At 41.3% G+C, this 144,179-nt stretch overlaps 2 protein-coding genes and 1 long non-coding RNA gene across 3 annotated transcripts; 2 read left to right on the top strand and 1 right to left on the bottom strand.

Moving 5' to 3' along the window:
* Positions 1–48,431: 48,431 nt before the first annotated feature.
* On the top strand, positions 48,432–50,394 carry LOC311591114 (zinc finger and SCAN domain containing protein 4C-like; the record flags this gene model as incomplete). The annotated part of the gene is made up of 3 exons (XM_084770482.1): positions 48,432–48,827; positions 49,181–49,340; positions 49,424–50,394. The coding sequence occupies 3 exons, from the start codon at positions 48,432–48,434 to the stop codon at positions 50,392–50,394; spliced, it is 1,527 nt and encodes a 508-aa protein (XP_084626608.1).
* A 28,728-nt stretch (positions 50,395–79,122) lies between these two features.
* On the top strand, positions 79,123–119,895 carry LOC311590725. The gene is made up of 3 exons (XR_014776973.1): positions 79,123–79,225; positions 119,359–119,410; positions 119,802–119,895. It is a non-coding gene; the product is annotated as an uncharacterized lncRNA (long non-coding RNA).
* A 6,434-nt stretch (positions 119,896–126,329) lies between these two features.
* Positions 126,330–131,250, bottom strand: LOC311591113 (zinc finger and SCAN domain containing protein 4C-like; the record flags this gene model as incomplete). Its single annotated transcript, XM_084770481.1, has 4 exons — positions 126,330–126,550; positions 126,701–127,300; positions 127,384–127,540; positions 130,855–131,250. The coding sequence occupies 4 exons, from the start codon at positions 131,248–131,250 to the stop codon at positions 126,330–126,332; spliced, it is 1,374 nt and encodes a 457-aa protein (XP_084626607.1).
* Positions 131,251–144,179: the final 12,929 nt, after the last annotated feature.

Below are 144,179 nucleotides of genomic sequence, written 5' to 3'. Positions count from 1 at the left end.
TAGGGTCTAGACGCTCCATGTAGAAATAGCATGATACTGGTGGTATCATTGCTGAAGAGCAGTTGCCAGAATTATCTAAGGCTGAGGAGGCAAATCCCCATCAAGAAGTGAGGAACTACATTAGTGTTGTGGAATATCCTTTATCCCAGTCTAAAGGAGGCAGAAGCAGGTGGATCTTTGTGAGGTGATGGCCAGACTGCTCTAGGTAGGGAGACTCTGTCTCAGTTTTATAAAAAGAGAAAAAAGGAGGAGTATCAGCCATGTCAATATAGAGCAGTAAAGGTTGGCAGTGTGCTGCATGAAGGCTCATTTCTTGAGGTGGTCACCAAAAAGTGGAGTCCAAATGTCTTCTGAGTTGAACCCTTTTTGTTTTTTTGTTTTTTTTTTTTTTTGAGACAGAGTTTCTCTGTGTATTCTTAGCTGTCCTGGACTCACTTTGTAGACCAGGCTGGCCTCGAACTCACAGCGATCCGCCTGCCTCTGCCTCCCGAGTGCTGGGATTAAAGGCGTGCGCCACCATGCCCAGCCTGAGTTGAACCCTTAAGAGTACAGGAGAACCAAGAGAGTTGGGCCAAGAAATAGTTAATTTTTGTGGTCCCAAGCAAACCAGCCAGGCCTATAAGGTGGGGCTGCACACTGAGGCAGGCCTCAGGGTGGGGTGTCAGATGGGCAAGAGGGGATTAAGGGTGTGTTGGTGGGAGGGTCCTGGATGAAGAACCTATTTAAGGCCTCATTCCTGGAGTAGAGCTTCGAGCGTTGAGCTTCAGGAGGGATCTGGGAAGATGGCAGAGCCTACAGAAATCCAGGGTGAGTTTTCTGTGTAGATGAGAATGTGACTGCCTGGAGGCTGTACTCTTTTCAACTTCTAGCTGCAATGAATAGGAGTCTCTCTTTTTCCACAGGGTCTTCATCACATGATTTTTTCAAAACTATGTTGACCTTCCTGATTATATAAAATAATATTTTAAAATGTTAGTTTGTATCCATGTGATGGCTACCTATATTTAATATTTGTATGTTTGTTTGTTTCCTTTGTACTAATCCAGGAACTCTATATATTCCAGACTGTCTTTGATCTCTGTGGAATCCATAGTTGGAAGGACCTCACAGATATCCTACTACCTCATGCTTCTAAGTGTGGTATTAAATGCCTGAAAGCAGCAGTGAAGTGGTGTTAAAAGCACTTGCTTAATATTTATCATCTTGCCCACCACCACTGCTAGCAGCAGCTGCAGCAGCAGTGTGGGTTCCCTGAGAAGACCTGGATATTCTGAAACTTTCTCTGTAGACCCATCTGGCCTCAAATTCAGATATGCACATTCCTCTGCCTCTTTAGTGGTGGATGAAAGTTGTAATTCACCATGTCCTCTGGCAACTGCTTGTTCTGAAATTCAATGTTAATATTTAAGTATGTTGAAAATACTAATCATCTATCTGATTTTGTTGTTTGAGAAAACATTTCTTTGAATATGACACACAAATGTCTAAGCTCTACAAACATGGAACCAATTTCAGAACAAAGTAGAGATACCACCAAAGTACAATGTAAAAAACCATAATTTTGTACATGTTACTTATATGTTGAAAAACACTGGGTTGGCCTGGCATGGTGGTGCACGTCTTTAATCCCAGAACTCGGGAGGCAGAGGAAGGCAGATTGCTGCAAGTTCGAGGCCAGCCTGGTCTACAAAGTGAGTTTAGGACAGCCGAGGATACACAGAGAAACCCTGTCTTGAAGAAAACTCACTGTGTATAAGAAGGATAATTTAATTTAGACACAATGATCATGTGAGGAATAGTTGCGTTTCATTACCCCCCCTCTCTCTCCCTTGCTATTGTACTTACTAATTTGCTATTTTTTTTTATAAAAATGAAGGGAGTAGATATTCACAAGCTAAAAATTGAAAGATTTGGAGTGGGGAAGAATGTTTGGTGTGTTTGAGGAAAAGTCTTTCTGTGTTATCCAGCTGTACTGGAAAGTGACAGCCTGGAACTCTCAGTGGTCATCCTGTTTTAGCAACTTGTCTCCTAGGATTGAAGGAAGGCTCTATGCCATGTGATTAAAATATTTTGTACAACATTCTTTTAATAATGGTTCAACTCCCATTGTGGTGTGACTTACATATGTTGTTTTATTATTCTCCATTAAAAATGACTATCTTCCCAACATTACATCATATAAGGGACAATATAAATGTATATATAACACAATCAATATATAAATATTAACATACATGGCATGCTTAATATCTTGTTTCATTCCTATAGAGTATACTGTGTTCATAGACGCATATTGTGGTTTGAATTGTTACTTTTAAGGATTTATTTACTTACTATGTTTAAAATGTTCTGCCTGCATGTGTTCTATCCTAGCAGAAGAGGGCACCAGATCTCATTATAGATGGTTGTGATCCACCATATGTTTGTTGTGAATTGAATTCAGGACCTGTGGAAAAGCACTCAGTGCTCTTAAACTCTTAGCATTCTCTCCAGCCCTGGTTGTAATCATTAACTGTAATGAATTTTTTCTTTGGTGAGCTTCATATGTATTTGATTTTTACATTTTTCTTATTTAATCAATTTACAGCCTGATCACAGCCCCTTCCATTTTTACTTCTCAGCCCAGTTCTCATGATCCCTCCCCTCATTCTCCTATCCCCATCTCCATAGAGAAGTAGAGTCCCCTGTGGTTATCAACACAGGTGGGCATATCAAATTACAGAAGGACTGAGGGCATCTTCTGCCAATGGGCCCAGACCAGGCAGTCCAGCTATGGGAAAGGGACCTAAAGGCAAGCAACAGAGTAAGAGACAATCTTTACTACACTTGATAGTGGACACACATATAGAACAAGCAGCAGATCTGCCTCAAATCGGAAGTAAGCAGGCTTAGTAGAGCCCATTTGTTCTTTGTAGTTGGTGTTGTGGTCAATGTGAGCCACCATGGACCCAGTTAATTTGCTACTGTAGGTGTTCTTCTAGTGCCCTGACTTTTCTGTCTGCCTCAATCCTTTCTCTTCCTCTTCACACGACTCCCAGAGCCCCACTTGGTTTTAGGCTGTGGGTCTCTGAATCTGTTTCCCTCATCTGATAGAGGAAGCCTTTCATAAGATAGTCATGCTAGGCTCCTCTCTGTAAGTTTAGCAGAGTATTATTAGAAGTTTTAGAGGTAGGCTGTCTGTGGTGGGGTGGATCTCCAATTGGGCCAGTCCTTGTTTTTCAGTCCCACAATCTCTGTTCGATCTTGATCCTACAATTCTTTAGGTTGAAGCCATTGTGGGTTGAAGGATTGAGAGAATTATTCTGAAAATGATAGAAGCTTATGTGGGGTGGCTCTAGAGATTAGGAAGAGCTCTTGATGGAGAAATAATGAGGTTAAATACATCCTCACATTAATAACTGACGGGTTTTATTTTGAGGAAGGTTTTTCTCTAATTTTCAGCTGTATTGCAAAGTCTTATGTAGGACAGCATATCCTGTAACTCAGAGAGGTCCTCCTGCTTTTGCAAGGTGACTCCGAGGATTATATGTCATCCATATATCATGTAATTAAAATAATTTCACAAACAGTTTTTCCAAAAAAACAGTAATTGTGTTTTTGGGGACCAAAGTTGACTCACCCGATAAAGGCACTCGAAGAGAAGAGATTTGAAATATGTCCACTGTCATAAACATGTGGCTTCTCAACCCCAATATGATATAAAAGCGAAGCTACAACATTGAAAGACATCTCCATGTACCTTCAGTGTAATTAAGGCTTAAGTTTCTGGTATGGAAATAAGGATGAGGCCTGAATGTTTCTCTTCAAAGTAGACATTGGCTCTGTCTTTCTTCTAGCCATGCCTTCCTCACGAAACTCAATCATTTTCTAATTTCTCCTTGTTTATTCAATCACCAACACTAGTGAGAGAAATAGATCTTAAGCATAGTAAAAATGGAAAGAGATGTCTTAATAATATGAATTTATAGTCTCCATCCTTGGATTTTTTTCAAAGAAAAGCTCTTGTCTCAGTCCTGGGTGTACTTGATGTCACTCTGTAGTCTAGGCTTATCTCAAGCTGAGAATTCTCCTCCTGCATTTATGAAGGAGTTGGGATTACAGGCTGTTATTCCTCTTCTGACCCTTATGTAGTTTTGATAACACTAAGAGCCTATGATTGTTTTTCTCATGTGAAAACCTAGAGAGTCACATAGAGAATTTATCTGTTGTTTGAATATTTTATCTGTAGAGCTGATGTGATGATTTTCTCTCCTCACAGGTTCCCCAGTTCAAGAATGTATTCCAGTAGGACCACATTGTAGTAGGCTTCCATATCCACCAGTATCTCGAGTTCTGCCGTTTAATTCATCCTACCAGAGAATCTTAGGACCCAAAACGCTCCAAGGCTTTCATCCGAATTTCCAATTGTCTTCAAATGCACTCATGGACACAGGTTTTCAACTGCCACAAGAGTATGCAAGGAATGTATGTCTCCAAAGGACTCAATATCCTCTAGTGCCCACAGGATTTCCTACACAATCAAGCCTCCAAAGACATCCAGATTTGACAAGCAACTTAGAGCACCAAATGTCTCAAAGTTTTCTACTTCTTGGAGGATCCCGGAATCAGACACATCTCGAAAGGCATCTAGGATTTCAAGGCAATCAAAATCTCTACATGTCCCAAAGGGCCCTAGAGGCTCAAGCATCCACCGAACCATCATGTCTCCAATGGGAATCAGAATATCAAAGATACCAAGTTCCCCAGGTATCCTTTGGATCTTCAAGTAAACCATGTATCCGTATGGACCCAGATCTTGGAGGGAGCTCAAGTCTGCCAATATCAGGAACTAACCCAGTTCACTCAATACCCCAGATGCCCTCATCTTCCTCAGAAAGGTCTGAGAATTACAGTATTCCAAAGCAGAAAAAGAGGCGTCGCATTAAGTACTCGGAAGAACAAAATCGCCGGCTTCAAGAATATTTTGATGAGTGCATGCACCCAAGGAAAAAGCAACGTGAGGAGCTGGCCGAAAATCTTGGAGTGACAGAGTACCAGATCCAGGTATGACTTTTTCTTGACTCTCTCCCCCTGCCACCAATACATTTCTCCAGTCAGCACCTTCACTGTTTTGGAAATCCCTGTCAGTTTGTGCTTGTCCAATCCTGGGAGATCATGCCATAGATGTTGACTGTAGATGTTTGTTCATCCAGGGCTGGACTTGGCATGCAGCTTGTGCATGGGTAGTGCCCTGGAGACACATTATTACTGTGTAGAGTCTCAGGACCTAGACACTTATGTTTCTAGTAAAGGCATAGAAAATCTAGGTGGTTACCCTAGTTTTTGAGTGTTATGTGGTATCTATCGTGACACCGTACCTCTTTTTAGGCATCTGCTGCAACTTCCTATTCTGAGCCAGGATGACACACGCAGGTCTTCCTATAAATTCTCTTTTTGTGTTTCCAGATCTGGTTCAAGAACCGCCGAGCTAAGTACAAACAAAAAAATCTCCAAAATGTTTCAGAACAACCAGAGAATATAGAAAGTCCTAAGGATGTTGATAGATCAACCAGTTCTTATGGTTGCTCATCAGTTCTTGACTCTGCTACTCAAGAGTCCACGTCTTCAGGGACATCATGTGTGGGCTCCATTCTCCAACTTTACCCCAGTCTGGAAGAATCTCACACTGCTACTGAAGAGTCCTTGTCTTCGGCGACATCTTGTGTGGACTCCATTCCCCAACTTTACCCCAGTCTGGAAGAATCTCTCCACAATGAAGAAGCCTCAGGAGCTGCCAGGTGTGGACGCCAGGAAGACCATTGTGATGGCCAAGCTCCTGCTGCTGCTGCAGGCTCTGATCATTTCCTAGTAACCACAGCTCAGAATGACCCAGCAGTAGCTGAGTATGCCTCAGCTGAAGCTCCACTTCCTATTGAAGCTGCATTCTATGAAGACGATTATGCTGAAGCCTCAAATCCAGTTAGCAAGGAGCTCTGGGAACAAATCCTTAAGGATCTTGGTGTATCAGAGGACTCGCTGGATTTTGATACATCAGTCCTCTAAGGAACACTTTGACTCTGGAGTGGTTGAGGCCCAGAAATCTGTCCTACAAAGAAGAGGTGTGGTAGTGAAAGCCGCCAGTCTCAAGACTGAGGGGACAACTGTCAGCTCTACTAGTTTCATTCCTGTGCTATCCACAGAGTGATAGTGTTTCAAAGGCTACCTAGAGTATTCATCTCTTATTGTTGGATTTTACATTAAATAAAAGTAGAAAACATCTTTTTATGATCTGTTTTTTCCAGAATGTGTGTGTGTGTATGTTTGCCAGTGTGTGTGTGTGTGCATGTGTGTGTGTGTGTTGTGTGATGTGTGCCTGTATCCTTAGAAACTTAGACCTGGTGTCTGGGAGGTCAGAAAATGTTTTTGGAGCATCTGGGATTATAACTACTGACAGTTGTGAGGCAAAATACGTGTGCTTGTAACTTAACTCAAGTCCTGTGCAGTAAGAACTGAGCTTATTGTTTCTAAAGATTAGTAATGGCTTTGCCTTTTCAGTAAGAATGCCTAACAATGGCCATGGTGTTCTTACTCCTTTGTAAAAAGTGTTACCATTTTAAAATTTGTCTTTCATGTGCCAGTAGGTAACAGCAATAAAATGGCTCTCTATCAGCTTCAATTCTAGTTATAGTGGCTACTACATTCTATTCATGCCATTGGGGACAGGGTGTACACATGCTATACTTATATGAACATAGGATGCTCATGTACATAAAATAAAAGTAATATGTGTACTAACTAAATTCTCTGAAGTAGACCATTTAAAAACTACAACAGATTATTTTGTGAAAGTTTAGTGTGTCCCTGAGAGCTCCTAGCTCACATGTGTGTAGATGTCATAGTTCAACATGCAGGAATTGTTTTTCTTTTTATACCCTGTGAGTCCTAGGCATAAAACACAAGGCTTGGTCATAAACTCCATTATGAAAAGACTCACCTCTAGGCCCTCTACCCTTGTAATTATTTATTTTGGCTCATGGTCTCATTAATCTGCCCAATCTGCCCTGCTTTGCATCCTGGCTTCTTCAAATTTGAGTGACTGGTATTCCAGACCTGTATCCAAGCCTTTTATTTCTTTGTCAGCTTTTGAGGATTATACATACTGTTTCTATAGTACCTGATATAGGTTTACAGCACACCATCAATAAGTAAGTGTTTGTCTTTGCCCACATGAACAATAAACAAGTCCTTCACTTGCTTGGTTAGAGTTCCTCCTAGATATTTTATATTGCTTGTGGTAGTCGGGAAGGGTGTTGTTTTCCTAATATCTTGCTCTGCATGATTGTCATTTGTATATCGGATGGCTACTAACTTTTTTTTTGAGTTAATTTTGTATCTGCCCAATTTGCTGAAGGTGTTTCTCAGTTGTAGGAGTTCTCTAGTGGAATTTTGGGGGTCACTTATACACACTATCATATCATCGGCAAATAGGGATAATTTGACCTCCTCCCTTCCCATTTGGATTCCATTGATCTCCTTTTGTTGTCTTATTTCTCTGGCTAGAACTTCAAGAACTAGATTGAAGAGATATGGAGAAAGTGGGCAGCCTTCCTCGGTCCCCGATTTTAGACGAATTTCCTTGAGTATCTCTCCATTTAATTTGATGTTGGCTATTGGCTTGCTGTATATAGCCTTTATTATGTTTAGATATATGCCTTGACTCCCTGATCTCTCCAAAACTTTAAACATGAATGGGTGTTGGATTTAGTCAAGTGATATTTCTGCATCTAAGTAGATGATCATGTAGCTTTTCCTTATAGTTTGTTTACATGATGGATTACATTGATAGCTTTCCATATATTAAACCATCCCTGCCTGCCTGGAATGACGCCTACGTGGTCAAGGCGAATGATAACTTTGATGTATTCTTACTTTCATTTTGCTAGTATTTTATTCAGTATTTTTGCATCAATGTTCATAAGATGGTTTATGGATATTTTCAGTATCTCTGTGAGGCAGGACTTTGGGGAAACCATCAGTTATCTTTTCAACAGCCCAGTGACTGCCTGGACCAAGCACTGTGACCGTGGTAGAGCAAAATATGAGCACGTAAGACCTCGTGGCTCTCAGTCTTCCTTACCACAGCCTTGTGGTACAGCAGGATTCCCAGCACAAAGGGTTAAGGTCTAAGTCTTCCTATGTCTGCATTGTGTGTTAGACTTGTACTGCAGGGAGATCAAGTGGGATTTTGTTTTGGCGGGTGAATAATATCCAACATTCAGTGTGACTATAATCCAGTGTAATTTCTCCAGTGCATGTGTAACTCAGCTGATTGGTCCACAAGGGAGGGAGGGACCATGTCTAACATGTCAAGGAGTCCTTATCCAAACAGCTGCTTCTGCCTGAGGACACAGACAGCCCAGAGCCTGGCACTGTCTGAGGTCTTTTCTCCTCTCCCATATGATCTGCACATATAAATAAGGATCTTAGCAAGAAATGTGCAGTCGGCAACAGTTCTCGAGCAAAGGCCTTAAGGGTGAAGTTTAAGGCCACCAAAGCCAAGAACCATGTTGGTTAAAGATGGGAGATCTGACAACAATGGAAGTAAATGTGAGAGGTGGAGGCCTCATTTCAGAGGAGGGCCTGTTCATTCACTCTCCAGGACACTATTGATGGTGAAGATCATCACTGCTTTTGGGATTTCCGTTGGCATCTGAGTTAGGGCTAATGTGGAGAAGATGGATCTGACGAGGGTGAGAAATGGAAACTGTGCTCAGAACCCTGGCTGTGACAGGAGGCAGAGCTGGAAGAACTGGTGTAGGCAATTACACCTCCTGCATTCCGTCCATGGTGCTTGGTGGGGTGCTGACTAAGGTGAGGTGTCAGGATGCTTTAGAAACCAGCTTCTCCCTTTAAACCTGAGACACCATCATGGGGAACAGGTGGTGCTCATGCCTAGCACAAAGAGACAGAAGGAACTGTGCAGGTGACAATGTACATCCCAACCAGCATTAGGTCCCCAAACAGAAAGGCTGTGAAGGAAAAACTGCCCATTCCATGTGGAGAAAGGTGCAGGGTGAAAATAGCCACAACAAATATAAAAAACCAGGTACCCATACAACTCATTTATAGTACAAGGTTTTCTTCCTGTGTTTTTAAAGTTGCTATCATCAACTGTTTAGGATAAGCAAATAAAGCAAGTTAATATTAGTTGATCAGCTCATGGTTAAATTTCTAGTCTAACTTCTCACAGGAATATATGTCCTAGGAGTAACAGAGATAGATAGATAATGTAAAAATTGATAAATTGGTGATCTTCAAAACCCTATACACCTACAGAAAATGGCTATGATATAGACACATTTGTGATAATGGGGATGACCATGGTAAAAGCTTTTCTAAGTATTTTTCCTTATGGAGTCTGACTGAGGGAGAGAGTCTGTGATGACCTACAAACACATCCATAGCTTTGGAAAAAGAGCTGAAAATTCAAAGGTGTTATTTTTCCATGAGAGAGATTTCTAGAATGCTCCCCTACCTCCTTTCTCCATGCTGAGTTCCCAAAGTGCCGGCCTCTATGAAACTAAGCCTTGTCCAGTTAAATGCTTTCTTTGGTCCGAATTACATTGATCATGGTGTCTCTTTACAGCAATAGAGACTCACCAAGACATTTGCCTTTGGGATGGAGAGATGTCTGAGAGTTTGAACACTGAGGCTGCTCTTCAAGAGGTCCTGAGTTCAATTCCCAGCAACCACATGGTGGCTCCCAGCCATCTATAATGAGACCTGGTGCCTCTTCTGGAGTACAGGCCTACATGCAGGCAGCACCCTGTTTGTAAATTGCCTTCTATTAATTTCTCCTCTCCTGAGGCTAAAGTGTAGAGTCTGCAGCATACTAGGCTGAGTATACTATTATGGAGATATAACCCCAGCCCCTCACAGGTCCTCTATCACTGAGCCACAAGCCCACCTCCTCACTGGGGATTCTAGGTAGGGGCTCCCTCACTGAGCCATGTCTCTTTCCCCTCACTGGGAGAGTCTAGGGAGGTGCTCTACCACTGAGCCATGGCCCCTGGCTATCAGTGTGAGATCTAGGAAAGTCTTCTGCACCTGAGCCATGATCCCAATACCCAGCTGATATTCCTGCAAGGAGTTGGTTTTTGAGTGTCTTCTCATTGACAGCTGCTAGCAGAGGTGTCACACACTAAACATCCCAGTTCAAAAAGAAGAAATAGGTCCATATGAGTCTCCATAGAGCATGCAAGAAGAGATGTCTATATGAATAAACAGGCAGGAGCAGCTGGTGCTGAGAAGTGGCTAATACCCGTAGATTTCTGTTTTCCTCAGGAGGGATGGCGTTACTCTTTCGTTTGAGCATGGCGGTTGTGTTTCTAACTCCCCTGCATCAGGGAGTTATCTGGACAGGAAATGCAGTTCTGAAAGCCAGGTACTGGGAAGTCTTTCCAGGTAATGACTGCTCTGGATGGAAACAGGTTAAATCAACCCACGCAAACGCATGAAAATACTGATGGAACGAAAACAAGATGAGCAGGAAGCTCTGCAGAAAACCTGACATCATCTCTTAGGACACAGGTCAGAGAGAAAGTGTGCAGAAAAATATTGCTACTTAGTTGAAGAACACCTGTATAAAATGCGGGGGATTCATTACCTAGGCTGTCCTACTATAGTACCAAAGGCACACAGAGTGACTGAGACATCTCACTGTCAGCTTTCCTGCTGTCTAGTTCCAGCCCTCCAAAGGACACCTGCAAATCTCCAGTCATTGTCCCAAGCCTGAAATCATTTGACTTTGAGGAACAGCAGAGCCTTGAAGGCTGATCCTGAACTAGTGTAGCACTAAAGCAAGAAAGGCCATCTCCTGAGAAATGGCTTTTCTCCTCAAGGAAATACACCTTGTTACATAGATGACATATACACACACTTGTGTACAAACACACACACACACAAATACATACATCTATAATAGGGTCTTATGACCTCTTCAGGTATGCAGATATCCATGCAATTACAGCATTCATAAACATAAAAGAAATATATAAACATTCTTTTGTAAAGAGTTCGGGGGAACAGAACATTTCTGGGAGGCCCAGCACAGCATACTAGGCTCTGCTACTGTTCTAGACACTAAATAGAGGTGAGGCATGTTGGAATTTAATATAGACACATTGGGCAGGCTGAGCCCAAGGATGGAAACCCATCCTCTGGGTATCAACATCCTAGTTTTAAATTTTCCGTGTGTGTATGTGTGTGTGTGTGTGTGTGTGTGTGTGTGTGTGTGTGTGTGTGTACACTTAAGTGTTTATATCATTCATCAATTTAGCAAGGTGTATTGGCTTCAGGGGAAAAGAAGTTTTTCAGGTGATAGCCTCTTTTAGTTCTGCGCTTGTTTGAGATCTGTTTTCAAAGCTTTGCTGTTCCTCACAGTCACAGTGACTTCAGTCTCAGGCCAATGAATGGCAATTTGCAGTTGCCATTTGAAGGGCTGTGTAGTGAGACCCTGTTTCAGAAAGCCTAATGTTTGTCAGGTGATGGTGGTGGAAACCTTTAATCCCAGCACTCAGGAGGAAAAGTCAGAGAGATCTCTGTGAGTTTGAGGCGAGCCTGATCTACAGAGCTAATTCTAGGACATCCAGAATTATACAGAGAGATCCTCTGCTTTAAAAATAAAAAAGCCCAAACAAACAAACAAAAATTTTGTTTTGGGTGACACGTCCAGAGCCTACGTCTCTGTACGAAGACCCTGATTTGGATCCCAGCATCCACATGGTGGCTCACAGTTGCTTGTAACTTAGATCCCAGGAGATCCTATGACCTCTTTGTGCACCAGAACACAGGACACACACAGAGACTCAGATACACATAGAAAATAGCAGCTGGTGTAACTATCAGAGACTGAGGTGAATCATCACGGGCTTCAGTTTTCCCAAGTAAAAGATCTCTTGGGGCCCCTGTGGCTGTGCCTCCAAACCTTAGTAACAGCTGCCCTGTGTCCACAGGCTGTGGGGGAAGCATTCTGAATTCCACCATTATTACTGTCTTTGGGATATTAGTTGCCATTGCCATAATCTGTGCCAAAGGGTCCTCACATGGCTGTGTTCAAGGGGGCAGAGACAGTCCCCTGCATTTTCCTGCTGCCTGTGGCTGAGTTCCTAGGAGACAGGACTGAGGGAAACCAGACTTCAGATTCTAGAAACATATATTATCTGGGCACCTGTCCATCTACTTGATATGAGGAGAAATATTTATGTGTCTGTCTGAGTGTGTGTACAGATGTTTGTATGTATGTATGTATGTATGTATGTATGTATGTATGTATGCTTGTCATTTTTTAAAAAATACAGTCTCGTCTCATGTACGGCTGTCTGTCCTGGCACTCTGAATGTAGACCAATTCTGCTTGGAATACACAGAGATTCCTTAGCATCTGCCTCTCAAGTGCTGGGAATAGAAGTGAGTTCGAGGCCAGCCTGGTCTACAAAGTGAATCCAGGACAGCTGGGACTACACAGAGAATCCCTGTTTCAAAAAACAAACAAACAAACAAACAAACAAACCAAGAAGCGAGCCCTGCATTGCCTGGCTGTCAGGGTTACTTTAGAAACAGGGTAGCATGTAGCAGGCTGGCTTCACACTTTCAGTGTTGATGAAGCTGGCCTCAAACTAGTTCATCTACCTCCACCTGCAGGATATTGGGATTACAGGCTGACACCACTATGCCTCGTTTTGTAACTTAGTTTTAACTCTTCCTCGGGCTCAGGTGAGTTGTATTTTAGTGGCTCCCACTTTCACTGTATGAAGTAACACCTGGAGTCCTAGGTATTGACTTCACATTGAAAAACAGATTTTTTTGCTAAGAGTGGGTTTTTTGGGTTCACCAAGTCATGAGCCATATAAATTTATTTTTCCTTTTTTTTCTTCTTTTTCCCCCCTGACGCATGGTCTCTGTGTGTAGCTGTGGCTGTCCTGGACTTCCTTTGTAGACACTTTCTCTTTACTATGTTTTAACTGATAAATAAAATCTGCAACAGTGTGTGTGTGTCTGTGTGTGTGTGTGTGTGTGTGTGTGTGTGTGTGTGTGTGTGTGTTGAGCTGTGAATGTCAGTGCTGCTGTGTACATCAGGATAGCTAGCCTGAGAGTTGCCAGTTCTTCGCCCTCCACCTCTGATGTCCAGAAGTGCTTGGGTCACACATGGATCCACACACTGTATCCATGTGTATATTGGTTCTGAGGACCCCCCCCCCCACATTGTGACTTTTCCCAGTTCCCTCTTACTGTTTTACTTTAAAACTTAATTGTATTTGGACAATTTAATGTGTGTGTGCAGGTAGTTTGATTTCAAGTGTTCCTGGATATCAGAAGAGCATAAGGGGTCCCTGAGTCAGAAGTCTTAGGTGTTGAGAACCACACGAGATTCATTTCCAAGAGCAAAATACGATCAATACTGGGGCCATTGGAGCTAAACATTGTGAACAGGTTCATATGTGAGCTGGGGACAGAACTGAGGTCCTCTGTAAGAGCAGCCGTGGCTCTTAGTCGCAGAGCCATCTCTACAGTCCCATGAAATATTTAATGTACCCTTAAAATAGATTTAGCCAGGTGGCATTGGCACAAGCCTTTAATCCCAGCACTTGGGAGGCATAAGCAGGCAAACCTCTGAGGTTGAGGCCAGATTGGTCTACAAAGTGAGTCCAGGACACAGAGAAACACTGTCTCAAACAACAACAACAACAACAACAACAACAACAACAACAACAACAACAACAAAAAAGACATGTGTCACCACTTGTTTTCTCTTTCTCTCTCTCTCTCTCTCTCTCTCTCTCTCTCTCTCTCTCTCTCTCTCTCTCCCTCTCTCTCTCACATTCTCCCTGGCACTCTTCTTTCTTTTTTTTTGTTCTTTTTCTTTTTTGATGTGGGTGAGACAGAGTCTCTCTCTCTCTCTCTCTCTCTCTCTCTCTCTCTCTCTCTCTCTCTCTTTCTCCTTTTTTTTCCGAGACAGGGTTTCTCTGTGTATTCTGTCCTGAACTCGGTTTGTAGACCAGGCTGGTTTTGAACTCCCATAAATCCACCTGCCTCTGCTGGGATTAAAGATATGCACCACCACATGCACCCACCTGGGGCCTGGGTGGGAAACAAGCTCTAAAGCAGTGAGCTCTACTTCCAGAATTACTGAATTTTAGATAAAACTCCAATTCAGCCTAGAATTAGAACTGGCTGCCTTTTATCCCAGCCCTAGGGAGGTAGAGGCAGATGGATCACTGTGAGTTCAAGGCCAGCAAGGTCTGCAAAGTGACTTCAAGAACAGCCAAGATACAGAAGAGCCTTGCTGGAAAAAATGTAAAAACAAGCTCTGTGAGTTTGAAACCAGCCTCCTCTACCAAGCAAGTCCAGAACAGCGGAGGCTACACAAAGAAACCCTGTCTTGACAAAACAAAACAAAACAAAACAAAACAAACCAACAATAACAAAACAAACAAAAACCAATTGCAAAAAACCCATCAAGCCAAACCTGGTTCTGTAGAGTTTGCAATGGAATAGATTTATCCTCCTGGATTAGGGAGGGTTTGGGGAGTGGCCTGTTGATGGAGAAGATAAATTGCCAAGTCCTGGAAGGAGGAGCTCACAGTCTCTGAGGATCCAGAGCGCACATCCCAGCCAGGAACAAACCACAGGGAGACAGGATGCTCCGTGAGTAAAGGGCAGGAGCCAGAATTGGGGTGCAGATGGCTGTGGCAGTGACAAAGACGTGAGGTGTTCTCCTTCTCCTGGGGTTCCAAGCTAGGTCTAATGGGGGCCACACATTTCTTTTTCCCTAACCTTGTTGACTTCTGGTAGTGTGTTGTAATTTTCTGTTTCTTTTTCCTACTGAGTCTAGAGCCCATGGCTTCACCTGTGTAAGGAGGATTCCACGGCTGAGCCATGCTCCAGCTCTCTGCTCAATATTTTAACTAATACCAGTATGTGTCTGTGAGTGTGGGATTTTGAGTGTTCCCGGAGACCTGAAGAGGGTGAGGGGTTCCTGAGGTCCTCTGTAAGAGCAGCCAGGGCTCTTAGGCACAGAGTCATCTCTACAGTCCCATGAAATATTTAATGTACCCTTAAACATATATTTAGCCAGGTGGTAGTGGCACATGCCTTTAATCTAAGCACTTGAGAGGCAGAAGCAGGCAAATCTCTTGAGTTTGATGCCAGATTGGTCTACAAAGTGAAACCAGGACACAGAGAAATGGTGTTTCCGAACAACAAAAAGCAAAAAAACAAACAAACAAAACAAAATCATGTGTCACCATCACTTATTTCCTCTTTCAATCTTTCACATTCTCCCTCCCTCCCTCTCTTTTTTCTTTCTTTCTTTTTTTTGGTGTGGGTGAGACAGAATCTCTCTCTCTCTCTCTCTCTCTCTCTCTCTCTCTCTCTCTCTCTCTCTCTCTCTCTCTTGTTTTTTTGAGATAGCATTTCTCTTTGTAATCTATCCTGGACTTGCTTTGTAGACCAGGCAGAGTTTGAATTGAAATAAATCCACCTGCCTCTGCCTCCAAGTGCTGGGATTAAAGGCGTGCACCACCACACCTGGCTCGGGACACAGTCTCTATGTAGCCCTGAGTACCCTAGGACATCATTTGTAGGCCAGTCTGGCCTCAACATCTGAGAGATTCACCTGCTTCTGCTTCCTGAGTGCTGGCATTAACCATGGGTGTCACAATGCCCTGCCAATTTACTAGAGGACTGTGTGAAAGCAGATTTCAGATTCTGGAAACATATATTATCTGGGCACCTGTCCATCTACTTGATATGTGGATAAATACATATGTATCTGCTTGTGTGTACATATGTATGTAAGTATGTATGCTTGTGTGTGTGCATTTTAAACTAGAGTCTCGTGTAGCCCTGTCTGTCCTGGAACTCTGTATGTATACCAATCCTGCTTGGAATACACAGAGATTCCTCTGCATCTGCCTCTCAAGTGCTGGCATTAGAAGCGAGCCCTACAGTGCCTTGCTGTCATGGTTAATTTAGAAACAGTGTAGCATGTAGCAAGGTGGCTTCAAACATTCAGTGTTAGTGAAGCTGGCCTCAAACTATTGGGATTCCAGGCTGACACCACCGAGCTTTTTTATGTAACTTTGTTTTAACTCTTGTTGGGGCTCAGGTGAGCTGTATTTTAGTGGCTCCTGATTTTGCTGTATGAAGTAACACCTGGAGTCCTAGGTATTGACTTCACCTTGAAAAATAGATTTTTTTGGCCTAAGAGTGTTTTTCTGGGTTAAGTATGTCATGAACTTCTTAAATTCATTTTTTACTTTCTTTCCTTTTTTTTCTTTCTTTTTCCCCTGAGGCATGGTCTGTGTTTGTAGCCTTGGCTGTCCTGGAACTCAATTTGCTGAGATTAAAGTAGTGCGCTATCATAAAACTCAGCATTTTTGTTTTTTAATTTTATTTAAAAAATTTTAAATGTTCACAACTTTAAAAAAAAACAAGATTTTCTTTATTAAGTATACAGGCCTCTGCCTGCAAATACACATGATGGGCAGAAGAGGGCACCAGATAACTTTATTGATGATTGTGAGCCATCCTGTAGTTGCTGAGAATTGAACTCAGGACCTATGGAAGAGCAGCCAGTGATCTTAACGTCTGAGCCATCTACCCATCATTTTCTTAAAATTTTTTTAATAATTCAACCCAACAAAAAGAAACTCATGTTTTTGGGAAATAGCATTTAAGGATAGAATGCTGCCTACTGTATTGTTTATAAATAAACACCCTTTGTACAGATGAAAACCAAAACCAAAACCAAAAACGAATGAAAATATTCTTTTCTCCTCTGTGAACAGGAAAGCCAGTGCAAGATGAAGGATTCTGGACCATAATCAGTTTTGAGCAACACTTGGCACTGCAAGATGTCTTCTATGGAAACATGTTCCCAAACCTACAGGAAACCCAGCAACTGGCCTCAAGACTCCAGCTAAAGGACATGATGGTGGAGGTTGGTGCCTGGGTGTGTCTCAGGGTAGTCAGCTAACCCAGGGCCTCCTGTGGGCTTTCCTTTCTTCTAGTCATTTAAAGGTGTAAATGTATCTGGGCATGATGGGACATGCTTTTAATCCCAGCACTCAGAAGTCAGAGGCAGGTGGATATCTGTGAGTTCGAGGCCAGCCAGGTCTACCGACTCCAGGACAGCCAAGGCTAACACAGAGAGACCCTGTCTCAAAAAACCAAAGAAAAAATGTTGTAAAATTTTCATGTGTACTTTTGCATGATTTCTCTATATGTGCACCATGTGCATGCCTGATTCCCAGAAGGCTAGAAGAGGTTGTCCTATCCCATGGAGGACGAGCTACAGATGGTGGATGCTGGGAATGGAACACAAGTATTCTGCCTCACAACTGTCAGTAGTTATAATCCCAGAAGGTCCTAAAACATTGTCTGACCTCCCAGGCACCAGATGTAAGTTTCTATGGATATAGGCACACAAGACACAACACACACAGGCACACACACAGGCACACACACACACACACACACACACACACACATGGAAAGGCAACTCTAACAGAATCTGGAAAGAACAGACCATAAAAAGCCGTTTAGTACTTTTATTTAATGTATAGTCCAACAATAAGTGATGAATACTCTAAGTAGCCTTGGAAACCCTATCATTCTGTTGATAACAGTGTCACAAAACTAATACAGATGATATTGCATCTCTATACAACCAAAAGAAGACTAATGGCTTTCACTACCACCCCTCTTCTTTGTTTTACAGATTTCTGGTCCTCAACCAGTCCAGGGTCAATGTGTTCATTCAGAGTGTGATGTAATAAAATCCATCACATCCTCTGTTATACCATGATCTTTAAGGATGTCTTTCCAGAGTTCCTGAATATCTGCAATTGAGTCTTCAGTACCATCTTTTTGCTGGAATGAAGCTTCCATAGTAAGTTTAGCATCAGAGGAGGCACACTCAGCTACTGCCTGGTCATTCTGGGTCGCTCTTCCTAGAAAATTCCCAGAGCCTGCAGCAGCAGCAGCAGGAGCTTGGCCATCACAATGGTCTTCTGGGAGACAACACCTGACACCCACTGATCCTTGTTCAATGTGGAGAGTCTCTTCCAGGTGGGGAACGGAGTCCACACAAGATGTCCCTGAAGACATGGACTCTCCAGTGGCAGAGTCAAGAACAGATGAGCAACCATGGGAACTGATTGATCCATCAACATCCTTAGGGTTTTCCATATTCTCTGGTGGTTCTGAAACATTCTGGAGATTTTTCTGTTTGTACTTAGCTCGACGGTTCTTGAACCACATCTGGAAACACAAAAAGAGGAGTTATAGGAAGGCCTGTGTGTGTCAGACTAGCTCAGAATAGCAAGTTGCAGGAGATGCCTTAAAAAAGGTATGTATAGCTTCCTCTCTCTGAATCTGGTCTCTACAAAGCTCTCCTAGTTAATCTGCCTGTGAATTCCACAAGCTGAACTGCCAGGAAGTGAACTACCGTTCACTGCCTCTCACCTAGCTGAATCACCTGAACTGACTGAAAAGAACTAACTAGAATTCAGACCTCCATGATTTCCTGAGATCTTGGTTAACGGCATTTGTCACCACACCCTGGACATGAGATTACTTTATCTAAAACTTGCTTTATTCTGGGCTGGCTTTTAATGGGAGATCTATTTGTTTGTCTCTTGGGATTCAAGTTATTTCTGCATTCCAACTGGATTAAGAAGAGCTAGAAGATTTTTGAATGTGATGTCTTGCTGATGCAGCCCTGTTGTGAATTGAATTTTCTCTGTACAGATGGGGTCAATATCAGAGTGTATAGTGGGCTCTGTTTTCAGTACTAAATCTACTGTGCATTGGGACAATCTTATTATTCCCTAATGAAAACAGATCTGTGTCATCATAAGCTACACAGAGACTTAGAGTCCAGATTAGCTCTGTCCCTGAGCCTCACCAAGACATTTTTTATAAAATTTGTACTAATTTGATAATGTAGTTAACTTTAATCCTCTTCTAGGTATCAAGAAATCTTCACATGACTTAATAAAGTAAGGTTAGTCTTCCATGACTCAGGTTTCCTGAACAAGTAAAAAGATAGTGGAAGCTTCCATATTCACCCAGGATGAAAGTAATCAAACTTCAAGGAAACACACTTCAGGTAGGCTGGGTTGGAGTAAAAGCAGTGCATCCTCTCAAAAAAAAATAGAACAGCAGCTCTCTGTGTCGGTCTAAAGGAGGCAGAAGCAGGTGGATCTCTGTGAGGTGATGACCAGACTGCTCTAGGTAGTGAGACTCTGTCTCAATTTCATAAAGAGCTAAAAAAGGAGTATCAGCCATGTCAATATAGAGCAGTGAATCTGGACAGTGTGCTGCATGAAGGCTCATTTCTTGAGGTGGTCATCAACCAGTGGAGTCCACATTTCTTCTGAGTTGACTCTTAAGTGTGCAGGAGAATGAAGAGATTTTGGCCAAGAAAGAGTTAAGTTTTGTGGTCCCAAGCAAACCAGGCAGCCCTATAAGTTGGGGCTGCAGATAGAGTGAGACCTCAGGGTGGGGTTATAGATGGGCAAGAGGAAATTAAGCTTGTGTTTATGGGAGGGTCCTGGATGAAGAACCTATTTAAGGCCTCATTCCTGGAGTAGAGCTTCGAGCTTCGAGCTTCAGGAGGGATCTGGGAAGATGGCAGAGCCTACAGAAATCCAGGGTGAGTTTTCTGTGTAGATGAGAATGTGAGTGCCTGGAGGCTGTACTCTTTTCAACTTCTCGCTGCAATGAATAGGAGTCTCTCTTTCTCCACAGGGTCTTCATCACATGATTTTTTGAAAAAAAATTATCTTGACCTTCCTGTTTATATAAAATAATATTTTAAAATGTTAGTTTCTATCCATGTGATGGCTACCTATGTTTAATATTTGTTTGTTTGTTTCCTTTGTACTAATTTGAGAAGGATATATATTCCAGACTGTCTTTGATCTCTGTGGAATCCATAGTTGGAAGGACCTCACAGATATCCTATTACCTCATGCTTCAAAGTGTCTTATTAAATGACTGAAAGCAGCAGTGAAGGGGTGTTAAAAGCATGTGTTTAATATTTATAATCTTCCCCACCACCACTGCTAGCAGCAGCAGCAGCAGCAGCAGCAGCAGCAACAGCAGCAGTGTGGGTTCCCTGAGAAGACCTGGATATTCTGAAACTTTCTATGTAGATCCATCTGGCCTCAAATTCAGATATCCACAACACTGCCTCTTTAGTGGTGGATGACAGTTGTAATTCACCATGTCCTCTGGCAACTGCTTGTTCTTGAAATTCAATGTTAAAATTTTAGTATGTTGAAAATACTAATCATCTATCTGATTTTGTTGTTTGAGAAAACATTTCTTTGAAGATGACACACAGATGTCTAAGCTCTACAAACATGGAACCAATTTCAGAACAACGTAGAGATACCACCAAACTACAATGTAAAAAACCATAATTTTGGACATGTTACTTATATGTTGAAAAACACTGGGCTAGCCTGGCATGCTGGTGCACGTCTTTAATCTCAGCACTTGGGAGGCAGAGGCAGGCAGATTGCTGCAAGTTCGAGGCCAGCCTGGTCTACAAAGTGAGTTGGAGACAGCCGAGGATACACAGATAAACCCAGTCTTGAAAAAAAAAGTCTCACTGTGTAGAAGAAGGATACTTTAATTTAGGCACAATGATCATGTGAGGAATAGTTGGGTTTCATTCTCTCTCTCTCTCTCTCTCTCTCTCTCTCTCTCTCTCTCTCTCTCGCTCTCTTGCTCTCTTTCTCTGTCTATTGTACTTACTAATTTGCTATTTTTTTAAAAGAAGGGAGTAGATATTCACAGGCTACAAATTAAGGAAGAATTTGGAGTGGGGAAGAATGTTTGGTGTGTTTGAAGAAAAGTCTTTCTGTGTTATCCAGCTGTACTGGAAAGTGACAGCCTGGACCTCTCAGTGGTCATCATGTTTTTGCAACTTGTCCTCCTAGGATTAAAGCAAGGCTCTATGCAATGTTATTAAAATATTTTGTACAACATTCTTTTAATAATGGGTCAACTCTCATTGTGCTGTGACTTACATATGTTGTTTTATTATTGTCCATTAAAAATGACTATTTTCCCATCATTACATCATATGAGGGACAAAATAAATTTATATATAACACAATCAATATATAAATATTAACATACATGGCATGCTTAATATTTTGTTTCATTCGTATAGAGTATACTGTATGAATTCATATACGCATATTGTGGTTAGAATTGTTACTTTTAAAGATTTATTTACTTAATATGTTTAAAATGTTCTGCCTGCATGTGTGCTATCCTAGCAGAAGAGGGCACCAGATCTCATTATAGATGGTTGTGATCCAACATATGTTTGCTGTGAATTGAATTCAGGACATGTGGAAAAGCACCCAATGCTCTTAAACTTTTAGCATTCTCTCCAGCCCTGATTGTAATCATTAACTGTAATGAATTTTTTCTTTGGTGTGCTTCATATGTATTTGATTTTTACATTTTTCTTTTTTAATCCATTTATAGCCTTATCACAGCCCCTTCCATTTTTACTTTGTAGCCCAGTTCTCATGAGCCCTCCCCTCATTGTCCTATCCTTATCTCCTTAGAGAAGTAGAGTCCCGTGTGGTTACCAACACAGGTGGGCATATCAAATTGCAGAAGGACTGAGGGCATCTTCTGCCAATGGGCTCAGAACAGCCAGTCCGGCTATGGGTAAGGGATCTAAAGGCAAGCAACAGAGTAAGAGACAATCTTTACTCCACTTGATAGTGGACACACATATAGAACAAGCAGCATATCTGCCTCAAATGGGAAGTAAGCAGCCTTAGAAGAGCCCATTTGTTCTTTGTAGTTGGTGTTGTGGTCCATGTGAGCCACCATGGACCCAGTTAATTTGCTACTGTAGGTGTTCTTCTAGTGCCCTGACTTTTCTGTCTGCCTCAATCCTTTCTCCTCCTCTTCACAGGACTCCCAGAGCCCCACTTGTTTTCAGCTATGGGTCTCTGAATCTGTTTCCCTCATCGGATGGAGGAAGCCTTTCATAAGACAGTCATGCTAGGCTCCTCTCTGTAAGTTTAGCAGAGTATTATTAGAAGTGTTAGAGGTAGGCTGTATGTCATGGGGTGGAACTCCAGTTGGGCCAGTCCTTGTTTTTCAGTCCCACAATCTCTGTTCCATCTTGATCCTACAATTCTTTAGGTTGAAGCCATTGTGGGTTGAAGGATTGTGGGAATTTTTCTGAAAATGATGGAAGCCTATGTGGGGTGGCTGTAGAGATTAGGAAGAGCTGGGGATGGAGAAAAATGAGGTTATATATATATATTCACATTAATAACTGACTGATTTTATTTTGAGAAAGGGTTTTCTCTTATTTCCAGCTGTATTGCAAAGTCTTATGTAGAACAGCATATCCTGTAACTCAGAGAGGTCCTTCTGCCTTTGCAAGGTGACTCCTAGGATTATATGTCGTCCATATATCATGCGATTAAAATAATTTCACAAACAGTTTTTCCAAAAAAGACAGTAATTGTTTTTCTGGGTTCCAAAGTTAGCACTTGAGGAGAAGAGATTTGAAATATGTCCACTGTCATAAACATGTGGCTTCTGAACCCCAATATGGTATAAAAGGGAGATTAAAACTTTTAAAGACATCTCCATGAACCTTCTGGTAACTAATGCATAAGGTGCTGGTATGGAAACAAGGATGAGGCCTGATTGTCCTTTTCCAAAAATTAGACATTGGCTCTGACTTGTTCTAGCCATGCCTTCCTCACAAAACTCAATCATTTTCTGATTTCTCCTTTTTTATTCAATTCCCAACACTAGTGAGAGAAATAGATCTTATTCATAGTAAAAATGGAAAAAGATGTCTTAATAATATGATTTTATAGTCTCTACCTTCTGGTTTTTGTTTTAAAGAAAGGCTCCTGTCTCATTCCTGGGTGTACTTGATGTCACTCTGTAGTCTAGGCTGACCTTAGGCTGAGAATTCTCCTCCTGCATTTATGAAGGGGTTGGGATTACATGCTGTCATTCCTTTTCTGACCCTTATGTAGTTTTTGATAACACTAAGAGCCTATGATTGTTTTTCTCATTTGAAAACCTAGAGATTCACCTACAAAATTTATCTGTTGTTTGAATATTTTGTCTGTAGAGCTGATGTAATGATTTTCTCTCCTCACAGGTTCCCCAGTTGAAGAATGTATTCCAGTAGGACCACATTGTAGTAGTCTTCCTTATCCACCAGTATCTCCAGTTCTGGCATTTAATTCATCCTACCCAAGCAACTTAGGACCCAAGAGATTCCAACGCTTTCATCCAAATTTCCAAATGTCTTCATATGCACTCATGGACACAGGTTTTCAAATGCCACAAGAGCATGCATGAAATGTATGTCTCCAGAGGACTCAATATTCTCTAGTGCCCACAGGATTTCCTACACAATCATGCCTCCAAAGACATCCAGTTTTGACAAGCAACTTAGATCACCAAATGTCTCAAAGTTTTCTACTTCCTGGAGGATCCTGGAATCAGACGCATCTCGAAAGGCATCTAGGATTTCAAGGCAATCAAAATCTCTACATGTCCCAAAAGACCCAAGAGGCTCAACCAACCACTGAACCATCAAGTTTCCAATGGGACTCAGAATATCAAAGGTACCAAGTTCCCCAAGTACCCTTTGGATCGTCAAGCAAACTATGTATCCATATGGACCCAGATCTTGGAGAGAACTCAAGTCTGCCAACATCAGGAACTAATCCAGTTCACTCAATACCCCAGATGCCCTCATCTTCCTCAGAAAGGTATGAGATTTACAGTGAAGTTAACCTCAATACTCCAAAGCAGAAAAAAGGCGTCACATTAAGTACTTTGAAGAACAGAAACACCGGCTGCAAGAATATTTTGATGAATGCATGCACCCAAGGAAACAGCAACACATGGAGCTGGCTGAAAATCTTGGAGTGACAGAGTACCAGATCCAGGTATGACTTTTTCTTGACTCTCTCCCCGTGCCACCTGAATATTTCTCCAGTCCTCACGTTCACTGTTTTGGAAATCCCTCTCAGTTTGTGCTTGTCCAACCTGGGAGATCATGCCATAGATGTTGACTGTATGTTTGTTCATCCAGTGCTGGACTTGGCATTCAGCTTGTGCATGGGTACTTCCCTGGAGACACATTATTACCGTGTAGTGTCTCAGGACCCAGAAACTTATGTTTCTAGTAAAGACATAGAAAATCTAGGTGGTTACCCTACTTTTTGAGTGTTAGGTGGTATCTATCCTGATACCATACCTCTTTTTAAGCATCTCCTGCTACTTCCTATTCTGAGCCAGGCTGACACCCACAGGTCTTCCTATAACTTCTCTTTTTGTGTTTCCAGATCTGGTTCAAGAACCACCGAGCTAAGTACAAACATAAAAATCTCCAGAATGTTTCAGAACCACCAGAGAAAATAAGGAGGTCTAAGGATGTGGATGGATCAACCAATTCCCATGGTTGCTCATCTGTTCTTGACTCTGCTACCGAAGAGTCCATGTCTTCAGGGACATCTTGTATGGTCTACATTCCCCAGCTTTACCCCAGTCTGGAAGAATCCCACTCTGCTATTGAAGAATCCATGTCTTCAGGGACATCTTGTGTGGTCTCCATTCTCCAACTTTACCCCAGTCTGGAAGAATCTCACTCTGCTACTGAAGAGTCCACGTCTTCAGGGACATGTTGTGTGGACTCCATACCCAAACTTTACCCCAGTCTGGAAGAATCTCTCTACAGTAAAGAAGCCTCAGGGGCTGCCAGGTGTGGACTCCAAGACGACCGTTGTGATGACCAAGCTCCTGCTGCAGCTGCAGGCTGTGATCATTTCCTAGTAACCACAGCTCAGAATGACCCAGCAGTAGCTGAATGTGCCTCAGCTAAAGCTCCACCTCCTATTGAACCTGCACTCGATGAAGAAGATTATGCTGAAGCCTCAAATCCAGTTACCAAGGAGCTCTGGGATCAAATTCTTAATGATCTCGGCGTATCAGAGGACTGAATGGATTTTGATACATCACTCCTCTAATGAACACTTTGACCCTGGAGTGGTTGAGGCCCAGAAATCTGTCATACAAAGAAGAGGTGTGGTAGTGAAAGCCGTCAGTCTCAAGACTGAGCGGACAACTGCCAGCTGTATTAGTTTCATTCCTGTGCTATCCACAGTGTGATAGTGTTTCAAAGGCTACTGAGAGTACTCATCTCTTATTGTTGGATTTTACATTAAATAAAAGTAGAAAACATCTTTTTATGATCTGTTCTTTCCGGAATGTATGTGTGTGTTTCTGTGTGTGTGTGTGTGTATCCATAGAAACTTACATCTGGGGCCTGGGAGGTCAGAAAATGTTTTAGGATTGTCTGGGATTATAACTACTGACAGTTGTGAGGCACAATACGTGTGCTTGCACCTTAACTCAAGTCCTGTGCACGGAGCTTATTGTTTCCAAAGATCATTAATGGCTTTACATTTTCAGTAAGAATACATAACAATGGCTGTCGTGTTCTTACTCCTTTGTAAAAAGTGTTACCATTTTCAAATATGTCTTTCATGTGCCAGTAGGTAAAAGCAGTAAAATGGCTCCCTATCAGCTTCAATTTTATTTCTAGTGGCTACTATGTTCTATTCATCCCATTGGGGACAGGGTGTACACTTCCTATATTTATATGAACATAGGATGCTCATATACATAAAATAAAGGCAATAAAGGCCTCTCTGAAGGAGGCCATTAATGAACTACAAGAGATTTATTCTTGTGAAAGTTTAGTGTGTCCCTGAGAACTCCTAGCTCACAGGTGTGTAGATGTCATAGTTCACCATGCAGGAATAGTTTTTCTTTTCACACCCTGTGAGTCCTAGGCATAAAACACAAGGCTTGGTCATAAACTCCATTATGAAAAGACTCACCTGGAGGCCTCTACCCTTGTAATTATTTATTTTGACACATGGTCTCATTAACCTGCCCAAGCAGCCCTGCTTTGCATCCTGGCTTCTTCAGATCTGAGTGACTGGTATTCCAGACCGGTATCCAAGGCTTTTATTTCTTTGTCAGCTTTTGAGGATTATACACCCTATTTCTATAGTAGCTGTTATAGGTTTGCAGCCACACCATCAATAAGTAAGTATTTGTCTTTGCCCACATGAACAATAAACAAGTCCTTCACTTGCTTGGTTAGAGTTACTCCTAGATATTTTATATTGCTTGTGGCAATCGGGAAGGGTGTAGTTTTCCTAATATCTGCCTTTGCATGATTGTCATTTATATATAGGAAGTCTGCTAACTTTTTTGAGTTAATTTTGTATCCAGTCAAATTGCTGAAGGTGTTTATCAGCTCTAGGAGTTCTCTAGTGGAATTTTGGGGGTCACTTATATACACTATCATATCATCTGCAAATAGGGATAATTTAAACTCCTCCATCCCATTTGGATCCTCTTGATCTCCTTTTGTTGTTTTATTTCTCTGGCTAGAACTTCAAGAACTAGATTGAAGAGATATGGAGAAAGTGGGCAGCCTTCCTCGGTCCCCGATTTTAGAGGAATTCCCTTGTTTATCTCTCCGTTTAATTTGATGTTGGCTATTGACTTGCTGTATATAGCCTTTATTATGTTTAGATATATTCCTTGACTTCGTGATCTCTCCAAAACTTTAAACATGAATCAGTGTTGGATTTAGTCAAGTGATATTTCTGCATCTAAGGAGATGATCAGGTAACTTTTAATTATAGTTTGTTTACATGGTGGATTACATTGATAGCTTTCCCTATATTAAACCATCCCTGCTTGCCTGGAATGAAGCCTACCTGGTCAAGGTGAAGGATAACTTCGATGTATCGATGTTATATTCATTTTGCTAATATTTTATTGAGTAATTTTCCATCAATGTTCATAAGATGATCTATTGACATTTTCAGTATCTCTGTGAGGCAGGATATTGTGGATACCATCAGTTATCTTTTCAGCTGATCAGTGACTGCCTGGACCAAGCACTGTGACAATGGTAGGGTAAAATATGAGCACATAAGACCTCACGGCTCTCAGTCTCCCTTACCACAGTCTTGTGGTAAAGCAGGATTCCCAGCACAAAGGGTTAATGTCTAAGTCTTCCTATGTCTGCATTGTGCACTGTCTAAGGTATTTTCTCCTTCTCCATATGATCTGCACATATAAATAAGGATCTCAGCAAAAATGTGCAGTCGGAATCAGTTCTCAAGCAAAGGCCTTAAGGATGAAGATTAAAGGCCACAAGCTCCACAGGGGCCATGTTCATTAAAGATGGGAGATCTCGCAACCATAGAAGTAAATGTGTGTAAATGGAGGCCTCATTTCACAGGAGAGCCTGTGCGGTCACTCTCCAAGACAACATCGATGGTGGAGATCATCACTGCTGTTGGGATTGCCGTTGGCAACTGAGTTAGAGCTGATTTGGAGAAGATGGATCTGATGAGGATGAGGAATGGAAACTGTGCTCAGAACCCTGGAGGCAGAGCTGGAGGAACTGGTGCAGGCAATTACACCTCCTGCATTCTGTCCATGGTGCTTGGTGGGGTGCTGACTAAGGTGAGGTGTCAGGATGCTTTAGAATCCAGCTTCTCCCTTTAAACCTGAGACACCATCATGGGGAACAGGTGGTGCTTATGCCTAGCACAAAAAGACAGAAGGAAATGTGCAGGTGACAAGGTACATGCCAACCAGCATTAGGTCCCCAAACACAAAGGCTATGAAGGAAAAATTGCCCATTCCATGTGGAGAAAAGGGCAGTGTTAAAATAGCCACAACAAATATAAAAAAAACCAGGTACCCATACAACGCATTTCTAGTACAAGGCTTTCTTCCTGTGTTTTTTAATTTGCTATCACCATCTGTTTAGGATAAACAAACAAAGAAAGTTAATATTAGTTGATCGGCTCATGGTTAAATTTCTAGTCTAACTTATCACGGGAATATATGTCCTAGGAGTAACAGAAATAGATAGATAATGTAAAAATTGATAAATTGGTGATCTTCAAAACCCCGTACACCTACAGAAAATGGCTATGACATAGACACCTTTGTGATAATGGGGATGACCATGGTAAAAGCTTTTCTAAGTATTTTTCCCTATGGAGTCTGACTGAGGGAGAGAGTCTGTGATGACCTACAAACACATCCATAGCTTTGGAAAAAGAGCTGAAAATTCAAAGGTGTTATTTTTCCATGAGGGAGGTTCCTAGAATGCTCCCCTACCTCCTTTCTCCATGCTGAGTTTCCAAACTGCCGCCCTCTATGAAACTAAGCCTTGCCCAGTTAAATGCTTTCTTTGGTCAGAATTACATTGATCATGGTGCCTAAAAAGAGGTATGTATAGCTTCCTCTCTCTGAATCTGGTCTCTACAAAGCTCTCCTAGTTAAACTGCCTGTGAATTCCACAAGCTGAACTGCCAGGAACTGAACTACACTTCAGTGCCTCTCACCTAGCTGAGTCACCTGAACTGACTGAAAAGAACTAACTAGAATTCAGACGTCCATGATTGCCTGAGATTTTGGTTAACGGCATTTGTCACCACACCCTGGACATGAGATAACTTTATCTAAAACTTGCTTTATTCTGGGCTGGCCTTTAATCAGACATCTATTTGTTTGTCTCTTGGGATTAATGTTATTTCTGCATTCCAACTGGATTAAGAAGAGCTACAAGATTTTTGAATGTGATGTCTTGCTGGTGCAGCCATGTTGTGAATTGAATGTTCTCTGTACAGATGGGGTCAATATCAGAGTGTAGAGTATGTTCTGTTTTCAGTACTAAATCTACTGTGCATTGGGACAATCTTATTATTCCCTAATGAAAACAGCTCTACGTCATCATAAGCTACACAGAGGCTTAGAGTCCAGATTAGCTCTGTCACTGAGCCTCACCAAGACATTTTTTATAAAATTTGTACTAATTTGATAATGTAGTTAACTTTAATCCTCTTCTAGGTATCAAGAAATCTTTACATGACTTAGTTAAGTAAGGTAGGTCTTCCATGACTCAGGTTTACTGAACAAGTAAAAAGATAGTTGAAGCTTCCATATTCACCCAGGATGAAAGTAATCAAACTTCCAGGAAACACACTTCAGGTAGGCTGGGTTGGAGTAAAAGCAGTGCATCCTCTCAAAAAAAATAGAACAGCAGCTCTCTGTGTCCACCTATTCATTATAGGGCCAACCTGTGACCAAACAATCCATGATCAGGCCAATCCGTATAGAAGATCTTAGGGGCATTTGTGGGACTGTAAGGGATGTAATTATCCACGGAACAGGATATAGGGTCTAGATTCTCAATGTAGAAATAGCATGATAGTGGTGGTATCATGGCTGAAGAGTAGTTGTCAAAATTATCTAAGACTGAGGAGATAAATCCCCATCAAGAAGTGAGGAACAAAGTGAGTTTCGTGTCCTTATCTCAGTCTAAATGAGGCAGAAGCAGGTGGATCTCTGTGAGGTGATGGCCAGACTGCTCTACCTAATGAGACTGTCTCAATATCATAAAGAGATTAAAAAGGAGGAGTATCAGCCATGTCAATATAGAGAAGTGAATCTGGGCAGTGTGCTGCATGAAGGCTCATTTCTTGAGGTGGTCATCAACCAGTGGAGTCCACATTTCTTCTGAGTTGACTCTTAAGTGTGCAGGAGAATGAAGAGATTTTGGCCAAGAAAGAGTTAAGTTTTGTGGTCCCAAGCAATCCAGGAAGCTGTATAAGGTGGGGCTGCAGACCGAGTGAGGCCTCAGGGTGGGGTGTCAGATGGGCAAGAGGGGATTAAGGGTGTGTTGGTGGGAGGGTCCTGGATGAAGAACCTATTTAAGGCCTCATTCCTAGAGTAGAGCTTCGAGAGTTGAGCTTCAGGAGGGATCTGGGAAGATGGCAGAGCCTACAGAAATCCAGGGTGAGTTTTCTGTGTAGATGAGAATGTGACTGGCTGGAGGCTGTATTCCTTTCAACTTCTCGCTGCAATGAATAGGAGTCTCATTTTCTCTAAAGGGTCTTCATCACATGATTTTTTTCAAAAATTATCTTGACCTTCCTGATTATATAAAATAATATTTTAAAATGTTAGTTTGTATCCATGTGATGGCTACCTATGTTTAATATTTGTTTGTTTGTTTGTTTCCTTTGTACTAATCCGGGGTTATATTCGAGTATATATATCCGAGTATATATTCGAGACTGTCTTTGATCTCTGTGGAATCCATCGTTGGAAGGACGTCACAGATATCCTACTACCTCATGCTTCTAAGTGTTGTATTAAATGCCTGAAAGCAGCAGTGAAGGGGTGTTAAAAGCACATGTTTATTATTTATCATCTTCCCCACCACCACTGCTAGCAGCAGCAGCAGCAGCAACATCAGCAGTGTGGGTTCCCTGAGAAGACCTGGATATTCTGAAACTTTCTCTGTAGATCCATGTAGCTTCAAATTCAGATATCCACATTCCTCTGCCTCTTTAGTGGTGGATGAAAGTTGTAATTCACCATGTCCTCTGGCAACTGCTTGTTCTTGAAATTCAATGTTAAAATTTTAGTATGTTGTGAATACTAATCATTTATCCGATTTTGTTGTTTGAGAAAACATTTCTTTGAAGATGACACACAGATGTCTGAGCTCTACAAACGTGGAACCAATTTCAGAACAACTTAGAGATATCACCAAAATACAATGTAAAAAACCACAATTTCGTACATGTTACTTGTATGTTGAAAAACTCGAGGTTATCCTGGCATGGTGTTGCATGTCTTTAATCCCAGAAGTAGGGAGGCAGTGGCAGGCAGATTGCTGCAAGTTTGAGGTCAGCCTGGCCTACAAAGTGAGTTTAGGACAGCCGAGGATACAAAGGAAAACCCAGTCTTGAAGAAAAGTCTCACTGTTGATAAGAAAGATACTTTAATTTAGGCACAATGATCATGTGAGGAATAGTTTGGTTTTATTACACCCCCCCCTCTCTCCCTTGCTATTGTACTTACTAATTTGCTATTTTTTTATAAAAATGAAGAAAGTAGATATTCACAGGCTGCAGAATTGGAAGAATTTGGAAGGAGGAAGAATGTTTGGTGTGTTTGAGGAAAAGTCTTTCTGTGTTATCCAGCTGTACTGGAAAGTGACAGCCTGGACCTCTCAGTGGTCATCCTCTTTTAGCAACTTGTCTCCTAGGATTAAAGCAAGGCTCTATGCCATGTGATTAAAATATTTTGTACAACATTCTTTTAATAATGGGTCAACTCCCATTGTGGTATGACTTACATATGTTGTTTTATTATTCTCCAGTAAAAATTACTATCTTCCCAACATTACATCATATAAGGGACGATATAAATGTATATATAACACAATCAATATATAAATATTAACATACATGGCATGCTTAATATCTTCTTTCATTCTTACAGAGTATGCTGTATAAATTCATATAAGAATATTGTGGTTTGAATTGTTACTTTTAAAGATTTATTTACTTAATATGTTTAAAATGTTCTGCCTGCATGTGTGCTCTCCTAGCAGAAGAGGGCACCAGATCTCATTATAGATGGTTGTGATCCACCATATGTTTGTGGTGAATTGAATTCAGGGCCTGTGGAAAAGCAGTCAATGTTCTTAAACTGAGCATTCTCTCCAGCCCTGGTTGGAATAAATAAATATAATGAATTATTTCTTTCAGGTGCTTCATATATATTTGATTTTGCAATTTTTCTTATTTAGTCAATTTACAGCCTGATCACAGCCCCTTCCATTTTTCCTTCTTAACCCAGTTCTTATGAGCCCTCCCCTCATTCTCCTGTCCCCATCCCCTTAGAGAAGTAGAGTCCCCTGTGGTTAGAAACACAGGTGAGCATATCAAATTGCAGAAGGACTGAGGGCATCTTCTGCCAATAGGCCCAGACCAGGCAGTCCAGCTATGGGTAAGAGACCTAACGGCAAGCATCAGAGTAAGCGACAATCTTTACTCCACTTGATAGTGGACACACATATAGAACAAGCAGCATATCTGCCTCAATTGGGAAGTAAGCAGCCTTAGTAGAGCCCATTTGTTCTTTGTAGCTGGTGATGTGGTCCATGTGAGCCACCATGGACCCAGTTAATTTGCTACTGTAGGTGTTCTTCTAGTGCCCTGACGTTTCTGTCTGCCTCAATCCTTTCTCCCCCTCTTCACAGGACACCCAGAGCCCCACTTGTTTTTAGGCTGTGGGTCTCTGAATCTGTTTCCCTCATCTGATGGAGGAACCTTTCATAAGATAGTTATCCTAGGCTCTTCTATGTAAGTTTAGCAGAGTATTATTAGAAGTGTTAGAGGTAGGCTGTCTGTCATGGGGTGGATCTTCAGTTGGGCCAGTCCTTGTTTTTCAGTCCCACAATCTCTGTTCCATCTTGATCCTACAATTCTTCAGGTTGAATCCATTGTGGGTTGAAGGAATGTGGGAATTTTTCTGAAAATGATAGAAGCTTATGTGAGGTGGCTGTAGAGATTAGGAAGAGCAGGGGATGGAGAAAAATGAGGTTATATACATATTCACATTAATAAGTGACAGGTTTTATTTTGAGGAATGGTTTTCAATTATTTCCAGCTGTATTGCAAAGTCTTATGTAGAACAGCATATCCTGTAACTCAGAGAGGTCCTTCTGCCGTTGCAAGGTGACTCCTAGGATTATATGTTGACCATATATCATGTGATTAAAATAATTTCACAAACATTTTTTCCAAAAAAGACAGTAATTGTTTTCCTTGGTTCCAAAGTTGGCTCACCCGGTGAAGGCACTTTAACAGAAAAGATTTGAAAGATGTCTGCTGTCATTAACATGTGGCTTCTGAACCCCAATATGATATAAAAGTGAAGTTAAAACATTGAAAGACATCTCCATGAACATTCTGTGTACTTAAGGCTTCAGATGCTTGTACAGAATTAAGGATGAGCCCTGAGTGTCCTTCTCTACAAAGTAGATATTGGTTTTGACCTGCCTCTAGCCATGCCTTCCTGACAAAACTCAATCATTTTCTGATTTCTCCTTTTTTATTCAATCCCCAATACAAGTGAGAGAAATAGATCTTATTCATAGTAAAAATGGAAAGAGATGTCTTAATAATATGAATTTATAGTCTCCATCCTTGGTTTTTTTTCAAAGAAAATTTCTGGTCTCAGTCCTGGGTGTACTTGATGTCACTCTGTAGTCTAGGGTGATCTTAAGCTGAGAATTCTCCTCCTGCATTTATGAAGGAGTTGGGATTACAGGCTGTCATTCCTCTTCTGAGCCTCATGTAGTTTTTGATAACACTAAGAGCCTATGATTGTTTTTCTCATTTGAAAACCTAGAGACTCACATAGAGAATTTCTCTGTTGTTTTAATATTTTATCGGTAGAGCTGATTTGATGACTTTCGCTCCTCACAGGTTCCCCAGTCGAAGAATGTGTTCCAGTAGAACCACATTGTAGTAGGCTTCCATATCCACCAGTATCTCGAGTTCTGCCATTTAATTCATCCTACCCAAGCAACTTAGGACCCAAAAGGTTCCAAGGCTTTCATCCAAATTTCCAAATGTCTTCATATGCACTCATGGACACAGATTTTCCAATGCCACAAGAGCGTCCAAGAAATGTCTGTCTCCAAAGGACTCAGTATCCTCTAGTGCCCACAGGATTTCCTACACAATCAAGCCTCCAAAGACATCCAGATTTGACAAGCAACTTAGATCACCAAATGTCTCAAAGTTTTCTACTTCCTGGAGGATCCCAGAATCAGACGCATCTCAAAAGGCATCTAGGATTTCAAAGCAATCAAAATCTCTACATTACCCAAAGGGCCCTAGAGGCTCAAGCAACCAACAAACAACCAAGTCTCCAATGGGATTCAGAATATCAAAGGTACCAAGTTCCCCAAGTATCCATTGGATCTTCAAGTAAACCATGTATCCATATGGACCCAGATCTCGGAGGGAACTCAAGTCTGCCAATATCAGGAACTAACCCAGTTCACTCAATATCCCAGATGCCCTCATCTTCCTCAGAAAAGTCTGATAATAACAGTGAAGTTCACCTCAGTACTCCAAAGCAGAAAAAGAGGCGTGACATTAAGTACTCGGAAGAACAAAAGCACCGGTTGCAAGAATATTTTGATGAGTGTATGCACCCAAGGAAAAAGCAACGAATGGAGCTGGCCAAAAATCTTGGAGTGACAGAGTACCAGATCCAGGTATGACTTTTTCTTGACTCTCTCCCCCTGCAACCAGAATATTACTCTAGTCAACACCTTCACTGATTTGAAAATCCCTCTCAGTTTGTGCTTGTACAATCCTGGGAGATCATGCCATTGATGTTGACTGTAGATGTTTGTTCATCCAGGGCTAGACATGGCATTCTGCTTGTGCATGAGTACTTCGCTGTAGACACATTATCAGCATGTAGAGTCTCTGGGAACTAGACACTTATGTTTCTAGTAAAGACATAGAAAATCTAGGTGGTTGCCCTAGGATTTGAGTGTTAGGTGGTATCTATCCTGACATCCTACTTCTTTTTAGGCATCTCCTGCAACTTCCTATTCTGGGCCAGGCTGACAAACACAGGTCTTCCTATAACTCCTCTTTTTGTGTTTCCAGATCTGGTTCAAGAACCACCGAGCTAAGTACAAACATAAAAATCTCCAGAATGTTTCAGAACCACCAGAGAATATGGAAAGTCCTAAGGATGTTGATGGATCAATCAGTTCCCATGGTTGCTCATCTTTTCTTGACTCTGCCACTGGAGAGTCCATGTCTTCAGGACATCTTGTGTGGACTCCGTTCCCCACCTGGAAGAGACTCTCCACATTGACGAAGGATCAGAGGGTTCCAGGTGTGGTCTCCAAGAAGACCGTTGTGATGGCCAAGCTCCTGCTTCTGCTGCTGCAGGCTCTGGGAATTTTATAGGAAGAGAGATCCAGAATGACCCAGCAGTAGCTGAGTGTGCCTCCACTGAAGCTAAACTTCACATGGAAGCTGCATTCCAACACAAAGATGGTGCTGAAGACTTAATTGCAGATATTCAGGAACTCTGGAAAGAGATCCTTAAAGATCATGGTATAACAGAGGATGTGATGGATCTTATTACATCACACTCTGAATGAACACATTGACCCTGGACTGGTTGAGGACCAGAAATCTGTAAAATAAAGAAGAGGGGTGGTAGTGAAAGCCATTATTCTCATTTTGGTTGTATAGATGAAATATCGTCTGTATTAGTTTCGTGGCAGTGTGATTCACAGAGTGATAGGCTTTCCAAGGCTAGTTAGTGTATTCATCACTTATTGTTGGATTATACATTAAATAAAATTATAAAACGTCTTTTTATGGTCTGTTCTTTCCAGAATCTGTTAGAGTTTCCTTTCCGTGTGTGTGTGTGTGTGTGTGTGTGTGTGTGTGTGTATGTGTGTGTGTGTGTGTGTGTGTGTGTGTGTGTGGCATCTTGTGTTCCTATATCCATAGAAACTTACATCTGGTGCCTGGGAGGTCAGACAATGTTTTAGGAGAGTCTGGGATTATAACTACTGACAGACAGTTGTGAGGCAGAATACATGTGCTTGCAACTTAACTTAAGTCTTGTGCAGAATGAATTTAGCTTGATGATTCCAAAGATGACTAATTGCTTTACATCTTCAGTAGAAATATCTAAATAAAAAAGGCTGTGGTGTCTTAATCCTTTGCAAAACATGTAACCATTTTAAAAATTATCTTTCATGTTCCAGTAGATAAAAGCAATATAATGGCTCACTATCAGCTTCAATTCTATTTCTAGTGGCTACTATGTCCTATTCTTGCCATCGAGGACAGAGTGTACACCTTCTGTATTTATATGAACGTAAAATGTTCATATACATAAAATAAAATTACTACATGTACTAACTAAATGATCTAAAGCTGGCCCTTTATAAACTACAACAGATTTATTTTGTAAAAGTTTAGTGTGTCCATGAAACTCATAGCTCGCTGGTGTGTAAAAGTTATAGTTCCACATACAAGAATATTTTTTCTTTTTACACCCTGTGATTGTAACATGGGTAACAGTGTCATGTCACTGTACTCAGATAAATATACTTTGGTGACTTGGGGCCTAAATCTGCATTGTGAAATCCATCCATCAACTTTTATTTAGCTTTTATTTTATTATCTCAAGCAAGTTCGTTATAATTTATTCACGGTATATACAGATTATAATCTGCTTGATCTTCTTTTTTTGTTCTGACCCTCTTTCCCTCTTTAACTCTATTTTTGTCTCATAGATCTCTTAACAGCTGAGGTCGTCCTGTTGACTACAACCAATTAGGTTTACTCTAGATAGCCTGCTTCCTCTTCCTGTCAGTTCCCCTAGTGCCCCATCTGTACAGGGGAAGTGTTCAAATGGCAGGAAATAGAAGTCATGTCAGGAGCAGTCAACCCTGCTTCCCTACATGGAGAATAAGTTGTCCATCTGCTACATCTGTTTTGTTTTGTTTTGTTTTTTTTGTTTGTTTTGAGACAGAGATATGCTGTTATCCCTGGTTGTCTTGGCCTCGCTCTGTAGACCAATCTAGCCTTGAACTCACAGTGACCCTCCTGCCTCTGCCTCCCGAGTGGTGGGATTAAATGCATGTGCCACCACAACTGGCCTCATCCTCTGCATCTGAACAGGAGGTCAAGGTCTCTGCTTGCAAACTCCATTGTTGGTGAAACAGTTTGCACAGATTTTCCAGCCCTGATAGTCTCCTGGGGGAAGTCTTGACATCACTGTCCTCAACATTCATTTCTCAACACAGCTCATCACTCAGAGTATGGCTGTGAATCCCAGGATATGTCCTGCTTCCCCCTGGATAGAGTCTCTCAGAGGACATATGTGTTGGGCTAATATCCACTTATATGTGAGTATATAGCATATGTGTCTTTCTGGGTCTAGGTTACCTCATTCAGGATGATCTTTTCCAGTTCTATCCATTTAGCAGCCAATTTCAAGATTTCCTTGTTTTGGTTGCTGAATTATATTCCTTTCTATAAATGTACCACAATTTCTTTATCCATTCTTTGAGGAAGGGACATCTACCTTGTGTGCCAATTCTGGGTACTACAAATAAAGCTGACAGGAACATAGTTGAGGCATGCCCATGAACATGCATGGGAATTGGGAGGTCAAATGAGAGTAGCATTCAACAGGATTGGGGTTATAGGTGTTTTGAAGGTGACTTTTAATTGCCTTGAAGTGAACGCAGGTCCCTTACACAGGTTCCTTGAGTATTCAAATAGAGCTGTTATACTATTAAATCATCTGTGGGAATCATTCACACCCCTCCATAATGCACGGAGGCCATAGAAAAAAAGTGTAACCTTCTTTAGTTAACATTTTATGTGACTGTGCTTTTGAGCCACATGGAATCTCATTTACCAGCTACAACTCTGTTTATAAATGTTCCTGTGACCACCCTACTGTCTTGGCTTACGCTGTGTACCTTTGGGGTCCTTGTGTGCAGTACGTTTATTTCATTTAATCTCCTATATATAGCAAAGTACTTCTCAGCACACTGAATCTCTTTTTTTTCTATGTCAGCCTGTCTGTGTATCTATCTATCATCTTCCCATTAACACACACACACACACACACACACACACACACACACACACACACATATGTGTTATGGACCTTAGCGATATATCTGCTTCTGGGATGAGTGCAGTGATTGAAGGAACGCTACAGCAGGGAACTTCTGGCAATCATTCCCTGGTTGACTTCCAAGTGACTTCATTGACAGTCATCCCTTGAACTAGCAGTTCCTGTACTTCAGCTCTCCATGTAGCTTTGCTTACTTGTATGTGCACACATCTTTGGCCTTCATGTAATGGTAGATAACTTTAAGAGTGTACTATTATTCCTTTCAATGGAATGCCTACATAAAATGTAATGGAAATTTTCCCTTTTGTATAATGGTTGACTGCCTGTTCACCACAGTTTAACTGGTGCCCAGTTTGTCTTTGCAGCTGCTGTGCAATTAACGCTTGCCTATAATGCTTCAAGACAACCTGTAAATCTACTGTACAGACCGCTGCAATGGGCCAGCATATGGTACTGTTCCTACGTGGTATATGCAGATAATACGTATATTAAATTTGCATTCTGTGAGGTTCCACATGAATAAATTAAATATAACCAAATCAGCCAATAAATTATCTTAAAAAGTAAAAATCTAGACATGGTGGCTTATATTTTAACCTGGATTTTAGGAGAATCCCCAACACCTCTGCAAGTCACAGGACAGTGTGAGCTACAAATTGATACTTTGCCTCAGCAAACAAAAAATCCCAGAGGGAAAGTGTTAATGAGTCTTATCGGTCTGAGGTTATTTGACTCCATCTGCTAACCTAGTCTTAGTCCTGGAGGATTCTAGTCTCCATACAGTATAACCTAGGCCTAGAATGCTTTCAGCCTCTGAGACTTATTGCTTACTATGGTCATACTGTCTCTTTTTTTCTAAACTCTGGGTGGCTGCTTTCAATCAGCTGTTCTTGCTGAAATTACTCTCCTAGTCTCTCAGTCTGAAATTTCTCTCATCCTCTTTCTAAATTGCTTTTCTTTGCCTCATAGTAACTTTGGAAATGTATTGTGAATTATGGACCCTTCTTAATCTCTGTTTTGTTTTGTGTTCAGCTATGTCTATGTATAGCTTCCTCTCACTGAAATCGGTCTCTACAAAACTCTCCTAGTTAAACTGCCTGTGAATTCCACAAACTGACCTGTGATGAATTGCCTCTCACCTAGCTGAGTCTCCTGAACTGACTGAAAAGAATGGACTAGAACTCAGACCTGTATGATGCCTGAGAGCTGGGATTAATGGAGTTTTTCACCATACCCTGGAGCTAAGCTTTCCTTTACCTGAAACTTGCTTTATTCTGGCTTGGCCTTGAACTCAGACATCTATTTGTCTGTCTCTTGAGATTAATGTAATTTCTGAATTCCAGCTGGCTTAAAAAGAGTTAGGAGAATTTTGAACATGATCTCTTTCCAGTGTAGGATGTTCTGATTTTAAATTACTGTATACAGGTGGGGTCACTATCAGAGTGCAGGGTGGGCTCTGTTTTCACAACTAAATCTACTATGGAGTGGGCACTCTTATTATTCTCTCTTCACCACTGCTGTATGTCATCAGAAACTACATAGAGGTTTGAAGTCCACATTAGCTCTGTTACTGAGCCACACCAAGGCATTTTTGATAAATTTTGTACTAATTTGATAATGTAGTTAACTTTAATGTTTTTGTAGGTATCAAGAAATCTTTCCATGGCATAGCAAAATAAACTTGTCCATTCCATGACACCGGTTTTTTGCAGAAGTAAGAAGAGAGATGAAACTTCCATATTCACGCAGGTGGAAGTAATTAACCTTACAGGAAACACACTTCATGGATCCTGGGTTGAAGTAAAAGTAGTGCATTCCCTCATTACAAAATCCAACAGCAGTACTCTGTGGTCTCCTATTCATTATATGGCCTAGCAGTGACCAAACAACCCATGATCAGGCCTGTGCTTATGGAAGAGCTCTGGAACAACTGTGAGACTGTAAGGGATCTCATATTCCTGGGAACAAGCCTTAGGGTCTAGATGCTCCATGTAGAAATAGCATGATATTGTTGGTATCATGGCTAAAGTGTAGTTGCCAAAATTATCTAAGGCTGAAGAGACAAATCCCCATCACGAAGTGAAGAACTACATGAGTGTTGTGGACTATCCTTTATATCAGTCTAAAGGAGGCAGACGCAGGTGTATTTCTGGGAAGTGATGGCCAGACTGCTCTAGGTAGGGAGACTCTGTCTCAGTTTTTTAAAGAGAGAAAAAAGGAGGAGTATCAGCCATGTCAATATAGAGCAGTAAAGGTTGGCAGTGTGCTGCATGAAGGCTCATTTCTTGAGGTGGTCATGAACCAGTGGAGTCCACATTTCTTCTGAGTTGAACCATTAACAGTGCAGGAGAACCAAGAGTGTTTGGCTAAGAAAGAGTTAACTCTTGTGGTTCCAAGCAAACCAGGCAGTCCCATAAGGTGCGGTTTCACACAGATTGAGGATCAGGGTGGGGTATCTGGTGTGCAAGAGGTGATTAAGGGTGTGTTGGTGGGAGGGTCCTAGATGAAGAACCTATTTAAGGCCTCATTCCTGGAGTAGAGCTTAGAGCTTGAGGTTGTATCTTTGAAGTCCGGAGAGCATCCTGATATCCAAGGTGAGTTTGCTTGCAAGAATTCTGTGTAGATGAGAATGTGACTGACTGGAGGATATATTCTTTTCAACATCTAGCTGCAATGAGTAAGAGTTATTCTTTCTCCTTATGGTCTTCATCACAAGCTCTTGTTTGTTTTAATTAACTTGGCCTTCTTGATGATGTAAAATAATATTTTAAAGTGTTGAATTCATCCATGTGACGGCTACCCATGTTGAATATTTGTTTGTTTGCTTTCTTACCGTTTACTAACTGGGTATGTCTATATAATCCAGACTGTCTTTGATCTCTCTGTGGAATCCATAGTTGGAAGGACCTCAGAGATAAACTAATATTTCAGTCTTCCAAGTGTGGTATTGAATGCCAAAAACTGCAGTGAAAGGGTGTCAAAACCACATGTTTATTATCAATCATAATCTCCACCTCCCACACCACCCACAACCACCGCCTTCATTAGCAACACACTTCTTATTATTTTATGAAGCATGGATTCTCTGAGAAGACCTGGATAGTCTCAAATATTCTCTGTAGACCATCAGGCGTCAAATTCCGATATCCACATTCCTCTGCCCCCTTTTTGGTGGGATTAAAGTTGTAATTCAGCATATCTTCCTCCAACTGCTTGTTCTTCAAATTCAATGTAAAAATTTTTAGTATTTTGTAAATATTAATCATTTGATTTTGTTGTTTGAGAAACCTTTTCTTTGAGGATGACACACACAGTCTAAGCTCCATAAAACCAGAACCAATGGCAGAACCAAGGTGAGGTGCCATCAAAGTGTAGTGTAAGAAAACATAATTTTTTACATGTTACTTTTATGTTGAAAAACAATGGATAGGTTGTCATAGTGGTGAATGCCTTTAATCCCAGCACTAGGGAGGCAGATGCAGGCGGTTCACTGTGAGTTTGATGATAATCGGGTCTGCAGAGTGAGTCAAGGACAGCCAAAGAAACAGAGAAACCCAGTATCCAAATCCATACAAAAATGAAGAAACAAGGAAAAACACTGGGTATCTGAAGGATACTTTAGTTTAGGCAGAATGATCAGTTGAGAAGTTGCTGAATTTCATTACCTCTCTCTCTTTCTGTTTCCCTCTCTCTCTCTCTCTCTCTCTCTCTCTCTCTCTCTCTCTCTCTCTCTCTCTCTCTCTCTCCCCCTTGCTATTGTGTTTACTATTTTACTAATTTTTGATAAAAATGAAGGATGCAGATATTCCCAGGCTATAGATGTAAGGAAGAATCTGTAGTTGTGGTTTTTTTAGAGACAGGGAATCTTTGTGTAGCCTTGCCTGAATGGGCCTTAGTTTGTAGACTAGGCTGTAGAGGAACTCCCATCTACCTCCAGAGTGCTCTGATCAATGGTGTGTGCAATTGTGCTCAGCTAAAACAAATCTTTTTGAACTGTGTGTGTACCTGAGACTTTGGGTGATGGCAAAAGAGTAGTGATGAAATCTGAAGGCACAGATGAAGAGATGTTTGCTCTCATTTGCCTCTAGCCATGCCTCCCTCGCAAAATTTAATTATTTCTCCTTTGGTCTTTAGGGATGGAGATTGAATTAGGGTCATTTTCATGGTAGACGTGTGAGGAGATGAATTAAGAACATAAATTTGTTTCCTCCATCCCATGTTTTTTCCCCCTCAAGACAGGGTTTGTCTGTATAGTCTTGGCTGTTCTGGAACTCTCTTTGTAGACCAAGGTGGCCTCAAACTCAGTGAGATCCAACTGCTCCTGGACTATTGGGATTAAAGGCATTTGCCACCACATTAGCTCCTGTTTTTGTCCAATGAAAAGATTTAAGTCCTTTGCATTGCTTATCTCAAAATCAGTCTATCACAGATTGCTTTTTATTTAGTATCAGTCCAGATTAGGAGATAAGTGTCCACCTTTCTGCTGGGGTGAGAGGACTTGCTACTTCCACAAACACTGGTGTCCAGAAGGAGAAATACCTGACCACACCTAGAAACTGATGAACCTGTGTCTTAGTCTTTGGAGTTGGGATTTAAAGGATGGCAGTAATATATTCTGAGGCAGATACCTTTTGACCCCTTTTAGTTGGAATCCAAGATAGGAATCCTACAAAATTGGTCTTCCCTAGCCAACACTCTATAGCTTTTTAACTTTTGCAGATGTCCCTCCAAAGCTTGTTTATAATCTGTTATCCCAAGAAATCTCTAATGGTAAGGCACAAAGTCTGCATTTGTTGTCTTTAAAAATTGGAGGAAAACAGACCACTAATGTTGTCTGCTGTAACCGTCCACTGGGTATGTACATTAAAAGCAAAAATGGATTCACTCAATTTGCCAATTGGATGCTAAAGAACACCTCTTTCAGATTCAAGAGAATATATACTTCTTTCACTGGAGGCATCAGATTTAGGTGAATCAGAGTTTACAGGTTTCTTAATAGGCTGGGGAGCAGTTTTCCAGAGTGACTGGCTGGGAGTCAGGATATGTGCAAGTGAGTGTGTGTGTGTGTGTGTGTGTGTGTGTGTGTGTGTGTGTGTGTGTGTAGGAGATAGTGCAGGTAGGAGCTGCGATGACCTTTTTATGATTAGAGTCACACTTTCTATTTCTTTCTAAACTCTGCCCAGCTGCTTTAAATGAGCTGTTCTTGCTGAAACTCCCCTCCTAGTCTCTCAGTCTGAATTTTCTCTCATCCTCTTTCTCTATTGTTCTTCTTTGCCTCATAGTATCTTTGGAAATAGGTTATGAATCCTGGATCCTTCTCATTCTCTGTTTGGTGTTCAGCTATGCATAGCTTCCTCTCTCTGAATCCTGTCTCGAAAAAACTCTCCTAGTTAAACTACCTGTGAATTCTAGAAATTAAACTGCCAGGAACTGAACTACACTTCACTGCCTCTCACCTAGCTGAGTCACCTGAACTGACTGCAAAGAACTAACCAGAATCAGACATCCATGATTGCCTGAGATCTTGGATTAATGTCTTGTGACACCACACCCTGAACATGGGATTTACTTTATCTAAAACTTGCTTTATTCTGGGCTGGCCTTTATTTGGAGATCGATTTCTCTGTCTCTTGGGATTAAAGTTATTTCTGCATTCCAACTGCATTAAGAAGAGCTAGAAGATTTTTGGATATCATCTCTTGCCAGGTCAGCTATGTTGTGAGTTGAAATGTCTCTGTACAGATGGGGACAATATCAGAGTGTAGAGTGGGCTCTGTTTTCAATACTAAATCTACTGTGCAGTGGGACATTCTTATTATTCTCTAACGAAAACTGTTGTATGTCATCATAAATTACACAGAGGCTTAAAGTCCAGTTTAGTTCTGTCTCTGAACCTCACTAAGACATTTCTGATAAATTTCATAGTACTTTGATAATGTAGTTAACTTTAATCCTTTTGTAGGTATCAAGAAATATTCACATGACTTAGTAAAGTAAGGTAGGTCTTCCATGACACAGGTTTCCTGAACAAGTAGGAAGATAGATGAAGCTTCCATATTCACCCAGGTGGAAGTAATTGAGCTTCCAGAAAACACATTTCAGGGAGGCTGGGTTGTAGTAAAAGCAGTGCATCCTATCCAAAAATAAAACAGCAGCTCTCTGTGGCCATCTATTCATTATAGGGCCAAACAATCCATGATCAGGCCTATGCTAATAGAAAATATAAGCAACTGTGGGACTGTAAGGGATCTAATTTCCCAGGGAATATGATTTAGGGTCTAGATGCTCCATGTAGAAATAGCATGATAGTGGTGATATTATGCCTGAAGTACAGCTGCCGAAATTGTCTAAGGCTAAAGAGACAAATCCCTATCAAGAAGTGAGGAACTACATGAGTGTTTTGGACTGTCCTTTATCCCAGTCTAAAGGAGGCAGAAGCAGATGGATCTCTGTGAGCTGATGGCCAGACTACTCTAGGTAGGTAGACTCTGTCTCAGTTTTATAAAGAGAGAAAAAAGGAGGAGTATCAGCCATGTCACTATAGAGCAGTGAAGGTGGGAAATGTGCTGCATATGGCTCATTTCTTGAGGTGGTCACCAACCAGTGGAGTCCACATTTCTTCTGAGTTGAACCCTTCACAGTGCAGGAGAACCAAGAGTGTTTGACTACGAAAGAGTTGACTCTTTTGGGTCCAAGCAAAGCAGGCAGCCCTATAAGGTGGGGCTGCAAACAGATTGAGGATCAGGGTGGGGTGTCTGGTGTGCAACAGGCATTAAGGGTGTGTTGGTGGGAGGGTCCTGGATGAAGAACCTATTTAAGGCCTGATTCCTGGAGTAGAGCTTAGAGCTTGAGGTTGGATCTTCGAAGTCCGGAGAGCCTTCTGATATCCAAGGTGAGTTCCCTTGTAAGAATTCTGCGTAGATGAGAATGTGACTGCCTGGAGGTTGTATTCTTTTCAACATCTAGCTGCAATAAATAGGAGTCTCTCTTTCTCCACATGGTCTTCATCACAAGCTCTTGTTTGTTTTATTTAACTTGGCCTCTTGATGATGGAAAATAATATTTTAAAGTGTTAAATTCATCCATGTGATGGCTACCCAGATTGAATATTTGTTTGTTTGCTTTCTTACATTTTACTATTTACATATGTCTATATAATCCAGGCTGTCTATGATCTCTCTGTGGAATCCATAGTTGGAAGGACCACAGAGATAAACTAATTTTTCACTCTTCCAAGGGTGGTATTGAATGCCGGAAAAGGACAGTGAAAGGGTGTTAAAACCACATGTTTATTATCTATCATCATTTCCACCTCCTCCCCACCCCCATAAGCACTGCTTTCATTAGCAGCACCCTTCTTATTGTTTTATGAAGCATGGATTCTCTCAGAAGACCTGGATCATCTGAAATTTTCTCTGTACACTCACCTGGCCTCAAATTCAGATATCTATATTCCTCTGTCTCCTTAGTGGTGGGATTAAAGCTGTAATTCAGCATATCTTCCTCCAACTGCTTGTTCTTCAAATTCAATGTTAAAATTTTTGGTATTTTGTAAATATTAATCATTCGATTTTGCTATTTGAGAAACCTTTTCTTTGAGGATGACACACCCAAAGTCTAAGCACCATAAAATGGAACCCATGGCAGAACAAAGGTGAGATGTCACCAAAGTGCAATGTAAGAACACATAATTTTGGACATGTTACTTTTATGTTGAAAAACAGTGGGTAAGCCGGGAATGGTCGGGAATGCCTTTAATCCCAGCCCTAAGGAGGCAGAGGCAGGCGGTCGCTTTGAGTTTGATGATAGCCTGCTCTGCAAAGTGAGTCTAGGACCGCCAAAGAAACAGAGAAACCCAGTATCAGATAAACAAACAAAGATGAAGAAAGAAAGACAAACACTGGGTATCTGAAGGATACTTTAGTTTAGGCACAATGATCATTTGAGAAGTTGCTGGATTTCTTTATCCCCCCTGTCTCCCTCCCTCCCTCCCTCTCACTATTGTTTTTACTAATTTACTAATTTTTGATAAAAATGAAGGAAGCAGATGTCACAGGCTATTAATGTAAGGAAGAATCAGGAGTAATTTTGAGATAGGGAATCTCTGTATAGTCTTGGCTGAATGGGCCTCAATTTGTAAACTAGGCTGTAGTGGAACTGAAATCTGACTCCAGAGTCCTCTGTGTAATGGTGTGTGCAATTATGTTCAACTAAAACAAATCTTTTCGCACTGTGTGTGTGTACGTCAGTCTTCCGGTGCTGGCATAGGGGTGGGGATGAAGTCTGAAGGCACACATGTAGCAGATGTTTGCTCTCATTTGCATCTAGCCATGCCTCCCTCACGAAATTTTATCATTTCTTGTTTTCTGTTCTCTCTTTGTTTTGGTCTTTAGAGATGGAGATTGAATTAGGGTCATTTTCATGGTAGACATGGGAAGAGATGAATTAAGAACATAAATTTGTTACCTCCATCCCCTGTTTTTCCCCCTCAAGACAGGGTTTGTCTGTGTAGTCTTGGCTGTTCTGGAACTCCCTTTGTAGACCAAGCTGGCCTCAAACTCAGTGAGATCCACGTGCCTCTGGAGTATTGGGATTAAAGGCATTGGCCACCACATTAGCTCCTGTTTTTGTCCAATGAAAAGACTTAAGTCCTTTGCATTGCTTATCTCAAAATCAGTCTATCACAGATTACTTTTTATTTAGTATCAGTCCAGATTAAGAGATAAGTGGCCACCTTTGTGCTGGGGTGAGAGGCCTTGCTACTTCCACAAACACTGGTGTCCAGAAGGATAAATACCTGACCACACCTAGAAACTGATAAACCTGTGTCTTAGTCTTTGGAGTTGGGATTTAAAGGATGGCAGTAATAAACTCTGAGGCAGATACCTTTTTACTCCTAATAGCTGGCATCCGAGATAGGTATCCTACAAATTTGGTCTTCCCTAGCCAACACTCTATAGCCTTGTAATTCTTGCAGATGTCCCTCCAAAGCCTGTTTATAATCTGTTATCCCATGAAACATCTAATGGTAAGGCACAAAGTCTGCATTTGTTGTCTTTAAAACTTGGAGGAAAAAGGACCACTGATGTTGTCTGTTGTAACCTTCCACTGGGTATGTACATTAAAACCAAAGATGGGTTCACTCAGCTTGGACACCTGGAAGCTAAAGAACACATCTTTTAGAATCAAGAGAATATATACTTGTTTCATTGGAAGCATCAGACTCAGGAGAATCAGAGTTTGCAGGTTTCTTAATAGGCTGGGGAGCAGTTTTCGAGGGTGACTGGCTGGGAATCAGTATTGTGTGTGTGTGTGTGTGTGTGTGTGTGTGTGTGTGTGTGTGTGTGTGTGTGTGTGTGTGTGTCCGATCCTGGAAATATGGATGAATGAAATTCACTTTTTTGTTTTCAGGTCCATTCAAGTGCATTTCGTATTACTTGATCAGCATTGAGGTAGCTGAATTGTTTAGGTGAAAAATTATAGGATCTTAGTGTTGAGTCATTCCTGGATGTGTGGGTTTTGCCAACACCTCGTTTGAGTATTTGATGTTAAATCTGTATATATTTTTGTAGCAGAACATTTATCTACCAGGTTTTTTGTTATAGTAGTTTGTGTGCATTGTTTTCTTTTTTGTGTGTGTGTTTTGATGTCTGGTAAAATGTCGGAATTGTTCTGGGTGTCTGTAAGTCTAATTGCATCCTTATTTCTTTTTTGACTAGGTGTTTTATCTTATGCAAAAGATCTTGCCTCATTTGGTTATCTGTTGTTAAACACTCTCTGCTCTACCATCCTGATACTACATTGGATTTTCAGGATCATAGTGTAGATTGAGACTTTCAGTATGAGATCTTAGACAAAAAAACTTGTTTTGGGATTACCTATATCAGATAAGGATAACAGTTACCCTGAAGGAGAGTTACAGGCAGCAAAAGACAAGGTTATAGTTGTTGACTTTCCCTTAAATATGGACTTCAATGGATCAGGTCTTTGTTTTAGGGTAGAAAGGGGGCACTGGATACAGCCTATATTTTACAGTGGGATTGGCACTTCCATCATGGACAATGATTGCTGAAGTCAGAGCTTCAAAGAACAGAATGCTGTTACAGAGCAGGTTGCTTTGGACAAACTTTATGATCAAATGCTTGATATTTTAAACAGCAAAGGCTACTCAGATACAGAAACAATAGATATGTTTTCTTAAGGATATATCTGTACTGTTCTGTAATTTAATATTTGTGTTCTTTCACTTTTTTCCCTTTGGGTTTTTCAAGACAGGTCTTCTCTATGTAACTGTTCCTGACTTCCTTGTGTTCTTTCACTTTTAAGATTTTTCTTGAGGATGTATAGTCCTGTGACACTTTAGAATGGGAGAAATACAATTCTTGAGGAACAGCAACAATAACATCTGCTTTTTCAAGAGGGGATGAGAGAACCCTGAGCTATTGTGTAATTTTCTATGTTCTCATGACAGATATTCCTACCCTTGACAGAGCATTTTTCTTCCTATTAAGTCAAATATTGTTGCACTTTCCATAGTTTCTTGTTTTTTTCTTTTGAAACAAATTTTTAACATTATTGTCATATAACCATGAAACCATTTCTACACATAAACCTGAGTAGATTTTGGCCTTTTATTATATATCTTTTCTCTTTCTAACTTGTAGCTTTTGTACATCACCAACTATTGAAACACATTTAGAAGTCACAAGACAGATACTAAATTGGCAGAACTGAATCTTCTTGATGAAGCTAACCAAAATGGCTTCACAGCTCAGGAAAACCTTTAAGCCTGAGTCACCACCAAATGACTTTGAAACAGACAATCTAGAGTCCATTCCAAGCTGTGGTTCTGTTGTGAATTCTGGAGAAGACAACTCTAACTCGCCAAGTCCTCAGCTGAACTTTTCCCCAAATGACAATGGCTCTTTGGCAAAGCAAGAGCTAGAAAGACTCTGGGAGATATTCACCTCATGGTTGCAGCCAGAAAAACGGAGCAAGGAGCAGATGATTTCTCAACTGGTCTTTGAGCAGTTTCTCAACAGTGGGCACTACAGGGACAAGGATGCCTTAAAAGACAAGTGGGAATCAAGTGGGGAAAACATGGAGAGATTCATGGAGGGTCTGACTGATGAGTGCTTGAAACCTCCTGTCATGGTGAGTACCTGGGGTGAGGGATGACTAAATTGGGAGGAAAGACAGTCATTGGGATTTGGGGAAAACAGGAAGTCTAGGCTGTTTGTGTTATTAGTGAAACCATCCTTTTCCAAAGCTCCATGGACGTCTCACTTTGTCTTTTCTCTGGAGACTGACTCAACAACATGAGCAAACACAGTGTCAATAGTGACTTGAGAGTACAGAACTTGTGAGTGCCAGGATAATATCCTTAGAAATAGGATTAAGAGAGATGAGCTAACCCACAGTCTAATGATTCTGCACAAACAGGTTAAGGGCAGGTATTACATCATCCACTGGTTTTTTGACAATGGTCTCTTGGTTTTTGAGTACAGGTCCATGTCTCCATGCAGGGGCAGGAAGCCCTCTTTTCTGATCATCTTTCCTTAAAACAAGTCATCAGTGAATTTAAAGAGCAGCAATCAGCAACATCTGCAACAGGAGATGACGGAATCACACCCCTTCAGACGCCACATGGCAGGATCATCGCAACAGGTGAGTGTGGATACTTGAAAGATAGGGATGTTGTGTGAGATCATTTCTGGGGTACAGTTTCATAGACTGTCTTAATTCCACAGGATATGAAGACACTGAAGATGGCTACAAGCACTCCCAGCACACCAGTGAAGTAAATAGTGGTGTTTATAGTCTAGAAAATGAAAGGGGTCCCCTTCTTATTATCCAAGGATATCAAAATCCTGAGCCTGAAGAGGGCGATATTTTTTGTGGAATCCCCCACGGAGCCAAAGGGACAAAGCAAGGCTCCTCCAGGCACCAGGATCAGTCCCTCTGGGAAAGATTTCCTGAAGCTGTACCCATGGAGTTACAAGCAGGATTGTCCTCCAGGCTAGACCACACTGAAGACAGTGAAGATGGCTGCAACGCTTTCTGGAATGCTACCGAAGTTAATGCTGGTGCTAGCAATACTGGAAATGAGATATACCCCCTTCACACTATTCAGGGAGAAGATCCTGAGCCTGAAGAGAGATGCTTTTCTCATGGAGACCTTGGCAAAGCTACAAGAAGAAGTCAGGGCCCCTTCAGGTCCCCAGGGGAGTCACAAAGTGCACCTTATCCTGAAGATGTCGCAGTGGAGGTGTTAATGCTCCTCTCTAAGGCACAGTGGCCTCCCTCTCAGTCTGTCTCTCTGTGCCAGAATCTTGAGGCCAACTCCACAGGTACAGGTCAGCAGCAGAGACTCCACAGAGACCTGAAAACACACAGTTGTGATCAATGTCCCCAAACCTTCAAGTACCGGTCTAGACTTTTAGCCCACCAGAGAAAACATAGGAACGAGAGGACATTTTTCTGTCCCTCGTGCCATAAAGGCTTTTATAACCACTCAGACCTCCGTGTTCATCAGGTCATCCACAAGCAAAAGAAGCCTTTCACATGCTGCACATGCAGAAGGTCCTTCAGTCACAAGACCACCCTGCATGCTCATGAGAGGATTCACACAGGAGAGAAGCCCTATACCTGCTCCCTGTGTAACCATAGCTTCCGCCAGTCATCTACCTACCACCGGCACCTGAGGAACTGTCACAAATGATACTGAACTCTAAATCTTCCCAGTCCAAGGCCAGCACAGCTTTAGCCTCGAATTCTCATTTGTATATGAAGAGACACATCACTTGTTAACAACAGTTAGCCAGTGAAAATGTAACATGAACCTTCTGGATTATACCTTCCACCCAAAGTTTGTCCCACTGTACTTCCACATGAGGGCAAAGAAGGCAAGTCATTTGTCAGAACAGACTGACTCTCTGAGGAAACTCATCTATGTTCACATACCATGCAGAAATGTTGGGGGTGAATGATGTTTTCCCCTGATGTGCTTGGTGTGGCCTTTGATCACGCCACCAGGATTCCTCAAACTCATGGAGATTTAATACCCTTTATCTCCCCTAGTTCTGGGGTTATAGGTCTGTGCCACCATGCACAGCTTTATTTTTTAAAGCTTATTTATTTAGTCATCTATTATTTATAGAGTATTCTGCCAGAATGTGTGCCTCTACACCAAAGGATGGCACCAGATCTCATCATAGATTGTTGTGAGTTTTCATGTTGCTGTGGGCACTTGAACTGAGGACCTTTGGAAGAACAGACAGTGCATTGACCTCAGAGCCATCTCTGTAGCACCATGAACAGCTGTATGAAACCATGTTTGATGCACCTGACAAGGACTGAGCCCTGGAACTCCGGCAAGCATGCCAGCAGCTGTCCATGCACAATGTTCTTGCATCCTCACAGCTTTGAGTTCCCAGGTCTTGAGGACTTGGGCCAGCAGATTTCAGCAGAGCTGCAGCGAGGTTGTGGTGCTAAGAGAAAGATTTGTGCAATGGAAAATTCTTCTGCAAATTGCTCAAAAAAGGGTAAGAAAAGATCTCAAACACCATTTCCTAACTGAAAGGTGCTACTGCAGAAAGTGAAGAAGTTGGACTGTGAAGGAAACTGTTTGACCCTGTTGTGTAGAGCAAAGAGCAGACACAGATATTGATACTGACCACAGGCAAGTGCCAGAATTTGACCTGATGCTTAATATTTTGATATCAGTTACTGAGTTTTCCTCTGTAGACATCAACTCTTGTAAAGCAGCCTCAGAAACACCAGGACTTGCACATCTCCCTTCTAAGAAGAAAGTGAAGAGACACTGGAGGCTGGATGTCCAATAAACACAGGCACAGCTCCCAGCACCAGAGCAAGGATACTCTCAACTGAAGTTAATAACCATCTTCAGCACCCTGTTGCAAGTCAAGTGGAAGATATTTCTAGCACTAATTTGCAAAAGATCACAATCTCAGACCAAATGGAACCCTCTTAGGAGTGAGATTCCTAAGAATTGTCATTACATAGAAGTGCTAGAAATATGAGCCCGAAACCCATTGCCCGCTCCTCATAATTTTTAGGTCAAAGTCTTAACAACACATCAGAATGACTCATCAATTCACTATCAGAGAGGCCAGTCTACTGCTTCCTCAGAAGTACAGCAATGCAGGCGTGGTATCATGCTGATGACATGACAGGAGCATGCCTCCTTCCACTCCTCCATGTGCCTGCACAGCTGCTCTCTATAGGAAAGTCATTGGCACTGCAGAAACAGCAGAAGAAGAATAGTTATACTATGAGTACTGATTCTTCAACCCCATCAGAGTCTTAAGAAGGAAATATTATCTAATATGTATGAAGTGAAGGCAAGCAGCATGCAGAAGTATAGAAATTCCAGAGACAGTTGACTCCCTGGAGAGTCTGTAATGAATGGACATCCAGTTTTCATCCGACAGCTCAGGACTTCGGACACACATTTCTGTGATTCAGGAATTTTGAAGGACTTGTATATCAACTATCTGCAGAGTTAAAAAGGTTATTTCCCAGTGTCATGCTTCTTCATAGATTGGAAAGTCACCCTGCTATCAGCAGTAGAAATAAGAACAGTTTTCTTCCAGTGGCTTTATATGCCACATTTGTTTCTTTGATGCCCACCGTCTTCCCTGAAGTAGATTGGAATGTTTACATCTGAATCTCCTCATGATTTTTGAAATAAAATTCTTTTTACATATCGTCTTCAATTAATTAATTCATAGTACATCTCAATTGTTAGCCTATCCCTAGTATCCTCCCATTCCTCCCTCCCTCCTGCTTACCTCTTACTCCCCACCCCTATGACTGTGATTGGGAGGAACTTCCTCCCCATGCCTAGGCTCATAGGGTATCAAGTCTCTTCTTGGTCACCTGTAATCCTTTACCTGAGGGCAGATACAAAGTCAGACTACCTTTCATATCATGCATGAAATCATCAATACTAGGTTTTATCTTCCTGCTGGCTTATTACCTCCTGGCTGGCCAAAAACTATGGCTCCCATTGTTTGCTGCAGGGCCTCGAGTTGACAGGTGCCTAATTTCATTAAACAATGGCAAGAGGTTACTTCTTATGTCCCTCTTGTATTTGCAATCCTTAAACCAATGATTTCCTTCACACTGCAGCAGTATATATATATACGTTTTGCAAATTGCCAAATTCAACACAAGTAAGGCCCTGGATATCTTGATATATGAGATGTCTAGCTAAGACTTGTCCTACAATATTGGCATTATGCTCCTGCAAACAAATATCAGTTGTGTCTCTTATCAGTTGATGTATTGGTGCTGTTTTAATAACCTAATTCCTTTCTGACATTCACTATTAGCATTTTCAAATGCCAAGGTCTTTATCAACTCCTATCTGGCATCAGGGTGTAGTTGACAGCTGAAGTCAATCTCAGTAAAAAGTCTGGGAACGTCTCTCTATGGCCTGATATTGCCTTAAGTAAAGGAAATAAATCACTGCCATGGCTCTTCAACCATTTCACAAACTATTAAAGATGCAATGCAACGTGCTTCTATCACAATGTTGCCAGGATGTTTATCAGCTGGCAAAGACTATGACCCAGCAAGAGGTAGTTCCCTTTGTAGATGACAAACACCTCCTGTCCTTTCATAAATTTTGTTTCAGCAGACAAACACTGCAGGGTCTCACAGTAGTCTGTTTCACATGCCAGACTTGGGATAAACTAACATGTTTACATCCTCTACATGTTGTCCCAAAATTTTTATTTATTTGGTTGCTTTTTGTTTGATTATTTTTATTTATTTCCTTTATGCATTTTATGTACTGATCACAGTTCCTCTCCCTGTTCTCCTCCCTAACCTTCCTTCTCCCATTCCTTCCCTCACCTCCCACTCCCACTGTGCTCTGAGACATGAAGTCTCCCATGGGATATCTTCCGTCCTTGTTATGTTAAGTTGGAATGAGACTAGGCACATCTCCTATTTTCCACAGACAATGTGACTGAATTAGGAGAAAGAGATTTACAGGCAGGAAACACAGTCAGATACAACTCCTGTTCCTGTAGTTAAGATTTTTCATGTAAAGACCATCTGCACTTCAATTATATATGTCTAGAGGGCATAGTAGAATCACACGCATCCTCTTTGAGTGGAAATTGAGTCACTGTGGACCCACTTGAGTCGATCGTGTGTCTCATTGACATCTCTGGCTCCTTCAACTCCTCTCTCTGTGCCATAAGATTTCTGTGTAAACTATTGTCTGGGTGTGTACCTCTGCATCTCTTTCCGTAAGCAGCTGGGTGAAGTATCTCAGAGGACTGTTCTGCTGCTCTCTTGTCTCCAACTATAGCAGAGTATCATTAAGAGTATGAGGTGTGAGCTAACTCTCATGGCACGTGGGCAAAGTTGGACCATTCATTGGTTGGCGGCTTTCTTTATTCTCTGCTCCATCTTTATACGTGTATATCCTAATAGCAGGCAGTACAAATTGTAGGTCAATGGTTTTGTGGGTGTGTTGGTGTCCCCATCCCTCCAATGCATGTCTTGCCTTGTTCCAGGTGGTAGCAGTTTCAGCATTCATATTCTCTACTGCTAGGCCTGAGTCTTAGTCTGAGTCATCATCATTGACCCTGGGCATTTATGTTGTTCCAGTATTACAGCTCCTCTAAGTGATACCCCCATATGTTGATTTCATTTCTCCATCCAATCCTTGGCATGATCAATACTTTCTGTTCCTCACCAACTCCCACACACCTGTCCCCTTCCTCCATTTCTTCCCCACATGACTAATTTCTTTTCCCCTCTTAGTGAGAGCCAGCATTTATGAAGCATTTATGTTTTATATTGGAAAGTGGAGAGAGGATAACAATAAATTTTACTCAAAAACAATTTAATTGTAAAAAAAAAAGAGATAAATGACACCTTAGGTATGAATAGAAGTTCATAATAACACAGGCATTTGGCATACATCTGGAATCAGTACTCAGGAATGAAGGATGACTGTCACTGGAACGTGAGAGCCACCTTGGTCTAGCTAGGGAAACACTATCTCAAATGTGAGGATATATTTACATAATTATCTCACACATCTCAGAATTCTACCCAGTGTGATTGGAAAAAGAAAACTCCATGTGAAATTTCTAATTGCTGTCCAAATTCTCAATCACCAGCTGGAATTCCAGCAATCACGGGATAAAAGCAAACAGTTCACAGAAACTTCAAGGATAGCCATGGGAACACAGAGGTATAGCCAGTGTCAAAAAAGCACACATATCTGAGTGCAGTGGTAACATGTTCCTGTAAGCCATATACTGTGAAAGAAAAGGAGATGGGTACTAGGGAGATCAGGATGACATACCATATAAAAGATGAAATAAAACCTCAGACTGGAAGAAAATAATTGGGTAAGTGAACAAATTCTTCAGTTTGAGAGATTTTCTGAGCTCTACAAATCAGCATCTGGGTAGGAAACAAAACCATCCATTTCTCCCAAGCCTGCATCGTCAGAAATGTCCTGTTTTTTTGTCTGATGTGCCACACCTTCCTTTTTACACTGATTTCTTGGACAGGATCTTTGGTTCTTAAGGAAGGGAGTGTGGGGACAATTTGGATGAAGATGTGTTTTTAGGTTTATAGTAGTAACCAAGTCTTGAAGGACACTCAGGTGGAGTACCTCAGCAAATGGATCTTTGCTTTGAGCACCCTATGTGTCTCAGCTACTGTTGTCTCAGTCTTTGCTTCTAGAGGTGTGGCTTGACCAAGGAAGGAGCTACAACTGTGGCTTGTGATCCAGCACCTCTTTTTGGGTCCTAAGGCTGGCTTGCTCACATTCCTCATCTCCATGGGAGGAACCCTTCAGGCTGGGGCTGAATATTGGTATGGAGTTCTTCCTAGATACTCAGAATCTTCGCTGGCAAAGGCAGTGATAGTTCAATGGCCATGGATGTTGTCAAATCCAACATGAGCTCCAGGGCAACAGTGTATTTCAGGCAGTCCTCTAAAAACATGACCTAAGATAAGGTGGACATCTGGTGGATATGGGAATGATTCAAGCCGAATCCAAGTATGAGATGTCATGGAGCCTTTACCCTTGGGAAAAGACTCCCAGAGTAGGGAGATAAAAACAACTGATAAAAACATCAACAACAAAATTTCTCTGCCTACAAGATCTTTATGGGTAAATATAGACCCTCTGAGGGACTTCCCTGTGTCAATGATGCTTCTTTAGCCTTTGGACCTGTTCCTGGTGTACCTTTCCAAGGAAGTTATGTGCATTCCCATCATCCAGGCTCCCACTGAATGCAAATAGGAGGAAGGCTACAATTGCTGTAATATCGATGATTGCAGAATCACAGTTGAGAGGGAGGAACATGGAAGGCTTTGACTTAGTGTTCCCTAGCACACTGTTAGCCATAATCAGTAGTTACAGGACACACTAGATCAAGATTTTTAAAAGAAATCCGAGAGTGAAAAGGAATCCATGACGCCAAGCAGTGACAGTGCAACTTCAGCAGCCTCAAAACAACTGAGCTCTTTAAGGACTTGCTGGTCTTTGATGAAAGTGTCATCTTGATCAAGTTCTGTGAGTTTAGTTGTGTTGACTGATGGAGTCTTTGTTGGGTTTCCAGCTGCACTTGTGTCTGTTGCGGAAAATGCTGATGAAGCTAGCCAGAAATATGAAGGTTGGACTGAGGCTGGAATTCGGGCTGTAGCTGGGTGTTCAGAGGATGGACATGCTGCTGATAGATCTGGGATTCTTTCTCCTGTTCCTGTGGATTGCCCAGCCTGTGCGAACATCAGGGTTTCCCATGCAAAACTCATATTGTTCTCACCAAGGGAGAAGATGGATTCTGGATCTGGGAACATACTGGGATGGAATGGAGGAGGAGAGCTGACATATGATGGTCTCTCCCCCAATGAAGAAACGGATTCTGAATCTAAAGACATACTAGATAGGGTGAGTGGAAGAGAGTTGGTGGAAATAGACTGTTTCTGGGAAACAGAATCTTCACAGACAGAGACTAGAGGAATCCCAATGCCTTTGGGGCTGGCAGATATGTCACAGGAAACTTGGCCTTGCTTCCCAAGTGGTACACTAGATGGGAGGGCAGGTCTGTCGTAGGAAACGTGATCTCGCTTCCCATCCGGATTCCAAGGTAGTTTCTCAAGTTTCTTTCGATTCTGCCTAACTCGCTTATTCTTGAACCATATCTGGAGAGAAAAGGGAAAGCGGAAATCAAAACAAGTCAGCTGTATCATTAAGCTCCCAAATATTAATATACTGTGTGAAAATTCTGGCTATTGGTTGCTATGCTGTGCAACACATATCCCAAATCTCTCACATTCCTGAGCCCAAGAATGATGACGGCAGTATGAGCTGGACTTGAAAACTAACAGAATAAGGTAACTTCTTCTAGGAGTTGCAATTGTGATGTCTGACTAAAGTCTACACCTCCCAGATTAGAGAATGAGAAAAGATTTTCACCAACCGTAATCTAACCAAGAGACAAATATCATACCTCTTTGAGAAATTTCACCCCCAAAATCAAACAATCCATTTATAAATGGGGCACATGTACAGATCTACCAAAAGACCATAGATAACAAATCCTTGCCTATACCCAAAATATTTTCTTCCTTACTGCATGGCCACTTGCTCCACTGAGTACATTGGAGAGTTAAGTAAGAATGGATAAAGAAAATATGGTCCATTTACACAATGGATACTAGTCTGGTATCCAAAAATGCGATTCTTCAAATGTTCAGGCAGATTGGTGGAACTAAAATGATCATTTGGAGTAAGGTATCTCAGACCCAGAAAGACACCCAATGTATATCTGCATGGTATATATTAACTTATATGTGGATATTAGCCCAACCTGATGTTCTCTGAGAAACTCCAACCTGACGTGTTGTCAGCACAGATACTTGTGCATACTTGGTGAATGGGTGATGAGAGTTGCATGGAAGAGGTGAGCATGCAAGTAAAAGGAAGGGTTAGGTGCTCCACAAGGGGCCCAGCATATCTGGAATGAGGGGAGATTGCAGAAAGTCATACAGCAAGCAAGGACATGGCAAGCAGAGAACTGAGACAGTATGTGCAGACATAGCCAAGGGTCAAATCATTCTGCGTGTTCTCATGGGGGAGGAAAAAAGAAACTGCCTCTGATATGAACTCGGGTGCCCATAATATGATCACTGCCCTTTGGTCAGATGGCCTTGAAGGTACACAGAGGGAAGAGATGCATACTATTCTGATGAGAACAGAAAAGCTAAGGTCAGACAATAGGAGAGAAGGGCCCACCCTTTCTCAGGTCTAGGAGAGCAGAGTAGGGCAGAAGAGGAAAGACAGTGGGAATAGGAAGAGAAGAGTATAGTGATAACATTCAAGATGTACTATGGATAATTACAATATATAAAATAATTTTAATGTCATTCTTAGTGAGGTAAACTAGAGCCAGGAGGAAACCCATGACATGTACATACTTATAAGCAGTTATTAGAAATATAGCAAAGGACTCAATTCCACAGACCCAATGAAGCTAAGCAGAGTCCAAAGGAAGATGCTTGAAACTCACTCAGAACAAAAAAGGCCATCAAAATCCACAGTAGATAGGGGCAATGAAGTGATTTGGAGATTTGGAGATGGGTTGGGAAGGATAAATGGACTGAGGATAAGATTGGTAAAGAGCTGAGGAGGGTGTGTGAGGAGAAGAAAGAGGAGAGAAAACAGAAATCTGGGGAGATAACATCTCTGGGTAGAGGAGGCAGACAGCAGTGGGGCGTAACTGTCTTCTGAGAGGTACCTCAGAAGGTATGATATTTGTCTCTTGGTTAGATTACGGTTGGTGAAAATCTTTTCTCATTCTCTAATCTGGGAGGTGTAGACTTTAGTCAGACATCACAATTGCAACTCCTAGAAGAAGTTACCTTATTCTGTTAGGTATCACCTGATGGGAACATACACAGTAACCCTGGCAACAGGCTGAGTTGAAGGACTGCTGTGGATGAGTAGGAGGAAGAATGAAGGGAGCCAGATGGGTGAGAGACCCTAAGAAATCCTTCAGAGTAATCTTGCCTGGGTATTCAGACTGAGCCACCCGCCAAAACTTTTATGTGGACAGAAAGTAGATCTTCTATTCTTTCATAACAAATGTGCAGCTTTGGGCACACTGATGGTCCCCTATTGCAATGAGTAGGGGCTGTCTCTGACTCTGGTATCTACTGTTAGGTAATTCTTACTAGCTGAGTTTCCTCATCACTCTCAGGTGGGAAAGGATTGCTTTGACCTGCAGTGACTTGAGATAATTGTCTGAATTTGTTATACTTGGGGGCCTCCCCTTAACTTGGAGGAAGGAGACAGAGGAATAAGAGCATAGCATGGGGAATGGACTGAGGGGAGTATAAGGAGGCACGAAAAATTTGGGTATAAAGTGGTTAAGTAAATAAATTAGTGAGTGGAGAATAGAAGAAGCCAAAAGAGATGCAATCCTAACCATGCACACAACTCCACCAACCTTGTACAACCTGGAACTAATCAAAGGAACTCCAAGCAATGTAGGGACACCTGAAATCAAGCATTCAGGAAAGTGTGCTCTTGGCTGATTAGGGAGTGGCTATCTGACTAGTAGAGAGAAGGAGACAGAAGATGGGACATACCTTGATCTGGTGCTCTGTCACATGGAAACTCTGAGCCAGTTCCTTGCATTGATCTTTAGTCAGGTACTTGTGTTTATCAAATTTTCTTGGGAGTATCTGGTTTTGTTCCGTGGTGAACACAGTGCGTTTTTTCTTCTGTCTTGGATCATGGAGAGAAACCCACGATTGTGGATGGACTTGAGAAGACATGAGACCTTGTGAACTTGATAGGCCTGAGGTGCCTGGGGAACCTTGGAAGTCCACATTCACTAGAGAACAAGAGGATGTTTTGCCTGGAAGGAGAGAAGATCATATGATCATTTGTACATTTTTTTTTGGCAACAGAAAGCCTTGGGAAACTAGACATCCTCAGACATCACTGAAATTTGCTCCCATTTGGAGCCCATGTGGCACAAAATCAACCTTATACAAGGGAAGCCACACATTCTCTATCTCTTACACTCAAACCTCCTGAAAAATTCCTCTAGACTTTCTATACAACACAAGTCTCAGTCCTGTTCCCTCTCTGGTGAACTGTGCACAAAAGCTCTTAAGAATGGCCTGCACTATGGAATCTCACAAATACTTGTCCTCTGTCTTTCCTGAACTCTGCAATCTTCTGGTTCCTGCTGTTCACATATAGAAAAAGTTACAACCACATTCTATATTCTCTAGGACCCTCTACCCATCAAATAGCAGTTTTCCTGTACCAAAACCTCCAACACAGAAATAAGCTCCAGAAGGGTTCCAAAGACTTTTCTTCTATGAGATGCCTCTCTCCCTGAAGATGGTAACTCTCCCACCATAGTCATTATATACAGACATTATTAAGGACACCAACTCACCAGGAATCTAGGAAGTTGTATTTTTCTTTGGTTCCTCCCTGTGTTTGATCGCTTCTACATTAACCAGAGCTCAAATATCTTCTCCAGGCAGTAAATGCTAAGATGCACCCATACTTTGGCTTCTCCCACAATCCCTAAGCCACACCCATCTGTTATGTGACACTTATATCGTTTCCCACCTCAGAGTGTCCTCTTCTTATTGATTTCACTTCAAGTGCTTTTGATTGTTTTTGAATCAGGGTCTCATCAAGTACACCAGCCTGCTGTAAAATGCACTGTGTAGAGAAGCCTGGCCTCAAACTCACAGAGATTGGCTTTCCTCGTCTTCCTGAATGCTGCCACTATAGGTGTGCTATACCAGGACCTTAAAAAATTTAACCATTGTTTACAGACCATGTACTGAGTGGTACATCTATCATTAATGAAAGGACTGCTGATTAAGAGGCAGGTGAATCTCTATGAGTTATGATATAGCTTGCTCTATATAACACGGAGGCTAAATATCAAATATATCTAAAGGACACCACAAAGTAGACAAAAACACACCAAATAACACATTTACAATCGCTGAAAATTGGGAATACTGCTACCTCAAGACCCAGCAACTCCACTCCTAGACCTATACCTGGAAAATGCTCCAGCATGCAACAAGGACATTGGCTCAACTATGTTCGTAGTAACTTCATTTGTAATATCCAGAATCTGCACACAAGGTAGATGTTCCTTAGCCAGAGAATAGATAAAGGAACTGTGGTGCATTTACACAATGGAATACTGTTCAGCTACCAAAAACAAGGAAATCTTGAAATTGGTAAATGGTAAATGGATGGAACTGGAAAAGATCATCCTGAGTGAGGTAATCTAGACCCAGTAAGACACATATGGTATATACTCACTTATAAGTGGGTATTAGCCCAACATAGCTATCCTCTGAGAGACTTTACTCAGTGGGGATCAGTTCATATACTGGAAAGCAGAGCTATAGTCTGAGTGAAGAGCTGTGTTGGGGGAATGGAAGGAGGGTAGGGGTGTCAGGACTTCTGCTAGGAAACTATCAAGGCTGGCAGATCTGGACCCAGGGGGACATGGACAAACTCCTTCACCAACCAAGGACATTGCAAGCAAAGAACCTTGACCTCCTGCTCAGATCCAGCAGATGGACAACTTATTCTCCATGTAGGGAAGCGACTTTGAGCAGAAGACTGCCTCTGACATGAACTCTGGTTCCTGGGATTTGATCACTTCTCCTGTACAGAGAGGCACTATGGGAGTAGAGAGGAAGGGGATGCAGGCTATCCAGATGAGACCTGAAAGACCTCAAATAGGAAGTTATTTAGTTTATAATTGTTTGACCCTCTGGTCAGTAAGAGACAGTAAGAGGCTCGTGTGAGGATTCTGGAGTCATTTTGTTTTGGCCAACCTGGTGTCTAAAGAAAATCAATGTGCCTAATATTTATAATGCTTCAAAAAAATCTGTCAATCCACTGAAAGATCAATAAATTTGGGCATCATACGGAACATTTAGTACTTGTTACATAAAAATACATATATTTGCCAGGCATGGTGGCATAGGCAAGCGGATTACTATGAGTTCGAGGCCAGCATGGTCCACAAAGCAAGGTCAAGACAGGCAAAATAATATCGAGAAGCCCTGTGTGAAAAAAAATCATAAAACACCATATATTAAGTTTGTATTCTGTTTGGTTCTATGCTATTAATAAAATATAGTAGATCAGTCAGTAAGTTATTTTTTTTGTTTGTTTTGGTTTTTTAAGACAGGGTCTCTCTGTGTAGCCTTGGCTGTCCTGGACTCGCTTTATAGACCAGGCTGGCCTCGAACTCACAGCGATCTGCCTGCCTCTGCTTCCCAAGTGCTGGGATCAAAGGCGTGCACCACCACCAACCGGCTCAGTAAATTATTTTGTAACCTAAAAATCTAGATATGGTGGCTCATATTGTAATCTGGTTTGTGGAAGAATCACCAACACATCTGCAAATCACATGAAAGAGTGAGCTACACACTGATAGTCTGCCTCAGGAAACAACAAAACAGGAAGGGGATATGTTAAAATAACTTCACCTTTGCATTGCTTGTCCTCTCAGAAACCTGTCTCTGTAAAACTCTCTCTGTAAAACTCCCTATGAATTCCACAAATGGAACTGTCATGAACTCAGAACGACTGCACTGCCTCTCAACTACCCGATTCAACTGAACTGAATGAAAAGAACAGACTAGAACTCAGAGATCATCGTGATGCCCTTAGGGATGGGATTAATGTCTTGTTCCTCCTCACCTTGACCTAATCTTTCCTTTATCTGGAATTTGCTTTCTTGGAGGCTGGCCTTGAACTAAGAGATCTGTTTGCCTATCTCTTGGGATTAAAATCCTTTAACATGGATTACACAGACCTAGAAGGTTTTTAGATATGATCTCTTCCCAGTGCAGCCAAATTCTGAATTGAAATTTCTCTACAAAGATGGTGTGGAATGGGTTGAGTGAGCAGCATTTTGAGTACTAAATCTACTGTGAGGTTGGTCATTTTCCTATCTCTAATCCCAGCTGCTAAAGATCATTATCAGCTACAAAGAGACTTGAGGTCCAGTTTAGCTCTGTCTCTGAGCCTCAACAAGACAAAATCTCTCCATGAGCCTCTCCTGCTTTTCAAATGAAAGGAATAATCAGTACACCTAATGTTGTCAAGTAGATACTAGAACTTAGAGCACAGACCTATAATACAAGATTATTTATAAATTCAGCTGAAGAACTTCCACTTTATGTGCAGTCTACACTATAGTTTCACTTTGAGGTAAACAATAGATATGACTCTAAAACTTTTCAATTGAAAAATAAAAACAATCTTTACCTGTTTTGGTTGCTTCTAAACCAACAACTCAGATAATCAGAAATAGTTAATAGAAATTAGTAAAAAAATGAAACCTTTGGGTTCCTTTCAAAGTCTTTTTGTTTTTGAGATTTGTTTGTTTGTTTGTTTTTTGCTCTGCTTTCAAGAAAGCGGAAAACCTTAGATCATGGATGTTGGTACAATTTGGGCAAACTAGCTGTCTAAAAGTCTAAACAGGACACTCTTGTTCTCACTAAAAATTGTTGACCAAATGTCTAAGATTGACACCTTTTTATAAAAATGGAAAGTTATGAATTTTTAACACTGAATTTCAAAAACAGGCATTTCTAGGAGGATTTGGTGACTTACACTTTAATCCCACCACTAAGGGGCAGAGGAATGTGGATCTCTGAGTCAGAGGCAGGATGCATCTACAGAGGAAGTTTAAGAATATAGAAGTTTTCTCAGAGAATCAATGCCTCATAGAATAATAATAGTAATTTTGGCAACTACTCTTCAGCCATGATACCACCACTATCATGCTATTTCTACATGGAGCATCTAGACCCTAAATCATGTTCCCTGGATAATTAAATCCCTTACAGTCCCACAGTTGCCCGTAAGATCTTCTATAAGCATAGGCCTGATCATGGATTATTTGGTCACAGATTGGCCCTATAATGAGTAGGTGGCCACATAGAGCTGCGGTTGTATTTTTTGAGAGGATGCACTGCTTTTACTCCAACACAGCCTCCCTGAAGTGTGTTTCCTGGAAGTTTAATTACTTCCACCTGGGTGAATATGGAAGCTTCATCTATCTTCTTACTTGTTCAGGAAACCTATGTCATGGAAGACCTACCTTACATTACTAAGGCATGGCAAGGTTTCTTGATACCTAGAAAAGTATTAAAGTTAACTACATTATCAAATTAGTACAAATTTTATCACAAATGTCTTGGTGAGGTCCAGAGACAGAGCTAATATTGACCTTAAGCCTCTGTGTAGTTTATGGTGATGTACAGCAGTTTCCATTAGAGAATAATAAGAGTGTCCCACTGCACAGTAGATTTAGTACTGAAAACAGAGCCCACTCTACACTCTGATATTGATCCCATCTGTACAGAGAAATTTCAATTCACAATATGGCTGAACGGACAAGATATCGCATACAAAAATCTTCTAGCTCTTCTTAATCCAGTTGGAATGCAGAAATAACTTTAATCCCAAGAGACAAACAAATAGATTTCTGAATAAAGGCCAGCCCAGAATAAAGCAAGTTTTAGATAAAATAAATCTCATGTCCAGGGTGTGGTGACACATGCCATTAATCCAAGATCTCAGGCAATCATGGAGGTCTGAATTCTAGTTAGTTCTTTTCAGTCAGTTCAGGTGACTCTGCTAGGTCAGAGGCAGTCAAGGGTAGTTCATTTCCTGGCATTTCAGTTTCTGGAATTCACAGGCAGTTTAACTAGGAGAGTTTTGTAAAGACCAAATTCAGAGAGAGGAAGCTATACATAGCTCAACACAAAACAGAGAATGAGAAGGATCCATAAGTTCAGAACCTATTTCCAAAGATACTATGAGGCAAAGAAGAACAATTGAGAAAAAGGATGAGAAAAATTCAGACTGAGAGACTAGGAGAGGAGTTTCAGCCAGAACAGCTGATTTAAAGCAGCCAGCAAGAGTTTAGAAAGAAATAGAAAGTGTGATTCTAATCATCAAAAGGTCACTGCAGTTCCTTCCTGCACTATCTCCTACATGGAAACTCCACTACAGAAGGTAGAATTGATAAGCACTCGTGATTTGCTACTGAATATCATTAACTTCACTTGCTTGACTTTAAATCATTCTCACCCTGAGCTAACTGATTCAATTTGGTTATGCAAGACGCCAACCCTCGTTTTTATAAAGGAATTGCAGTAATTGAAAACATCTCTAATTCCTTTGACCATTCTAAATGCCATAGGGCCCAACTAGATAACGCCAAGCTATCCTTGAGTTCCCTATCAGGCTCTGAGTTATGTTTAGGTAAAGTTATTCCCCTCTCCTATCAACATCTCTGTAATATAACCATCACTGAGATATTTTCCCTTTCTGATTATATTCTTCTCAGTAATTACACTTGGTGGGCCTGTAACAATGGTTTCACTCCCTTCATATACTCCTCCCATTTAAAAAACAGTAAGACCACCTTTTGTATCCTGGTTCAATTAGTCCTCTACTTAATATATTATATTGAAGAACATTTTCCCACTACTGGGATCCTGTTACTGAACAAGCCCTACTTAGAACCAAATGTGAGCCTATAACAACAATTACCCTTGCTGTCCTCCTCGGATTGGGCACTACATGTACTGGAGTAGACATAACCTCTCTTGTTCTCTCCAACAAACATTACTTAGATCTTCACCTGTCAATTGATGAAGACTTGGAGCAGATGAAAGCTGCCATATCCCACCATGAAAAATCCTTGCCTTTCCTCAGTGATTTCTTTCTACAAAGTAGGAGAGGTCTAGGCTTGCTACATCTTCAGCAAGGGGGACTTTGTGCTGCCCTCAAAGAAGAGTGTTGCTTTTATATGGACCACTCTGGGGTAGTTAAAGATAACGTGGCCAAGGTTAGAGAAGGCTTAGAAAAAAGAAAAAGACAACGAGAACAGGAGCAGAGTTGGTTCCATAATTGGTTCTCCACTGCCCCTTGGCTTACTACCTTGTTACCCTCCATTCTGGGCCCCCTGGTAAAATTTCTCCTCCTTATCTCTTTTGGTCCCTGAGCTTTTAGGCGCCTCACTATCTTTGTAAAACAACGGCTAGATGCTCGAGATGGTCAATACAGGTGGGTGACTTCTCTGCCTCTTTGAGCTGGCAGGTTTTCACCACAGCATTGGGCTCTGAAGTCTTTATTGGTAAAATAGAATGATCTGCAAAAATGCAAGGACACCACATGCTGTCGAAGATGTGGGGAGAAAGGAACACTCCTTCATTGCGAGTGGGAGTGCAAACTAGTACAGCCACTTTGGAAATCTATCTGGTGCTATCTCAGAAAACTGGAAATAGGGCTTCCTCAAGACTCAGCTGTTCCACTCCTTGGAATATACCCAGAATATGCTCCAGCACACAACAAGAAAATTTGCTCAACCATGTACATAGCAGCCTTTTTCATAATAGCCAGAACATGGAAACAGCCTTAGTGTCCCTCAATAGAAGAATGGATAAAGAAACTGTGGTACATATACACTATGAAATACTACTCAGCTATTAAAAACAAGGAATTTCCCAAATTTGTGGACAAATAGATTGAGCTAGAAATGATCATAATGAGTGAGTTAACCCAGAAGCAAAAAGAGTCAAATGGTATATACTCATAGTCCCATGAAAGCTTTCACTTACCAGCAAAATGGTACAGAGGCAAGGACATCCTATTTGCACTCTACATGTAAGAAGCATGGGAGAATAGCAACGTAGAAGGATCCAAATGGTCTTAGAAACCTACAAGAAGAACATTATGATAGGCAGATTTGGGTCCAGGGGTCCCGCTCAAACTATCACACCAGCCAAATACAATACAGGCTGGAAACGTCAAACTTTTACCCAGATCTAGCCAATGGCCAGGGCATTCTCCACAGTTGAGTGGAGAGTGCGGTATGACTTTCACACCTACTCTGGTGCATCATATTTGGCCATGTTCCCTGAAGGGAATACCTGGTGGCACTCAGAGGAAAGATAGCAGGCTACCAAGAAGAGACTTGATACCCTATGAACATATAAAGGGGGAGGAAATCCCCTCAGTCACAGTCATAGGGGAGGGTTGTAAGGGGAAAATGGGAGGATACAAGGGATGAGATAACCATTGAGAGGTAACAAGAATAAATTAATAAAAAATTATTTTGAAAAAATAGAATGATCTGGGATTTTCAATTATAACACTGTTTATCTTGTTTAGTCAGAATTGTTAAGATCAATTAAACTAAGGACATTTTATGCTGGAAAAAATGTGGGCAAAGACAAATAATTCCTTATTGCTGGTGTAGCTGGAATCTATACAGGTACTTTAGAAACAATGTGTACATTCCCAAAAAGGTGACAGAGACAGGTCTTGGATACAAGTCTAGAATATCAGTCACTAAAATCTGAAGTAGCCAGGATGTAAAGCAGGGCTGATTGGGCAGGTTAATGAGGCCATGTGTCAAGATAAATACTTACAAGGGCAGGCAGGCACCATGTCTGTCTTTTACCATCAAGTTATTACCTAGCTTCGTTCCTGGGATTAACAGGGTGTAAAAAGAAAAACTAATCCTGTATTTTGTCCTGTGACATAGACATACCTGAGAGCTATGAGTTTTCATGGACACACTAAACAATTTGACAGAAGAAATCTGTTTTAGTTTCTATGTGGTCCACTTCAGAGCATTTATTTAGTACATATATGTTTATTTTATGTATATGAGAATTCAAATTACACATAAACATAGCAAGTGTACACCCTGACCTCAATGGCATGAACAGGTCATAGGATAGAAGCTGATAGTGAGCCGTTGTATTGCTTTTATCTATGCTCCTTTTGCAAAGGACAACAAACATCTCGGAAGTTGTTAGCTATTCCAACAGTTCATGTAAAGCCATTAGTAATCCTTGGAATCAGAGAGCTCAGTTCTTACTGCAGTGGACATGCTTTAAGTGGCAAGCACACACATGCTGCCTCAACAATGTCATTGGTTATACTCCCAGAAGTTCCTAAGCCATTTTCTTCCCTCCCTGGCCCCAGAAATAGGTTTCTATGGATAAAATCATACAACACAAACACACACACACAAACACAAACACGCGCACACACACACAGAGTAAAGTAAATCTATCAGCCATTCTGGAATGAAAAGAAGATTAAAAAATGTTTTCTGAAATGTTTTTAAGGTATTTAATATATAATACAACAACAAGTGAAGAATACTACAGATAGCGCTTGAAACAGTCTCAGTGTGTGGATAACACTGACATGAAACTAATACAGAGTAGCTTGCATCTACACCCTCAGTCTTAAGAGTGATGACTTTCCCTACCACACCACTTCTTTGTTTTGCAGATGTCCGGGCCTCAACCAGTCCACAATCAAAGTGTTCATTGGGGGTGTGATGTACCTCAATTCATCTAGCCAACTGATAGACCTAGACCATTAAAGATTTGCTTCAAGAGCAGTTTATCTTCTGGACTGCAGTCTTTAGCAGCCTCTGCTTCTTGGAATGCAGCTTAAGTAAAGTGTGTAGATTCAACTGAGGCGCCTCCAGCTACTGCTGGGTCATTCTCACCTGCAGTTACTAAAAAATGACCAGGGCCTGCAACTGCAGCAGGAGCTTGGCCAGCACAATGGCCTTATTGGAGTCCACACCTGGCACCATCTGAGCCTTGCTCAATGTGCAGAGTTTCCTCCAGGCTGGCATAAATTTGGGTAATTGAACCCACACAAGATTTGCCTGAAGACATGGACTGTCCAGTGGCAGAATCAATAAGAGATGAGGAACCTGGGGAACTGGTTGATCCACCAACATCCTTAGAGCTTTCCATTTTCTCTGGAGGTCCTGAAATATTCTGAAGCTTTTTCTTTTTGTACTTCGCTCGGTGGTTCTTGAACCAGATCTGGAAAGACAAAAAAAGAAGTTTAGTAAGATGAAGTTGCAGGAGATGCATAAAAGAGGTAGGAAGTCAGGATGCCTAGGACCGGACAATAACAACTAGGGAAACTTCACCTACATCTTCTGAGTCATTACTAGAAACATTAGTGCCTGGGTCCCTGAGACCCTACATGGGAATATGTGGCTCCAGGGTAGTACCCATGCAGAACCTGAAGGCCAAGTCCAGCTCTGGATGAACAGATATCTCCAGTCCACAAATAACAACTCCAAGAATTGTACAAGCACCAAATGTGAGAAAATTTGAAAATGTGAAGGTGAAAATTGGAGAACTATTGTGGCTGCAGTGAGAGAGAGACAAGAGAAAGTCATACCCGGATCTGGTACTCTGTCACTCCAAGATTTTGGGCCAGCTTCAAGCATTGCTCTTTGCTTGGGTACATGCGATTATTAAAATAAGTTTGCAGCTCTAAGGTTTGTTTTTCAGAATATTTAATGCGATGCCTTCTCTTCTTCTTTGGCGCTCTGAGGTGAACTTCCAGGTCATTGTATGCATCAGAGAGATTCAGACAGTCTAATGAATTAGTAAAAATAAATAAAGAAATAAATAAAATAGCAATACACAGAGAAAAAGAGAGAGAGAGAAAGAGAGAATGAGGGATGGGGGGTAGTAAATGAAATCAAAGTACCCCTGACATGATCATCGTGCCTAAACTACAATGTAATTTGTACACCTAGTATTTATCAACCTATCAGTAATCTGTTTGTATTCATGTTTTTAAAACATGTTGTGCTTTGGTGCTATCTCTAATTTGTTGTGCCATCACATCCATATTTTTGGAGATTACACCAGATCAGATAGGTTATTAATATTTACAGGAAGCCTGGAGTGGTGGTACACGCCTTTAATCCCAGCACTCGGGAGGCAGAGGAAAGTGAATCACTGTAAATTTGAGGCCAGCCTGGGCTCCAAAGCGAGTCCAGGACAGCCAAGGATACACAGACAAACCCTGTCTCAAAAAAACAAAAAACAAAAACAAACAAACAAAAATTTACAATATATCAAAACTTTAACTTTGAATTTTAGAACAAGCAGTTCTAGGAGGGTTTGGCGACATACACCTTTAATCCCACCACTAATATGGTAGAGGAATGTGGCTCTCTGAATTTGAGGACAGATAGATCTACAGAGGAAGGTTAAGAATATCCAGGGCTTCTCAGAGTATCCATGCCTAATAAAATACTGATGTTTCTAATGATGGGTTTAATACCCTCTCACTTCTGCTCTCCAGACTTCAATAGCACACTTAGAAGCAGGAGGTCAGAGGATATCTGTGATCTTGTACCACCTATGGTCTCCACAGAGAGACCAAAAACAGTCTGTAATATATAGACTTACAGGATCTCAAAAAAGTAAGCAAACAGACCAAAGAAATTTTAACACAGGTGGTCATCACATGGATGCAAATTTACACTGTAAATATTATTTTATATAATTGGAAAAGCAAAGATAATTAAAACAAACAATACTTTGTGGTGGGGAACATGTGGAAAAAGAAGGACTCATATTCATTACAGATAGAATTTGAAAACAGTACATCCTCCCCACAGTCCTCAAGTCATCTACGCCGAATCCTTACATACAAACTCACCCTGGGTATCAGCCGGCTCTCCCATCTTCTCAGATGCCTCCTGATGTTTGAAGCTCTACTCCAGGAATCTAGCCTTAAATACTTTCTCAGTCCAGGACCCTCCCACCAACACACCTTTAATCCCTTCATGCCCAGCAGACACTCCCACCCTGTGGCCTCACTCTGTCTGCAGCCACACCTTATCGGGATGCCTGGTTTGCTTGGAACACAAAATTACATCTTCCTTGGACCAACTCTCTTGACTCTCCTGCACTCTTAGGGGTTCAACTCAGAAGACATTGAGACTCCACTGGTTGGTGACCACCTCAAGAAATGAGCCTTCATGCAACACACTGCCCAGCTGACCTTCTCTATATGGATATGGCTGATAGTCCTCCTTTTATCTCTCTTTATAAAATTGAGACAGAGTCTCCCTACATAGCCCACTCTGGTCATCATCTCACAGAGATCGATCTAGCTCTGGCTCTTTAGACTGGGATAAAGAATAGTCCACAAAACTCACTTTGTTTCTCACTTCTTGATGGGGCATTGTCTCCTCAACCTTCGATAATTTTGGCAACTAATCTTCAGCCATGATTACTCCACTATATTGCTATTTCTAAGTGAGCAATCTTCATGCTAAATCTTGCTCCCTGGATAATTGGAGTCCTTACAGTTCAACAGTGGCCCCAAAGCTCTTGTATAGGCTGGATCATGAATTCTTTGGTCACAGATGGGCCGTATAGTAAATGGGAATCCATAGACAGCTGCCGATGTATTTTTGGAGAGGATGCTCTGCTTTTCCTCCAACCCAGGCTCCCTGAAGTTGCTTTCCTAACAGTTTAACTACTTCTGCCTGGGTGAATATGGAAGTTTCATCTATCTACTTATTGTTAGGGTAACTTGTGTCATGGAAGAACTAGGTTTACTGTACTAAGTCTTAGGAATGTTTCCTGATACCTACAAAGGAATAAAAATAAATATATTATCAAATTAATGCAAAATGTATCCAAAACATCTTGGTGAGGCTCAGTGACAGAGCTAAATTGGACTTCAAGCCCCTGTGGTGCTGATGATGACCTACAGAAACTACGATTAGAAGATAGTAAGGATGGCCCACTACACAGTAGATTTAGTACTGAAAAGGAAGCCCAACAACGCCTACTGTTATTGACACCATCCTTATAGAGAAATTTCAATTTACAACTTGGCTCTACTGGCAAGAGATTACATTCAAAATCCTTCTAGATCTTTGGAATTCAGCTGGAATACAGATATGGCTTTAATCTCAAGGGACAGACAAATAGACCTCTGAGTTCAAGGCCAGGCTTGTATAAAGGATCCGACTCTGCTTGCTTAAATTTTCATTCAGCTTTAAGAGGGGATTTTAATCTTCTGTAGATTTAGAGAAAGCTTCCTGGGACTTGGCTCCATAAACTCAGTAAAGAAGCCTGGGTTGAGCTGTCATTTCTGAAAGAGAGACAGGTAGGAAGGTGTAGGGCTGAGGAAACTCCATCTCAGCAAGAAAGTTCACCAAACTCTGTGGGATAGAGCAGACCTTTAACACCATCAAAGAGGATACAGAGTCCCATGAATCTCTATGAGTTGGACACCAGCCTAAACTATAGAAGGATATATTACATTTATATTTTGAGTTACTTTTATTTTTGTCATAGGGCATCATTTGAACCATGAAATTACAACACATAGGGCCCATGGGAATGACCAGCTACAAGTTCTCCAGGATGCCCCTTTTGAAAGGCACTGCACTTAATTGCTACACCTTTGAAACATGTCAAACCGTTAATTGACATATCAGCTGTGTATTGCCTCAGGGGTGGACAAAGGAGGATCAGGCCTTGAGGACCTGCCTGGACCACACAGCAGTTCTAAGTCATACCTGGCCTACACTAGACCCTGCCTAAGGAAAAAGCATCAGCCTACAAAAGAAAATTATCTCTCCATGAGGCTCTAGCTTTTGAGATAAAAGGAATATTCACACACACACACACACACACACACACACACACACACACACACACACACACACACACACACACCAAATTATGGCAAATGAAAGCTAGACCTCAGAGCACAGACCTGTAATGCAAGGTAATTTATAAATGCAGTAAGATAACTTCAACATCCAATGCAATCTGTACTTGAGTGATGCTGAGGTAAACAATATAAATCACCTAATCTTTTTGTTTGACAAAACAGGGGCTAGATGTGGTGGTAGACACCTTTACTTCCTCTAATCCAGAGGCAGAAGGAGTCAAGTCTCTGTGAGTTCAAGTCCTACTTGGTCTACAGACAGACTTCCAGGACAGCCAATGCTACACAGAGAAACCCTATCTTGGGTTGAACACACACACACACACACACACACACACACACACACACACACACACACACACACAAAACAACTTCGGGGTAGAAAATATAAATTTATATTCTTATGCATCTTTTTCCATGTTTACCATGAAAATGACCCTAATTCAATCTGCATTCTTAAGGACCAAAGAAAACAGAGGAGAGAGAACAAGAAATGATTCAATTTTGTGAGGAAGCCATGGCTAGAGGGAAATAAGAGCAAATGTCTGCTATGTGTGGATCCTCAGTCTTCATGCCTACCCCTATGCCAGCATCCAATGTCACTGTTACAAACGCAGTGCAATACAATAGTAAACATCGAACCCCTCCCCTAATCTACTGGATGGACAGGACATTCTCCACAGTTATGTGGAGAGCAGGGGGGCTGACTTTGACATGAACTCTGATGCTCCATATATGGCCACCTCCTTTTAGTGTGGAGGCCTGGTGGCACTCAAGGAAAGAATAAACAGGATACCAAGATGAGACTTGATAGCCTATGACTATATAGTGGGGGAGGAGGTCCCCCTGGGTCATAGACCAAGGGGAGGGGAATAGGGTGAAAGAAGGAAGGAGGGAAGAATGGGGGGATACAAGTGATGGGAGAACAATTGGTTGTAATCTGAATAAAATAAAATTAAAAATAAATAAATAAATAAGTAATTTTTAAAATGCAGTTCAAGGAGATTTGTTTTAACAGAGCATGATGGCACATGTCATTAATCCAAGAACAACTGTGGGAACCTGAATTATAGATTATATAGATAGATAGATAGATTATATATATATATATATATATATATATATATATAATATCTGGTGTTTTATGATTTTTTTCACACAGGGCTTCTCTATATTATTTTGCCTGTCTTGACCTTGCTTTGCGGACCATGCTGGCCTCGAACTCACAGTGATCCGCTTGCCTATGCCACCACACCTGGCAAATATATGTATTTTTATGTAACAAGTACTAAATGTTCTGTATGATGCCCAAATTTATTGATCTTTCAGTGGATTGACAGATTTTTGAAGCATTATAAATATTAGGCACATTGATTTTCTTATACACCATGTTGGCCAAAACAAAATGACTCCAGAATCCTCACACTAGGCTCTTACTGGCTCTTACTGACCAGAGGGTCAAACAATTATAAACTAAATAACTTCCTATTTGAGGTCTTTCAAGTCTCATCTGGATAGACTGCATCCCCTTCCTCTCTACTCCCATAGTGCCTCTCTGTACAGGAGAAGTGATCAAATCCCAGGAACCAGAGTTCATGTCAGAGGCAGTCTCCTGCTCAAACTCCCTTCCCTACATGGAGGATAAGTTGTCCATCTGCTGCATCTGAGCAGGAGGTCAAGGTTCTTTGCTTACAATGTCCTTGGTTGGTGAAGGGGTTTGTCCATGTCCCCCTGGGTTCAGATCTGCCAGGCTTCATAATCTCCTAGCAGAAGTCCTGGTGTTCCTACCCTCTTTCCATTCCCCCAACACAGCTCTTCACTCAGACTATAGCTCTGCTTCCCAGTATATGAACTGATCCCCACTGAGTAAAGTCTCTCAGAGGACATCTATGTTGGGCTAATACCAACTTATAAGTGAGTATATACCATATGTGCCTTACTGGGTCTAGATTACCTCACTCAAGATGATCTTTTCCAGTTCCATCCATTTACCATTTACCAATTTCAAGATTTCCTTGTTTTGGTAGCTGAACAGTATTCCATTGTGTAAATGCACCACAGTTTCTTTATCTATTCGCTGGCTAAGGGACATCTACCTTGTGTGCAGATTCTGGATATTACAAATAAAGTTACTATGAACATAGTGGAGCCAATGTCCTTGTTGTATGCTGGAGCATTTTCCAGGTATAGGCCTAGGAGTGGAGTTGCTGGGTCTTGAGGTAGCAGTATCCCCAATTTTCAGCAAAAGTGCCAGATTGATTTCCAAAGTGGTTGTACAAGTTTGCGCTCCCAGTTGGAAAGGAGGACTTCTTTGTGAAAGTCCTGACACCCCCACTCTCCTTTCATTCTCCAACTCTTCCATTAAAAATACAGCTCTTCATGCAATGTCCTGTTGTGAACCCTATGTCTGTCTGGATCCTTCACTGGGATGAGTCTCTAAGTGGACATCTATGTTGGTTCAATATCTACTTCTAAGGGAGTATATACCATTTGTGTCTTTTGGGGTCTAGGTTACCTCACTCAGTGTGTTCTTTGCTACTTCCATCCATTTGCCTGCCTGTTTCATTATTTCCTTGTTTTTGATACCTGCATAATATCCCATTATATAAGGGAAGCAGAGTTATTTTTTCCATTCTTTGTCTGAGGGTCTACATTGTCTGCATGTTTTGATTTTTACAAACAAAGCTGATATGAACACCACTGTGCCGATGGCCTTGGTGGAGAATTCTTCAGGCACATGCCCAGGAGTGGAATAGCTGGTCCTTGAGGTAACACTACTCCCAATTTTCTGAGAATGTTTCAGATAGATTTCCACATTGGTTGTACAAGATTACATTCCTAAGGACAATGGTGGAATAGTCCCATTTCTCCAAATCCTCACCAGCATTCCCCATATTCTTTCAGGTGAAAATAATTAAACTCCCAGGAAATAAACTTCAGGGAGCCTGGGTTGGAGTAAAAGTACAAAAGATACATCAGCAGCTGTCTGTGGACTTCCATTCAGTAGAGGGCCAATCTGTGAACTCCAATTCATGACCAGGCCTATGCTTATAAAAATGCTTAGGGACAATTGTAGGATGGTAAGAGCTTTAGTTATCTAGGGAACCTGAATTAGGATCTAGGTGGCCCATGTAGAAATAGTGTCATAGTGGTAGTATCATGGCTGAAATCACTGAATGAACAAATTATCTAAGACTGAGGGAAAAATTCTCCATCTAGAAATGAGGAATAAAGTGTGGGTTTGGACTATCTTCTATCCAGTCTACAGGAGTTATAGGCAGGTGGATCTCTTTGAGGTGATGGCCAGACTGGTCTAGGTAGTAAGATTCTGTCTCAATTTTACAAAAAGGGAAAAAGAAGGAATATCAGCAGTGTAAATATAGAGCAGTAAAGCTGGGCAGTGTGGGGCATGAGGGCTCATTTCTTGATGTAGTCACCAACCAGTGGAGTCCAAATGTGTCCTGAGTTGAATTCCTAAGAGTGCAGGAGAAGCAAGATATTTGGGGCAAGAAAGAGTTAATATTGAGGTTCCAAGCAAACCAGCAAGACTACATAGGGTGGGATTGAACAGTTTAAGGTCACAGGGTGGGAGGGTCTGCCAGGTATCAGGGGATTAAAGGTGTGATGGTGGAAGGGTCCTGGATTGAAGATCATATTTAAGGCCTGATTCCTGGAGTAGAGGTTAGATCATCAGGACAGATCTGGGAAGATGGGAGAGCCTGCTCATATCCATGGTAAGTTTGCTTGTAAGGATTCTGTGTAGATGAGAATGTGACCACCTGGAGGATGTACTGTTTTTAACTTCTAGCTGCCATGAATATGAGCCTATCTTTCTCCACATGGTCTTCATCACACAATCTTGTTTGTTTTAGTTATCTTGGCCTTCCTGGTTGTATAAAATAATATTTTAAACTGTAAATTTGCATCCATGTGACGGCTACCTATGTTGAATATTTGTTTGTTTGCTTACTTTTTACAAACCAGGAAAGTCTATATATTCCAACTTTCTTTCATTTCTCTGTGGAATCTATAGCTGGATGGACCTCACAGATATCCTACTGCGTCATTTTTCTAAGTGTGGTACTGAAGGCCTGAAATCAGGGGTGAAGTGGTGTTAACACCATATGTTTAATCTTTATCCTCATGCCCAGCACCAACACCACCACCAGCAGCAGCAGCAGCAGCAGCGTTATTATTTATGAGGCGAGGTTTCTCTGAGAAAACCTTGATGTTCCGAAATTTCCTTTGTAGATTCATCTTGCCTCAAAGTCAGAGATCCACATTCCTCTGCCTCCTTAGTGGTGGGATTAAAGGTGTAAATCACCATATCCTCCTAAGCCTGCTTGTTCTTGAAATTCAGTGTTAAAAAAATTTGGTATGTTGTAAATATTAATCATCTATCTGTCCTTGCTGTTTGAGAAAACTTTTCCTTGAAGATGACACACGCACACATGTCTAAGCTCCACAAATATGGAACAAATGACAGAAAAAAGTAGAGATACCACTAAAGTACAATGTAAAAAACACATAATTTTGTACATGTTACTGATACATTGAAAAACACTGGGTATACCAACCACACTAGTTTAGGCACAATGATCATGTAAGAAGTAGTTGGCTCTCATTCTCTGTCTGTCTCTCCTTCTCTCTCTCTCTCTCTCTCTCTCTCTCTCTCTCTCTCTCTCTCTCTGTGTGTGTGTGTGTGTGTGTGTGTGTTTATGTTAGTGTGTTGAATTTTTTGTATTTATTAATTTATTTATTGTAAAAGGGGGTCATTCTTAGACATCTGCTCAACAATTTTTGGTGAGACGAGTGTGTCCCAGTTGGACTTTAAGACAACTAGTTTGCCCAAATTGTACCAACATCCATGATCTAAGATTTTCAGATTTCTTGAAAGCAGAGTAAAAAACAAACAAGCCAAAAATATAAAGACTTTGAAAGGAAACCAAAGCTTTCATTTTTGAATAATTTCTATTGACTATTTCCGATTATCTGAGTTGTTGGCTTAGATGCAACCAAACAGATTGAAGAGTGTTTTTATTTTGCAATTGAAAAGTTTTAGACTGATATCTATTGTTTACCTCAAAGTCAAACTAAAGTGTAGACTGCACATAATGTGGAAGTTCTTCTGCTGAATTTATAAATAATCTTGTATTATAGGTCTGTGCTCTAAGTTTTAGCATGTACTTGACAACATTAGTTGTACTGATTATTCCTTTCATTTGAAAAGTGGGAGAGGCTCATGAAGAGATTTTGTCAGTTGTAGGTTGATTGCTTTTCCCTTTTAATCAGGATCTCATATAGCACATGTAGGCTTTGGAGGTGCTGTGGGATGCAGGCTGGCCCACAGCAAGAATTAGTTGTTCTATCCCACACTGTTAGTCCCACGGATGGAAAAAGGGCATTGCAGTAAACTCCTTGACTATAAGAGGCACCTTCTTTGGGCCTTTTTGGTTTTCAGAGAGAAGGTTTCTCTGTGTAGCCCTGACTGTGAAGGACTTGCTTTGTAGGCCAGGCAGGCTACAAATTCACAAAGATCTGCCTCCCTCTATCTCTGGAGTGCTGAGATTACAGTCATTCACCATTGCACCTGGCTACACTTTTGTTTTGACCTGGGTCAGACTAATCTGCCAAAGCAGCCATTAATTGCTGTCTGAAAGCCTCAGCCCTCAATGTCTAGCATGACAAATATGTAACTGAAGCCTCATTTTGCACCTTTTGAGGAATAACCAGATAATTTCTTTAGTGGTACACCAGGCTGCACATGCACAGCAATGAATGAGTATACTTCCCTGCCAACATCTTTGCCAGCATTAGCTGTCCTTGCTTTTCTAGATATTGGCAGCTCTGACTAGGAATGGGATAGCTGGGTCTTGAGGTCCAGCTATACATGTTCCCCAACTGTAAATTTGTTATTTGGTGTGTTTTTGCCTACTTTGTGGTGTCCTTTAGATATATTGGATATTTAGCCTCCGTGGTATATAGAGCAAGCTATACCAGAACTCATAGAGATTCACCTGCCTCTTAATCAGCAGTCCTTTCACTAATGATAGATGTACCACTCAGCACATGGTCTGTAAACCACGGTTAAAATTTTCAGGGTCCTGGTATAGCACACCTATAGTGGTAGCATTCAGGAAGATGAGGACAGCCAATCTCCGTGAGTTTGAGGCCAGGCTTCTCTACATAGTGCATTTTACAGCAGGCTGGTGTACTTGATGAGACCCTGATTCAAAAACAATCAAAAGCAATTGAAGTGAAATCAATAACAAGAGGACACTCTGAGGTGGGAAACGATATAAGTGTCACCAAACAGATGGGTGTGGCTAAGGGATTGTGGGAGAAGCCAAAGTATGGGTGCATCTTAGCATTTACTGCCTGGACAAGATATTTTAGCTCTGGTTAATGTAGAAGTGATAAAACACAGGGAGGAACCAAAGAAAAATACAACTTCCTAGGTTCCTGGTGAGTTGGTGTCCTTAATAATGTCTGTATATAATGACTATGGTGGGAGAGTGACCATCTTCAGGGAGAAAGGCATCTCATAGAAGAAAAGTCTTTGGAACCATTCTGGAGCTTATTTCTGTGTTGGAGGTTTTGGTACAGGAAAACTGCTATTTGATGGGTAGAGGGTCATAAGAAAATATGGAAGGTGTTTGTAACTTTTTCTATATGTGAACAGTGGAAACCAGAAGATTGCAGAGTTCAGGAAAGATAAAGGACAAGTACTGGTGAGACTCCATAGTGCAGGCCATTCTTAAGATCCCTCCATGATCCAAGAAGACAGAAGAAAAAACACACTGTGTTCACCACGGAACAAAACCAGATACTCCAAAGAAAATTTGATAAACACAAGTACCTGACTAAAGATCAATGCAAGCAACTGGCTCAGAGTTTTCATGTGACAGAGCACCAGATCAAGGTATGTCCCATCTTGTGTCTCCTTCTCTCTACTAGTCAGATAGCCACTCCCTAACCAGCCAAGGGCACACTTCCCTGAATGCTTGATTTCAGGTTTCTCTCCATTTGCTTGGAGTTCCTTTGATTAGTTCCAGGTTGAACAAGGTTCGTGGAGTTGTGTCCATGGTTAGGTTTGCATCTGTTTTGATTTCTTCTGTTCTCCACTCATTTATTTATTTATTTAACCACTTTATACCCAAATTTCCTGTGCCTCCCTACTCTCCACTCAGCCCATTCCCCATGATATGCTCTGATGCCTTCCTCCAAGTTAGGGGGAGGCCCCCAAGCATAACAAATCCAGCCAATTATCTCAAGTCACTGCAGGCCAAAGCACATCCTTTCCCACCTGGGAGTGATGAGGAAGCTCAGCTAGTAAGAATTACCCAGTAGTAGATATCAGAGTCAGAGACAGCCCTTACTCATTGCGATAGGGGACCATCATTGTGACCAAAGCTGCACATTTATTATCAAAGAATAGAAGATCTACTTTCCATCCACATAAAAGTTTTGGCTGGTGGCTCAGTCTGAATACCCAGGTAAGATTACTCTGAAGGATTTCATGGGGTCTCTCCCCCATCTGGCTCCCTTTATTCTTCCTCCTACTCATCCACAGCAGTCCCTCAACTCAGCCTGTTGCCAGGCCTTGGGTTACTGTGTATGTCCCCATCAGCTGATAGTTGAAGCCTCTCAGAAGATAGTTATGCCACACTGCTGTCTGCCCCCTCTACCCATAAGTGGTCTCTCTCCAGATTTCTGTTTTCTCTCCTCTTTCTTCTCCTCACACACCCTCCTCAGCTATTTGAAAATCTTATCCTCAGTCCATTTATCCTTCCCAACCCATCTCCAATTCTCCAAATCACTTCATTGCCCCTATCTACTTTGGATCTTGATGGTCTTTTTTGTTCTGAGTGAGTTTCAAGCATCTTCCTTTGGACTCTGCTTAGCTTCATTGGGTCTGTGGATTTTAGTTCTTTGCTATATTTCTAATAACTGCTTATAAGTACGTACATATCATGTGTTTCCTCCTGGCTCTAGTTTACCTCACTAAGAATGATCTTTAAAATTATTTTATATATTGTAATTATCCATAGTACATCTTGAATGTTATCCCTACACTCTTCTCTTCCTGTTCCCACTGTCTTCCCTCTTCTGCCCTCTTCTGCTCTCCTAGACTGAGAAAGGGTGGGCCCTTCTCTCCTACTGTCTGACCTCAGCCTTTCAGTTCTCATCAGAATAGTATGCATCTCTTTCCTCTGTGTACCATCAAGACCATCTGACCAAAGGGCAGTGATCATATTATAAGCACCAGAGTTCATGTCAGAGGCAGTTTCTTTTTTCCTCCCCCATGAGAACCCGGAGAATGATTTGACCCTTTGCTATGCCTGAACATGGTGTCTCAGTTCTCTGCTTGCCATGTCCTTGCTTGGTGTATGACTTTCTACAAACTCCCTTGGTTCCAGATCTGCTGGGCCCCTTGTGGAGTTCCTAACCCTTCCTTATACTTGCATGCTCACCTCTTCCATGCAACTCTCATCACCCATTCACCCAGTATAGTCCTATCAGTTCCAGTATCCATGCTGATAACACGTCAGGTTAGGTTTTCTCAGAGAACATCTAATTGGGCTAATATCCACATATAAATTAATATATACTATGCATCTATACATTGGGTGTCTTTCTGGGTCTGAGATAAATTACTCAAAATGATCATTTTAGTTCCACCAATCTGCCTGAACATTTGAAGATTTGCTTTTTTGGATACCAGACTAGTATTTCATTGTGTAAATGCACCATATTTTCTTTATCCATTCTTACTTAACACTCAAATATACTCACTGGAGCAAGTGGCCATGCAGTAAGGAGGAGAATATTTTTTGTATATGCCAAGTTTTGTTATTTATGGTCTTTGGTAGATCTGTACATGTGCCCCATTTATAAGTGGGTTATTTGATTTGGTGGGGTGAAACTTCTCAAATAGGTATGATATTTATCTCTTGGTTAGATTATGGTTGGTGAAAATCTTTTCTCATTCTCTAATCTGGGAGGTGTAGACTTTAGTCAGATATCACGATTGCAACTCCTAGAAGAAGTTACCTTAGTCTGTTGGTTTTCATGTCCAGCTCATACTGCCGTCATCATTCTTGGGTTCAGGAATGTGAGAGATTTGGGATATGTGTGGCATAGTAACCAATAGCCAGAATTTTCACACAGTATCATAATATTTGGGAGCTTAATGATACAGCTGACTTGCTTTGATTTTCACTTTCCCTTTTCTCTCCAGATATGGTTCAAGAATAAGCGAGCTAGGCAGAATCGAAAGAAACTTGAGAAACTACCTGGGAATCCTGATGGGAAGCGAGACCACGTTTCCTGCGACAGACCTGCCCTCCCGGCTGATGTACCACTTGCGAAGCAAGGCCAAGCTTCCTGTGACATATCTGCCAGCCCCAAAGACACTGGGATTCCTCTAGCCTCTGTCTGTGAAGATTCTGTGTCCCAGAAACAGTCTATTTCCACCAACTCTCTTCCACTCACCCGATCTAGTATGTCTTTAGATTCAGAGTCTGTTTCATCCTTGGGGGAGAGACCAACACGTGTCAGCTCTCCTCCTCCATTCCATCCCAGTATGTTCCCAGACCCACAATCCATCTTCTCCCCTGATGAGAACAATATGAGTCTTGCATGGGAAACCCTGATGTTTGCACAGGCTGGGCAATCCACAGGAACAGGAGAAAGAATCCCAGATCTATCAGCAGCATGTCCATCCTCTGAACACCCAGCTACAGCCCAAATTCCAGCCTCAGTCCAACCTTCATATTTCTGCACAGCTTCATCAGCATTTTCCACAACAGACACAAGTGCAGCTGGAAACCCAACAAAGACTCCATCAGTCAACACAACTAAACTCACAGAACTTGTTCAAGATGACACTTTAATCAAAGACCAGCAATTCCTTAAAGAGCTCAGTGATTTGGAGGCTGAAGAAGTTGCACTGTCACTGCTTGGCGTCATGGATTCCTTTTCACTCTCGGGTTTCTTTTAAAAATCTTGACCTAGTGTGTCCTGTAACTACTGATTATGCCTATCAGTGTGCTAGGGAACACTAAGTCAAAGCCTTCCATGTCCCTCCCTCTCAACTTTGATTCTGCAGTCATCGATATTAGAGCAATTGTAGCCTTCCTCCTATTTGCATTCAGTGGGAGCCTGGATGATGGGAATGCACATAGCTTCCTTGGAAAGGTACACCAGGAACATGCCCAAAAGCCAAAGAAGCTTCGTTGACACAGGGAAGTACCTCAGAGAGTCTATATTTACCCATAAACATCTTGTAGGCAGAGAAAATTTGTTGTTGATGTTTTTATCAGTTGTTTTTATCTCCCTACTCTGGGAGTGCTTTCCCAAGAGTGAAGACTCCATGACATCTGCTATTTGGATTCGGCCTGAATCACTCCCATATCCACCAGATGTTCACCTTATCTTAGGTCATGTTTTTAGAGGACTGCCTGAAATACACTGTTGCCCTGCAGCTCATGTTGGATTTGGCAACACCCATGGCCATTGAACTATCACTGCCTTTGCCAGCGAAGATTCTGAGTATCTAGGGAGAACTGCATACCAATATTCAGCCCCAGCCTGAAGGGTTCCTCCCATGGAGATGAGGATTGGGAGGGAGCCAGCTTTAGTACCCAAAAAAAGGTGCTGGATCGCAAACCACAGTTGTAGCTTCCTTCCTTGGTCATGCCACACCTCTAGAAGCAAAGACTGAGACAGCAGTAGTTGAGGCAAAGATCCATTTGCTGAGGTACTCCACCTGAGTGTCCTTCAAGACTCGGTTACTATTATAAACCTAAAAACACATCTTCATCCAAATTGTCCCCACACTCTCTTCCTTAAGAACCCAAGTTCCTCTCCAAGAAATCAGTGTAAAAAGGAAGATGTGGCACATCAGACAAAAATCAGGACATTTCTGAAGATGCAGGCTTGTGGGAAATGGATGGTTTTGTTTCCTACCCAGATGCTGATTTGTAGAGCTCAGAAAATCTCTCAAACTGAAGAATTTGTTCACTTGCCCAATTATTTGCATCCAGCCTGAGGTTTTATTTAATCTTTAATATGGCATGCCATCCTGATCTCCCTAGTACCCATCCCCTTTTCTTTCAGGGTACATGGCTTACAGGAACATGTTACCACTGCACTCAGATATATTTGCTTTTTTGACACAGGGTATACCTCTGTGTTCCCATGGCTATCCTTGAAGTTTCTGTGAACTGTTTACTTTTATCCCCCTGATTGCTGGAATTCCAGCTGGTGATTGATAATATGAACAGCAATTAGAAATTTCACATGGAGTTTTCTTTTTCCAATCACACTGGGTAGAATTTATAGATGTATGAGATAATTATCTAAATATATCCTTACATTTGAGATAGTGTTTCCCTAGGTAGACCAAGGTGCCCTTCAGGTTCCAGTGACAGTCATCTTTCATCCTGAGTACCGATTCCAGATGTGTGCCAGATGCCTGTGTTATTATGAACTTCTATTCATACCTAAGGTGTCATTTATCTCTTTTTTTTTCAAATAAATTGTTTTTGAGTAAAATTTACAGTTGTTTTCCTCTACACTTTCCATTACAAAACATAAATGCTTCATAAATGCTGGATCTCACTAAGAGGGGAAAATAAATTAGTCATGTGGGGAAGAAATGGAGAAAGGGGACAGGTGTGTGGGAGTGGGTGAGGAACAGAAAGTATTGATCATGCCAAGGATTGGATGGAGAAATGAAATCAACATGTGGGGTTATCACTAAGATGAGCTATAATACTCAAATATCAGAAATGCCCACGGTCAATGATGATGACTCAGGCTGAGACTCCTAGCAGTAGGGGATATGGATGCTGAAACAGCTAGCACCCGTAACAAGGCAAGACATGCATTGGAGGGATGGGGACACCAACCCACCCACAAAACCATTAACCCACAATTTGTACTGCCTGCCATTAGGATGTACAGGTATAAAGATAGAGCAGAGATTAAGGAAAGCAGCCAACCAATGAATGGCCCAACTTGGCCTACATGCCTTCAGAGTTAGCTCACACCTGACACTCTTTTTTTTTTTTTTTTTGGTTTTTCGAGACAGGGTCTCTCTGTGTTAGCCTTGGCCATCCTGGACTCACTTTGTAGACAGCAGAACTGTCCTCGGAGATGCTTCATCCAGCTCCTTATGGAAAGAGATGCAGTGATACACACCCAGACCTTAGTTTACACAGAAATCTTATGGCACAGAGAAAAGGGTTGAAGGAGCCAGAGATGTCAAGGAGACACAGGGTCAACTCAACTGGGTCCACAGAGACTCAAGTTCCAATCAAAGAGCATGCATGTGATTCTATTATGACCTCTAGATATATATAAGGGAAGTGCAGACTGGTCTTTACATGAAAATCCTTAACTACAAGAGCAGGGGTTGTATCTGACTGTGTTGCCTGAGTGTAAATCTCTTTCTCCTAATTCAGTCACATTGTCTGTGGACAATAGGAGAAGATGTGCCTAATCCCATTCCAACTTGATATACCAAGGACGGTTGACATCCCATGGGAGATTTCATGTCTCAGAGCAGAATGGGAGTGGGAGTTGAGGGAAGGAATGGGAGAAGGAAGGATAGAGAGGAGAGCAGGGAGAGGAACTGTGATCGGTATGGAAAATTGATAAACAAAATAAATCAAAAATCAAATGAACAAGAAACCAAATAAACAAAAATTTTGGGACAACATGTAGTGGATGTAAATGTGTTAGTTTATCCCAAGTTTGGCATGTGAAACAGACTGCCATGAGATCCTGCAGTGTTTGTCTGCTGAAACAAGATTTATGAAAGGACAGGAGGTGTTTGTCAGCTACAAAGGGAACTACCTCTTGCTGGGCCATGGTCTTTGCCAGCTGATAAACATCCTGACAACATTGTGATAGAAGCACGTTGCACTGCATCTTTAATAGCTCAGGAAATGGTTGAAGAGCCATGGCAGTGATTTATTTCCTTAACTAAGGCAATACAAGGCAGGCATTCCAATGAAAGGAATAACAGTACACTCTTAAGGTTACATGAAGGCCAAAGATCAGTGCACATACATGTAAGCAAAGCTACATGGAGAGCTGAAGTACAGGAACTGCTAGTTCAAGGGCTGACTGTCAATGAAGTCACTTTGAAGTCAACCAGGGGCAGATTGCCAGAAGTTCCCTGCTGTAGCATTCCTTCAATCACTGCACTCATCTGAGAAATAGATATATCACTAAGGTCCACGAGAGAAAAAGCTACATGAAGAGAACATGTTTCACAATATACATACATATGTGTGTGTGTGTGTGTGTGTGTGTGTGTGTGTGTGTGTGTGTATTGATGGATTGAGAGGAAAATGATAGATAGATACATAGACATATGCAGAGATATGTCTACAACAGACTCAGTATGCTGAAAAATACTTTCCTATATCTAGGAGATTAAATTAAATAAACATACTGCACACAAGTACACCAAAGGTACATAGTGTAAGCCAAGACAGTAGGGTGGTCATTGGAACATGTATAAACAGAGTTGCAGCTGGCAAATGAGTCTCCATGTGGCTTGAATGCACAGACACATCAAATGTTAACTAAAGAAGGTAATACTTTTTCTATGGTCTCCGTGAATTATGGAAGGGTGTAAATGATTCCCACAGATGATTTAATAGTATTACAACTCTATTGGAATACTCAAGGAACCAGTGTAAGGGACCGGAGTTCACTTCAAGGCAATTACTAGGTCATCTTCAAAACACCTATAATCCCAATCCTGTTGTATGCTACTCTCATTTGGCCTCCCAAGCCCCAAGCATGTTCATGCATGCACTCCGTTGCCCACATGCTCAAATAAAAGAAGGCTGGGTATAGTAACAGAGTCTTTGAATGTTGCAATGTGGAAAGCAGAAGCAGAAGGATACCTGTGTGAAGAAGCCAGCCAGGTCTACATAGCCAACTCTATGACAGCCAGAAGTAAATAAAGAAGCCATGCCTTTAAAAAAAATCATGAAATAAATCTTTAAGAACAAGTATCAGTTTAATAGCTGTTGTGCAAAGAGATGATTTCTAAAATCTTTTCACAAAATAATTACCCTTTTCCTTGATGTATTCAAAATCCATTCCAATATTATTCAATGGATTTTAGGAGTTTTACTGTTCTTTTGTTTATTTACTCATTCAGTCATTCATTCACCATTCATTCATCCACTTGTTCATTATTTAAAGACAAAATGTCTCTTCATCACCCTGGCTAACCTGGAAAACACAAGGAATGTAAACTAGGTTGTCCTCATACTCACAGACATCCTGTTGTCTCTGTCAAGCAAGGATTGTGATGAAAAGCATGTGAAACCACATCTCACTCCATTTTTTCATACAGGCTTTGGGAAGGCAGACAAGGATGACCAGGAAATAAGCCTGCTCTGCTTGAGTCGCAAATCAGAATGTTAAAGGCATGTACCTCCACACAACCTTATTTCCTTTTAATAGCACATTCGTTTCTCTTTATATTCATATTGGTGAGAATGTATATCCCTCATGTGTGGGGCTACTCCTTGCATAGACAGAAGTTTCAGAGACCCTGCAATGTGTGTTACAGGCATTCGTGGGGATCTATATCAATGTGCTAAGAACCAAATACCATGTTTCACGATAAATATTCAATCTTTTCCCCTTATGTGTATAGTCATTTGTCTGCACTTGTATATGTAGCAAACGAGGAGACCAGGGACCCTTATATAAGAAGAATTCAGATACCCAGGTACTAAAGTTCCAAATGAAATGTTGTGAGCTAACAGAGAAAGTTCCAGGACATCCAAATCTCTTATACAGTGAAACCATGTTTTGGTTAAAAAAAAAAAAAGACTCTGATACTCCATGTTAAATTTATCAGAATGTCTAATATAAAAAACTCAAGTAACAGCTAGCAAGGAAGTAGAGAAAGTGTTTGACACTTTGATTCCTAGTGATAGTGTACATTTGTACAAACCCTTTGGAAATCATTCTAGCACTTTCCGTGAAAATCGGGAATACTGCTACCTCAAGACCCAACTACTCCACCCCCAGACATATACCTGAAATACGATTTACCATACACTAAGAGCATTGGCTCAACTATGTTCATAGTAGCTTTATTTATAATACCCAGAATTAGCACACAAGGTAGATGTCCCTTAGTCAAATAATGGATAAAGAAACTGTGGGACATTTATAGAAAAGAATATTATTCAGCTACCAAAAACAAGGAAATCTTGAAATTGGCTGATAAATGGATGGAACTGGAAAAGATCATCCTGAATGAGATAACCTAGACCCAGAAAGACACATATGGCATATACTCACATGTAAGTGGATATTAGCCCAACATATATGACCTCTGAGAGACTCTACCCAGAGGGGAAGCAGGACATATCCTGGGACTCACAGCCATACTCTGAGTGAAGACCTGTGTTAGGAATGGATGCTGAGGATAGTGATGTCAAGACTTCCCCCAGGAGACTATCAGGGCTGGAAAACCTGTGCAAACTGTTTCACCAACCATGGAGTTTGTAAGCAGAGAACCTTACATTAAGTTTCAAGCACACAACACTGCCAGTAGTTACAATCCCAGAAGATCCTAAACCATTTTCTGCCCTCCCAGGCTGCAGACACACACACACACACACACACACACACACACACACACACACAACACAACACAACACAGTAGAGTAAATCTCACAGACATTCTGGAAAGAACAGATGATAAAAAAGTTTTCTGAAATATTTTTAATGTATTTAAATAAAATCCAACAATGAGGGAGGAATATTGCTGGGTGTGGTGGTTTCCAACTTTAAACCCAGCACTTAGGAGGCAGAGACAGGGGATTTCTGAGTTCATGGCGAACTTAGTCTACAAAGCATGTCCAAGGCAGCCAGTGCTTTTACACAGAGTTATCCTGTCTTGAAATAAACCAAAAAAATAAACATAAAAGAGAATACTACAAATGGCCTTTGAAACAGTAACAGTGTGTGGATAACACTGCCATGAAACTAATGCAGAGTAGCTTGCATCTATACCCTCAGTCTTAAGAGTGATGACTTTCACTACCACACCACTTCTTTGTTTTAAAGATGTTCCGGCCTCAACCAGTCCAGAATCAGAGTGTTCACTGAGGGTGTGATGTACCTAAATTCATCTAGCCATCTTATGGACCAAGATCATTAAGGATTTGTTCCAAGAGCAGTTTATCTTCTGGACTTGACTCTTTAGTATACTCTGCTTCCTGGAATGCAGCTTCAGTAAAAAGTGTAGATTCAACTGAGGTGCCTTCAGCTACTGCTGGGTCATTCTCATCTGCGGTTACTAAAAATTGACCAGGGCCTGCAGCTGCAGCAGGAGCTTGGCCAGCACAACGGTCTTCTTGGAGTCCACTCCTGGTACCCTCTGAGCCTTGCTCAATGTGGAGAGTTTCTTCCATGTGGGGAATGGAGCCCACACAAGATGTGTCTGAAGTCATGGACTCTCCAGTCGCAGGATCAATAAGAGATGAGCAACCTTGGGAACTGGTTGATCTACCAACATCCTTAGAGCTTTCCATTTTCTCGGGAGGTTCTGAAATATTCTGGAGATTTTTCTTTTTGTACTTAGCTCGGTGGTTCTTGAACCAGATCTGGAAAGACAGAAAAGAGAAGTTTAGCAAGATGAAGTTGCAGGAGATGCATAAAAAGAGGTAGGAAGTCAGGATGCCTAGGACCTGACATTAACAACGAGGGAAACTTCACCTAGATCTTCTGGGTCATTACTAGAAACATTAATGCCTAGGTCCCTGAGACCCTACATGGGGATATGTGGCTCCAGGGTAGTACCGATGCAGAAGCTGAAGGCCAAGTCCAGCTCCAGATGAACAGATATCTCCAGTCCACATCTAAGATCTCCAAGAATTGTACAAGCACAAAAGGTGAGAAATTTTGAAAATGTGAAGGTGCCAATTGGAGAACTATTGTGGCTACAGGGAGAGAGAGACAAAGCAAAGTCATCCCTGGATCTGGTACTCTGTCATTCCAAGACTTTGGGCCAGCTCCAAGCGTTGCTCTTTGCATGGGTACATGTGATCATTAAAATAAGTTTGCAGCTCGAGGTTTTGTCTTTCAGAGTATTTAATGTGAAGCCTTCCCTTCTTCTTTGGCACTCTGAACTGAACTTCCTGGTCATTGTATGCATCGGAGCGCTTCAGAGAGTCTAAAGAATTAGCGGGGTGGGGGGGGGGAATAAATACAATAGCAATATACAGAGAAAAAGAGAGACAGAGAGAATGCCAGAGAGGGTTAGTTAATGAAATCGAACCACCGTGACATGATCATCATGCCTAAACTACAATATAATTTGTATACCTATTGTTTATTAACCTATCAGTAATCTGTATAAAATCGTGCTTATAAAAAATATTGTGTTTTGGGGGTTATCTCTCATTCTTTGTGCCATCGGTTCCGTATGTTTGGAGCTTAAACTTAAAAAGGTTTTTTATACAACAAGATCAGATACATTATTAATATTTACAATAAGCTGGGCGTGGTGGTGCACGCCTTTAATCCCTGCACTCGGGAGGCAGAAGCAGATGAATCGCTGTGTGTTCCAGGCCAGCCTGGTCTACAAAGCAAGTCCAGGACAGCCAAGGACACACAGACAAATCCTGTCTTAAAAAAAACAAAAAACAAACAAACAAACAAACAAAAATATTCAACACACCAAAACGTTAACATTGAATTTTAGAACAAGCAGTTCTAGGAGGGTTTGGTGACCTACACCTTTAATCCCACCCCTAAGGTATTAGAGGAATATGGCTCTCTGATGTGAGGCCAGATGGGTCTACAGAGGAAGGTTCAGAATATCCAGGGCTTCTCAGAGAATCCACACCTAATAAAATACTGATGTTGCTGATGATAATGGCGAGTTTAACACCCTGTCACTACTGCTCTCCAGACTTCAATAGCACACTTAGAAGCAGGAGGTCGTAGGACATCTGTGATGTTGTACCCCCTAGGGTCTCCAGAGAGAGATCAATGTCAGTCTGCAATATAGAGACTTACAGGATCTCTAAAAGGTAAGCAAACAAACCAACAAAATTTCAAAATAGGTGGCCATCACATGGATGCAGATTTACACAGTAAATATTATTTTATATAACCGGAAAAGCAAAGATAAATAAAACAAACAAGAATTTGTGATGAGGAACATGTGGAAAAAGAAGGACTCATATTCATGGAAGGTAGAAGTTGAAAACAGTACATCCTCCCCAGAATCCTCATACCATCTACACAGAATCCGTACACACAAACTCACCCTGGATCAATACTGCCTTGGAACCCCCACTCTGTGCTATTAGCGATGCAGGACCTGTAATTAAAAAATAAAATTATATCTCAATCTTCAGCCCCCTGCCACCAACCTCCCCAATCCAGGAGGAATAATCCTTTTCAGTGCACACTGCAAAAAAAAACCTGTTTCTTTGCCTAGGAACCTGAGGCAGGAAGGAAAATCCTAACCAGCAAGGGGGAGGTGTGGTGGCGCATGTCTTTAAGCCCAGCACTCAAGGAGGAGAGGCACCTGGGTCATTGTGAGTTGGACACCACCTGGTCTACATATTGAGTTCCAGGACTGCCAAGGCTACATACAGAGACCATGCCTCAGGCGGGGAAAGATAAGGAAAAAAATGAAGGAAAAGAAAAAAATGAATTTATATGGCTCATGACATGGTGAACTGAAAAAACCCACTCTTAGCAAAAAAAATTCTGTTTTTCAAAGTGAAATCAATACCTAGGGCTCCAGGTGTTACTTCATACAGTGAAAGTGGGAGCCACTAAAATACAACTCACCTGAGCCCCAACAAGAGTTAAAACAAAGTTACAAAATGAGGCATAGTGGTGTCAGCCTGTAATCCCAATATCCTGCAGGTGGAGGTAGAAGAACCAGTTTGAGGCCAGCTTCACCAACACTGAATGTTTGAAGCCAGCCTGCTACATGCTACCCTGTTTCTAAAGTAACCCAGACAGCCAGGCCCTGCAGGGCTCACTTCTTGTTTTGATTGTTTCTTTGTTTTTGTTTTTTAAGACAGGGTTTCTCTGTGTAGCACCGGCTGTCCTGGAGTCACTTTGTAGATCAGGCTGGCCTTGAACTCACTTCTAATTCCAGCACTTGAGAGGCAGATGCCGAGGAATCTCTGTGTATTCCAAGCAGAATTGGTCTACATACAGTGTTCCAGGACAGACAGCCATACATGAGATTCTATTTAAAAAAAAACACAAGCATACATACATACATACGTACATACACACATACATACACACATACATACATACATACATACATACATACATACATACATACATACATTTGTACACACACTCAGACAGACACATAAGTATTTCTCCACATATCAAGTAGATGGACAGGTGCCCAGATAATATATGTTTCCAGAATCTGAAATCTGGTTTCACACAGTCCTGTCTCCCACGAACTCAGCCACAGGCAGCAGGAAGATGCAGGGGACTGACTCTGCAGCCTTGAACACAGCCATGTGAGGACCCTTTGGTAAAGATTATGGCAATGGCAACTAATATCCCAAAGACAGTAATAATGGTGGAATTCAGAATGCTTCCCCCACAGCCTGTGGACACAGGGCAGCTGTTACTGAGGTGGGGAGGCCCAGCCACAGGGGCCCCAAGAGATCTTTTACTTGGGAAAACTGAATCCCGTGATAATTCATCTCAGGCTCTGATAGCTACACCAGCTGCTATTTTCTATGTGTATCTGAGTCTCTGTGTGTGCCCTGTGTTCTGGTGCCCACAGAGGGAATAAGATTCCCTGGGATTGAAATTACAAGCAACTGTGAGCCACCATGTGGATGCTGGGATCCAAATCAGGGTCTTCTTACACAGACGTAGGCTCTGGACATGTCACCCAAAACAACATTTTTGTTTGTTTGTTTGTTTGTTTGTGCTTTTTTATTTTTAAAGCAGAGGGTCTCTCTGTGTAATTCTGGGTGTCCTAGAATTGGCTCTGTAGACCAGTCTGGCCTCAAACTCACAGAGATCTCTCTGACTCTTCCTACTGAGTGCTGGGATTAAAGGGTTCACCACCATCACCTGGCAAGTGTTAGGCTTCCTGAAACAGGTTCTCACTACACAGCCCTCCAAATGGCAACTGCAAATCGCCATTTATTGTCCTGAGACTGAAGTCACTATGATTTTGAAGAACAGCAAAACCTTGAAAACAGATCTCAAACAAGCCCAGAACTAAAGAAAGAAAGGCTTCTTTTCCCCTGAAGCAAATACACCTTGCTAAATTGATGAATGATATAAACACTTAAGTGTACACACACACACACACACACACACACACACACACACACACACACACACCCCGAAAATTTAAAACTAGGATGTTGATACCCAGAGGATGCGTTTCCATCCTTGGGCTCAGCCTGCCCAATGTGTCTGTGTTAATTCCCAACATGCCTCACCTCTATTTAGTGTCTACAGACATGGCAGAGCGTAGTATGTTGTGCTGGGACTCCCAGAAATGTTCTGTTCCCCCGAAATCTTTACAAAAGAATGTTTATATATTTCTTTTATGTTTATGAATGCTGTAATTGCATGGATATCTGCATACCAGAAGAGGTCATAAGACTCTATTATACATGTATGTATTTGTGTGTGTGTGTGTGTGTGTGTGTGTGTGTGTGTGTGTGTGTTTGTGTGTACACAAGTGTGTGCATAAGTCATCTATGTAACAAGGTGTATTTCCTTGAGGTGAAAAGCCATTTCTCAGGAGATGGCCTTTCTTGCTTTAGAGCTACACTAGTTCAGGATCAGCCTTCAAGGCTCTGCTGTTCCTCAAAGTCAAAGTGATTTCAGGCTTAGGACAATGACTGGAGATTGGCAGGTATCCTTTGGAGGGCTAGAACTAAACAGCAGGAAAGCTGACAGTGAGATGTCTCAGTCACTGTGTTCCTTTGGTACTATAGTAGGATAGCCTAGGTTATGAATCCCCCGCATTTTATACAGGTGTTATTCAACTAAGTAGCAATATTTTTCTGCACACTTTCTCTCCGATCTGTGTGTCCTAAGAGATGATGTCAGGTTTTCTGCATAGCTTCCTGCTCATCATGTTTTCTTTCCATCAGTATTTTCATGCATTTGCGTGGGATGATTTAACCTGTTTCCATCCAGAGCAGTCATTACCTGGAAAGACTTCCCAGTACCTGGCTTTCAGAACTGCATTTCCTGTCCAGATAACTCCCTGATGCAGGGGAGTTAGAAATGCAACCGCCAAGCTCAAATGCAAGAGTAACGCCATCTCTCCTGAGGAAAACAGAAATCTACGGGTATTACCCACTTCTCAGCACCATCTGCTAGTGCCTGTTTATCCATATAGACGTCTCTTCTTGCATGCTCTATGGAGACTCCCATGGACCTATTTCCACTTTTTGAACTGGGATGTTTAGCGTGTGACACCTCTGCTAGCAGCTGTCGATGAGAAAACACTCAAAAACCAACTCCTTGCAGGAATATCAGCTGGGTATTGGGATCATGGCTCAGGTGCAGAGGACTTTCCTAGATCTCACACTGATAGCCAGGGGCCGTGGCTCAGTGGTAGAGCACCTCCCTAGACTCTCCCAGTGAGGGGAAAGAGATATGGCTCAGTGGGGGAGCCCCTACCTAGAATCCCCAGTGAGGAGTTGGGTTTGTGGCTCAGTCATAGAGGACCTGTGAGGGGCTGGGGTTATATCTCCATAGTAGTATACCCAGCCTAGTATGCTGGAGACTCTACACTCTAGCCTCAGCAGAGGAGAAATTAATAGAAGGCAATTTACATACAGGGTGCTGCCTGCATGTAGACCTGTACTCCAGAAGAGGCACCAGGTCTCATTATAGATGGCTGGGAGCCACCAAGTGGTTGCTGGGAATTGAACTCAGGACCTCTGGAAGAGGAGCCTCGGTGCTCAACCTCTCAGACATCTCCTCATCCCAGGGCAAGTGTCTTGGTGAGTCTCTATTGCTGTGAAGAGACACCATGATCAATGCAATTCTGACCAAAGAAAGCATTTAACTGGGCAAGGCTTAGTTTCATAGAGGCCGGCAGTTTGGAAACTTAGCATGGAGAAAGGAGGCAGGGGAGCATTCTAGGAACCTCCATCATGGAAAAATAACACCTTTGAATTTTCAGCTCTTTTTCCAAAGCTATGGATGTGTTTGTAGGTCATCACAGACTCTCTCCCTCAGTCAGACTCCATAGGGAAAAATACTTAGAAAAGCTTTTACCATGGTCATCCCCATTATCACAAATGTGTCTATGTCATAGCCATTTTCTGTAGGTGTACGGGGTTTTGAAGATCACCAATTTATCAATTTTTACATTATCTATCTATCTCTGTTATTCCTAGGACATATATTCCTGTGAGAAGTTAGACTAGAAATTTAACCATGAGCTGATCAACTAATATTACCTTGCTTTATTTGCTTATCCTAAACAGCTGGTGATAGCAACTTTAAAAACACAGGAAGAAAACCTTGTACTATAAATGAGTTGTATGGGTACCTGGTTTTTTATATTTGTTGTGGCTATTTTCACCCTGCCCCTTTCTCCACATGGAATGGGCAGTTTTTCCTTCACAGCCTTTCTGTTTGGGGACCTAATGCTGGTTGGGATGTACATTGTCACCTGCACAGTTCCTTCTGTCTCTTTGTGCTAGGCATGAGCACCTCCTGTTCCCCATGATGGTGTCTCAGGTTTAAAGGGAGAAGCTGGCTTCTAAAGCATCCTGACACATCACCTTTGTTATCACTCCACCAAGCACCATTGACGGAATGCAGGAGGTGTAATTCCCTACACCAGTTCCTCCAGCTCTGCCTCCTGTCATATCCAGGGTTCTGAGCACAGTTTCCATTCCTCATCTTCGTCAGATACATCTTCTCCAAATTAGCTCTAACTCATATGCCAATGGCAAGCCCAACAGCAGTGATGATCTCCACCATCGATGGTGTCCTGGAGAGTGACTGCACAGGCTCTCCTGTGAAATGAGGCCTCCATTTTCAAACATTTACTTCTATGGTTGCCAGATTTCCCATCTTTAATGAACATGGCCCCGGAGGTTCTCATGGCCTTTAAACTTCACTCTTAAGGCCTTTGCTGGAGAATTGATGCCAACTGCAGTTTTCTTGCTGAGATCCTTATTTATATGTGCAGATCATACGGAGAAGGAGAAAAGACCTTAGACAGTGCCAGGCTCTTGGCTGTCTGCGTCCTCAGGCATCAGCAACTGTTTGGATGAGGACTCGTTGCCATGTTAGACATGGTTCCTCAATCCCTTGTGGACCAAAGAATTGTGTTACACATGCACTGGAAAATCTATACTGGATTATAGTCACACTGAATGTTAGATATTATTCTCCTGCCTTAACAAAATCCCGCTTGATCTCCCTGAGGTACAAGTCTAACGCACAATGCAGACATAGGAAGACTTAGACATTAACCCTTTGTGCTGGGAATCCTGCTTTACCACAAGACTGTGGTAAGGGAGACTGAGAGCCACGAGGTCTTACATGCTCATATTTTACCCTATACAGTGCTTGGTCCAGGCAGTCACTGGCCTGCTGAAAAGATAACTGATGGTGTCCCCAATGTCCTGCCTCACAGAGATACTGAAAATGTCCATAGACCATCTTATGAACATTGATGGAAAAATACTCAATAAAATATTGGCAAAATGAAGATATCATTCACCTTGACCAGGTAGGCTTCATTCCAGGCAGGCAAGGATGGTTTAATATATGGAAATCTATCAATGTAATCCACCATGTAAACAAACTATAAGAAAAAGTTACATGATCATCTCCTTAGATGCAGAAATATCACTTGACTAAATCCAAAACCCATTCTTGTTTAAAGTTTTGGAGAGATCAGGGAGTCAAGGCATATATCTAAACATAATAAAGGCTATATACAGCAAGTCAATAGCCAACATCAAATAAATGGAAAGATACACAAGGAAATTCCTCTAAAATCGGGAACTGAGGAAGACTGCCCACTTTCTCCATATCTCTTCAATCTAGTTCTTGAAATTCTAGCCAGAGAAATAAAACAACAAAAGGAGATCAAGGGGATCCAAGTGGGAAGGGAGGAGGTCAAATTATCTCTATTTACCAATGATATGATAGTGTGTATAAGTGACCCCGAAAATTCCACTAGAGAACTCCTAGAGCTGATAAACATCTTTAGCAAATTGGCTGGATACAAAATTAACTCAAAAAAGTTAGTAGCCTTCCTAGATACAAATGACAATCATACAGAGGAAGATGTTAGGAAAACTCCACCCTTCATGATTGCCACAAGCAATATCTAGGAGTAACTCTAACCAAGCAAGTGAAGGACCTGTTTATTGTTCATGTGGGCAAAGACAAATACTTACTTTTTGCTGGTGTGGGTGCAAACCTATAACAGCTACTATAGAAATTCTATGTATAATCCTCAAACCAGACAAAGAAATAAAAAGCTTGGATACATGTCGGGAATACCAGTCACTCAAATCTGAAGAAGCCAGCATGCAAAGCAGGGCTGATTGGGCAGGTTAATGGGACCATGTGTCAAAATAAATAATTACAAGGGTAGAGGGTCTACAGGTGAGTCTTTTCATAAAGGAGTTTATGACGAAGCCTCGTGTTTTATGCCTAGGACTCACAGGGTGTGAAAAGAAAAAAATATTCCTCCATGTTGAACTATGACATCTACACACCTGTGAGCTAGGAGCTCTCAGGGATACATTAAACTTTCACAAGAATGAATCTGTTATAGTTCATAAATGGCCTGCTTCAGAGAGGCCTTTATAGACTTTATTTTATGTACATGAGCATCCTATGTTCATATAAATATAGGAAGTGTACACCCTGTCCTCAAAGAATGTATAGAACATAGTAGCCACTATAAATAGAGTCGAAGCTGATAGGGAGCCATTTTATTGCTTTTACCTACTGGCACATGAAAGACAAATTTTGAAATGGTAACACTTTCTACAAAGGAATAAGAACACCACGGCCATTGTTAGGCATTCTTACTGAAAAGGCAAAGCCATTAATAATCTTTGGAAACAATAAGCTCAATTCTTACTGCACAGGACTTGAGTTAAGGTGCAAGCACACGTATTTTGCCTCACAACTGTCACTAGTTACAATCGCAGACGATCCTAAAACATTTTCTGACCTCTCAGGCACAAGATGTAAGTTTCTATGGATACAGGCACACATCACACAACACACACACACACACACACACACACACACACACACACAAAAACACACACACAAATTCTGGAAAGAACAGATCATAAAAAGATGTTTTCTACTTTTATTTAATGTAAAATCCAACAATAAGAGATGAATACTCTAAGTAGCCTTTGAAACACTATCACTCTGTGGATAGCACAGGAATGAAACTAATACAGATGGCAGTTGTCCTCTCAGACTTGAGACTGACGGCTTTCACTACCATACCTCTTCTTTGTATGACAGACTTCTGGGCCTCAACCACTCCAGGGTCAAAGTGTTCATTAGAGGAGTGATGTATCAAAATCCCCCCCAGTTCTCTGATACACCAAGATCATTAAGGATTTGTTCCCAGAGCTCCTTGCTAACTGGATTTGAGGCTTCAGCATAATCTTCTTCATGGAATGCAGCTTCAATAGGAGGTGGAGCTTCAGCTGAGGCACACTCAGCTGCTGCTGGGTCATTCTGAGCTGTGGTTATTAGGAAATGATCAGAGCCTGCAGCTGCAGCAGCAGCTTGGCCATCACAGTGGTCTTCTTGGAGTCCACACCTCGCAGCATCTGAGGCTTCTTCATTGTGGGAAGATTCTTCCAGACTGGGGTAAAGTTGGGGAATGGAGTCCACACAAGATGTCCCTGAAGACGTGGACTCGTCACTAGCAGAGTCAAGAACAGATGAGCAACCATGGGAACTGGTTGATCCCTCAACATCCTTAGAGCATTCCATATTCTCTGGTGGTTCTGAAACATTCTGGAGATTTTTACGTTTGTACTTAGCTCGGCGGTTCTTGAACCAGATCTGGAAACACAAAAAGAGAAGTTATAGGAAGACCTGCGTGTGTCATCCTGGCTCAGAATAGGAAGTTGAAGGAGATGCCTAAAAAGAGGTATGGTGTAAGCATAGATACCACCTAACACTCAAAAACTAGGGTAACCACCTAGATTTTCTATGTCTTTACTAGAAACATAAGTGTCTAGGTCCTGACACTCCACACGGTAATAATGTGTCTCCCGGGTAATACCCACGCACAAGCTGAATGCCAAGTCCAGCCCTGGATGAACAAACATACAGTCAACATCTATGGCATGATCTCCCAGGATTATACAAGCACAAACTGAGAGGGATTTCCAAAATAGTGAAGGTGAGGACTGGAGAAATATTCTGCTTGCTTTGGGAGATGGTCAAGAAAAAGTAATACCTGAATCTGGTACTCTGTCACTCCAAGATTTTCGGCCAGCTCCATGTGTTGCTTTTTCCTTGGGTGCATGCACTCATCAAAATATTCTTGCAGCCGGCGATTTTGTTCTTCCGAGTACTTAATGCGACGCCTCTTTTTCAGCTTTGGAGTACTGAGGTGAACTTCACTGTTATTATCAGACCTTTCTGAGGAAGATGAGGTCATCTGGGGTATTGAGTGAACTGGGTTAGTTCCTGATGTTGGCAGACTTGAGTTCCATCCAAGATCTGGGTCCATACGGATACATGGTTTACTTGAAGATCCAAAGGATACTTGGGGAACTTGGTACCTTTGATATTCTGAATCCCATTGCAGACTCGATGGTTTGGTGGTTGCTTGAGCCTCTAGGGCCCTTTGGGACATGTAGAGATTTTGATTGCTTTGAAATCCTAGATGCCTTTTGACATGCGTCTGATTCCGGGATCCTCCAGGAAGTAGAAAACTCTGAGACATTTGGTGATCTAAGTTGCTTGTCAAAACTGGATGTCTTTGGAGGCTTGATTGTGTAGGAAATCCTGTGAGCACTAGAGGATATTGAATCCTTTCGAGACAGACATTCCTTGCATGCTCTTGTGGCATTTGAAAACCTGTGTCCATGAGTGCATATGAAGACATTTGCAAATTCGGATGAAAGCCTTGGAGCCTTTTGGGTCCTAAGTTTCTTGGGTAGGATGAATTAAACGGCAGAACTCGAGATACTGGTGGATATGGAAGCCTACTACAATGTGGTTCTACTGGAATACGTTCTTCAACTGGGGAACCTGTGAGGAGAGAAAATCATCACATCAGCTCTACAGATAAAATATTCAAACAACAGATAAATTCTCTATGTGAGTCTCTAGGTTTTCAAATGAGAAAAACAATCATAGGCTCTTAGTGTTATCAAAAACTACGTAAGGGTCAGAAGAGGAATGACAGCCTGTAATCCCAACACCTTCATAAATGCAGGAGGAGAATTCTCAGCTTAAGGTCAGCCTAGACTACAGAGTGACATCAAGTACACCCAGGACCGAGACAAGAGCTTTTCTTTGAAAAAAAAAAAAACAGAAGATGGAGACTATAAATTCATATTATTAAGACATCTCTTTCCATTTTTACTATGCATAAGATCTATTTCTCTCACTAGTGTTGGTGATTGAATAAAAAAGGAGAAATCAGAAAATGATTGAGGTTTGTGAGGAATGCATGGCTAGAAGCAAGTCAGAGCCAATGTCTACTTTGTATAGAAGGACATTCAGGCCTCATCCTTTTTCCTTACCAGCAACTTCAGCCTTAATTACACAGAATGTTCATGAAGATGTCTTTCAATGTTTTAACTTCGCTTTTATATCATAATGGGGTTGAGAAGCAACATGTTCATGACAGTAGACATCTTTCAAATCTCTTCTCTTCAAGTGCCTTCATCAGGTGAGCCAACTTTGGAACCCAGAAAAAAATTACTGTTTTTTTGGAAAAACTGTTTGTGAAATTATTTTAATCACATGATATATGGATGACATATAATCCTAGAAGTCACCTTGCAAAGGCAGGAGGACCTCTCTGAGTTACAGGATATGCTGTTCTACATAAGACTTTGCAATACAGCTGGAAATTAGAGAAAACCCTTCCTCAAAATAAAACCAGTCAGTTATTAATGTGAATATGTATATAACCTCATTTTTTCTCCATCTCCAGCTCTTCCTATTCTCTACAGCCACCCCACATAAGCTTCTATCATTTTCAGAAAAATTCCCACAATCCTTCAACCCAAAATGGCTTTAACCTAAAGAATTGTAGGATCAAGACTGAACAGAGATTGTGGGACTGAAAAACAATAACTAGCCCAACTATAGATCCACCCCACAACAGACAGCCTACCTCTAACACTTCTGATAATACTCTGATAAACTTAGAGAGAAGAGCCAAGCATGACTGTCTTATGAAAGGCTTCCTCCATCAGATGAGGGAACCAGATTCAGAGACCCACAGCCTAAAAACAAGTGGGGCTCTCGGAGTCCTGTGAAGAGGGAGAGAAAGGATTGAGGCCGACAGAAAAGTCAGGGCACTAGAAGAACACCTACAGTAGCAAATTAACTGGGTCCATGGTGGCTCACATGGACCACAACACCAACTACAAAGAACAAATGGGCTCTACTAAGGCTGCTTACTTCCCATTTGAGGCAGTATGCTGCTTGTTCTATATGTGTGTCCACTATCAAGTGGAGTAAAGATTGTCTCTTACTCTGTTGGTTGCCTTTAGGTCTCCTACCCATAGCTGGACTGCCTGGTCTGGGCCCATTGGCAGAAGATGCCCTCAGTCCTTCTGCAATTTGATATGCCCACCTGTGTTGCTAACCACGGGGGCCTCTACTTCTCTAAGGAGATGAGGATAGGAGAATGAGGGGAGGGCTCATGAGAACTGGGCTCAGAAGGAAAAGTGGAAGGGGCTGTGATCAGGCTGTAAATTGATTAAATAAGAAAAATGTAAAAATCAAATACATATGAAGCACACCAAAGAAAAAATTCATTACAATTAATGATTACAACCAGGGCTGGAGCGAATGCTAAGAGTTTAAGAGAATTGAGTGCTTTTCAACAGGTCCTGAATTCAATTCACAACAAACATATGGTGGATCACAACCATCTATAATGAGATCTGGTGCCCTCTTCTGCTAGGATAGCACACATGCAGGCAGAACATTTTAAACATATTAAGTAAATAAATCTTTAAAAGTAGCAATTCAAACCACAATATGCATATATGAATTCATACAGTATACTCTATACAAATGAAACAAGATATTAAGCATGCCATGTATGTTAATATTTGTATATTGATTGTGTTATATATACATTTATATTGTCCCTTATATAATGTAATGTTGGGAAGATAGTCATTTTTAATGGAGAATAATAAAACAACATATGTAAGTCACACCACAATGGGAGTTGACCCATTATTAAAAAAATGTTGTACAAAATATTTTAATCACATGGCATAGAGCCTTGCTTTAATCCTAGGAGACAAGTTGCTAAAACAGGATGACCACTGAGAGGTCCAGGCTGTCACTTTCCAGTACAGCTGGATAACACAGAAAGACTTTTCCTCAAACACACCAACCATTCCACTCGAAATTCTTCCTTAATCTGTAGCCTGTGAATGTCTACTCTCTTCATTTTTATTTAAAAAATTGCAAATTAGCAAGTACAATAGCGAGAGAGAGAGAGAGAGAGAGAGAGAGAGAGAGAGAGAGGGAGAGAGAGAGAAAGAGAGAGAGAGAGAGAGAGAGAGAGAGGTCATGAAACCCAACTATTCCTCACATGGCCATTGTGCCTAAATTAAAGTATCCTTCTTATACACAGTGAGACTTTTTTTAAAGACTGGGTTTCCCTGTGTATCCTCGGGTGTCCTAAACTCACTTTGTAGACCAGACTGGCCTCAAACTTGCAGCAATCTGCCTGCCTCTGCCTCCCGAGTTCTGGGATTAAAGACGTGCACCACCATGCCAGGCCAGCCCAGTGTTTTTGAACATATAAGTAACATGTACAAAATTATGGATTTTTACATTGTACTTTGGTGGTATCTCTACTTTGTTCTGAAATTGGTTCCATGTTTGTAGAGCTTAGACATCTGTGTGTCATCTTCAAAGAAATGTTTTCTCAAACAACAAAATCAGATAGATGATTAGTATTTACAACATACTAAAATTTTAACATTGAATTTCAAGAACAAGCAGCTGCCAGAGGACATGGTGAATTACAACTTTCATCCATCACTAAAGAGGCAGAGGAATGTGGATATTTGAATTTGAGGCCAGATGGGTCTACAGAGAAAGTTTCAGAATATCCAGGTCTCCTCAGAGAATCCAGACTGCGCCTGTTGCTGCTGCTGCTGCTGCTGCTGCTGCTGCTGCTGCTAGCAGTGGCAGTGGGGAAGATGATAAATATTAAACACGTGCTTTTAACACCCCTTCACTGCTGCTTCCAGGCATTTATTCCCACACTTAGAAGCATGAGGTAGTAGGATATCTGTGAGGTCCTTCCAACTATGGACTCCACAGAGAGATCAAAGACAGTCTGGAATATATAGACTTCCATGATTAGTAAAAAGGAAACCAACAAACAAATATTAAACATAGGTAGCCATCACATGGATACAAACTAACATTTTAAAATATTATTTTATATAATCAGAAAGTTCAAGATAATTTTTTTAAAAAATCATGTGATGAAGACCCTGTGGAGAAAGAGAGACTCCTATTCATTTTAGCTAGAAGTTGAAAAGAGTACATCCTCAAGGCAGTCACATTCTCCTCTACACAGAAAACTCACCCTGGATTTCTGTAGGCTCTGCCATCTTCCCAGATCCCGCCTGAAGCGTGAAGCTCGAAGCTCTATTCCAGGAATGAGGCCTTAAATAGGTTCTTCATCCAGGACCCTCCCACCAACACACCCTTAATCCCCTCAGGCCCATCTGACACCCCACCCTGAGGCCTCACTCAGTGTGCAGCCCCACCTTATAAGGCTGGCTGGTTTGATTGGGACCACAAAAATTAACTCTTTCTTGGCCAAAATCTCTTGATTCTCCTGCACCCTTAATGGTTCAACTCAAAAGAAATGTGGACTCCACTGATTGATGACCACCTCAAGAAATGAGCTTACATGCAACTCACTGCCCAGATTCACTGCTCTAGATTGACATGGCTGATACTCCTCCTTTTTTATCTCTTTATGAAATTGAGACAGTGTCTCCCTACCTACACCAGTCTGGCTATCACGTCACAGATATCCACATGCTTCTGCCTCCTTTACACCGAGATAAAGGACATGAAACTCACTTTGTTCCTCACTTCTTGATGGGGATTTGTCTCCTCAGCCTTAGATAATTTTGGCAACTACTCTTCAGCCATGATACCACCACTATCATGCTATTTCTACATGGAGCATCTGGACCCTAAATCATGTTCCCTGGATAATTAAATCCTTTAGAGTCCTCCAGTTGTGCCTAAGATCTTCTATAAGCATAGGCTTGATCATGGATTGTTTGGTCACAGCTTGGCCCTATAATGAATAGGTGGCCACAGAGAGCTGCTGTTGTATTTTTTGAGAGGATGCACTGCTTTTACTCCAACACAGCCTCCCTGAAATGTGTTTCCTGGAAGTTTAATTACTTCCACCTGGGTGAATATGGAAGCTTCATCTGTCTTCTTACTTGTTTAGGAAACCTATATCATGGAAGACCTACCTTAAATTAATAAGTCATGGCAAGATTTCTTGATAACTAGAAAAGGATTAAAGTTAACTACATTATCAAATTAGTACAAAGTTTATCACAAATGTCTTGGTGAGGCTCAGTGACAGAGCTAATCTGGACGTTAAGCCTCTGTGTAGTTTATGGTGACGTACAGAAGTTTTCATAAGAGAATAATAAGAGTGTCCCACTGCACAGTAGATTTAGTACTGAAAACAGAGTCCACTCTACACTCTGATATTGATCCCAACTGTACAGAGAAATTTCAATTCACAATATGGCTGAACGGACAAGATATCGCATACAAAAATCTTCTAGCTCTTCTTAATCCAGTTGGAATGCAGAAATAACCTTAATCCCAAGAGAAAAACAAATAGATCTCTGAATAAAGGCCAGCCCAGAATAAAGCAAATTTTAGATAAAATAAATCTCATGTCCAGGGTGTGGTGACACATGCCATTAATCCAAGATCTCAGGCAATCATGGAGGTCTAAATTCTAGTTAGTTCTTTTCAGTCAGTTCAGGTGACTCTGCTAGGTCAGAGGCAGTCAAGGGTAGTTCATTTGCTGGCATTTCAGTTTCTGGAATTCACAGGCAGTTTAACTAGGAGAGTTTTGTAAAGACCAAATTCAGAGAGAGGAAGCTATACATAGCTCAACACAAAACAGAGAATGAGAAGGATCCATAAGTTCATAACCTATTTCCAAAGATACTATGAGGCAAAGAAGAACAATTGAGAAAAAGGATGAGAAAAATTCAGACTGAGAGACTAGGAGAGGAGTTTCAGCCAGAACAGCTGATTTAAAGCAGCCCGCCAGAGTTTAGAAAGAAATAGAAAGTGTGATTCTAATCGTCAAAAGGTCACTGCAGTTCCTTCCTGCAGTATCTCCTACATGGAAACTCCACTACAGAAGTTAGAATGGATAAGTACTGGTGATTTGCTACTGAATATCATTAACTTCACTTGCTTGACTTTAAATCATTCTCACCATGAGCTAACTGATTCAATTTGGTTATGAAGATGCAGTCCTCGTTTTTATAAAGGAATTGCAGTAATTGAAAACATCTCCAATTCCTTTGACCATTCTAAATGCCAAAGGGCCCAACTAGATAACGCCAAGCTATCCTTGAGTTCCCTATCAGGCTCTGAGTTATGTTTACGTAAAGTTATTCCCTTCTCTTATCAACATCTTTGTAATATAACCATCACCGAGATATCTTCCCTTTCTGATTATATCCTTCTCAGTAATTACACTTGGTGGGCCTGTAACAATGGTTTCACTCCCTTCATATACTCCCCCCATTTAAAAAACAGTAAGACCACTTTTTGTATCCTGGTTCAATTAGTCCTCCACTTAATATATTATATTGAAGAACATTTTCCCACTACTGGGATCCTGTTACTGAACAAGCCCTACTTAGAACCAACTGTGAGCCTATAACAGCAATTACCCTTGCTGTCCTCCTCGGATTGGGCACTACATGTACTGGAGTAGACATAACCTCTCTTGATCTCTCCAACAAACATTACTTAGATCTTCACCTGTCAATTGATGAAGACTTGGAGCAGATGAAAGCTGCCATATCCCACCATGAAAAATCCTTGTCCTTCCTCAGTGAGGTCTTTCTACAAAGTAGGAGAGGTCTAGGCTTGCTACATCTTCAGCAAGGGGGACTTTGTGCTGCCCTCAAAGAAAAGTGTTGCTTTTATATGGACCACTCTGGGGTAGTTAAAGATAACGTGGCCAAGGTTAGAGAAGGCTTAGAAAAAAAAGTAAGACAACGAGATCAGGAGCAGAGTTGGTTCCATAATTGGTTCTCCACCGCCCCTTGGCTTAGTACCTTGTTACCCTCCATTCTGGGCACCCTGGTAAAATTTCTCCTCATCTCTTTTGGTCCCTGAGCTTTTAGACGACTCACTATCTTTATAAAACAACAGGAAGATGCTCGAGATGCTCAAGCAATACAGGTAGGTGACTTCTCTGACTCTCTGAGCTGGCAGGTTTTCACCACAGCATTGGGCTCCTAAGTCTTTATTGATAAAATAGCATGATCTGCAAAAATGCAAGGACACCACATGCTGTCGAGGATGTGGAGAGAAAGGAACACTCCTTTATTGCTGGTGGGAATGCAAACTAGTATAGCCACTTTGGAAATCTATCTGGGGCTATTTTAGAAAACTGGGAATAGGGCTTCTTCAAGACTCAGCTATTCCACTCCTTGGAATATACCTAGAAGATGTTCCAGCACACAACAAAAAATTTGCTCAACCATGTACATAGCAGCCTTTTTCATAATAGCCAGAACATGGAAACAGCCTTAGTGTCCCTCAGTAGAAGAATAGATAAAGAAACTGTGGTACATATACACTATGGAATACTACTCAGCTATTAAAAACAAGGAATTTCCGAAATTTGTGGACAAATGGATTGAGCTAGAAATGATCATAATGAGTGAGTTAACCCAGAAGCAAAAAGAGTCAAATGGTATATACTCATAGTCCCATGAAAGCTTTCACTTACCAGGAAAATGGTACAGAGGAGAGGACATCCTATTTGCACTCTACATGTAAGAAGCATGGGAGAATAGCAAAGTAGAAGGATCCAAATGGTACTAGAAACCTACAAGAAGAACATTATGATAGGCAGATTTGGGTCCAGGGGTCCCGCTCAAACTATCACACCAGCCAAATACAATACAGGCTAGAAACTTCAAACTCCTACCCAGATCTAGCCAATGGACAGAACATTCTCCACAGTTGAGTGGAGAGTGCGGTATGACTTTCACACCTACTCTGGTGCCTCATATTTGGCCATGTCCCCTGAAGGGAAGACCTGGTGGCACTCAGAGGAAAGATAGCAGGCTACCAAGAAGAGACTTGATACCCTATGAACGTATAAAAGGGGGGGAAATCCCCTCAGTCACAGTCATAGGGGAGGGGTGTAAGGGGAAAATGGGAGGGAGGGAAGAATGGGAGTATACAAGGGATGAGATAACCATTGAGAGGTAACAAGAATAAATTAATAAAAAATTATTTTGAAAAAATAGAATGATCTAGGATTTTCTATTATAACACTGTTTATCTTGTTTAGTCAGAATTGTTAAGATCAATTAAACTAAGGAAATTTCATGCTGGAAAAAATGTGAGCAAAGACAAATAATTCCTTACTGCTGGTGTAGCTGGAATCTATACAGGTACTTTAGAAACAATGTGTACATTCCCAAAAAGGTGACAAAGACAGGTCTTGGATACAAGTCTAGAATATCAGTCACTAAAATCTGAAGTAGCCAGGATGTAAAGCAGGGCTGATTGGGCAGGTTAATGAGGCCATGTGTCAAGATAAATACTTACAAGGGCAGGCAGCAAACATGTCTGTCTTTTACCATCGAGTTATTACCTAGCTTTGTTCCTGGTATTAACAGGGTGTAAAAAGAAAAACTAATCCTGTATTTTGTCCTGTGACATAGACATACCTGAGAGCTATGAGTTTTCATGGACACACTAAACAATTTGACAGAAGAAATCTGTTTTAGTTTCTATGTGGTCCCCTTCAGAGCATTTATTTAGTACATATATGTTTATTTTATGTATATGAGAATTCAAATTACACATAAACATAGCAAGTAGACACCATGACCTCAATGGCAAGAATAGGTCATAGGATTGAAGCTGATAGTGAGCCGTTGTATTGCTTTTATCTATGCTCCTTTTGCAAAGGACAACAAACATCTCGGAAGTTGTTAGCTATTCCAACAGTTCATGTAAAGCCATTAGTAATCCTTGGAATCAGAGAGCTCAGTTCTTACTGCAGAGGACATGCTTTAAGTGGCAAGCACACACATGCTGCCTCAACAATGTCATTGGTTATACTCCCAGAAGTTCCTAAGCCATTTTCTTCCCTCCCAGGCCCCAGAAATAGGTTTCTATGGATAAAATCATACAACACAAACACACACACACACAAACACAAACACGCGCGCACACACACACACACACACACACACACAGATTAAAGTAAATCTATCAGCCATTCTGGAATGAAAAGAAGATTAAAAAATGTTTTCTGAAATGTTTTTAAGGTATTTAATATATAATACAACAACAAGTGAAGAATACTACAGATAGCACTTGAAACAGTCTCAGTGTGTGGATAACACTGACATGAAACTAATACAGAATAGCTTGCATCTACACCCTCAGTCTTAAGAGTGATGACTTTCCTTACCACACCACTTCTTTGTTTTGCAGATGTCCGGGCCTCAACCAGTCCACAATCAAAGTGTTCATTGGGGGTGTGATGTACCACAATTCATCTAGCCAACTGATAGACCTAGATCATTAAAGATTTGATTCAAGAGCAGTTTATCTTCTGGACTGCAGTCTTTAGCAGCCTCTGCTTCTTGGAATGCAGATTAAGTAAAATGTGTAGATTCAACTGAGGTGCCTTCAGCTACTGCTGGGTCATTCGCACCTGCATATACTATAAATTAACCAGGGCCTGCACCTGCAGCAGGAGCTTGGCCAGCACAATGGCCTTCTTGGAGTCCACACCTGGCACCCTCTGAGCCTTGCTCAATGTGGAGAGTTTCCTCCAGGCTGGCATAAATTTGGGGAATGGAGCCCACACAAGATGTGCCTGAAGACATGGACTGTCCAGTGGTAGAATCAATAAGAGACGAGCAACCTTGGGAACTGGTTGATCCACCAACATCCTTAGAGCTTTCCATTTTCTCTGGAGGAAATATTCTGCAGATTTTTCTTTTTGTAGTTAGCTCGGTGGTTCTTGAACCAGATCTGAAAAGACAAAAAAAGAAGTTTAGCAAGATGAAGTTGCAGGAGATGCATAAAAAGAGGTAGGAAGTCAGGATGCCTAGGACTGGACACTAACAACTAGGGAAACTTCACCTAGATCTTCTGGGTCATTACTAGAAACATTAATGCCTGGGTCCCTGAGACCCTACATGGGAATATGTGGCTCCAGGGTAGTACCCATGCAGAAGCTGAAGGCCAAGTCCAGCTCTCGATGAACAGATATCTCCAGTCCACAAATAACAACTCCAACAATTGTACAAGCACCAAATGTGAGAAAATTTGAAAATGTGAAGGTGAAAATTGGAGAACTATTGTGGCTGCAGTGAGAGAGAGACAAGAGAAAGTCATACCCGGATCTGGTACTCTGTCACTCCAAGATTTTGGGCCAGCTTCAAGCGTTGCTCTTTGCTTGGGTACATGCGATTATTAAAATAAGTTTGCAGCTCTAGGGTTTGTTTTTCAGAATATTTAATGCGATGCCTTCTCTTCTTCTTTGGCGCTCTGAGGTGAACTTCCTGGTCATTGTATGCATCAGAGAGATTCAGAGAGTCTAATGAATTAGTAAAAATAAATAAAGAAATAAATAAATACAATAGCAATACACAGAGAAAAAGAGAGAGAGACAAAGAGAGAATGAGGGATGGGAGTAGTTAATGAAATCAAATTATGCCTGACATGATCATCGTGCCTAAACTACAATGTAATTTGTATACCTAGTATTTATCAACCTATCAGTAATCTGTATGAATTCATGTTTTTAAAAAATGTTGTTCTTTGGTGCTATCTCTAATTTTTTGTGCCATCACATCCATATTTTTGGAGATTACAAAAGATCAGATAGATTATTAATATTTACAGGAAGCCTGGAGTGGTGGTACACACCTTTAATCCCAGCACTCGGGAGGCAGAGGAAAGTGAATCACTGTGAATTCGAGGCCATCCTGGTCTACAAAGTGAGTCTGGGACAGCCAAGTATACATAGACAAACCCTGTCTCAAAAAAAACAAAAAACAAAAAACAAAAACAAACAAAAATTTACAATATACCAAAACTTTAACATTGAATTTTAGAACAAGCAGTTCTAGGAGGGTTTGGTGACATACACCTTTAATCCTACCACTAATATGGTAGAGGAATGTGGCTCTCTGAATTTGAGGCCAGATAGATCTACAGACGAAGGTTATGAATATCCAGGGCTTCTCAGAGAATCCATGCCTAATAAAATACTGATGTTGCTGATGGTGGGTTTAACACCCTCTCACTCCTGCTCTCCAGACTTCAATAGCACACTTAGAAGCAGGAGGTCAGAGGATATCTGTGAAGTTGTACCCACTATGGTCTCCACAGAGAGACCAAAAACAGTCTGTGATATAGAGACTTACAGGATCTCTAAAAAGTAAGCAAACAGATCAACAAATTTTTAACACATGTGGTCATCACATGGATGCAAATTTACACTGTAAATATTATTTTGTATAATTGGAAAAGCAAAGATAATTAAAACAAACAATACTTTGTGGTGGGGAACATGTGGAAAAAGAAGGACTCATATACATTACAGGTAGAATTTGAAAACAGTACATTCTCCCCACAGTCCTCAAGTCATCTACACCGAATCCTTACATACAAACTCACCCTGGGTATCAGCCGGATCTCCCATCTTCTCAGATGCCTCCTGATGCTTGAAGCTCTACTCCAGGAATCAAGCCTTTAATACTTCCTCAGTCCAGGACCCTCCCACCAACACACCTTTAATCCCTTCATGCCCAGTAGGCACTCCCACCCTGTGGCCTCACTCTGTCTGCAGCCACACCTTATGGGGCTGGCTGGTTTGCTTGGGACCACAAAATTACCTCTTTCTTGGTCCAACTCTCTTGACTCTCCTGCACTCTTAGGGGTTCAACTCAGAAGACATTGAGACTTCACTGGTTGGTGACCACCTCAAGACATGCGTCTTCATGCAGCACACTGCCCATCTGCAATTCTCTATATGGACATGGCTGAGACTCCTCTTTTTTTCTCTCTTTATAAAATTGAGGCAGAGACTCCCTACATAGCCCACTCTGGTCATCATCTCACAGAGATCGATCTAGCTCTGGCTCTTTAGACTGGGATAAAGAATAGTCCACAAAACTCACTTTGTTTCTCACTTCTTGATGGGGAATTGCCTCCTCAGCCTTCGATAATTTGGCAACTACTCTTCAGCCATGCTTACACCTCTAGATTGCTATTTCTAAGTGAGCAATCTTCATGCTAAATCTTGCTCCCTGGATAATTGGAGTCCTTACAGTTCAACAGTGGTCGCAAATCTCTTGTATAGGCTGGATCATGAATTCTTTGGTCACAGCTGGGCCTTATAGTAAATGGGAATCCATAGACAGCTGCCAATGTATTTTTGGAGAGGATGCTCTGCTTTTCCTCTAACCCAGGCTCCCTGAAGTTGCTTTCCTAACAGTTTAACTACTTCTGCCTGGGTAAATATGGAAGTTTCATCTATCTACTTATTGTTAGGGTAACTTGTGTCATGGAAGAACTAGATTTACTCTACTAAGTCTTAGGAATATTTCCTGATACCCACAAAGGATTAAAAATAAATATATTATCAAATTAATACAAAATGTATCCAAAACATCTTGGTGAGGCTCAGTGACAGAGCTAAATTGGACTTCAAGCCCCTGTGGTGCTGATGATGACCTATAAAAACTGCGATTAGAAGATAGTAAGGATGGCCCACTACACAGTAGATTTAGTACTGAAAAGGAAGCCCAACAATGCCTACTGTTATTGACTCCGTCCTCATAGAGAAATTTCAACTTACAACTTGGCTCTACTGGCAAGAGATTACATTCAAAATCCTTCTAGATCTTTGGAATTCAGCTGGAATACAGATATGACTTTAATCTCAAGGGACAGACAAACAGATCTCTGAGTTCAAGGACAGGCTTGTATAAAAGGTCAGATTCTGCTTGCTTAAATTTTCATTCAGCTTCAAGAGATGATTTTAATCTTCTGTAGATTTAGAGAAAGCTTCCTGGGACTTGGGACCATAAACTCAGTAAAGAAGCCTGGGTTGAGCTGTCATTGCTGAAAGAGAGACAGGTAGGAAGGTGTAAGGCTAAGGAAACTCCATCTCAGCAAGAAAGTTCACCAAACTCTGTGTGATAGAGCAGAACATTAACACCATCAAAGAGGACACAGAGTCCCATGAATTTCTGAGTTGGACACAAGCCTAAACTATAGAAGGATATATTACATTTATATTTTGAGTTACTTTTATTTTTATCATAGGGCATCATTTGAACCATGAAATTACAACACATAGGGCCCATTGGAATGACCCTACAAGTTCTCCAGGATGCCCTTTTTCAAGAGCACAACACTTAATTGCCACACCTTTAAAACATGTCAAACCGTTAATTGACATATCAGCTGTGTATTGCCTCAGGGGTGGACAAAGGAGGATCAGGCCTTGAGGGCCTGCCTGGACCACAAAGCAGTTCCAAGTCATACCTGGCCTACAGGAGACCCTGTCTAAAGAAAAAGCAATCAGCCTTCAAAAGAAAATGATCTCTCCATGAGGCTCTAGCTGTTCTGATAAAAGAAATATTCACACACAGAAAATTTTGGCAAATGAAAGCTAGACCCCAGCGCACAGACCTGTAGTGCAAGGTAATTTGTAAATGCAGTAAGATAACTTCAACATTCATTGCAATCTGTACTTGAGTGAGGCTTAGGTAAACAATATAAATCTCCTAATCTTTTGGTTTGACAAAAACAGGGGCTAGGTGTGGTGGTACACACCTTTACTTCCTCTAATCCAGAGGCAGAAGCAGTCAATTCTCTGTGGGATCAAGTCCAGCTTGTCTACAGACAGACTTCCAGGACAGCCAATGCTACACAGAGAAACCCTATCTTTTGTTGAACACACACACAGAGACACACACACACAACAACAACAACTTTGTAGTGGAGAATATAAATTTATATTCTTAATGCATCTCTTTCCAAGTTTACTATGAAAATGACCCTAATTCAATCTGCATTCTTAAGGACCAAAGAAAAAAGGGATGAGAGAACAAAAAATGATTCAATTTTGTGAGGAAGGCATGTCTAGAGGGAAATAAGAGCAAATGTCTGCTATGTGTGGATCCTCAGTCTTCATGCCTACCCCTAGGCCAGCATCCAATGTCGCTTTTACAAACGTTGTGCAATACAATAGTAAACATTGGACCCCTACCCTGATCTACTGAATTGACAGGACATCCTCCACAGTTATGTGGAAAGGGGGGGCTGACTTTGACATGAAGTTCAGTGGTCCATATTTTCACACCTCCCTTTGTTGAGGAGGCCTGGTGGCACTCAAAGAAAGAACAAGCAGGATACCAAAATGAGACTTGATAGCCTATGACCATATAGTGGGGGAGGTGGTTCCCCTGGGTCATAGACCAAGGGGAGGGGAATAGGGTGAAAGAGGGAAGGAGGGAAGAGTGGGAGGATACAAATGATGGGAGAACAATCTGTTGTAATCTGAATAAATTAATAAAATTAAAAATAAATAAATAAACAATTTTTAAAATGGAGTTCATGGAGATGTGTTTTAATAGAGCATGATGGCACATGTCGTTAATCCAAGAACAACTGTGGGATGGTAAGAGCTCTAATTGTCTAGGGATCCCGAATTAGGATCTAGATGGCCCAAGTAGAAATAGTGTCATAGTGGGTGTATAATGGCTGAAATCACTGAATGAACAAATTATCTTAGGCTGAGGGAAAATTCACATCAGGAAATGAATGAAATGTTGGTTTTGACTATCTTTTATCCAGGACACAGGAGTGATAGGCAGGTGGATGTCCTTGAGGTGATGGCCAGACTGGACTAGGTAGTCAGACTCTGTCTCATCTTTACAAAGAGAAAAAAGGAGGAGTATCAGCAGTAAAGCTTAGCAGTGTGTGGCAGGAAGGCTTGTTTATTGAGGGAGTCACCAATCAGTGGAGTCCAAATGTGTTCTGAATTGAACACCTAACATTGAAGGAGAAGCAAGAAAGTTAGGCCAAGAAAGAGTTAATTTTGAGGTTCCAAGCAAACCAGCAAGTCTCCATAGGGTGGGGCTGCAGACAGTGTAAGGCCACAGGGTGGGAGGGTCTGCCAGGTGTCAGAGGATTAAAGGTGTGGTGGTGGGAGGGTCCTGTATTGTAGAACCTATTTAAGGCCTGATTCCTGGAGTAGAGGTTAGACCATCAGCACGGATCTGGGAAGATGGGAGAGCCTGCTCATATCCAGGGTAAGTTTGCTTGTAAGGATTCTGTGTAGATGGGAATGTGACCACCTGAAGGATGTACTCTTTTTAACTTCTAGCTGCCATGACTATGAGTCTCTCTGTCTCCACATGGTCTTCATCATAAGCTCTTATTTGTTTTAATTATCTTGGCCTTCTTGATTATATAAAATAATATTTTAAAGTATAAATCTGCACCTATGTGATGGAAACCTATTTTGAATATATGTTTTTTTGCTTACGTTTTATGAACCAGAAAAAGTCTATATATTCCAGACTTTTTTTTATCTCTCTTTAGAATCTATAGCTGGATGGACCTCACAGATATCCTACTCCATTATCTTTCTAAGTGTGGTACTGAAGGCCTGAAATCAGGTGTGAAGTGGTGTTAGCACCATATGTTTGATCTTATCATCATGCCCAGCACCAACATCCTCAGCAGCAACATTAGTATTGTTTTATGAGGCATTGATTCTCTGAGAAAACCTCGATATTCTGAAACTTTTTCTCTAGGTGCATCTTGCCTCTGACTCAGAGATTTACATTCTCTGCCCCTTAGTGGTGGGATTAAAGTATAAGGCCAAATCCTCCTAGAACTGCTTGTTTTTGAAATTCAGTGTTAAAAATTCATAATTTTCCATTATTATAAAAGGGGGTCAATCTTGGACTTTTGGTCAACAATTTTTGGTGAGAACAAGAGTGTCCTGTTTGGACTTTAAGACAGCTAGTTTGCCCAAATTGTACCAACATCCGTGATCTAAGATTTTCAGCTTTCTTTGAAAGCAGAGCAAAAAACAAAGAAACATACAAAAAAACAACAAGACTTTGAAAGGAACCCAAAGGTTTCATTTTTGACTAATTTCTATTGACTATTTCAGATTATCTGAGTTGTTGGTTTAGAAGCCGGGTGTGGTGGTGCACGCCTTTAATTCCAGCACTTGGGAGGCAGAGGTGGGCAGATCGATGTGAGTCTGAGGCCAGCCTGGTCTACAAAGTGAGTCCAGGACAGCCAAGGCTAACACAGAGAGACCCTGTCTTGAAAAACCAAAAAAAAGTAAAATAAAATAAAAGCAACTGAACATGTTGAAGAGTGCTTTTATTTTTCAATTGAAAAGTTTTGGAGCCATATAAACTGTTTACCTCAAAGTCAAACTATAGTGTAGACTGCCCATAATGTGGAAGTTCTGCTGAATTTATAAATAATCTTGTATTATAGGTCTGTGGTCTAAGTTCTAGTATCTACTTGACAACTTTAGGTGTACTGACTGTTCCTTTCATTTGAAAAGCAGGAGAGGCTCATGGAGAGATTTTGTGTGTTGTAGGTTGATTGCTTTTCCCTTTTAATCAGGATCTTCATTAGCACATGTAGGCTTTGGAGGTGCTGTGGGGTCCAGGCTGGCCCACATGAGGAATTAGTTTTTCTCTCCCACTGTGTTAGTCCCAGGGATGGAAAACAGGCATTGCTGTACACACCTTCACTTCAAGAAGCACCGTCTGTGGGCCATTTTGGTTTTCAGAGACAAGGTTTCTCTGTGTAGCCCTGACTGTGAAGGACTTGCTTTGTAGGCCAGGCAGGCTACAAACTAACAGAGATCTGCCTCCCTCTATCTCTGGAGTGCTGAGATTACAGTCACTCACCATCCCACCTGGCTACACTTTTATTTTGACCTTGGTCAGTCTAATCTGCCAAAGCAGCCATTAATTGCTGTCTGAAAGCCTCAGCCCTCAGTGTCTAGCATGACAGATATGTAACTGAAGCCTCATTTTGCACCTTTTGAGGAATAACTATATAGTTTCTTTAGTGGTACACCAGGCTGCACATGCACAGCAATGAATGAGTAAACTTCCTTGTCAACATTTTTGCCAGCATTAGGAATCATTGATTTTCTAGATATTGGCAGCTCTGATTGGAAGTGGGATAGCTGGATATTGAGGTCCCGCTATACATGTTCCCCAACTGTAAATGTGTTATTTGGTGTGTTTTTTGTACTTTGTAGTGTCCTTTAGATATATTAGATATTTAGCCTCCCTGTTATATAGAGCAAGCTATACCAGAACTCACAGAGATTCACCTGCCTCTTAGTCAGCATACATTTTATTAATGATTCATATACCACACAGCACATGTTCGGTAAACAATGGTTAAAATTTTGAAGGTCCTGGTGTAGCATACCTATAATGGTAGCATTCAGGAAGATGAGGAAAGCCAATCTGTGTGAGTTTGAAGCCAGGCTTCTCTACATAGTGCATTTTAGAGCAGGCTCTAATTGTACATGATGAGACCCTGATTCAAAAGCAATCAAAAGCACTTGAAGTGCAATATATAAGAATAGGACCCTCTGAGGTGGGAAACGATATAAGTGTCACCAAACAGATGGGTGTGGCTAAGGGATTGTGGGAGAAGCCAAAGTATGGGTGCATCTTAGCATTTACTGCCTGGACAAGATATTTTAGCTCTGGTTAATGTAGAAGTGATCAAACACAGGGAGGAACCAAAGAAAAATACAACTTCCTAGATTCCTGGTGAGTTGGTGTCCTTAATAATGTTTGTATTTAATGACTATGGTGGGAGAGTTACCATCTTCAGGGAGAAAGGCATCTCATAGAAGAAAAGTCTTTGGAATCATTCTGGAGCTTATTTCTGTGTTGGAAGTTTTGGTACCGCAAAAACTGCTATTTGATGGGTAGAGGGTCCTAAGAAAATATGGAAGGTTTTTGTAATTTTTTCTATATGTGAACAGTGGGAACCAGAAGATTGCAGAGTTCAGGAAAGACAGAGGCCAAGTACTGGTGAGACCCCAGAGTGCAGGCCATTTTTAAGTGCTTTTGTGCACAGTTCACCAGAGAAGGAACAGGAGTGAGAATTTTGTATAGAAAGTCTAGGGGAATTTTTCAGGGGGTTTGAGTGTAAGAGATAGAGAGTGTGGAACCTCACATGTCTAAGCTTGATTTTGTGCCACATGGTCTCCAAATGAAAACAAATTTCAATGACGTCTCAGGATGTCTAGATTCCCAAGGTTTTCTGTTGCCAAAAAAATGTACAAATGATCGGATGATCTTCTCTCCTTCCAGGCAAAACATCCTCTTTTTCTCCAGTGAATTTGGGCTTCCAGTGTTCCCCAGGTACCTCAGGTCTATCAAGTTCACAAGGTCTCATGTCTTCTCAAGTGCATCCAGAATCATGGGTTTCCCTCCATGATCCAAGACAAAAGAAAAAACGCACTGTGTTTACCACGGAACAAAACCAGATACTCCAAAGAAAATTTGATAAACACAAGTACCTGACTAAAGATCAATGCAAGGAACTGGCTCAGTTTCCACGTGACAGAGCACCAAATCAAGGTATGCGCCATCTTGTGTCTCCTTCTCTCTACTAGTCAGATAGCCACTCCCTAACCAGCCTAGGGCACACTTCCCTGAATGCTTGATTTCAGGTCTCACTCCATTGCTTGGAGTTCCTTTGATTAGTTCCAGGTTGTACAAGGTTTGTGGCGTTGTGTGCATGGTTAGGTTTGCATCTGTTTAGACCTCTTCTTTTCTCCACTCATTAATTCATTTATTTGACCACTTTATACCCAAATTTCCCATGCCTCCCTACTCTCCAATCAGTCCATTCCCCATGCTATGCTCTGATTCCTTCCTCCAAGTTAAGGGGAGGCACCCAAGCATAACAAATCCAGCCAATTATCTCAAGTCACTGCAGGCCAAAGCATATCCTTTCCCACCTGGGAGTGATGAGGAAGCTCAGCTAGTAGGAATTACCCAGCAGTAGATATCAGAGTCGGAGACAGCTCCTACTCATTCCGATAGGGGACCATCATTGTGCCCAAAGCTGCACATTTGTTATCAAAGAATAGAAGATCTACATTCTGTCTGTTTTGCTGGGTGGCTCAGTCTGAATACCCAGGTAAGATTACTCTGAAGGATTTCATGGGGTCTCTCACCCATCTGGCTCCCTTCATTCTTCCTCCTACACGTCCACAGCAGTCCCTCAACTCAGCCTGTTGCCAGGGTTACTGTGTATGTCCCCATCAGTTGATAGTTGAAGCCTCTCAGAAGACAGTTATGTCACACTGCTGTCTGCCTCCCCTACCCAGAGTTGGTCTCTCCCCAGATTTCTGTTTTCTCTCCTCTTTCTTCTCCTCACACACCCTCCTCAGCTCTTTGCCAATTTTATCCTCAGTCCCTTTATCCTTCCCAACCCATCTCCAAAGCTCCAAATCACTTCATTGCCCCTATCTACTTTGGATGTTGATGGTCTTTTTTGTTCTGAGTGAGTTTCAAGCATCTTCCTTTGGAATCTGCTTAACTTCATGGGGTCTGTGGAATTTAGTTCTTCACTATATTTCTAATTACCGCTTATAAGTATGTACATGTCACATGTTTCCTCCTGGCTCTAGTTTACCTCACTAAGAATGATCTTTAAAATTATTTTATATATTGTAATTATCCATAGTACATCTTGAATGTAATCCCTACACTCTTCTCTTTCTGTTCCCACTGTCTTCCCTCTTCTGCCCTACTCTACTCTCCTAGACCTGAAAAAGGGTGGGCCCAACTCTCCTAGTGTCTGAACTCAGCTTTTCTGTTCTCATCAGAATAGTATGCATCTCTTTCCTCTGTGTACCTTCAAGGCCATCTGACCAAATGGCAGTGATCATATCATTTGCACCAGAGTTCATGTTAGAGGCAGTTTCTTTTTTCCTCCCTCATGAGAACATGAGGAATGATTTGACCCTTGGCTATGTCTGAACATGGTGTCTCAGTTCTCTGCTTGCCATGTCCTTGCTTGCTGTATGACTTTCTGCAAGCTCCCTTGGTTCCAGATATGCTGGGCCCCTTGTAGAGCTCCTATCCCTTCCTTTTACTTGTATGCTCACCGCTTCCATGCAACTCTCATCACCCACTCACACAGTATGCTCCTATCAGTCCCATTGTCAGTGCTGATACCATGTCAGGTTGGAGTTTCCCAGGGATCATCTATTTGGGCTAATATCCACATATAAGTTAATAAATACCATGCATCTATACATAGGGTGTCTTTATGGGTCTGAGATACCTTACTCAAAATGATCATTTTATTTCCACCAGTCTCAACATTTGAAGATTTGCTTTTGGATTTCAGAGTAGTATTCCATTGTGTAAATGCACCATATATTTTTTCCATTCTTACTTAACTTTCCAATGTACTCAGTGGAACAAGTGGCCATGCAGTAAAGAGGAGAATATTTTGGGTATATGCCAAGGTTTGTTATTTATGGTCTTTTGGTAGATCTGTACATGTGCCCCATTTATAAATGGGTTATTTGATTTGTTCGGGTGAATTTTGTCAAATAGGTATGATATTTATCTCTTGATTCGATTATGGTTGTTGAAAATCTTTGCTCAATCTCTAATCTGAAAGGTTTATACTTTAGTCTGACATCACAATAGCAACTCCTACTAGAAGTTACCTTAGTCTGTTGGTTTTTATGTCCAGCTCCAACGTCCATCATTCTTGGGCTCAGGAATGTGAGAGATTTGGGATATGTGTTGCATAGCAACCAATAGCCAGAATTTTCACACAGTATCATATTATTTGGGAGCTTAATGATATAGCTAATTTCTTTTGATTTCTGCTTTCCCTTTTCTCTCCAGATATGGTTCAAGAATAAGCGAGCTAGGCAGAATCGAAAGAAACTTGAGAAATTACCTGGGAATCATGATGGGAAGCGAGACCACGTTCCCTGCGACAGACCTGCCAGCCTGGCTAGTGTACCACTTGGGAAGCAAGGCCAAGCTTCCTGTGACATATCTGCCATCCCCAAAGGCACTGGGATTCCTCTAGCTTCTGTCTGTGCAGATTCTTTTTACCAGAAACAGTCTATTTCCACCAACTCTCTTCCACTCCCCCCATCCAGTATGTCCTTAGATTCAGAGTCCATTTCTTCCTTGGGGGAGAGACCATCACGTGTCAGCTCTCCTCCTCCATTCCATCCCACTATGTTCCCAGACCCAGAATCCATCTTCATCCCTGATGAGAACAATAAGAGTCTTGCATGTGAAACCCTGATGTTCGCACAGGCTGGGCAATCCACAGGAACAGGAGAAAGAATCCCAGATCTATCAGCAGCATGTCCATCCTCTGAACACCCAGCTACAGCCCGAATTCCAGCCTCAGTCCAGCCTTCCTATTTCTGCACAGCTTCATCAGCATTTTCCGCAACAGACACAAGTGCAGCTGGAAACCCAACAAAGACTCCATCAGTCAAAACAACTAAACTCACAGAACGAGTTCAAGATGACACTTTCATCAAAGACCAGCAATTCCTTAAAGAGCTCAGCAATTTGGAGGCTGCTGAAGTTGCTCTGTCACCGCCTGACGTCTGGGATTCCTTTTCACTCTCGGATTTCTTTTAAAAATCTTGATCTAGTGTGTCCTGTAACTACTGATCATGGCTAACAGTGTGCTAGGGAACAGTAAGTCAAAGCCTTCCATGTCCCTCCCTCTCAAATGTGAGTCTGCAATCATTAATATTACAGCAATTGTAGCCTTACTCCTATTTGCATTCAGTGGGAGCCTGGATCATGGGAGTGCACATAGTTTCCTTGGAAAGGTACATCAGGAACATATTCAAAAGCCACAGAAGCATCATTGACAGAAGGAAGTCTCTCAGAGGGACTATATTTGGCCATAAACATCTTGTAGGCAGAGAAAATTTGTTGTTGATGTTTTTATCTGTTGTTTTTATCTCCCAACTCTGGGAGTCCTCTCCCAAGAGTGAAGACTCCATGACATCTGCTACTTGAATTCAACCTGAATCACTCCCATATCCACCAGATTTCCAACCTTGTTTTTAGAGTACTGCCAGAAATACACTGTTGCCCTGGAGCTCATGTTGGATTAGGCAACACCCATGGCCATTGAACTTTCACTGCCTTTGCCAGCGAAGATTCTGAGTATTTAGGGAGAACTCCATACCAATATTCAGCTCCAGCCTGAAGGGTTCCACCCATGGAGATGTGGATTGGGAGGGAGCCAGCCTTAGTGCCCCAAAAAGATGCTGGATGGCAAGCCAAAGTTGTAGCTTCCTTCCTTGGTCAAGCCACACCTCTTGAAGCAAAGACTGAAACAGCAGTAGCTGAGGCACACATGTTGCTCAAAGCAAAAATCCATCTGCTGAGGTACTCCACCTGAGTGTCCTTCAAGACTTGGCTACTATTATAGACCTAAAAACACATATTTGCCCAAATTGTCCTTACACTCTCTTTCGTAAGAACCCATGTTCCTGTCCAAAAAATCAGTGTAAAAAGGAAGGTGTGGCAGGCACATCACACAAAAGACGGGACATTTCTGAAGATGCAGGCTTGGGGGAAATTGATAGATTTGTTTCCTACCCAGATATTGATTTGTAGAGCTCAGAAAATCTCTCAAACTGAAGAATTTGTTCATTTGCACAAATAATTGTATCCAGCTTGAAGTTTTATTCAATCATTTATATGGTATGCCATCCTGATCTCCCTAGTACACATCCCCTTATCCTTCAAGGTATATGGGTTATAGGAACATGTTTCCACTGCGCTCAGATATGTGTTCTTTTTTGACACTGGCTATACCTCTGTGTCCCCATGGCTATTTTTGAAATTTCTGTGAACTGTTTGCTTTTATCCCCCTGATTGCTGGGATTCCAGCTGGTGATCGATAATTTGGACAGCAATTAGAAATTTCACATGGAGTTTTCTTTTGTCAGTCACACTGGGTAGAATTTTGAGATATATAGTTATTAGTTAAATATATCCTCACATTTGAGATAGTGTTTCCCTAGGCAGACCAAGGTGGCCCTCAGGTTCCGGTGACAGTCCTCCTTCATCCTGAGTACTGATTCCAGATGTATGCCAAATGCCTGTGTTATTATGAACTTCTATTCATACCTAAGATGTCATTTATCTCTTTTTTTTTCAAATAAATTATTTTTTAGTTAAATTTATGGTTGTCTTCTCTGCATTTTCCATTACAAACCATAAATGCTTCATAAATGCTGGATCTCACTAAGAGGGGAAAATAAATTAGTCATGTGGGGAGGAAATGGAGGAAGAGTACAGGTGTGTGGGAGTGGGTGAGGAACAGAAAGTACTGATCATGCCAAGGATTGGAAGGAGAAATGAAATCAACATGTGGGCGTATCACTTAGATGACCTATAATACTGGAACAACAGAAATGCCCAGGGTCTATGATGATGACTCAGGTTAAGACCCTTAGCAGTAGGAGATATGGATGCGGAAACAGCTACCACCTGGAAGAAAGCAAGATGTGCATTGGAGGGATGGGGACACCAACACACCCACAAAACCATTGACCTACCATTTGTACTGCCTGCCATTTGGATGTACACATATAAAGATGGAGCAGAGATTAAGGAAAGCAGCCAGCCAATGAATGGCCAGACTTGGCCCACATGCCATGAGAGTTAGCTCACACCTCACACTCTTAATGATCCTCTGCTATACTTGGAGACAAGAGAGCAGCAGAACTGTCCTCTGAGATGCTTCACCCAGCTGCTTACGGAAAGATATGCAGAGATACACACCCAGACAATAGTTTACACAGAAATCTTATGGCACAGAGAGAGGAGTTGAAGGAGCCAGAGATGTCAAGGAGACACACAATCGACTCAAGTGGGTCCACAGTGACTAAATTTCCACTCAAATAGCATGCTTGTGATTCTACTATGCCCTCTAGTCATATATAAGGGAAGTGCAGATAGTCTTTACATGAAAAATCTTAACTACAGGAACAGGGGTTGTATCTAACTGTGTTGCCTGCCTGTAAATCTCTTTCTCCTAATTCAGTCACATTGTCTGTGGAAAATACGAGATGTGCGTAGTCCCATTCCAACTTGATATACCAAAAATGGTAGATATCCCATGGGAGATTTCGTGTCTCAGAGCACAGTGGGAGTGGGAAGTGAGAGAAGGAATGGGAGGAGAGCAGGGAGAGGAACTGTAATCAGTACATAAAATGCATAAAGGAAAAAATATTTTAAAAATCAAACAAAAAGCAACCAAATAAACAAAAAATTTGGTAAAACATGTAGTGGATGTAAACATGTTACTTTATCCCAAGTCTGGCATGTGAAACAGACTGCTGTGAGATCCTGCAGTGTTTGCCTGCTAAAACAAGATTTATGAAAGGACAGGAGCTTGTCAGCTACTAAGGGAACTACCTCTTGCTGGGTCATGGTCTTTGCCAGCTGATAAACATCCTGACAACATTGTGATAGAAGCACATTGCATTGCATCTTTAATAGTTTGGGAAATGGTTGAAGATCCATGGCAGTGATTTATTTCCTTAACTAAGGCAATACCAGGTCGAGGAGAGACGTTCCCAGACTTTTTACTGAGATTGACTTCAGCTGTCAACTACACCCTGATGCCAGATATGAGTTGATAAAGACGTTGGCATTTGAAAAGGCCAATAGTGAATGTCAGAAAGTAATTAGGCTATTAAAACAGCACCAATAGATCATCTGATAAGAGACACAACTGATATTGTTTTGCAGGAGTATAATACCAATATTGTAGGAAAAGTCCTAGCAGAGATCTCATATATCAAGACACCCAGTGCCTTGTGTTGAATTTGGCCATTTGCAATATATATATATATATATGCACCAGACCTCAAAGCAACAGGTGTATATTGACTCTTGAGAAGTAGATATTCACAGAAGAGTACAAGGAGAGTAGGACAATAATGGTAACGGTATGTCAAGATTTCCAGGGTATTGTAGCTGCAGTGTGAAGGGAAATCATTGGTTTAAGGATTGCAAATCCAAGTGAGACATAAGAGGTAACCTCTTGCCATTGTTTAATGAAAATAGGGACCTGTCAACTCGAGGCCCTGCAGCAAACAATGGGAGCCATATTTCTTTGGTCAGCCAGGAGGTAACAAGCCAGCAGGAAGATAATACCTAGGTATTGATGATTTCATGTATGATATGAAATTTAGTCTGACTTTGTATCTGCCCTCAGGTAAAGGATTACAGGCGATCAAGAAGAGACTTGATACCCTATGAGTCTAGACATGGGGAGGAAGTTCCTCCCAATCACAGTATAGGGGTGGGGAGTAGGAGGTAAGCGGGAGAGAGGGAGGAATGGGAGGATACTAGGGATGGGATAACAATTTAGATGTACTATGAATTAATTAATTGAAAACGATATGTAAAAAGAATTTTATTTCAAAAATCATGAGGAGATTCAGATATAAATATTCCAATCTACTTCAAGGAAGATTGTGGGCATCAAAGAAACAAATGTGGCATATAAAGCCACTGGAAGAAAACTGTTCTTATTTCTACTGCTGATAGCAGGGTGACTGTCCAATCTATGAAGAAGCATGACACTGGGAAATAACCTATTAAACTTTGAAGATATTCGATACACAAGTCCTTCAAAATTCCTGATTCACAGAAATGTGTGTCAGATGTCCTGTGCTGCAGGAGGAACACTGGATGCCCCATCATTACAGACCCTCCAGGTAGTCAACTGTCTTGGAATTTCTGTACTTCTGCATGCTGTTTGCCTTCACTTCATACATATTAGATAATATTTCCTTCTTAAGACTCTGATGGGTTTGAAGAATCAGTATTCATAGTATAACCATTCTTCATCTGCTTTTTCTGCAGTGCCAGTGACTCTCCTATAGAGAGCAGCTGTGCAGGCACATGGAGGAGTGGAAGGAGGCATGCTCCTGTCATGTCATCAACATGATTCCATGCCTGCATCGCTGTACTTCTGAGGAAACAGTAGACTGGCCTCTCTGATAGTGAATTGATGAGTCATTCTGATGTATTGTTAAGACTTTGGCCTTAAAATTATGAGGAGTGGGCAGTGGGTTTCTGACTCATGTTTCTAGCACTTCTATGTAATGACAATTCTCAGGAGTCTCACTCCTAAGAGGGTTCCTTTTGGTCTGAGATTGTGATCTTTTGCAAATTAGTGCTAGAAATATCTTCCACTTGACTTGCAACAGGGTGCTGGAGAGGGTCATTAACTTCAGATGAGGGTATCCTTGCTCTGGTGCTGGGAGCTGTGCCTGTGTTTACTGGACACCCAGCCTCCAGTGTCTCTTCATTTTCCTCTGGAAGGGAGATGTGCAGGTCCTGAGGTTTCTGAGGATGCTTTGCAAGAATTGATGTCTACAGAGGAAAACTTAGTAACTGATGTCAAAATATTAAGCATCAGGTCAAATTCTGGCCATTGCCTATGTCAGCATCAATGTCTGTGCCTGCTCTTTGCCTTAGATTACAGTTTACACAACAGGGTCAAACAGTTTCCTTCACAGTCCTACTTCTTCACTTTCTGAAGAAGCACCTTTCAGTTAGGAAATGGTGTCTGAGATCATTTCTTACCCTTTTCGAGCACTATGCAAAATAATTTTTCATTGCAAAAATCTTTCTCTTAGCACCACAACCTCCCTGCCGCTCTGATGAAATCTGCTGGCCCAAGTCCTTAGGACCTGGGAACTCAAAGCTGTGTGGAAGCAAGAACACTGTGCATGGACAGCTGCTGGTATGCTTGCCGGGGTTTCAGGGCTCAGTCCTTGAGAGATTTCTCCGAGGTCAATGCACTGTCTGTTCTTCCAAAGGTCCTGAGTTCAATTGCCCGCAGCAACATGAAAACTAACAACAATCTATGATGAGATCTGGTGCCATCCTTTGGTTTGGAGGCACACATTCTGGCAGAATACTCTATACATAATAAATGACTAAATAAATATGCTTTAAAAAATAAAACTGTGCATGGTGGCACAGACCTATAACCCCAGAACTAGGGGAGATAAAGGCTAGTGAATCTCCATGAGTTTGAAGAATCCTGGTGGCATGATGAAAGGCTACACCAAGCACATCCGGGGTTAACATCATTCACCCCCAACATTTCTACATGGTATGTGAAAAAATGTGAGCTTCCTCAGGGAGTCAGTGTGTTCTGACAAATGACTCACCTTCTTTGCCCTCACGTGGCAGTCGAATGGGACAAACTATAGGTGGAAGGAATAACCCAGAAGGTTCATGTTACATTTTCACTGGCTAACTGTTGTTTACAAGTGATGTGTCTCTTCATGTACAGATGAGAATTCGAGGCTAAAGCTGTGCTGGCCTTGGACTGGGAAGATTTCGAGTTCAGTATCATTTGTGACAGTTCCTCAGGTGCCGGTTGTAGGTGGATGACTGTCGGAAGCTACGGTTACACATGGAGCAGGTATAAGGCTTCTCTCCTGTGTGAATACTCTCATGAGCATGCAGTTTGGTCTTGTGGCTGAAGGACCTTTTGCATGTGCTGCATGTGAAAGGCTTCTCTTGCTTGTGGATGGCCGGATGAACTCCAAGGTCTGAGTGGTTATAAAAGCCTTTATGGCACGAGGGACAGAAAAATGTCCTCTCGTTCTTATGTTTTCTCTAGTGCGCTAAAAGTCTAGACCGATATTTGAAGGTTTGGGAACATTCATCACAAGTGCGTGTTTTCAGGTCTCTGTGGAGTCTCTCCTGCTGACCTGTACCTGTGGAGTTGGCCTCAAGATTCTGGCACAGAGAGACAGGCTGAGAGGGAGGCCACTGTGGCTTAGAGAGGAGCATTAACACCTCCACTGCGACATCTTCAGGAGAAGGTGCACTTTGTGACTCTCCTAGGGACCTGAAGGGGCCCTGACTCCCTCTTGTAGCTTCGTCAAGGTTTCCATGAGAAAAGCATCCATCTTCAGTCTCTGGATCTTCTGTCTGAATAGTGAGAAGGGGGTATATCTCATTTCCATTATTGCTAGCACCAGCATTTACTTCAGTAGAATTCCAGAAAGCGTTGCAGCCATCTTCATTGTCTTCAGTGTGGTCTAGCCTGGAGGACAATCCTGCTTGTAACTCCATGGGTACAGCTTCAGGAAATCTTTCCCAGAGGGACTGATCCTGGTGCCTGGAGGAGTCTTGCTTTGTCCCTTTGGCTCCGTGGGGGATTCCACGAAAAATATCGCCCTCTTCAGGCTTAGGATTTTGATATCCTTGGATAATAAGAAGGGGATCCTTCTCATTTTCTAGACTATAAACACCACTATTTACTTCACTGGTGTGCTGGGAGTGCTTGTAGCCATCTTGAGTGTCTTCATATCCTGTGGAATTAAGACAGTCCATGAAACTGTACCCCAGAAGTGATCTCACACAACATCTCTACCCTTCAAGTATCCACACTCACCTGTTGCGATGATCCTGCCATGTGGCGTCTGAAGGGGTGTGATTCCGTTGTCTCCTGTTGCAGACATTGCTGATTGCTGCTCTTTAAATTCACTGATGAATTGTTTTAAGGAAAGATCAGAAAAGAGGGCTTCCTGCCCTTGCATGGAGACATGGACCTGTAATCAAAAACCAAGTGACCATTGTCAAAGAACCAGTGGATGATGTATTACCTGCCCTTAACCTGTTTGTGCAGAATCATTAGACTGTGGGTTAGCTCATCTCTCTTAACCCTATCTCTAAGGATATTATCCTGGCACTCACAAGTTCTGTACTCTCAAGTCACTATTGATACTGTGTTTGCTCATGTTGTTGACTCAGTCTCCGGAGAGAAACACAATGTGAGTCGCCCATCAGCTTTGGAAAAAATGTTTTCTTTTTTTTTAAATAAATTTTTATTAATTTATACATATTACATCTCAGTTGTTAGCCCATCCCATGTATCCTCCCATTCCTCCCTTCCTCCCGCTTCCCCCCTACTCCCCTCCCCTCCCCTAAGTCTGTGTCTGAGGGGGACCTCCTCCCCCTGAATATGCTCATACGGTATCAAGTCTCTCCTTGGTGACCTCTTATCTTTCCTCTGAGTGCCACCAGGCATCTCCATCCAAGGGACATGTTCAAATATGGGGCACCAGAGTTTGTGTGAAAGTTAGATCTCCTTCTCCACTCAACAGTGGAGAATGTCCATCGGCTAGTCCGGGTAGGGGTTTAAGGTTTTTACTGCCTATTTTTTCCTTGGCTGTTGCCACAGTTTGCGGAGGGCCCCAGGGCCCAGACTCGCCTGTAGTTTTCCAGGACCCACTGGGTCCTTCCATTTCCTCTTTCTCCCAGGCTTCTCACACCTAAAGTTTCAATAGGATGTCCTCCCCTCTTACCCACTATTCTGGTAGGTACAGTTTTTCATGGGGACGTACACCTTGGACTAGTGTCTCGATATAAGTGAGTATATACCATTTAGCTCTTTTTGCTTCTGTGTGAACTCACTCATTATGACAATTTCTAGTTCAATCCATTTGTCCACAAATTTTGGAAATTCCTTGTTTTTAATATATAAAGAACTTAAGAAATTAAACACCACCAAACCAAATAACCCAATAGAGAAATGGGGCGCAGAGCTAAACAGAGAATTCTCAACAGAGGAATATCAAATGGCGGAGAAACACTTAAAGAAATGCTCGACCTCCTTAGTCATCAGAGAAATGCAAATCAAAACGACACTGAGATTCCATCTTACACCCATCAGAATGGCTAAGATCAATAACTCAACTGACACCTCATGCTGGCGAGGGTGTGGAGAAAGAGGAACACTCCTGCATTGCTGGTGGGAATGCAAACTAGTACAACCACTTTGGAAAGCTATCTGGTGCTTTCTCAGAAAAATGGGAATAGGGCTTCCTCAAGACCCAGCTATTCCACTCCTTGGAATATACCCAGAGGATGTACTACTACACAACAGGGACATATGCTCAACCATGTTCATAGCTGCCTTATTCATAATAGCCAGAACTTGGAAACAACCTATGTGTCCCTCTATAGAAGAATGGATAAAGAAACTGTGGTACATTTACACTATGGAATACTACTCAGCTATTAAAAATATTTTCTTCAACTGCTCCGTACATTGAAGGGGGATCATAAGAAACTTTGCCAATCTTGAAAGTAGGAAGGCTGGCCCTTGTTCCAGGCATTGTGTCCCATCCACCAACCATTCTGGAAAGATTCCAACATATCGAGCATTGGGGGAAGAAAATAAGGCTGGGTTGGAACATGCATAACTAGTGGAATTCTGAAGAGCTGGATTGCATAGAGCACACTTTAGCATTTCAGACACAGAATCCCTTTTGGTCACCTGCTCTGGATGAGCCTCCCTAATCCATTCAAGGGAGCTGTGTGTCTGTTCTAATAAAGTTTTTCCTTTCAACTACAGAAAAGTGTCTCTACAGATGACATTTTTCTTTTTGTTGATTTCTTAGTCCTTGTTTTCATTTCTCAGTTGGCTCTAGGATTGATATCTGTTACTTTGTGCCCAGAACCCTTGAACTCCCTTCATTGTTTCTCTGTGATTGTTGCTCTTCTAGAGGAAGCTCTTCCTTTGGCTTCAGCCTGTGATCTGTAATTGCTATTTTCTATCAGGGATCTTTAAGGTTTGTAGTCTTGTTCTCTACTAGCTGAATCTTGATATTCCAGGCTCCCTGTTTTCTTTTATTCATACTCAGAGATACCTGAGGCTTTTTCAACACCCCCTAGTCATTAGTCATCAGTGGCTTCTCTCTCTGTTTCTCTCTCTGTCTTTCTCTGTATCTCTCTGTCTCTCTGTCTCTATCTTTCTGTATCTCTCTGTCTCTGTCTCTGTCTCTATCTCTATCTCTATTTCTCTCTCTGTGTCAATGTCCCTCATACATTTGGGTCAGTGGGTTTTTTTTTCTAGCCCATATAATTGTTTGTCCTTGCTACTGATTACTAATCTACACAACCTCCGTAGACCATAAATAACTTTATCATCAAAACTTCAGTTTATTGGGTTGTTTATTTATTGTTGTGTAATTAACAGAATTCACTTCTGACTGAAATAAGTGCAATATTTACATTGGTCTCCTTACGAGAACTTTGCCTCTGTTCTGTGGAACGTGAATGAACACTGTGGTAGATTACAGGGAATTCAGTTTCATTCACGAAATTCTAAACTTAAAGCACAAAGGCTTGAAAATGTGGAATAACACAAATTATAAAATGATAACTGTTTTATACATTAAAACATTCAAATAAGCAGTAGGTTATTTGAATTGTACACCACATTTTTATCTTTCTCATTTTTTTTCACATAGACATTTATGTTCTTATACATATATACAATAAGCTACCTACAGCAAGAAGCACCACAAAACAACCAGGAATTATATAAATGTTACATTCAGAGTTTTGGCTTTTTGTATTTGGCGGCTTAGAAAAAAATCATAATCTTGGTGCATCAAAAAGTCTGAATGTAAATAAAAATTTATCAGAGCTCATCATTGTCAACTTGAAACACCTATATAGAACAGAAAATATCTTAACCCTTAAGCTTACTTGGAAAACTATACTATCTGTTCTTAATCACATCAGAGACTTGAGAAGGAATAAAAACTTAATTTCATGATTATTCAAGGCCTACACCTTGACAGCTTCCCCAATGAGTAGATGACAGAGACAGTTTGCTGCCTCAACAGTCACTCAAAACTCTTGGCTAAGTCATTAAAGTCTAGGCTCATATCTAAAAGATAATGTATCCTAAATTTTCAATCTAGCAACTGGGAAGTAAAAGGCCAATGATTTCTCTGAACTGGGATGAGGATGATTTCACTAATAACACAAACAGCCTAGCCTTCCTGTTTTTCCCAAATCCCAATGACTGTGTTTCCTCCCAATTTAGTCATCTCTCACCCCAGGTACTCACCATGACAGGAGGTTTCAAGCACTCATCAGTCAGACCCTCCATGAATCTCTCCATGTTTTCCCCACTTGATTTCCACTTCTCTTTTAAGGCATCCTTGTCCTTGTAGTGCCCACTGTTGAGAAACTGCTCAAAGACCAATTGAGAAATCATCTGCTCCTTGCTCCGTTTTTCTGGCTGAAACCATGAGGTGAATGTCTCCCAGAGTCTTTGTAGCTCTTGCTTTGCCAAAGAGCCATTGTCATTTGGGGAAAAGTTCAGCTGAGGACTTGGCGAGTTAGAATTGTCTTCTCCAGAATTCCCAACAGGACCCCAGCTTGGAATGGACTCTAGATTGACTGTTTCAAGGTCATTTGGTGGTGACTCAGGCTTAAAGGTTTTTCTGAGCTGTGAAGCCATTTTGGTTAGCTTCATCAGGAAGATTCAGTTCTGCCAATTTAGTATCTGTCTTGTGACTTCTGAATGTGTTTCAATAGTTGGTGATGTACAAAAGCTACAAATTAGAAAGCAAAAAGACATATAATAAAAGGGCAAAATCTACTCAGGTTTATGTTAGAAATGGTTTCATGCTTATATTACAGTAATGTTAAAAATGTTTCAAAAACAAAAAAACTATGGAAAGTGCAACAATATTTGACTCTATAGGAAGAAAAATGCTCTGTCAAGGGTAGGAATATCTGTCATGAGAACATAGCAAATTACACAATAGCTCAGGACGCTCTCATCCCTCTTGAAAAAGCAGATGTTATTGTTGCTGTTCCTCAAGAATTGTATTTCTCCCATTCTAAAGTGTCAGAGAACTATACATCCTTAAGAAAAATATTAAAAGTGAAAGAACACAAGGAAGTCAAGAACAGTTAAATAGCGAAGACCTGTCTTGAGAAACCCAAAGAAAAAAAGTGAAAGAACACAAATATTAAATTACAGAACATACAGATATATCCTAAAGAAAACATATCTATTGTTTCTGTATTTGAATAGCCTTTGATGTTTAAAATAACAAGCATTTGATTATAAAGTTTGTCCAAAGCAACGTGCTCTGTAACAGCATTCGGTTCTTTGAAGCTCTGACTTCAGCAATCTGTGTCCATGATGGGAGTGCCAATTCCACTGTAAAATACAGGCTGTATCCAGTGCCCCCTTTCTACCCTAAAACAAAGACCTGATCCATTGAAGTCCATAGTTAAGGGAAAGTCTACAACTATAACTTTGTCTTTTGGTGCCTGTAATTCTATATCTGGGTAACTGTTATTCTTATCTGATATAGGTAATCCCAAAACAAGCTTTTTTTTTAGTCTAAGATGTCATACTGAAAAGTCTCAATCTACACTGTCATCCTGAAAATCCAATGTAGTATCAGGATGGTAGAGCAAAGTGTTTAACAAAAGATAACTAAATGGAGAAAGATCTTTTGTATAAAATAAAACACCTTGTCACAAAAGAAATACAGATGAAATTAGACTTACATATACCCAGAACGATTCTGACATTTTACCAGCTGTCAAAACACACACACAAAAGAAAACAACACACACAAACTACTATAACAAAAAAACTGATAGATAAAAGTTCTGTTTAAAAAATATGTACAGATTTAATATTTCTCAGAGTTACATTAAATATTCGATGCAGTTATGGGCAAAACCCACACCCCCAGGACTGACCCAACACTAAGATCCTATAATTGTTCAACTAAGCAGTTCAGCTACCTCAATGCTGATCAAATAATAAGAAATGGACTTGAAGAGACCTGAAAAAAGTGAATTTCATTCCTCCATATTTCCTGGAATGGACACACACACACACACACACACACACACACATATATAATAAAAATGTGGTTTTAACATCCTTTCACTGTTGTTTTCTGGCACTCAATACCACACTGGGAAGACTGAATATTAGTTTATCTCTGAGGTCCTTCCAACTATGGATTCCACAGAGAGATCAAAGACAGTCTGGATTATATAGATATACCCAATTAGTAAAAGGTAAGAAAGCAAACAAACAAATATTCAACAATAGTTGCCATCATATGTATGAATTTAACACTTTAAAATATTATTTTACATCATCAAGAAGGCCAAGCTAATTAAAACAAACAAGAGCTTGTGATGAAACGTCTGCTATATGTGTGCCTTCAGACTTCATCCCTACCCCTATGCCATCTCCCGAAGTCTCAGGTACACACACAGTTCGAAAATATTTGTTTTATTTGAACATGATTGCACACAACATTAATCAGAGCACTCTGGAGGCAGATGTGAGTTCCAGTACAGCTTAGTCTACAAACTGAGGCCCATTCAGCCAAAGATCCTTCAGATACCCAGTGTTTTTCTTTCTTTCTTCATCTTTGTTTGTTTTTTTGATACTGGGTTTCTCTGTTTCTTTGGCGGTCCTAGATTCACTTTGCAGACCAGGCTGTCATCAAACTCACAGCACAACGCCTACCTCTGCCTCTACCTCCATAGTGCTGGGATTAAAGGCTTTCACCACCATGCCCAGACTACCCAGTGTTTTCTTACATTGCACTTTGGTGGCATCTCACCTTTGTTCTGCCATTGGTTCCATTTTTATGGAGCTTAGACTTTGTGTGTATCATCCTCAAAGAAGTTTTCTCAAACAACAAAATTGAATGATTAATATTTACACCATAACAAAAATTTTAACATTGAATTTGAAGAACAAGCAGGTTGAGGAAGATATGCTGAATTACAACTTTAATCCCACCACCAAGGAGGCAGCTGAATATGGATATATGAATTTGAGGCCAGGTGAGTGTACAGAGAATGTTTCCGACTTATCCAGGTCTTCTCAGGGAAACCATACTTCATAAAATAATAAGAAAAGTGCTGCTAATGAAAGCGGTGGTTCTGGGGGTTAGGGGAAGGTGGAGATGATGATAAATAATAAACATGCGCCTTTTCAGCATTCAATACCACACTTGGAAGGATGAAATATTAGTTTATCTCTGAGGTCCTTCCAACTATGGATTCCACAGAGAAATCAAAGACAGTCTGGAATATATACACTTACCCAATTAGTAAAAAGTAAGAAAGCAAACAAACAAATATTCAACATGGGTAGCCGTCACATGGATGTGATTTAACAATTTAAAATATTATTTTACATCGTCAAGAAGGCCAAGTTAATTAAAACAAACAAGAGCTTGTGATAAAGACCATGTGGAGAAAGAGAGACTCATATTCATTGGACCTAGATGTTGAAAAGAATACATCCTCCAGGCAGTCGCATTCTCATCTACACAGAATTCTTACATGCAAACTCACCTTGGATATCAGGAGGCTCTTCAGACTTCGAAGATCCAACCTCAAGCTCTAAGCTCTACTCCAGGAAACAGGCCTTAAATAGGTTCTTCATCCAGGACACTCCCACCAACACACCCTTAATCCCCTCTTGCAAACATGACACCCCACCCTGATCCTCAATCTGTGTGCAGCCCCACCTTATGGGGCTGCCTGGTTTGCTTGGAACCACAAGAGTTAACTCTTTCTTAGCCAAACACTCTTGGTTCTCCTGCACTCTGAAGGGTTCAACTCAGAAGAAATGTGGACTCTATGGGTTGATGACCACCTCAAGAAATGAGCCTTCATGCAGCACACTGCCCACCTTTACTGCTCTATATTCACATGGCTGATACTCCTCCTTTTTTTCTCTTTATAAAACTGAGACACATTCTCTCTACCTAGAGCAGTCTGGCCATCACTTCCCAGAAATCCATCTGCTTCTGCCTCCTTTAGACTGGGATAAAGGATAGACAATAACACTCATCTCTCTTCTTACTTGTTCAGGAAACCTGTGTCATGGAAGACCTACCTTGCTTTAGTAAGTCATGGCAAGATTTCTTGATACCTACAAAAGGATTAAAGTTAACTACATTATCAAATTAGTACAACATTTATCAAAAATGTCTTGGTGAGACTCAGTGACAGAGCTAATCTGGACTGTAAGCCTCTGTGTAGCTTACGATGACATACAGCAGTTTTCATTAGAGAATAATAAGAATGTCCCACTGCAAAGTAGATTTAGTACGAAACACAGAGCCCACTCTACACTCTGATATTGACCCCATCTGTACAGAAAAAATTCAATTCAAAACATGGAAAGAGATCACATCCAAAAATCTTCTAGCTCTTCTTAATCAAGTTGGAATGCAGAAATAACTTTAATCCCAGGAGACAAACAAATAGATCTCTGATTAAAGGCCAGCCCAGAATAAATCAAGTTTTAGATAGAGTAATCTCATGTCAAGGGTGTGGTGACACATGCCGTTAGTCCAAGCTCACAGGCAAACATGGAGGTCTGAATTCTAGTTAGTTCTTTTCAGTCAGTTCAGGTGACTCAGCTAGGTGAGAGGCAGTGAAGTGTAGTTCAGTTCCTGGCAGTTCAGTTTGTGGAACTCACAGGCAGTTTAACTAGGAGAGTTTTGAGGAGACAGGATTCAGAGAGAGGAAGCTATACATAGCTGAACACAAAACAGAGATTGAGAAGGTTCCATACTTCATAACCTATTTCCAAAGATACTATGAGGCAAAGAAGAACAAATGAGAAAGAGGATGAAAGAAAATTCAGACTGAGAGACTAGGAGAGGAGTTTCAGCCAGAACAGCTGATTTAAAGCAGCTGGCCAGAGTTTAGAAAGAAATAGAAAGTGTGACTCTAATCATAAAAAGGTCACCGCAGCTCCTTCCTGCACTAACTCCTAAACACACACACACACACACACACACACACACACACACACACACACACACACATCCTGATTCCCAGCCAGTCACCCAGGAAAACGGCTCCCCAGCCTATTAAGAAACTTGCAAACTCTGATTTTCCTGATTCTGATGCTTCCAGTGAAACAAGTATATATTCTCTTGAATCTGAAAGATGAGTTCTTTAGCTTCCAATTGGCAAAGTTGAGTGAACCCATCTTTCCTTTTAATGTACGTACCCAGTGGGAGGTTACAGCAGACAACATTAGTGGTCCATTTGCCTCCAAGTTTTAAAGACAACAAATGCGGACTTTGTGCCTTACCATTAGAGGTTTCATGGGATAACAGTTTAAAAAAAGCTGTGGAGGGACATCTGCAAGAGTTACATTGCTATAGAGTGTTGGGTAGGGAAGCCCAATTTTGTAGGATATCTATCTTGGATGCCAGCTAAAAGGGGTCAAAACATATGTGCCTCAGAGCATTATACTGCCACCCTTTAAATCCCAACCCAAAGACTAAGACACAGGTTTATCCGTTTCTAGGTGTGGTCAGGTGTTTTTCCTTCTGGACACCAGTGTTTGTGGAAGTAGCAAGTCCTCTCACCCCAGCACAAAGGCGGCCACTTATCTCCTAATCTGGATGGATACTAAATAAAAAGTAATCTATGATAGACTTATTTTGAGATAAGCAATGCAAAGGACTTAAATCTTTTCATTGGACAAAAACAGGAGCTAATGTGGTGGCAAATGCCTTAAATCCCAATACTCCAGAGGCAGTTGGATCTCACTGAGTTTGAGGCCAGCTTGGTCTACAAAGAGTGTTCCAGAACAGCCAAGACTACACAGACAAACCCTGTCTTGAGGGGGAAAGACAGGGGATGGAGGTAACAAATTTATGTTCTTAATTCATCTCTTCCCACGTCTACCATGAAAATGACCCTAATTCAATCTCCATCCCTAAATACCAAAGCAAAGAGAGAACATAAAACAAGAAATGATTAAATTTCGTGAGTGAGGCATGGCTAGTGGCAACTGAGAACAACCGTCTGTTCATCTGTGCCTTCAGACTTCATCCCTACACCTATGCCATCACCCAAAGTCTCAGGTACACACACAGTTTGAAAAGATTTGTTTTAGCTGAGCACAATTGCACACACCATTAATCAGAGCACTCTGGAGGCAGATGTGAGTTCCACTACAGCCTAGTCTACAAACTAAGGCCCATTCAGGCAAGGTACACAGAGATTCCCTGTCTCAAAAAAATTACTCCTGATTCTTCCTTACATCAAGAGCCTGTGAACATCTGCTTCATTCCTTTTTATCAAAAGTTAGTAAATTAGTAAATACAAGAGAGAGAGAGAGAGAGAGAGAGAGAGAGAGAGAGAGAGAGAGAGAGAGAGAGACAGACACAGAAACAGAGACAGAGACAGAGAGACAGAGACAGAGACAGAGAGAGACCAAGAGAGAAACAGAAAGAGAGAGAGGTAATGAAATCCAGGTACTTCTCAACTGATCATTGTGCCTAAAATAAAGTATCATTCAGATACCGAGTGTTTCTCTTTCTTTCTTCAACTTTGTTTGGTTTTTTGATGCTGGGTTTCCCTGTTTCTTTGGGGGTCTTAGACTCATTTTGCAGACCAGACTTTCATCAAACTCACAGCAAGCTGCCTGCCTCTGCCTCCCTAGAGCTGGGATTAAAAGCTTTCACCACCATGTCCGCTCACCCCAGTGTATTTCAACATAAAAGTAACATGTCCAAAATTATGTTTTCTTACATTGCACTTTGGTGGCATCTCACCTTTGTTCTGCCATTGGTTCCATTTTTATGGAGCTTAGACTTTGTGTGTGTCATCCTCAAAGAAAAGTTTTCTCAAACAACAAATTCAAATGAGGAATATTTACAAAATACTAAAAATTTTAACATTGAATTTGAAGAACAAGCAGTTGGAGGAAGATATGCTGAATTACAACTTTAATCCCACCAGTAAGGGGGCAGAGGAATGTGGCTATCAGAATTTGAGGCCTGATGGGTCTTCAGAGAAAATTTCAGACTATCCAGGTCTTCTCAGAGAATCCATGCTTCATAAAATAATAAGAAAGATGCTGCTAATGAAAGCGGTGGTTGTGTGGGGTGGGGGAGGTGGAAAGGATGACAGATAATAAAAATGTGGTTTTAACATCCTTTCACTGTTGTTTTCTGGCACTCAATACTACACTGGGAAGACTGAATATTAGTTTATCTCTGACGTCTTTCCAACTATGGATTCCACAGAGAGATCAAAGACAGTCTGGATTATATAGATGTACCCAATTAGAAAAAGGTAAGAAAGCAAACAAACAAATATTCAACATGGATACCCATCATATGTATGAATTTAACACTTTAAAATATTATTTTACCTCATCAAGAAGGCCCAGCTAATTAAAACCAACAAGAGCTTGTGATGAAGACCATATGGAGAAGGAATAAGTCTTATTCATTGCAGCTAGATGTTGAAGAGAATACATCCTCCAGGCAGTCACATTCTCATCTACACAGAATTCTTACAAGCAAACTCACCTTGGATATCAGGACGCTCCCCAGACTTCGAAGATCCAACCTCAAGTTCTAAGCTCTACTCTAGGAATCAGGCCTTAAATAGGTTCTTCATCCAGGACACTCCCACCACCACACCCTTAATCCCCTCTTGCACACCTGACACCTCACCCTGATCCTCAACCTGTGTGCAGCCCCACCTTATGGGGCTGCCTGGTTTGCTTGGAAACAAAAGACTTAACTCTTTTGGATTGAGCTAGAAATGATCATAGTGAGTGAGTTAACCCAGAAGCAGAAAGACTCAAATGGTATATACTCACTTATATCTGCATATTAGACCAAGGGGCATGTCCCACGAACGCCTTCACTTTCCAGGAAACTGATACAGAGGGGAGGACATTCTATTGGGACTCTAGATGAGAGAAGCATGGGAGAATGGCAAAGTAGAAGGATGCAGAGGGTCCTAGAAACCTACAAATAGAACATTATGATAGGCAGATTTGGGCACAGGGGTCCCATGAAAACTAAGGCAGCAGCCAAGGACAATAAAGGTGGTAAACCCTAAACCCCTACCCAGATCTAGCCAATGGACAGAACATTCTCCACAGTAGAGTGGAGAGTGGGATATTACTTTCTCACATACTCTGGTGCCTCACCTTTGACCATGTCCCCTGGAGTGGGAGACCTGGTGGCACTCAGAGGAAGCACAGCAGGTTACCAAGAAGAGACTTGATACCCTATGAGCATATACAGGGAGAGGTAATCCCCCTCAGGAACAGTCATAGGTGAGGGGAATAAGGGGAAAAGAGGAGGGAGGGAAGAACGGGAGGATCCAAGGGATGGGATAACCATTGAGATGTAACAAGAATAAATTAATAAAGGAAAAAAAAAGAGTTAACCCTTTCTTATCCAAACACTCTTGGTTCTCCCGCACTGTGAAGGGTTCAACTTAGAAGAAATGTGGACTCCACTGGTTGATGACCACCTCAAGAAATGAGCCTTCATGCAGCAGACTGCCAACCTTTACTGCTTTATGTTGACATGGCTGATACTCCTCCCTTTTTCTTTCTTTATAAAACTGAGACAGAGTCTCCCTACTTATAGCAGTCTGGCCATCACTTCCCAGAGATCCACCTGCTTCTGCCTCTTTTAGACTGGGATAAAGGGTAGTCCACAACACTCATGTAGTTTCTCACTTCTTGATGGGGATTTGTCTCTTCAGCCTTAAGATAATTTTGGCAACTACTCTTCAACCATGATACCACCACTATCATGCTATTTCTACATGGAGCATCTAGACCCCAAATCCTGTGCCCTGGATAATTAGATCATTAACAGTCCCACAGTTGCTTATATCTTCTATAAGCATAGGCCTTCTCATGGATTGTTTTGACACAGGTTGGTCCTATAATGAATAGATGGCCACAGAGAGCTGCAGTTGTATTTTTGGAGAGGATACACTGCTTTTACTCCAATCCAGACTCCCTGAAATGTGTTTCCTGGATGCTCAATTACTTCCACATTGGTGAATATGGAAGCTTCATCTATCTTATTACTCCTTCAGGAAACCTGTTTCATGAAAGACCTACCTTAATTTAGTAAGTCATGGCAAGGTTTTTTGATACCTACAAAAGGAATAAATTTAACTACATCATCAAATTAGTATGAAATTTACCAAAAATATCTTGGTGAGGCTCAAGACAGAGCTAAACTGGACTTTAAGCCTCTGTGTAGTTTATGATGATATACAACAGTTTTCATTAGAGAATAATAAGAATGTCCCACTGCACAGTAGATTTAGTACTGAAAACAGAGCCCACCCGTCACTCTGATATTGACCCCATCTGTACAGAGAAAATTCAATTCACAACATGGCTGGACTGGCAAGAGATCACATCCAAAATCTTCTAGCTCTTCTTAATCCAGTTGGAATGCAGAAATAACTTTAATCCCAAGAGACAAACAAATAGATTTCCGATTAAAGGCCATCCCAGAATAAAGCAAGTTTTAGATAAAGTAATCTCATGTCAGGGTGTGGTGACACATGTTGTTAATCCAAGATCTCAGGCAATCATGGAGGTCTGATTCTGGTTGGTTCTTTTCAGTCAGTTCACGTGACTCAGCTAGGTGAGAGGCAGTGAAGAGTAGTTCAGATTCTGGCAGTTCAGGTTCTGGAATTCACAGGCAGTTTAGCTAGTAGAGTTTTGTAGAGATAGGATTCAGAGAGAGGAAGCTATACATAGCTGAACACAAAACAGAGATTGAGAAGGATCCATAAGTTCATAACCTATTTCCAAAGATACTATGAGGCGAAGAAGAACAATTGAGAAAGAGGATGAGAGAAAATTCAGACTGAGAGACTAGGAGAAGAGTTTTAGCCAGAACAGCTGATTAAAGCTGCCGGCCAGAGTTTAGAAAGAAATGGAACGTGTGACATTGATCATAAAAAGGTCACCGCAGCTCCTTCCTGCACTATTTCCTACACACACAAACACACACACACACACACACACACACACACACACACACACACACACACACACAAACACACACACATATACCCTGATGCCTGCCAGTCACCCTGGAAAATCGCTACACAGCCTATTAAGAAACCTGAAAACTCTGATTCTCCTGAATCTGATGCTTCCATTGAAACAAGTATATATTTTATTGAATCTGAAAGATGTGTTCTGTAGCATCCAATTGGCAAAGCTGAGTGAACCCGTTTTGCTTTTAATGTACATACCCAGTGGAAGGTTACAGCAGGCAACATTAGCGGTCCGTTTTCCTCCATGTTTTAAAGACAGCAAATGCAGACTTTGTGCCTTACCATTAGAGGTTTCTTTGGATAACAGATTATAAACAGGCTTTGGAGGGACATCTGCAAGAGTTCCAAGGCTATAGAGTGTTGGATAAGGAAGCCCAATATTGTAGGATACCTATCTTGGATGCCAGCTAAAAGGGGTCAAAAGGTATCTGCCTCAGAGCATATAACTGACACCCTTTAAATCCCAACTCCAAAGACTAAGACACAGGTTTATCAGTTTCTAGGTATGGTCAGGTACTTCTCCTTCTGGACACCAGTGTTCGTGGAAGTAGCAAGTCCTCTCACCCCAGCACAAAGGTGGCCATTTATCTCCTAATCTGGACTGAGACTACATAAAAAGCAATCTGTGATAGACTGATTTTGAGATAAGCAATGCAAAGGACTTAAATCTTTTTATTGGACAAAAACAGAAGCTAATGTGTTGGCAAATGCCTTAAATCCCAATACTCCAGAGGTAGTTGGATCTCACTGAGTGTGAGGGGAAAAACAGGGGATGGAGTTAACAAATTTATGTTCTTAATTCATGTCTTCCCACGTCTACCATGAAAATGACCCTAATTCAATCTCCATCCCTAAATACCAAAGCAAAGAGAGAACAGAAAAAAAGAAATGATAAAATTTCATGAGGAAAGCATAGCTAGAGGCAAATGAGAGCAAACGTCTGTTCATCTGTACCTTCAGACTTCATCTCTACACCTATGACATCACCCAAAGTCTAAGGTACACACAGTTCAAAAAGATTTGTTTTAGCTTAGCACTATTGTGCACGCCATTAATCAGAGCACTCTGGAGTCAGATGGAAGTTCTACTCCAGCCTACTCTACAAACTAAGGCCTATTCAGCAAGGCTACACAAAGATTCCTTGTCTCAAAAAAACCCACTACTGATTCTTATTTACATCTATAGCCTGCGAACACCTGCATCCTTCATTTTTATCAAAAATAGTAAATTAGTAAACACAAGAGAGAGAGAGAGCGAGAGAGAGAGAGAGAGAGAGAGAGAGAGAGAGAGAGAGAGAGAGAGAGAGAGAGAAACAGAAAGAAAGGTAATGAAATCCAGGAACATCTCAAGTGATCGTTGTCCCTAAACTAAAGTATCCTTCAGATACCCAGTGTTTTATTTTTCTTTCTTCATCTTTGTTTTGTTTTTGGATACCTGGTTTCTCTGTTTCTTTGGCTGTCCTAGACTCACTCTGCAGACCAGGCTATTATCAAATTCACAGCGAACCGCCTGGCTCTGCCTCCCTAGTGCTGGGATTAAAGGCATTCACCACCATGCACAACCTACCCAGTGTTTTTCAACATAAAAGTAACATTCAAAATTATGTTTTCTTACATTGCCATTGGTTCTGGTTTTATGAGGCTTAGACTGTGTGCGTCATCCTCAAAGAAAAGTTTTCTCAAACAACAAAATTAAATTATGAATATTTCCAAAATACTCAAAATTTTAACATTGAACTTGAAGAACAAGCTGTTGGAGGAAGATATGCTGAATTACAACTTTAATCCCACCAGTAAGGGGGCAGAGGAATGTGGATATCGGAATTTTAGGCCTGGTGGGTCTACAGAGAAAATTTCAGACTATCCAGGTCTTCTCAGAGAATCCGTGCTTCATAAAATAATAAGAATGGTGCTGCTAATGAAGGCGGTGGTTGTGGGGGGTGGGGAGGTGGAGATGATGATAGATAATAATCATTTGGTTTTAATACCCTTTCACTGCGGTTTTTTGGCATTCAATATCACACTTGGAAGGAGGAAATATTAGTTTATCTCTGAGGTCCTTCTAAGGATTCCACAGAGAGATCAAAGACAGTCTGGATGATATAGACGTACCCAATTAGTAAAAAGGAAGAAAGCAAACAAACAAGTCCCCAACATGGGTAGCCATCACATGAATGGATTTAACACTTTAAAATATTATTATACATCCTCAAGAAGGCCAAGCTAATTAAAACAAACAAGAGCTTGTGATGAAGACCATGTGGAGAAAGCATAACTCTTATTCAGCTAGATGTTGTAAAGAATATATCCTCCAGGCAGTCACATTCTCATCTACACAGAATTCTTACAAGCAAACTCACCTTGGATATCAGAAGGCACTCCAGACTTCGAATATCCAACCTCAAGTTCTAAGCTCTACTCTAGGAATAGGGCCTTAAATAGGTTCTTCATCCAGAACCCTTCCACCAACACACACTTAATCCCCTCTTTCCTAAGTGACCTACCACCCTGATCCTTAATCTGTGTGCAGCCCCATAAGGTGGGGCTTGGAACCACAAGAGTTTGCTTAGAACCACAAGAGTTAACTCTTTCTTAGGAAAATTCTCTTGGTTCTCATGCACTGTGAAGGGTTCAACTCAGAAGAAATGTGGACTCTACTGGTTGATGACCACATCAAGAAATGAGCCTTCATGCAGCACACTGCCCACTTTTACTGCTCTATATTGACATGGTTGATACTCCTCCTTTTTTTTCTCTCTTTATAAATCTGGGTCAGAGTCTCCCTACCTAGAGCAGTCTGGCTATCACTTCCCAGAGATACATCTGCTTCTGCCTCTTGTAGACTGGGATAAAGGATAGTCGACAACACTCATGTTGTTCCTCACTTCTTGATGGAGATTTTCCTCTTCAGCCTTAGATAATTTTGGCAACTATTCCTCAACCATGATACCACCACTATCATGCTAATTCTACATGACGGATCTACACCTAAGTCTTGTTCCCCATAAAATGAGATGCCTTACCGTCCCACAGTTGCTCTGAAGCTCTTCTATAAGCACAGGCCTGATTATGGGTTGTTCGGGCACAGGATTCCCATATAATGAATAAGATGCAACAGAGAACCGCTGTTGGATTTCTTTTGTTTTGTTGTTGTATTTTTTTAATTGATTCACTACTTTTACCCCAACCCAGAGTCCATGAAGGGTGTTTCCTGGAAGTTTAATTACTTCCACCTGAGTGAATATGGAAACTTTATCCCTCTTCTTACTTGTGCAGGAAACCTGTGTCATGGAAGGCCTAAGTTTACTTTGCTAAATCATGGCCAGACTTCTTGATACCTACAAAAGGATTAAATTTAACTACATTATCAAATTAGTACAAAATTTATCAAATATGCCTTGGTGAGGCTCAGTAACAGAGCTAATGTGGACTTCAAACCACTGTGTAGCTTATACCGATATAGAGCAGTGGTGAACAGAGAATAATGAGAGTGTCCCACTGCATAGTAGATTTAGTACTG

Source organism: Acomys minous, assembly GCF_964271855.1.
Source record: "Acomys minous genome assembly, chromosome: 20".
NCBI lineage: Eukaryota > Metazoa > Chordata > Mammalia > Rodentia > Muridae > Acomys > Acomys minous.
Note: the sequence above shows the minus strand (reverse complement) of the source record. Positions and strands in the feature narration are given on the sequence as shown.